This window comes from Mustela putorius, unplaced genomic scaffold (assembly GCF_011764305.1).
Source record: "Mustela putorius furo isolate JIRA1106 unplaced genomic scaffold, ASM1176430v1.1 tig00000242_pilon_pilon_pilon, whole genome shotgun sequence".
Classification (NCBI taxonomy): Eukaryota; Metazoa; Chordata; class Mammalia; order Carnivora; family Mustelidae; genus Mustela; species Mustela putorius.
This window is the reverse complement of record NW_025421325.1, coordinates 19,787,765-19,931,040: the sequence shown is the minus strand read 5'-3', so window position 1 is coordinate 19,931,040 and position 143,276 is coordinate 19,787,765. Positions and strand designations below refer to the sequence as shown.

The window sequence follows — 143,276 nt, the reverse complement described above, 5'->3', positions numbered from 1 at the left end:
TTGCTTGTCTTTCCAAACAGTGAACCGCTGTGTGGTGACCCTGTGCCAGGTCCTGGAGGATGTGCCTTAGCCTTTATTATATCGCATAATTATTCAATGAATAAATAACCTTGACCTCTCATTGAGACCAAGTTTAAATCGATTACAAGGCAGAAAGAAATAATTCCATACAAAGGCTAAACAACTTTCACTTAAAATCCACTTGTTCCTACTGTTTCTGTGTGTCAGACATTAAAATTTAGCCAGCTCTTCTGTACCTTTTCCCTCGTTTCTTGGAGCAGGCAGTGTCGGAAGCTTCTCTTATGGAGTATGACTCTTTCCCGCCACCAGATGGCAGGCTCGGTCTATCTTGCTCCTACACAGCCTTCCACTTGCGCAGTCTGCAAAGAGCACCAGTGGACAGTGCCCCAGTGTTTGCTCCAAAGGCATGCTTGACCATCGGTTACCTACTGCCACTGGAATTGCTCATGGTCAGAGAACTGCTGGGCACAGAGCCAATATTGAATTTAAAAAGAAAGTAAATTAATAAAGGCAGAGCCTTCTCTGCTGTGATTTCTTCTCAACACTGTCCGTTGTCCAGACTGCTCTGTAACCTAAATTACAGAGCATGACAGTTTACAGAAAAAAGGCTGTGGCCTCAGCCCCACAGCAAATAGAAGTCAGCAGCCACATAAAAATTCAAGCCAAGGAGCACAGCAATGAGTGTCCTAACCCCAGATAGGAGGGGTCGCAGAGCTGGGTGAGGCTACACCAAGGGGACCCTGCAGCCCTGCTGGGACTGACCCAAGGAAGCAGCCCCACCGGTGGTCCAGTAGGGCAGCACACAGAAGGATCTGCTGCTCAAGGCAGCTCATTTATCTGAAAATACATACACATCAATGCCTGGATCTGGAAAGGTCCTCAGAAATCGTCTCTACAGATGAGAAAACTGACACCCGGAGAGCAAAAGTGACTTGCCCCAAATCCCACCACTGCAGAGGCCAGAAACCGGAAAAGGCACCAGGTCTTCGTGCTCCACACCACGTGTATTTAGGGAAGGGATTCAGCCAAAACGGTGAGCCACAGTTATTATTTTTTTAAATAGTTTTCAACCTCCTTATTTTGCAAAATGGACACACAACTTGTATAGGAACAGAAAGAAAAGAAGAAGAAAAAAAGAACCAAAATTAAATGCAATCTGATGATGGTACAAAGGGGACTTAAGGCATTGAATCACTTCCAGGAGCCTTTTGAAGCTCTCAGATCTAGTTCCCTCTCGCTGGTCGACACGGCACGGCACGGCACGGCACGAATCTGCACTTGAGAATGACAGAATCTGCACTTGAGAATGACAACGGCGGACAGAAGCCCAAATAGAGCTCCAGGGGCTACTGGTTACAGTTCCTATTTTCACCACCAGAGGGGGCTGCCTGCCTATATTTTTCTTCCCCTGCTCCAGCTGTCAGAAAAATTGTCCACTGTTCTCCCACCATGTGGCTTTTTCCCGTCCGGCCAAGAAGAGCACTCTTCCCAGTTTTCCATTTATAGGAGGCAATTTTCAACAACGTTTGGAAGAGTGATACAGAAACCTGGAAAAATGTGAATTTGGATATAAATCTCACGTCATACAGCAGATGAAACTGTACATAGTTTGGGAGTAGGGAGGGTTAGAACGGTAAAAGGAACATATTTACCCAGTTTTGTAAAGGAGTTCAATCTCTGTTTAAGAGATGGAAATATTAGCAAAGATAAGTTGCTAAGTTGTATCCATTGGAGGTGAAGGATTTTCTTACGAATTTATCTATTTGAGCCAGAAAGCCTGCCAGCCCATGAAAGTAGGGGTATGGGGGAGGGGCAGAAGGAGAGGGAGAAGCCGGCTCCCCTTCTGAGCCTGGGAGCCCCAGGCGGTGCTCCATCCCAGGACCCCGAGACCATGAGCTGAGCTGAAGGTAGACACTGAAGTCCACTGAGCAGCTCAGGCACTCGGAGGTTTTTTTAATTGTACATAAAATGTATATAAAAGGAAAGAAACTAATTTGGAAAACAAGGGACAGGCAAAACAAATATAATGGGGAATCTGTGAATTGAGCAGCCCTGAAAAGTCCCAGACCTGGACATAACTTACTAGCTGATGTGTCATTTACTAGAGGAATGATAATAGGAAAAGCTCTCGACTTCAGTTACTTCTCTGTAAATGAGAAAATAATAATCACACAAGAGGCCAGAAATCAGGTGACGTGGTTGGCACAATGTCTGACACATCACCTGAGTTTAAGAGATGTTGGGCATATTTGAATCTTTTAGTTAACAGTAAGAGTCAAGGGCAGGTATCAGGTCTGTACCCAAATTCTGTTTGACAAGGGGTCAGAAGACACATGTTCCAAAGTACATGCTGAGTGTTTTCTTCCATAATATTTGTAACCTCCAAAACAATCCAGTCTTAAAAAAAAAAAAAAAAAGTTATCTTTTTTTTTAAGTCTGCCAGTAGCAACAACTAACTAGAAGATACAACGAAAGAAAAGACCCAACAAGAAAAGACCCTATAATAGCAAACAAAAAGTAAAATACAAACTTAAGGAATGGACAAATACATGAAGCTACAATTAACGTTGAGCAAGAGGGGAAGGTGTGAGGGGGAGGTAGGGGTGTCCTCCCCCATGGCAGTCAAAAATCCCAGTAGAGTTTTTGACTTCCCAAAAACTTAACTGCTAATAGCCTACTGTTGACCTAAAGCCCCACCAATTACATAAATGGCTGATTAACACACACCTTGTATGTTGTATGTACCATGTACTATATTCTTACAATAAAGTAAGATAGAGAAAAGAAGATATTATTAAGAAAATGATAAGGAAAATGCATTCACAGTTCTGTATTATCACAACAAAATCCACAAATTGGTAGATTTGAACCAACCTGGTTCAGATCTGTGTTGTTCAAAGGTCAACTGAACTTTAAATCTTTGTTGAGGGACCCACAAGACTTGAACAAATGGGAAGATTCACCATGTTCTTAGATGAGAAGTTTTTATATGATGAACATGGCAACTCTCCCTAAGTTAACCTACACATTGAATGTGACTTTCTAAAAGTCTCAAAAAGTTGGGAATCAGACAAGCTAATTTTAAATCTCATAAGAAAACATTTGGAAGTAAGATTCTTATCAGAAATTCTGAAGATGAAGGGTATGGACAAGTAGCTTTTCCGGGTGTTGAACACTATTACTTGGTCTCAGTAATTAAAGCAGTGCGATCACGGCACATGACCAGACATATCACTGAAGATACAGACCCAATTAAAATGAGCATTTAGAAACAAAGAAGAAGCCATCTAATGAAAGATTATCCAACGGTGTGGGGAAAACTAAAGATCCGTCAAAAATGTATAAGGTTGAGGGCGCCTGCGTGGCTCAGTGGGTTAAAGCCTCTGCCTTTGGCTCAGGTCATGATCCCAGAATCCTGGGATCAAGCCTTGCATGGGACTGTCTGCTCAGCGAGGAGGAGCCTGCTTCCCTTCCTCTCTCTCTGCCTGACTCTCTGCCTACTTATGATCTCTGTCTGTGAAATAAATAAATGAAATCTTATTTAAAAATTTATAAGGTTGGATCCTTATTTCACACACCACACTAGGATAAATTCCAAATAGATCAAACCTTTTAAGATCATCAGAGGAACCCCTAACAGTACTAAAGAGTGCATAGAATAATTATTTTATAACCCGTGTACCTGTAACAAAGTTCCATTATTACAATGGACTGAATGTTTGTGTGTCCCCAAAATGTACATGCTGAAAACCTAACCCCCAAGCTGACGGTATCTGGAGGTAGGGCCCTTGGAGGTGAACAGGTCATAAGGGTGGAGCCCTTGTGAAGGGATCAGTGCCTTTATGAACGTCAGGAGAGAGCTTGCTTCTCTCCCTTCCGCCATGTGAGGTTACAACCAAAAGACAGCTCTCTACAAGCCAGGAAGCAGTCTCACCAGACGCCGCGTCTGCCCGTCTGCCAGCATCTTGACCCTGAGCTTACCAGTCTCCAGGACTGTGAGAAATAAATGTTGTTTAAGCAGGCAGGTCTCTAGAATCTCGTTATAGCAGCCCAAACGAAGACAGACACTTTTTAAAAAATAATTAGCAGAGTGCACTAATCAAGAGTTTCTGCATGGAGAAGTCAAGACACTTCAGCGTTAGGAACCAGCCACATGATCAGGAAACATAGATAGGAAATTTTTAGAAGCTGGAGTAAAACTTCCAATTAAAATCTTTTAAAATTTTAATGAGACCTTTGAAATGACTTCTCTGAATATATATTTTTCATCTCCGTTTTTATATTTCAGACAGTCCCAGACATTCCCTGACAGGCTATTCGTGGTGAGATCCTCATATTTTTTAAAAGGTCATCAACTACGAGAAACCCTGTCCACACCAGTGGGTGATAAAAATCAACATAAACCACGTCTGCAGTTCCTCGAAGATTTGCAACGATCAAAATTTTACGTGGAGACTCTAACAGCCCTTCTTTTCTTTTTTTTTTTTTAAAGATTTTATTTATTTATTTGACAGACAGAGATCACAAGCAGGCAGAGAGGCAGGCAGAGAGAGAGGGAAGCAGTCTCCCTGCTAAGCAGACAGCCCGATGCGGGACTCGATCCCAGGACCCCGAGATCATGACCTGAGCCGAAGGCAGCGGCTTAACCCACTGAGCCACCCAGGCACCCAGCCCTTCTTTTCTTGAGTCGACCAATACAACATTCAACTCGTCTGGAACAGTGAGAATAGATTCTGAACCCATAGGAAACATGCCAAAATCACAATGCTCGGACTTGTTGAACATGTATTTCAAAATAACGAGGAAGCTCTGTTGTGAGAACAGTTACCATCCCCGGCAGGGATACCACTTAGAGAGCGAGTCAGCAGCTAGAAAAGGTGGACACACATCCAGATCCAGTTCCCTGCCAGCAACTCTCACTTAAAGCCTTGCATTCCCACCCCCTTTCCAGTCCTCCTTGGCAAGACACCTGGCGCTTGGGCCCGGAGGAACACGAACTCCTCCGGCGGCCCCTGGGCCCTCGGCTATAAAGGACAGGCGGGGGTCTGCAGCAGCCTGGGTGGGTGTCAGAGGCAGAGTTCCTCTCCTGCGGTGCTCTGCACAGGATCCCAGAGCAGCCAGCCCCGAATCAGAGCCGTCCACAGAGTGCCCTGGACCTGCTCTCTGGGCAGCCCCTGCCCCACGTTGCCCTGAGGAAGTCGTGCCCAGCAAGGAGGCACCTGGCTGGGCTCCCACTGTCCCAGGCTCAGCTCAGGCCCGAAGGGATCACACATCATAGCATCCCCGTGGGCTGGTGTCCTAGGCCGTCCCAGCTACTGTTAACAAAACACCACGGACTGGGGAGCGGAATTGTTGCTCCCAGTTCTGGAGGTTGGGAAGTCCGCCATCCAGGAGATGGTAGATCGGGCTTGTTCGTGCTTTCTTTACGTTTCCCCCTACTTCCAACCCCTTCACTTCGCACATTCACACGTCGCATCCTACTTCTTGGGCAAGGAGGAGGTTTTCATTTGCCTGGTCAAGAAGCCCAAGATGGACATTCAACACAGTCCCAGAGACTTAGCCAGTGCTGCGCTGTTTCCCTTTTGCGTCTCGATGCACAAACCGCCGCGAAGCCAACCATGATTCCTCTGCTGTTTGCTTCCGCTTCCCAGGGCCCCACCTGCTCTTATCGACCTGCCGTGAAGAGCTCATCGCCAGCCCTTCCGTTCCCTAAGAGACCCGTGTTTAACGGTGCCATGGGTCCCAGGACCCTGGGGTTCAGAAGGTCCTTCTGATCTGGACTACCCTGATGCCCAGTCCGTCTGGTCTTACCATGGGTGCCCTCACCGAGAACGGGGTCACACTTCTATCCCCCTCTGATCTTACCTTGCAACACTCTCTGCTGTTAAATTTGTGTGGAAAGGGGCGACTTCTGGCGCAGTTCCTCCAGGACCGCCCCTTCCTTCTAGGAGAGCAGGTGGGATTGGTCCAGACCCACCAGCAGCTGCCATGCCTCTTGCCTTTCCTTCCCCCCACGATCATGCTGCTGTTCCTGTTTGGGGACACTATCTCTACAGAAACTGGGTTTCAAAAAATTAAAAAATTAAATAGAAAATGGATACTGATGTGAATCTGCCCAGCTCATAATGCCAACTCCAGACTGGCCTTCTGGATACAAACCAATTCTGTCCCCTCTAGGGAAGACCTTTGCCATTTGTGTCAAAACTATTGCCTATCTCTGGCTTTGGAAATTTTCTTCACTCAAAAGCACTGAGCTGGGGCATTTGGGTGGCTCAGTCAGTCAAGCATCTGCCTTCGGCTCGGGTTATTATCCCAGAGTCCGGGATGGAGCCCCAGGTCCATCTCCCTGCTCATCAGGGGAATCTAATTTGTCCCTCTCCCTCTGGCCCTCCCCGCTGCTTATGAGTGTCCTCTCTCTCTCTCTCTCTCCCCCTCAAACAAATATATTTTAAAAAGAAAAAAGAAAAGAATGTTCATAGTTCACCCCAAGAGTGAACTATGGCATAGAGTAGGAACTCCGGATGATAATGACTTCTCAGTGTGGGCATCAATTGTAACATGTATCAGGCTGCTGGGGGAATGTGCTGATCACCAGGGAGGCTGCGATTGTGGGGGCAGAGCACCTGGGAGCTCTCTGTACCTTCCATTCAATTTTGCTGTTCAGATGAAATGCTCTAAAGTATTTTTTTAGAAAAAGAGGCAGAGTGAACTATCACTACTTACCACAATATGAAAGTAGAGGGAGCCTCTGTGACAATGATGGGGAAGGGAACCAGACAAGAAAGGGAAGGGCTTCACGTCTCCATTTACATAAATTTCAAGGACACACAAAACCAGCTGAGGTCCTAGTGGCAGTGGGGTGGGCGATGACAGGGAAGGAGCACAGAGACAGGTCTATGTCTGGACCTGGGCATCATCTACAAGGGTATATCCCTTAGGAAAAGTGCAGCCAGCTGTACACATCAGATTTGTTCCCTCGGGTCTCCTGGGTTGCTCAGTGGGTTAAGCCTCTGCCTTCAGCTCAGGTCATGAGCTCAGGGTCCTGGGATCAAGCCCCGCATCGGGCTCTCTGCTAAGCAGGGAGCCTGCTTCTCCCTCTCTGTCGGCCTGCCTCTCTGCCCACTTGTGATCTCTCTCTCTGTCAAATAAATAAAATCTTTTTTAAAAAATTAAAATTAAAAAATAAAAAGATGTGTTCCCTCTCTGCTAAACTTTAATTTTAAGAAAAGGATGTGACACTAGCAAGCATTCCTACATCTCCCTTCAGAAAAAATGAGTCAAGCCCAAGCTCCACTGAGGTCTGGAGAGAAATCCTGCAAAGACAGTGACAAATAACAGAAGTGCCTGTAGAGCAGGCAAAGAGTTTACAGCTTGGAATGATCCGTAGGTCACTTTTTTCTTCTGCAGAATGGCATCTGGTCAAAAGGAGTGCTCCCATCAGATCACGGACTAAATCATTCACGGTATCAGCCAGACGAAATTTGCGAGAGACTCACAAATTCCCCCATCTCTGACATTTCGACCAAACTCCCATTTTCTCTTCCGGATTTGCTAACAATGCACAGACACTCCTCACCAGTCCCCTGCCCTCCCAGGAGCCCATTCCCACCCACAACCACCCCCCACCCCACAATGGGCACTCCCAGATAAGACCCAGGATTTCCAACCTGTGGCGCCAGTCTGGGAAAGGCAGACAGAGCGCGGGGCCCCATGGCCCCTCCACCCGCTCCCCTCAGCCCTTCCCTTCCCTGGCACCAAAACAGATGACTTCATCTTCGGGACGGAGCTCCTATCTGCTACTCAGCCTCCCTGGGACCAGAGGGGGAAGGGAGCCTGGAGGCAGAGGACCACGGGAGCTCTGGTTACTTTGGCACAGGCTGGAGCTCTGTGGAGTGTCAGCCGCAGCCTCCAAATGGGAAGAGCCCTGACCTCCTTCTGGGGGTTCCTGCAGCCTGGCCAGCCATGCCCCCGCAAGGGGCCCCCTCTCCCGACGGGCCTCCATCCACCCTCTTCCGTGCTACACTTGGGTACAAGACAGCTGTAACTGGCAGCCACCGCTTAGCCAGGCGCAGAAGGGCAGAAGGAGTCCCCCTGTGTCCCCCGATATGAAAGCTCCGTGCCTGGTCCTGATGGTCCTGGTCCTGGTTCCGTGCCTGGTCCCCATGCCAAGGAGGACCATTTATTTTTGGCCCAGCTCAGTGTGTGATGAATGCTGCTCTGGAATTGAAGTGTCGGTTACTGCCCAGGGTCAGTGTGTCCTCTCCTGCCCCAGGGACCTGTGAGCCCATTGAGAGACCCACAGGGAACTCAGGGGAGACCGGCCAGGCCCCAGGGAAATGGCTGTGTCCTGCCCGGTCATGTCATCGCACTGGTGATATCACTCCCCAGTCTGGTCCAGTGCTTCAGGGATACTGGTTCCTTCCCAGTGAGCCTCATGTTGTCACCCACAGAGGACCAGCTCGGGAGCTGGGCTCCTGCCCTCCCACAGCCACGTGATCTTAAGCAAAGTAAATTAGCTCTCTGGCCACAGCTGCCTCATCTGTAAAATGGGGATAGAATTGCTACTGTAACCACCAAATTGATTAATAAATTAGAACTTTGTGCATGGCACAAATAAACACTCAGTAAAAGGGGTGGGGGAGCTATTACTAGAGTCTGTCTGGTGTCCGTGGTCTCATACGGCTGTCAGCTTCTGCCTTCCTCCCGCTGCCCCCTACAGCCTGTGCCATCTTTTGGGTGTGCAGATGGGGACTCTATGACTCCCCCGTTAGGGAGCCCCTGGGCTCCCTCTTGCTGGATCACAGGACGGATGTGGACCTCATGCTCCCCTAGACTCCATCCTCTCCTTCCAGGCCAGGACACACTCTGATTTCTGATATCTCGACCTCCTCTTGATTTCAGAAATTGCTAGATGGAGAAGTGGGCTTGATCAGGGAGACGTTTGTCAAACATCAGGGGATGATTGCTTCCTACCTCTTCCCCACCAGGAGGGAGGGGACCAATAGGTGTGGAACATGCTGTCCTGGCAGCTCCCAGCTAGCTGCTGTCCTCCAGGCCCTCTCTCTCGCTTTCCGTTCACTTCCTATGCTTTTCTGGAAGCACCAGCTCAGCTTACTCTCTGGAACCTTCTTGCAGCCCCTGAGCATCCCTTCTGGGCCAGGAGTCATGTTCAGGTTAAAGCCACACGTCCCTCCTAGAGGCTGGACGTGGGGCAGGTGAGCAGGGGGCAGGAAGGCCCCAGGACGGTATTCCCCTCTCAGATTTCACATTGTTACCCTCCCTTAATTAGTTCTAATAGCTCCCTGCAATATCTCCCCCATGACAGCTCCATCTGGACCTTCTGGTTCTGTGTCCATCTGGCTGCTCTAAGACAGGAGGCTTGATCCTTCCTTTAGGGACAGAGGGTCAGGGCCATCTGGGACTGGCCTCTAGAGGCCCGACAGCCCACCTGTTGGGATGGTGACTGTGCAGAGCCTCCTGCTATTCCCTTCGAGGATTAGGTCTGCCACGAGGTCTGCCATGTGCTGGGCACTGTGCGAGCACTGGGAACACCCAGACACTTAAACTTCCCTCCCCGCCAAGACAGTAAGACCCTCCAGGACCACAGTCTTCAGGGACATACCATTTTCTTGTTATAATAATAAGTATCCTCGAGAGTGCTGGTCAACAGGAAGTATCGCTTTGCTGGGAGCCATGAAAACTGGAACGATATTTTATGGGCCGTTTGGACTCCAGGGCTCAAAACACGTTAAAACAAGGACCCAGAACATTCCAGCTGTTCTCCTTGAACCTCGCCTCTCATTTCAAACCTCACAACCTCTTCATGATCCAACTGCAAATCCTGGGCTCTGGACTTTGGTTCCCTCCTGCTGTTGGCTCCATGGTTGGCATTCGGTTTTCCCAGCATTTGAGATTTAACCCTAAATTCCTTCACAGAATTCTGCCTCGGACCCACCTCTCTGAATCTCCCCAGTGTGGACAGATTCCTATGGGACACTCCCAAGTTGCAGCCCCTCACATCAGAGCCCAAGGGCCCAGTTACGTGGCTGTGGCTGTGACTGTGGTTAGGATGTCAATGTTCAGTAAGAAAGGAAAAAAGTTGAGAGTTTGGGGTCTCAACATGACTGGAGAGCAAAAGACTCAAACTGTTTCAGTGAAAAATTCTAGTAGCTTCATCAACCAGTGCTGGAAATATTAGGCCTGTACCCACACACCCAAACTCTAAACCCGCCTTCCACACAAGTTCGCCCTCAAGTCCACCTTTAATGTTTCTTTTCCTCTTTTTAACCACCTGGCACCCAGATGCTCACATTGGGGGCATAAATGCGACTTGCTCTGCTTCCCTCTCCCTAAGGATGTACATAGGGTCATAAGCCCCATGAGAATGACCTGGAGAGCAACCAGCTTCCTCTACCCAGAAGGTACTGTCATGTGACACCAGCTTGCCAAGCTCCCACTGACATGGTCCTTGCCTGGGCCCAGAGTTCTCAAGTCCAGAGACCTGGCTTCCTCACTTCCTGGCTGTGCAACCTGGGCTGAGTCACTGAACCTTGGTAAGCTCCATTTCTTCCCTTGCTAGGGATACGAGAAGCCCTGCTCCACTTCCCTCCCACGTCGTGAGGACCAGCAGAGGCCACTGGTATGAGACACCTTTACACTCTGTACGGCCCGACAAGGTCGCCAGTTACCCAGAGTCTCAGAGGGTCTGTCAGCCTCTCCTTCCCAGCCCTGAATGTGAGGGCATGAAGAAGTCTATTCTTCATGCCCTCCGGCCTCAGGCCAGTATGGAGCTGCCACCATCTTGAAGGAGCATCCTGCCCCTCTTCCCCCCAGTCACTGCTGGTCTCCTATGTGCCCTTTCTCATGCCTTTACATGACATATAGAAGAAGGGACTCAAAACAAGTCCCAAGAGCAGCCTAGACCAGCAGCACCAAAATCATCAATATCAGACACAGCAGAGAGGAACACAAGGAACGTACTATACTATCTTCAGGACTCCCAATGGGGAGACATTGTCTAGAATTATAATTACAATGCCAAAGGGATCCGGGACACGCCACCAGGGGTCCTTCCAAGGGCAGAAATGGGAATTTACCATTTTTTTGTGTTCTTTAGGACTAGCCAAGTACCCGTCACTTATTAAACTATGGCAGAAGGATGTCACAGGGTAAACCTGAGAGGTGTGGGACAGGAGGGGACACTGGCAGGGGAGAGAAGCCTTGTTATCGAGGCATCCCACCCAGAGCACGTGGGTAGAAGAGGAGGAAGGAGGTTTACAAACTTGGTGTACGTCCACTACAAGCTCGGCCACATCATCGTCCTCCCTTCCAGGCCACAGTGATTATGTGAGCCCCTGTGGTTACACCAATTACTCTGATTTGCTATGCCCATCCCCCATGACTCTGCCCACCAGCGTATCCCCAGCAACTCTGCAATCATGGGCTTGACCCCGCTTCCTAGGTCACTGTCACCATCTACCCTTCCAATCAGCCCAGAGCTGTTCCCCCATCCCTGTCCTGGGCTCGGCCGTAGGCATGGCCATGGGGGCTGAGGCTTCTCAGGAGGGGCGGAGGAGGCTTGTGGAGAAGCTGTCAGAAGCTGGATTTTATTGTCCAGATCTGGGAGGCCACTTATCTGGGACACCCACACCGGGAAGTGAGATAGTCCGGCAGCACTTTTCCCACCAATATTCTTATCTTGACTGGAAAGAAGACTGTTTGTATGTGAAGACATGTGTTTTTGCAAACTCCCGTGTATGTCTTTTAGTGTTTTTCCCTCCATGACTTCTGACCATATGGATTATGTTTGTGTAATTTTATGACTTGAGTACAAAGTAGGAGTCTGGGAAGCATGTCTGTGTTTGCTGTGTTAGGGAAGAAGATGCCCCAAAGGAAGACGAGAGGTGGGAGATACTAGAGGAGTAAAATGACAGCAGGGGGAAACATTTAAGAGATTGAAAACAACCTATTTTGGTTAAAGACTGAAAAACTTAATGGGTATTTTCACACATTAATTAGGTAGCTTGTATAGTGGTGTAGCACTTTCAGAGAGCAATCTCCCAATGTTAAAACGTTGAAATGTTAAGTGTGTCTTCTAGTCACTGGTAAGTCTGATTTCTGTATCTATGAAAGGGAAATACATGCATATGTGTACAAAGAGAGGTACAAAAATGTTCATTGCTGAATGATTGGAGTAGCAAAAATTATAAACAACCTAAACGTCAGTTGACAGGGGAGTCATTAAAGATATTATAGTTGGTATGTCAACACTCTGGAATGTTAAGTATCAGAAAGAACAAGAAAAGTCTTTATACCAAAATATTCCCCCAAATATTAAGTTTAGCAAAAGAACAAATTGCAGAATTTATATGGGTTATACTGTATAAAGAACAAAAAAAGAAATATGTATATTTCTAGAAAAAGAGAGGTGTCTATCTTACCTATATATATATATCTCCATTATATGTGTTTATCATATATAACTATTATTCATATTCATATATGCTCATATATATCCATATATGTTAGAGAGAGAGAATGGAAGGAAAGAGAGAAAGTTCCGGAAGGTGAACACAGCACATGACCACAGTGGTTCTTCTAAAGACAGCTGGGATTAAAGGCAGGGAAATGATATGCTTTATGTCATTATCTGAATTCTCCTATAATAGAAGGTTGTTTCCGTACAATTTGTGTGATGATAAATACTTTTTAATTTTTTTAAAGATATTAGCTACACCAGGTTCCTCCAGCCATAGACCCTATGATCTAAACAAAAACAGAAAGAAAGTAAACATCTTGCTTTCTGTGGCAAACCTGTGATTTCACCTGGTTCTCATCCTCCTTGTGAGGTGGAGGAAGGAGCAGGAACAGGAGGAACAAGCCAGAGGAGAGGCTGCTCAGTCACCACACACCCTGGTCTACCTAGGCAATGCTGTGAAGGAGGAAGTTATTTTCACCTGTGTTGTTCTGGAAAGTAGCTATCACTGCAGAGAACCCAGGGAAGGGTGAAAGTTTTTTTCCATAGAATCAGAAAACAGTTCAATGTGGGCCAGTCTTTTATTTTCCCCCTTTATTTTATCAATACAGAAACTGAGACCGGAGAGGTAGAGCACACAACCCTGCAGTGTTAGGGTTATTTCTCCTCCTCTCTCTTGGTTGTGGGGCAGATAAGGGGAATTCAATCTGTAGGCAACTGTACAGATGTTCCCTCCCCCACCCAAGAAGTCAAGGCAAAGTTCTCAAACAAGCACACTCATGGATACTGCTAACGCAATCCAAAATCTCACGACCTGGGGAGATGGGAGCCAGGGAGCCAAGGACCGAAGGGTGAAGACTAAAATTCTCAGGCTCTACTAACCCGCTCCCCAAATCTCTTTGCCCAAGATGGAACCTCTACACACGAGGGAGGCACCAAGGCATAGCAAAAAAAGGAAAGAAAAAATCATCCCAATTCCTCCCTACTCAGGTCAAAAGCAGTTTTCTCAAATCACAGTTCGGTTGGGTACAAAATTCTAGGTCACCAGTCATTTTCTTTCAGCACCTAAATCCATGGTCTTCTAGCTTTTGTAGCAGTTGAAAAGTCTGCTCTCAGTCTAATTGCCATACATTGGTACATTACTCCATCTTTTCTCTCTGATTTCTTTAGAAATTGTTCTTCTTATCTTTGATGTTTTATAGTGTGTCTTGAATGAATTATTTTTAATCCTGTTTAGAACTGTGTTTATGGAGTCTACAAATACTTGTCTTTCATTAATTCTGGAAAATTCCCAGATATTATCCCTTCAAGCAGTGCCCCTTCAAATGAAGCACCCTTTATATTTCCTCCTTTTGTCTTAGTTTGAATTCCCTGACAGCAGAGTATGGTTGAAGAACTTAAATGCAAGTTGTAGATCCCAGTAACCAGCATTAGTGAGCTATGTAAAGTAAAATAGATCTTGCCATTTGCAGCAACATGGATGGAACTAAATGGTATTATGATGAGCGAAGTAAGTCAGTCAGAGAGAAAAACATCACATGATCTCACTGATATGAGGAATTTGAGAAACAAGACAGAGGATCATAGGAGAAGAGAGGAGATAAAAAGGAAACAAGAAGAAACAGACAGAGAGACAGACCATAAGAGACTCTTAATCTCAGGAAACAAACTGAGGGTTGCTGGAGTGGAGGAGGGTGCAAGAGATGGGGTGTCTGGATGATGGACATTAGGGAGGGTATGTGCTATGGTGAGTGCTGGGAATTGTGTAACAATGATGAATCACAGACCTGTACCCCTGAAACAAATAATACATTATATGTTAATTTTTAAAAAATAAAATTAAGTAAATTTAAAAAATAAAAGTGCTCAACAAAAAAAATTTTTAAAGGGAAGTAAAATAGGAAATTCAATAAAGTTTGCCAAGTGGAGCTGATTATCACTGTGACTAATTAGGTTTCTCAATCCTGCAGAGACTTCTTTGCAGAACTTTACAGTGTATGTCTCAGAGTGTTTCAATTGAATTGAGAAATTTATTTACTTACTTCTATCCTCCATTGGTTGAGGGCACATGGAGTTAGCCACAGCAACAGTACTAAGTTAGGTGGGTCAAAAGGATTAGCACAAGGCACCACCAACATCAGCTTCCGATTTATGGTGAAACTTCTCATTCCATCTTGCCCGTCTCATAACCTCATTCTTGGGTTCTCCATCTCTTTTGTGGTCTGGGCTTCACTGATGGCAGTTTTCGCAGATCTATATTCTCATTTGCTAATCTTCTCTTTAGCCGTATCTAAGCTGCTATTCTTTTGTGCAACAAGATGTTATGTTCTTATGGTTTCTCATTCCTTCATCTCTAACATATCTGTTTGTTTTCTTTCAGATTGCTTTATTTTCTCAACTCTTAGGGTCCTAATCCTGCTGCTCATCATGTCTGCCGACTCTCTTGTCTGCCGCTCGTCTCGTCTGCTGACAAGCTATTTTCCTATGTTTGGTAATTTATGACTATGAACCCATCTTCAGTGGACACAGACCCCCCTCCAACCCTCCTCGAAGCTCTACTGTGGGAACCACATACACTTGGGAAAGAGGATTGCTCCTCCATGCAGTATTTTTTTTTAAGATTTCTATTTATTTATTTGATAGACAGAGATCACAAGGAGGCAGAGAAACAGGCAGAAAGAGAGGGTGAAGCAGGCTCCCTGCTGAGCAGAGAGCCCGATGTGGGGCTCGATCCCAGACCCTGAGATCATGACCTGAACCGAAGGCAGCGGCTTAACCCACTGAGCCACCCAGGCCCCCTCCACGCAGTATTTTATTGGATTCTGCCAAACACTCCAGGGGCATCAAAAACTTGGGACCGATTTTGTTTTTATTATGGCAAAATTTACCATTTTAACCACTCTTAAGTGTACAGTTTAGTGGCATTAAGTACATTCAACTTTGCTGTGCAACATCACCTCCATCCATCTCCAGAACTTCTTCATACCAAACAGAAACTCTACAGCCATTACACCTTAACTCCCAGCTCTCTCCTCCCTCAATCCCTGATAACATCCATTCTATGAATTCGGCCATGTCTCCGTGAATTTGACTATTCTTGGTACCTAATGTAAGTGGAATCATACAACAGCTGTCCTTTTGTGACTGGCTTATTTCACAGCCTAATGTCTTCAAGTTTTATCCATGTTGTATCATGTATCTAAATGTCATTCGTTGTACACCTAAAATGAATGCAATGTTATATGTCAATTATATCACAATTTTGAAAATGAAAAAAAGAAACGCATTCCTTCTTAAGGCCGGATAATATTCCATTACATGTATGTGCCATATTTTGTATATCCATTCATCCGTGGTGGGACATTTGGGTGGTTTTGGACCAATTTTAAAGTGAATTTCTCAGCTGGAGTTTTGGATTATCCTGGGAGATGTTTTCCACCTAGGGCCCCAGGCTTACAAAGTCTCCCTCATCAGTGGGAAGGGGTTATCTAGCCCCCTTGCACTGAGCATGCAGGTTTTCAAGGGCCCTGACTTAATGCAGAGATCTCAAGTCCAACTTCCCTTCTTTATAGGCCCAAGGCCTCATCATATGTCCCTATGAGAGTGTAAAACCAAGCCTCTAGCCAAAAGGACCCATTTCCTTCTTAGAACCCAGCCCATCCAGACTCCAGAGTCCATGGTATCAGCTTTCATACTAACTGTCCTCGTTTTCAATTCCCTCTTCATCCCCACAACCCCAGGATTGCCCCTTTCTTACTTTGAAGAAGTGGTGTTCCCCCTTGGTTTATCTCAGAATCAAGTGAAGACATTTTTTTTTAATCCCAGTACACCACCCAGACCAGTCACACTCAAATCTCTAGTAACCAAAAACAAGTTTATTTAAATAAAAATATATTATGTAAATAATCATATATGAGGTACCTGGATATGTAAAAAATTATCAAGGTAAGTAAACCTGAATGGTCAGCATAGGGTGAGCCCTGCTTTAGCCCTGCTGCTGTTAATAGGCAGATTTGGGGTTATGGTCCTAATTAGGTTAATTTCCTAACAGGAAGTTGTGGTCTGTGATCATTCCAAGGTTGTAACCTTAACCTGGAAATAATACTGGTTGTCAATTTCAACTATCAGCCTCCTATTTGAGATCTTCCCTGAAAAGCCTAGATTCAGTGCCACTGACATTCTGATATCCCAGGACACATCTTCTTATGGGGAATAAACCATTTTTCAGCAACAGCGAAGAAGTGAGTCTGTCTAGTATCATGCCAGCAAGTACACATGTCATCTTCATCTTGTCACCTCTGCCAAAGAGCACCATTCCTCTTTAGCCCATATGTGTCTTTGGATGTTATTCAGTTACTTGCATTGACTCCAGTAAACCTATTAATGATGATTATTGTAGCCAGCAAGTATGAATAACTTAGCTACAAATAACTGTTGCCTGATTACCAGGGATGAGAACCTGAACCCCAAGTTTTACATTCTTATTTTTTACTGTCCTTACATAAATATAATTATACAATGTATAATGAACATACAATTTATAGTATCTAAGTAATTTATAGTAACTAACATATAGAATAATAAACATATACTATATAATGAATATTACATAATAAATACAATCATTGTTTCCATCATTATGAATTATTTTAAACAGAGAGATAGGTGCAAAAAATAAGACTTCAATATTAGCACCCCCAAGATTTAATAGGTGTGAATTCTTCATCATATTGGCTTCAGATTTCTTTAAGAGAAAAAGACAATCATTACAGACAGAGCTAAAACCTTTACCATGCACTCCATCCTACCGTCCCCAGAGGTAACTACTAACTTGAAGTTATATTTATAATTTGCAAGTATATTTCATACTTTTTCTGCATGTATATAGAACTGCATACATTTAAAATGTTTATGTAAATTACATCGTATTGAAACAAAAGGTTGATGGATTACCCCGGGCACGGGCCACATGTGCACATTCCAGTAGATGTCACCAGTGTTCCAGTCAGGGAGGGATACTGGGCTTTAGGGTTGGATCTGTTGCTGTTGTTTTGGTGTTTTGTTTTGTTTTGCTTTTCTGCTCTCAGTAACAGGTTTGGAATTTCCTTCTGTGGAAAGCCTAGCTCTCATCTGCAGCTTGTCTACATGCAGGATACTGGAGTTTTCTTTTGCAAAACTGAGGAGCTGTCTGGTAAGCAGTGATGTTTCAGAGGATTGCTTTCAGTCCTCTCCCTAGAGGGAAGTCTCCCCAAAGTGGAGAGTCAAAGGCATGAGCAGGGAGGGGAAGATCTGCCTTCTAGTCCCCTCAAATAAGCAGTTGTGCCAACCTCCCGGGGCCTCAGGGCAAAGCCCCCCCAATAGAATACAGGAGTTGGACTCCTTCAGAGACAGCAAATCCTAGCCTCTCACATGCCGACCCTGGTCCTTTGATAGCCTCTCCCTGAGGACTGCTCTGGGCAGAAAAAGAAAGGTTCCATAATCTACAAGCGATAGAGGGGAGCTGGCAGTGCGTATGCCCCGTGTTTGCCAAACTTGGAGGACAATCTCTAAATAGAAGTCCCTCCCCCCCCTCCACCCCAGGGCTAAATCAGCCTCCTAGCCTCCCCACATGGCTGGGTAGCAGCCCCCAGAGATTGGCAGGCCTGGGGCCCCAACCATCATCCTGCCTGGGAGACACACAGATTTCAATTTATTTTCTTTTTAAGTGGGCGTGGCTTGTTTTAAGTCCCAGGAAGTCTTAATGGCCACCAGTCACTAAATCATAGGTGGCCAATTAAGGGTCAAAGAGCACAGAGGTTGAGAAACTGGACTAGGATCAGGCTTTGGCTTTTCCTGAGAACATGGGGCAGATTAACCCTGGATGTCCCAGATCCACAGCAGAGCCCTGAAAACAAACATCTCTTATTTCACCGCTCACTAAAATATGCCAACAGATACTCTAAATCAGATGACATCAGAAAGAGTCCAGGGAAGGAAGTGCTACCAGTTTGATATTTTTCCAGGAGTTAAGAGTGGTCAGTGTCCCCCCCCCCATTAGATATCTGTTGTTCTAACAACTCAGGTCTGGAGGCCAGGACGTGGACCAACAGTGTGGGCCAGGAGCCCCGGGAGGCCTGGGTCCCTCTCTGGCAGCCCCTGGGGGAGCAGGCTCCCAGTCAATGTTCCTCCCACTGGCCCCTCCCTGACCTGCCCTCTCCCCGGCCTCTGGGGGGAGGCCCAAAGAGGCCGTGGGAGTTTGGCTACCATTATCCGGCCCTTATCTGAGCCCACTTAGTTCAATGACTAGGAGCCGACCTGAGGGTCACGCCTGTCTCCAGAGAGCCAGTGCTATCTTGGTGACCTGTGGAAACCTTGGCATGAGCTCATGTTTTCTGACGAAAGAGAGGACCCCTGCCATATCACAGCCCTGTGCCCCCACCCCCAGCGTCTGGCATGAGCCCGGTGAAGGCTCCACCATTACTCACTGAAATAGCAACACTGATAACTCCTGTAGACAGAAATACATTGATGAATTCCCATTCAGAAAAGCACCTCCTCCCTCCGTCCCTCCCTCCCCTCTGCCTTCATGTGATGCTGTTAGAACAGACACTCGGGCACACAGGCAAGGCCTGTCTCAGATGCAGCCTCAAAACTGTCACCACCCCCATCACTCCCACCATGCAGATATGGTGTCACCATGAATCCCTAGAGAAGTCTGTATCCTAGGATTCATGCTAAAACCTACTTTCTCTTTGTTTCAGGAAAATGCTGTGAAGACAGCAACTTTGTTCCAATCATCCATATGTTGAGCATCTGACACCTCCTGACAAACAGTTGGCTGCTCGGTGTAAATGGGCTCAGTTGAATAGGTTGCATAGACATGACAGAATTCAGGCCTAGGAAGCAGGTCACTGAGTTGCCGGCCCAGATTTAACTCCTCCGGGGACCTTGGGCAGGTTAGTGCTCCCTCTCTGGTCCACATAGAGTAACTTTATACAGTCTTAAAATCTTTGTCTGTTAACAGGAGCATTTAGTGCATTTATATTTAATATAATTACTGACATATTTAAGTCTACCACTTTGGAATAAGCAAGGTGGTATTTTGTCCTGGCTGCCCTACACTGGCTTTTCCTCTCTCTTCTTGACATCACTTAACTTGACTAATTCCATCATGCTTTTTTCCCCTTCTGTTACCTTGGAAGTCATAAAACCTATTTCTATCATAATAACCCCAGAAACCACAACATGTAAAGTTAACTTCTTATTGAAGTCTATAGTTGAATAAATGTTTATCCTATTCCCAGACAATATAATGGCCTACAGTGTTTTAATTCCGTTTACCCCTTCAGCTATTGCTATATATATCAGTCTTTCCATTCTTTCTTTTAAATCCTGCAAATGATTATTATTGTTGTTTCATACCATGTATGATACAAAATTTAAATTTACCCATACATTTATTTATTTTCACTGATCTCTATTCCTGTATCTCAGTCTTGCCATCTAGGATTGTTTTACTGTCTGCTTGGAGCATATCCTATATAATTCCTTTACATGGCTACTAATATTGGAAAAGTCCTCTGGTTTTACCTGAAAATAAAGATACCTGTCTTATGCCTTAAAAAAATTTTTTTTCACTATAGAATTCTAGATTAACAGTTATTTTCTTTCAGCACATTGAAAATATTTGATTACCTTCTAAATTCCATTATTATTGGTTTTGTCATCCCCCCTCCAGCTACTTTTGATTCTTTCCTTTGTCTTTTGTTTTCTGCAGTTTTACTAAGATATGGCTAGTGTTCCTTTATTCCCCTAGGGATTTATTCTATTACACTTGAATTTGTGGATTGAGTTCTTTCATAAATTCTGGAAAATCTGTAGCTATTAATTCTCAAGTATAAACTCTATTCTATTCTCTCATGTCCTCTAGGATCCTAACTAAACCTATGTTAGACTCTCTTACTCTACCTTCTATATCTCATATCCTTTCTTCTCCATTTTCTATAGCTTTTGTCTCTCTGTGTTGCAATCTAAGAGATCTTTTTCTGGCTAATTTCCTATTCACTAATTCTCTCTTTACTTGTGTCTCACCTGCTATTAAAGCCAGCCAGCCATTGAACTTTTTGTTTTGGTTAGTGCACATTTTATTTCTAAAAGTTTTATTTGGTTTCTTTTAAGACCTCTTACGTCACTTTGGAGAGTTACCTACATATATTTTCAAGCTTCCCTTTTATGTCTTTAAGCATACTAGCTACATTTTTGGTAGGGATAGGTTTAAACTAATCAGACAGAGAGGGACTCTCTTTCTACTTATTCCAATAATCAAAGTACTTGTAGATCTACTTCTATTGTCCGTTCTTTCTGTTTGTTCTTCTCATGGTAACTTTCTTTCTTTTGGTGCCAGGTTATCTTTTATTGTGAGCTACTCATTATACTTGGAAAAATATTTATGGTAATGATATCAGATCTAGGATAAAGATACCTTTCTCCAAAGAGGATTTTTCTGCCTTTATGAGATGCCTATATGCACCTCCAGAGCTGCCTGGATGGAATCCCCGATCTGCTACTTCACTGCTATGGCCTTAGGTGGTTTGTTGACCCTCTCCTGGCCCCCATTTACTCATCTGGGCTACCTGCCAAGGGTTTTCATGGAGATAAGATGATTTCATGTATGTACAGAGCTTAGAACAGTATCAGCACATACTAAATATTCAATAAATAGAAGCCTCTACTATTAAATAAATAATTCAAATAAAGTACTGGGTACTTCCTAAGTGTCTAATTATAATTATTAATCATGCCTCAATTGACTCACTTGCAAAGTGGGAATAACAATATCTTATTACCTCAAAATGTACAAGAAAATGCTGAAGGAAACGCTACATGCAAGCTAGTCAATTTCATTTAAATGCCCCATTTTATAAACATCTTTTATCCATCCCCCAAGTGATGATGAAACTGGAAATATGAGGGCAGTTATAAAACCAGAGAACCTGTCACAAATGGGAACCAGGAACTGGAGGAACAATGGAGGACAGGAGCTGAGTCCACTGCTTTCCAACACTGCCTCCTGATAGCCACCAGCAAGCTCTATCACACAAACCCCTTCAACAGGGATCTTTCAAGGGCAGATGTGGAAAGAGTGCTTTTTATAAGTCCCCTGAAGGGGCCAGAAGCTTTGACCACAGAGCTGCTAGAGGCCAGAGAGAGCACCTGTTCCAAACCCAGCAGTCCCATGCATTGTGGAAGGTACCAGCTGACACACACCCTGGGTCCTCTCTGCACTAGCTGTATCAATATTTGTCACTGGAAGAAGGCTGTACAGAGGGACAGGGTTCTGTGAGAAGGCACAGACAGATCCCAGAAAAACCTGAGACTGGACTCAGATCTGGCGCTGCCTTTAGAGGCAAGTCAAGTGGCCTCTCTGGGCCTCAGTTTCTCCATCTGTAATGAGCATACTGTCCTTGCTCTGCCTACTAGATGATAACCTTGAACTCTTTGTATCTAAAGCATTTTACAAACAGGGGTCGGGCATTCCCCCAGCTCCCCTACCCACTCAGCCCCTGCAGACACAGGCAGCAGGCACTGCCTTCCTTGGCCTCCAGAGCCTGCATGAAAAATCATGGCCAAATCCAAGTACTGCCCCCATGTTCACCCCAGCATATGTGCCTTCTCCTGGCACTCTCCTTCACCATAGCGATCCCCTTGGACGTACTAAATTTCCGGTGAGCATATTCCGGGGTTCACTTTCTACCCATTCATTCACTAAACTAACAGTCCAAACAGGTATTGCACATGTCCAGTCCATGCTGGCTCTCGGGACATAGAATAAGAATGGCCTCTGACACCAAGGGAAGCAAATGAGGTCATTGAGGCTGGGACTGATCAAGGAAACAAAACAAAAAATTGGGGGCTTCTGGGGTAGGGGGAGTACATACCCACGCAGCCTCGCTGGCCAGGACAGGCTGCCCAGAGGAGGAAGGCCTGAGCAGAGTGTTCCATGAGTAGGTGGTGCCTGGACACAAGAGGGTGGGAAGGGCATACCCAGAGGAACAGCCTGTGCAAAGGGAAATGGGAAAAAGGCAGCCCTGGGGTGGGGAGGTGGCATCTACACATCCTTGAAAGGGGAGGGCACAACTCTTCCCCCAACAAGGACCATATCCATATCCAAGGACTGAGGAGAAAGGCTCAAAGCAGTAGTAGCAAAGCTAGAAGCCACCAGCTGAAAATCTGAGACCCAGACTCCATGTTAGGTCAAAACTTCAGGACCTATCCCTAAAAATAGGGTGTTTTGGGGGGGGGGGGTTTAAGGTGTTTTTGGGGGGTGTTTTTGTTTTTTGTTTTTTTGTTTGTTTTGGGGTTGTTTTTTTTTTTTTTCCTCTTACCATCTGAATACCTGTACATGTTCCCCTGGGCTAAGACCAGGTCAAGTCTCCAGTTTCTGAGTCTTTCCTTCCTCAGGCCCGAACCTTTTCCCCTCAGCCCAGAGTGGAGGCCACAGCTCCACACCCCCGCCGACACTGCCCCCTCTCAGTTCTGTGTCTGCAGCCACATCCTAAACGCGGGTGTCCCTGAGGACAAGCAGACATATGGGGACACCGTGGGGAGATCAAGGGCGCTGACTGGGAGAGGAAAACAGGAAGGTAGAGGTGATAAGGAAAGCGTCTTGAAGGAACTGGGAAAAACTTTTAAGAACAACAGGTTTGGGAAAATCCTGGCCTAAAGAGTAGTAGTCCCTGGCCATCAGGATATCAGAGCTGGCCAAGAAATACCCTTTGGCACAGAGCAGGAAAGGGAGATGCATCTATGTGCTGTGGGAGTGGATCCTCAAAGAGAATGGCCCATTCATTCATTCATTAGAACTTTTACGGAGGGCCTATTTCTGTTATGTTTTGCACAAACACAAATCTGGCAGGTCCCCACAGGCTGAGGTGCCTGGGGAGTAGCTACATTTACTTTTCCTGAACATGCCAGGCACATTCCTGCCACAGGGCCTTTGCACTTACCTTTTCCTCTGCCTAGAATACTCTTCCACAGAGATTCACATCATTCCTTTCCCCATCTTTCTCTGGTCTTTAGTAAAATGTCACCTTCTCCATGATGCCTTCCTTGACCAACCTGTTGAAAGTTGCAGTGACATTCCCTACCCCAGGAAAAAGTCCCTATCCTTATTCTCCCATACCTTTCCTGAATATTTGTAGAGCCTGAAGCAAAAGCAAAAGTGATGATCCCCAAAATATGACCTGTCCCCTTTCTCCTCCCACTCCCCACTTTTGACCCAATACCTCAAGGAGCTTCACACATAATTGTCCCTCAGGCATGGAGAGACATTCCACACTTCAAGGTCAGACCCATGGCAAATCCATGCAAACCTAGGACATGGACTTGGTGTCATTTGAGCAGAAATTTTGAGGTCCTAAGTAACCAGGTGGTCCAGAAAGGGGGTTTAGGCTCTCAGGGGCAGATCCCCTTGGCCTTCATTACCCTGAAGGAGGGCCAGGGCAGGCCTCTAGATTGTGGAGCTTAAGGTAGGGGTCCCACTTGCCAGGTCTAAGGATAGGATTGACCGTTTCCAAATTTATTTTCCTTCCTCTGATATACTATCGATTTTATTTATTTAACGTGTTGTCTCATTCCCTTCAGAAAACTGCAAGCCCCATGAAAGGCCAGGATCTGTTTTGATTACTACTGTTCTCCGCACATTGTCGGTCACATAGTTGGTGCTCAGTAAAAATCTGCTGAACAAATAATGGATTTGGGGGGTTCAACATACCAGAATAGAAGGCAGTCTGAGGGATCCCTTATCTTTATAAAGCTTCCTTGTTCTCTGGAAGTTTTCTGGCACCAAGAGTGATATGGTGCATGGTGCCAGACTCCTTCTTTTCAAACCAATAAACCCTAGAGAGGAAACTGAATTTCATTTTTTAGTAGATAGTAAAAAGATACAGTGGTATATTTTAGTTACACGCTTGATACTTATTTCAACACTCAGTGAATATGTAGTATGACAAAAATGCTCTTTGAAATAATGCAGCTCATCTGAGTCCCCCTCTCCACGAGGCCTTGACCTTGGCCCCATCCTGTCTTCAGGATTTAGCAAGAATCCTGCTAAGTCACTTTACAAGTGTTCCCTACCCTTGATATCTGATCATCCTGAATACCTACCTGATCAAGTGCTTCACACAGCATCCCTGATGCCTAAGCCTTCAGTAAGAATCCAGGGACATCATTTCAGCAAGAATGCCCCATCTGATGTTTCTTCTTAGTAATTTCCATCTACTGACCCCACCCTACTCCTCAGCTGTGAATTCCCTCTTGTCCTGGTTGTATTCGAAGTGTAATCCCAGTTCCGTCCCCTCCTGCCAGAGTCCTGGCCCCTACTCCAATACACTGAACTGAATCTTTCTTACCATTTTAACAAGTGTCAGAATAATTTCCCCTTAACAGTAAGGAATATAAAAATCTATCGGAAAGGTCCCCAGCCTCAGAGATTTCTGGTCAAGTGGGGGAAGTCAGATGCATAAACCAAATACAAAACAGTATGTACTGATGTAAAAGTATAGTCACTAGGTCATTAATACCCAGATAAGAGGGCAGTTACTATTCTCCAGGCCAGTCAGATTCCTGTAGGGAAAAGGAACATGGGCTGGGCTTTGAAGGGTGCATAGTAGTTCCTGCTTTCTCCACACTCAATGAACTAGTTGCAGAAACATCGCTTTTGCACGTTAAAAGATGTTTAATATATATGATCTTATATCTGTAAAATGAATGTGTTTGCAGACAAAAAATTTTATGTCTAGAGGGTTATATTAATTCAAATGAGTTTTAAATTAATAGTAATTATGTAGGAAAATGGATGATTCCTTTTCTTCAAACCTTTTTTGTGTAAAACAGCAACCATATTTCCCTTCTGGTTAGAAGACATTAAGATAAGGGTGCCTGGGTGGCTCAGTGGGTTAAAGCCTCTGCTTTGGCTGGGATCATGATCCCAGGGTCCTGAGATCAAGCCCCGCAGTGGGCTCTCTGCTCAGCGGGGAGTCCAATTCCTCCTCTCTCTCTGCCTGCCTGCCTCTCTGCCTACTTGTGATCTCTGGCAAATATAAATAAAATCTAGAAGAAAAGAAGAAGAAGGAGGAGGAGGAGGAGAAGAAGAAGAAGAAGAAGAAGAAGAAGAAGACACATCCACAACTCAACCTGTGCTTTTGGTCTTGGAGCTCTAGGAGCAGACTGTCTCTGGATGCCCTGGGAGGTTTGTAGGAAGCCCAAGCTTGTAGGAAAGTGCCAGTTTCAGGCAGCGTGCGAGGGAGTGGATGCCTTCCAGACGAAGGAAATGAAACACCAATGGTGTAGAGGTAGGAAATCATGGAGATCCTGTGTGACCACCGCGAGCCCATCTTCCCCCGGGGGAGAGAGAATGGTGGCAGTGAGGCTGGAAGAATAGGCTGGGGTCTGTAATTGCAGGCAGGGTCTTTTGTCCTCTAACCTCCAGGCTCAGGAGTCTCCAGGGCAGGGTCAGGAGGGCGCAAGCCAATCGCGGAGGCTCTGTTTTTAATCGTGAGAAGGCGCGGCACAGGTGCATCAGAATCCCAAGTTTCTTGACGCCACGCTTGGGTCATTCGGCCCGAGACACCAGGGTGGCCAGATCCCTAAGGAGTTTAAAGATGAAGGGGAAGGACGAAGTTGCGGAGAGGGAGGAGGGAGGACGGATGAATTCCCAGCGAGACCTGAGGGGAGAGAGGAGATGGAAACCTGTAGGCACCACGCAGTCTGTGAACGTGCTGTGGACCCACGCGGGGGGCTTCCCCCCTGCGCAGCCGGGTGCACGCGGGGCGCAGGAAAGGGGGGAAAGCTCCAGTCACAACAGCAGAAGCCAAGGACGTGGCTCCAACTAGCCTGTGTGTCGCCACCCAGCCTCCGTGGGGAGGAGGCCCCGCCCTGCCCGGAATGGTTTCCGCGGGATCGGATCCGCATCCGGACCGACCCGGGACTATGGCCACCCGCTTGGAGACGCGAGCCTGCGTCCCCCGACTTCTGGCGATGGCGAGTTGTTCTCCAGAATGGCCGCTGGGTGGCGCTGTCGGCAAGAACGGAGGGTGCCCCGGGCTCCGCGGAGGCTGGCGCGACTTCTGACCTGAGACTTGACCTCCCCCGCCCCCACGTCCCCACCCCCTGCCCAGCTCCGCCTGGCCTGGGTCGGCGAAAACCGAGGTTCCGTGACTTCAAGGGGCCACCTGCGCGCCTGAGTTAGGAACAAGCGCAAACCTGGGCCGCCAGCTCTTGGCTGGTTTTGCAATGTGGCTCCAGGAGAGGGTCCGTGGAACCTACTCCGATGACAGGGCAGGGGTGCTGGCTGGCCATTTTACCGTGGTGGAGGCTGGCCTCCGGAGGTTACAGGACTTGCTCGAGTTTCTTTGCTTCCCCAGTCCAGTAGGCACCGTTGTTTCTCTTTCTGTTGTTTTGTGAACAGTGCTTGATTGTGCAATAAACCAACAGGGAACAGAGCGAAGGGAAGATCGGTTTGTTAAAAACAAACCACAGGCTCCAAATGGTATCACTTAAACCAAGTTCCCAAACCGGGGCTTGATACCTAATCTAATTGCAGCGTCAGCCTACCCCGGAAATGCTGTCTCAACCAGCCCGTGAGGACCTTTTACAACAGCGCCAATGAGTCCACCACACGAGCCCTCTGTCCCCTACCTAAAGAAAGGTGAGCTAATCTGCATGAAGAGACCCTGGCTTTTCCCCCTCCGGGAATGCAGCCTTGCCTGAAACGATCCTTTTCTTTGCTGATAACTTTCTTGCCCTGCCCTCCTACAAAAACCTTCCATTTTGTACACCTCCACGGAGCCCTTCTACTTGCTAGATGGGATGCTGCCCGGTTCATGAATTGTTTCATAAAACCAATTACATCGTTAAAGTGTTCTCAGTTGAGTTTTTGGTATGAAGTAGGCCAGATAGGGATGCCTTGGTGGCTCAGTGGGTTAAAGCGTCTGCCTTCGGCTCAGGTCATGATCCCGGGGTCCTGGGATCCAGTGGCACATCTGGCTCCCTGCTCAGCAGGGAGGGAGTCTGCTTCTCCCTCTGCCTACAGCTTCCCCTGCCTGTACTCACTCTCTCTCTCTCTCTCTCTCTCTAATAAATAAAGAAAATCTTAAAGAAAGAGAGAGAAAAAAAGAAACAGGCTAGATCTATGATTCTAGAGCTGGCAAACATGTGGGAGGTCACAAGAAGGTGATGCTATCCTGGAAATGACTTCCATCCAGTTCCTGGACTAGAGAAGGAGTCCTGGCCTCAGTATTCCCAACTTAGCAGAACCTCAGTTTCACTGTAAAATGGCCACGCTGACCAAGGCCCTTCCCATCACAAAGGGAAGAAGTAGACTAAGCCAGGACTTACTTTCAAAACTGTTACATCCACAAAAAATATAGAATTTCCCAACTCTAATCATCACTATTGGCAAAGTCATTGGCCAGTGATTTACAAAACCTCTCTGAGGCAGCAGAGCAAAGATCACCAGACCCGGATTCCTGGCTGTTTTTACTTCACACAAATAGCAGTCTGGAGATGGGATTAATCTACAGTGTTCACGCTTGGTGGCCAAATTCCCCGGTCATTTAGGCCTGTACTCTGAAGGATTTTTGGCTGGGAACCATGGGCTAGGACTGAAAAGTGGAAAGAGGTGCGCAGACAGAATGATCCTCCCAGTCACGTGGGCCCCATTTTAGAGGTTCTAGAGCCATAAAATGGCTGCCAACCTCCTCCTTCCCTCTCTTCCACCTGCCTCCTCCCCTGCTGTGTGACCCTCTTTGCTGCATTTGCCTGGGGAACTTACAGTTCTCTTCTACCACCGCCAACAGCGTTCTGGTCATTCTGGTCATGATGGGAGCAGCAAGCTACAGGCAGAACCCACTGTCCCCACGCAAATAGCTTTCGTGTTAATAACTCTATATACTTGGCGTTCTAGACACTCAGAAGATGAACAGCCCCATTTCAAAAAATGGGCCAAAGGCCTGGATAAACACTTGACAAAAGAAGATACATGAATGGCCAATAAGCACATGAAAAAATGCTCAAGGTCATTAGTCATTAAGGAAATGTGACGTAAAAACTTAATGAGACACCACTGCCCACCCACTGGAATAATTACTCTAAAAGACTGCCCACCCCAAGCGTTTGGAACATTCATATACCGCCAGTGGGAAAGTAACAGGGTTTGACCACTTCCAAAACCAGTTTTGACTATTTTCTTAAAAAGTTACTGACAGGGGCACCTGGGCGGCTCAGTGGATTAAGCCTCTGCCTTCGGCTCAGGTCATGATCTCAGGGTCCTGGGATCAAGCCCCGCATCGGGCTCTCTGCTCAGTGGGGAGCCTGCTTCCCTCCCTCTCTCTGCCTGTCTCTCTGCCTACTTGTGATCTCTCTGTCAAATAAATAAATAAAATCTTTAAAAAAAAAAAAAAGTTACTGACAGGTGTGCCTGGGTGGTCCTTTAAGCATCCAACTCTTGATCTTAGCTCCAGTCTTGACTCAGGGCTGTGAGTTCAGGCCCTGTGCTGGGCTCCACACTGGGTGTGGGACCTAACTTAAAAAAAAAAAAAAAACAGAAAAAAGTCACCTACCTATGATTTAGCCATTCCACTTCAAGGCATTTACCCAAAATAAATGAAAATATATATCCACACACAGACTGTACTCTAATATTCATAGCAGCTTCTTTATAATAGTTCCAAAATGGAAACAATCTGAACTGTTATTGACAGATGAACGGATGAACAAACTGTGGTCTATCCATTCAATGAAGTACTACTCAGCAATTAAAAAAAAAAAAAATGAAGTATTGATACCTGAACCTGCATAGATGAATCTCAAAAAAAGAAAGAAAGAAAGAAAGAAAGCACATACTATATGATTCCATTCTGGAAAATGCAGTCAAATCTGTGGAGAGAGCAAGATCAGTGGTTACTTAGGGATGGAGATGGAGAGAAAATCAGAAGGGAGGGATGACCAAGGGGCTCAAGAAAATTTGGGGCAGCATTGTATGATTTCATCATCTTGATTATAGTGATGTTTTATGGCGTATATTCATGGATCAGAACTTACCCGCGTGCACATGCTTAATACATAGCTGATTGTATGTCAATTACACCTCAATAATGCTGCTTAAATTTTTTAAATTTTTAAAAGGAAACAAAGTACTGATAAACATAACAGCATGGGTGATTGTCAGAATCATTACACTGAATAAAAAAAAAAAAAGACATAAACTAGAAGACACTGTGTGGTTCCATTTATTTAAAATTCTTGGAAATGAGGGGCACCTGGGTGGGTCAGTGGGTTAAAGCCTCTGCCTTCAGCTCAGATCATGATCCCAGAGTCCTGGGATCCAGCCCCGCATCGGGCTCCCTGCTCAGCAGGAAGCCTGCTTCCTTCCCTCTCTCTCTCTCTCTCTCTCTCTCTGCCTGCCTCTCTGCCTACTTGTGATCTCTGTCTGTCAAATAAATAAATTAAATTAAATTAAATTAAATTCTTGGAAATGAAAACAAGTAGTAACAGACAGTATATCGATGATTGCCTGGGAGCAAGGGTAGAAGTAGGGATGAATTACAAAGGGCAGAGTAAAACTTTGGGGGGAGATGGAAGCATCCATTATCTTCATTCGGTGATGGTTCCATTGATATAGGCATATGTCAAAACTCATCAAATTGTATATTACATATGTGTGTGTGTAGTTTACCATTAGTCAATTATACCTCAAAAAAGTTGTTAAAAATTACATTAAAGCATCAAAACATTATGAACACAGTTGCTTGAAACACATGAATCAATAAAAATCCACAAATCCAGGATGATAATCAAAGAAGAGAAAACCAAGACAATAGGGAAAAAAACATTCATTTGTTATTTGGAGGGTGACTATAAAACCAATCCCTTACTTTGAAAATCAGTCATGTAAAAGAAAGGCGTTCACACTGATTCTGCTTTTCCAGCAGGAACTGTATTTCAGTTGATGCAAGAAAGCCCTGCCTTACAGAAAAACACCAGCTTATAAACCTAAAAGGGTTGGCAGCATTGGAGAATCATTATTTTTCAAGCCTGATGAAATTATTGATTCCATCGAAGATTATTCCTTAATGTTGAAACTGTGAAGTGAATTGTAAGTGGGGAGCTGAATTTTGTGTAATGCCAAAGCACCACCCTGTCACTACGGTCTAGCTACAAGGGGTCCCCCCACGAAGGCACCAGGCTGCCAAACCCAACCCCGGAGTTATCTTATACACTAAGGGAAAGCAGTTTCTCTGCTCACAGCACCTCTGACACCAGACGTGTGAAGCTGTTTTTCCCATATCAACCAGTTCTCCAGTTCTCTGCAAGCACCTACTGGGGGTGTCCTACGATTTCAGCTGTGACCCTAACTCCCCGGAGTTAGCCCAGACGCCACAGGTTGTAGTACCCCCACTCCAGATGCCAATCGCAAATCCAGGTCTCCGATACTTCTGACCAAGGAGCTATACATACACCAGGAGTGCCCCCAAACCCCCTTCTTGGGATTAGTAATTTGCTGGAATGGTTCACAAAACTCAGGGCAAGATACACTCATGCTTACTGGTCTAGTATACAGGATGTTACAAAGAACTGAGATGAAAAGCCAGGTGAAGAGGTATGTAGGGTTAGGACCAGAAGGATCTCTAGTACCGGAGTCTCTGTCCAGTGGGGCTGGGGTGCATCTCTTTCCCCACACCAGCATACGTTCACCAACTTGGAGGCTCTTCACAGCCCTGGAGGCCTGGGGATGGAGCTCAGAGTTCCAAGCCTCTACTCCCACGGTCGACTCCACAGGCAAACAGCCCCCATCCTGAAGCCATGTAGGGATCCACCAAGAAGCACTTTATTTGTATAAACCAGGTACAGTGAAAAGGGGCTTTTTTTTTTTTTAAAGATTTTATGTATTTATTTGACAGAGATCACAAGTAGATGGAGAGGCAGGCAGAGAGAGAGAGGGAAGCAGGCTCCCTGCTGAGCAGAGAGCCCGATGCGGGGCTCGATCCCAGGACCCTGAGATCATGACCTGAGCCGAAGGCAGCGGCTTAACCCACTGAGCCACCCAGGCGCCCCGAAAAGGGGCTTTTTTTTTAATGAATAACAAAAGACATTCCTCTCTCCCCTACCAGTCAGGAAACTCCAAGGGTTTGGGAAGCTCTTGTGCCAGGAACCAGGGATGAAAACCAAACATATATATCTTATTTTATAACATACCATATATATATTTCTTATTTTATTACAATATCACAAACACTAGAGTTAATGTGTCTCTTAATACACAGAAACATGAAATCTGTGTCCTTTGATTTCTTCTAGTATAGAGAGTTAACTTAAACCTATCAAAACTTTAGACCTAACTTTCAATTACAGGAAATTCAAGGAATAGAGAAATGGGCTAAGCTTCCCAGCAAGGATGCAATTAGAAGGCCAGAAAGTGGGACATTCTGCAGAACCACTGGCTCAGGTACTTCCCAAGTCAAGGTCATGATAAAAGGGCCTGCTTTCGAATAAGAGAAACTTAAGGGACATAACGACCAAATGCAATGTATAACCAACGAAAAAGGATATTTGGCAGACTCCTTGGATTGGTATTAAAAAACTACTCTTTTTTTTTTTTTAAAGATTTTGTTTATTTATTTGACAGACAGAAATCACAAGTAAGCAGAGAGGCAGGCAGAGAGAAGGAAGCAGACTCCCTGCGGGGCTCGTTCCCAGCACCCTGGGATCATGACAAGCCGAAGGCAGAGGCTTTAACCCGCTGAGCCACCCAGGCACCCCTAGAACTACTCTTTTTTAAAGTACAATGTTACTTTGTACTTTATACTATACTATACTAAATACTCAATGTTAACTAGAGCATATTGGGAGATAATCTTTTTTTTTTAACCTATACCCTATGTTTGAGACTTTAAAGTCAAATACCTCAAAATACTATCTATATTTTGTTAATCCTTTCTAATGTTACATTATTGGCAAACAAAATCCCTTAAGTCCATTTTTTATTATAAAACCATAGAAACCTAAAAAAAAAAAAAAAAAAATCATGGAAACCTGAAAGCTTCATGCTGTCAGCTTCTGGAACCCCATTAACACTAGGAAGATGCTATCTCTGTGTTGGATTTTAACCAACACCAGCATTCTACATTGCTAGGCAACATAGGTAGTATTGTACCCAGACTCTAAGATGGCCCCCAATAATGCCATCCCCCAATATCCATGCCCTTGTGTAGTACCCTCCCACATCAAACAGAGCTGGCCTTTGCAACCAATGGGATATTACAGAAATGATAGTTGTAGTTTCTAAGGCAAAGTCATAAAAGACACCAAGGCTCGGTCTTGGCTCTCTCCTGGGTCTCCCACTCTGGGATGCCAGGCTCTACATTGTGAAGATACTCAAGCACCACAGAATGCAGAGAAACTAGGCCACCTGCCAATAACCAGCATCAACTGGCCAGCCATGTGAGTCAGCCAGAAAGGCTGGAGATCCTCCAAAAAGAAGATCTTCCAGGTCTAGTCAAGTCCTCAGGTGGACAACAGCCCCAGGCGCCATCTTGGCTGGGATTCCATGATGGACCCTGAGTCAGAGCAGCCCAGCTACAACATCTCCCAAAGTCCTAATCTATAGAAAACGTGAGACCACAAATGACTGCCATTGTTTTAAACTACTAAGATTTAGGGCACTCAGTTGCTCAGCAAAGGATAACATGAATAGTGATGCGCAAAAGCACTGAACAGGAGACAGAGATGAGCTGCAGATTCTAGTCTTCTCCCATCACTGTGCCACTTTTTTCTTTGAACCTACTTATTGTACTAGTCTGTTCAGGCTCTTATAACGAGAATTCCACTGACTGAGCGGCATAAGTAATAAACATTAATTTCTCCCAGTTCTGGAGGTTGGAAGTCCAAGATCTAGGTCCCAGCACACCCCGTGTCTGGTCTTCACATGGTGGAGAGACTAATCCCAGCATGGGGGCCTTGTTCCCATAACCTCATCTAAACCCCATTACCTCCCACAGCCCCACCTCCTAATAATATCCTCCTTGGGGGTTAGAGCTTCAACATATGAATGGGAGGGAGTGAGCCAACATGCCCTCATCCATAACAGTTATTTTATCTTTAAAAGACAATGGCATGAAAATACTATTTGCCTCGTAAGTTTGTTCAGAGGATGGATGAGGCATAAAGTCCCTAGTACAGTCCCTAGGCCCCAGGGGAGACACTTAATACATGCTGTTTGTCTTCTTAACCACACTGTGCCCCAAGCCCTCACTTAACAATGACCTTCTACTCTGTCAGATGGGACTTGAACGGCTCACCAGTGGAGTTATTCCCAAGTCAAATGGACCATGTATTTGGAGAAGCTTGGTAAAACTCTCCAGTCCTTCACAGATGCTGTTATTAGCCTTTAAGACCCTGACTCAGGAGAATCTGCAGAGTGTGGCCTCTTCTATTAGTGGGTCAGATCAGGGGTCCACCAGGAGTCATTGGTGTCATGTGGATGTTGACAGAAAGCCATACAAAGATATTTCCCTGCTGCTGACATCAGGCCCACATGCTGTCTATTGCCAAAGAGTTGGAGATTTAGAAAGCTCAAACTCCAAAGTAGAAAAAGACATGTGACTCCACAGTCAGGAGACACTGAGGTCACTGCATGGACCAAAGATCCAGAGAGGAAGCAGAAACGTCAAAAATGAAAGATCCTTTCTAATGACTTCCAAGAAACCAGCAGAGTTTTGCTGCGCTGTGAAGTCTGGGCCTTGTGCCCATATGTCAGGTGTCCCTCATTCAAGGACGGCACCCTCCCCCACCATCATCCAGCCCTCACTGCCTCCCAGAAGGGGAACTGGCCTGGGGGTGCCTGAGATAAATCACGCCTGACAGGAAATATGAAATACACAAAGTGGTGAAGAGAGAGAGACAAGAAAACAACCACCATGACTTGGTCCTGTGGTGTCTGCAAAGATCCAGACAAAGCTACGAATGCATACATTTTAAGACCAGGCTTACCTCGATGAAGCATAAGTATATATAAATCAACACGTATGGTTGTTAGGTGTGTAACACTGGATGAAAAGAGCACATCACAATACTAGGACACACAACTGTTCTCATAACCTCAAAATAAGGAGAACCAAACAGTGATCATTTACAGATGCATAATCTATAATAATGCCACCTTTTAAAAGGCAAAATAGGGGTGCCTGCCTGGCTCAGTAGGTGGAGCAGGTGACTCTTGATCTCAAGGTTGTGAGTTCCAGCCTCACACTGGGTTAAAGATTACCTAAAAATAATTTTTAAAATCTTTTTTTAAAAAGGCAAAATAGGGATATATACTCTATTTTGAACAGCTGTAAGCTCTGGAAGGGAGGGGATAGATAGGGAAGGATATAGGTCAGGCATTTTCATCGGTAATGGTGTTATTCTTTTTTTTTTCTCTAAAGATTTATTTATTTATTTTGAGAGCGAGAGAGAGCACAGTGGGGGGAAGGGGCAGAGGGAGAGGGAAAGCGTCTTAAGCAGATTTCCCGCTGAGTGTGGAACCCAACACAGGGCTGGATCCCACAATCCCAAGATCACGACATGAATGGAAATCAAGAGTCAGTTGCTTAACCGAATCAGCCACCCAGGTGTCTTAATGTTGATCATCTTATGTCAGGTACCTGGGTCACTTCGTTTCAGTCTAACAGTCCATAACCTGCATGTTTCTCAGATTCTCTCTCAAACTCGGTATTTCTTTTATTCAATTTTCCTATAATATTATCCACAGAAGTGAATATGGACACATTAAAGAATTTTGGAAAAATTAGAAGGGAGAAAATCCTCCCCCATCCTACCATCTTCTTTCTTTTTTTTTTTTTTTAAGATTTTATTTATTTACTTGACAGAGAGGATCACAAGTAGGCAGAGAGGCAGGCAGAGAGAGAGAGGGGGAAGCAGGCTCCCTGCTGAGCAGAGAGCCCGATGTGGGACTCGATCCCAGGACCCTAGAATCATGACCTGAGCCGAAGGCAGAGGCTTAACCCACTGAGCCACCCAGGTGCCCCTACCATCTTATTTCTATTTTACCTCACAACCTCCTCTTTTTCCATATGCAGGAGGTTTCTTTTTAAACAAGTTATAATCATACTGTATACACTTCTGCTTTCAGCTCGTAACACTGAATCTTAAGCATCTTTCCAAATTACCTAAAATCTTCAAAATCGTCCTTCTTCATGGCCACATAATGGGAAACCTATAATCCTTCATGAAAATTCCAAGAATCCTAGTGATTCTGTATAGTGTATGTGAGTTTAAAGGAATATAAAGTAACGTTGTTTGGTTTGTCTCCTAATGCTGCCATGACAAATTGCCACACACCAGGTGGCTTAAAACAGGAGAAATTGACTCTCTCACAGTCATGAAGCCTGAAATCAAGGTGTCAGCAGGACCACACTCCTTTCAAAGTATCTAGGGAAAATTCCTTCTTTGCCTCTCTCCTAGCTTCCGGTGACTGCTGGCAATTCAAGGATTCATCAGCTTATAGCTGATCACTCTAACCTCACCTCTGTCTTCACATCTCCTTCTTCTCTGCCTCTCTGTGGCCTCTCCTATTCTTACAACAACATCATTTGTTGGGTGTAGGGTCCATCCTAATCCAGTATGATCTCAACCTAATTATATCTGCAAATATCCTACTTCCAAAAAAGGTTATACTCTGAGGTTCTAGATGGACTTAAATTTTGGAGACAATATTTGATCCACTCTAGCTGCCTTCTGCAAAAATCTGAAATACCAATAACTGGCTTCTAAAGAAGTCAAAAATGGGCTGTCACAAGCTAACCCATCCAGGTGCACCAGCTGTGGGCTCTCAATCCATGTTGTAGAAAGTTTACATGCAGAGAGATCTTGGAGATCTGTGCAAACTTCTCATTTCATCATAAGGAATTTGAGGAGGTCAGTCATGTGATTTATTCCAGGAGACTCAAATTTCTGGTTACATTCAAGGAGGCCACCTCAGACCAATGCTAATTGGGCCCAAAAGAAACCTCAGTCTACATCTCAAGGATCATTCTAACATTGTATTGTTTATCTATCACCAAGTAACGAATTAGCATACACTTAGCACTTAAACCAGCACACAACTATTATCCCACGATTTCTGTGGACCAGGAATCTGAACTCAGCTTTGCTGTCTTCTGCTTCAAGGTCTCTCACAAAGTGGCACTTGAGGTGTTGGTCAAAACTGTGTTCTTATCAGAAGGCTCAGCTGGGGAAGAATCCACTTCTAGGCCCATTGATGTGGTTGTCAGCAGGATTCAGCTCCTTTTAGACTATTGGACTCAGGGCCTCACTTCCTAGCTGGTTTCTGGTCAGAAGTGACCCTCAGTTTCTTGCCTTATGGGCTTCTCTAAAGATCGGATGACTTAAACAAGGAGATTTATTTTCTCATGGTTCTGGAGGCTGGAAGTCCAAGTTCAAGGTGTTGGAAATGTTCATTTCTTCTGAGACTTCTCCTTGGTTTGCAGGTTGTCACCTTCTCACTGCATCCTCATATGGCCCCCCCTGTGTGTGCTTGTCTGGTATCTACATTTCTTCTTACAAGGACATCAGTCAGACTGGATTAGGGCCCACCTTTAAAGGATTCATTTTAAGTTAATCACCTCTTTAAAGAACTTTTCTCCAAATACAGTCACACTCTGAGATACTATAGGTTGGGGCTTCAATATATGAAATTGGGATTGACAGGGATTCAGTCCATAACATAGACCCAATCTATCTGCCCCACTATCCTTGCCCCTCACCATCAGACTGGTAGCCTTGGGGTGCATCTGACTGAGGACAATTCTATGAGCAGCCTCAAAACTCACTGGAGATCCTTCTTATGGGGGAGGGCCCAGGGACATGGGGGATTGCTGCATTCCCCTATCTTGCCACTGCCTTAGTCTCCTTTACTCTGGGACTCAATCCCATTACCTGGATCTCACAATGGACACTTCTGGGCAGCTGTTTTCCCTAAGCCACAAATTCCACTCACTCCTTAGGGCCCTCTTCCTCCATACCCTGGCCTTCCCCTGAACTGCTCTTCAATCCCCTTTCCTAAATGCTGGCTCACTCCTTGACTTACCAGTGACCCCCACCCTCAGCAGGTGCATGGACAAATCCCATGAAGCACAAACCACCCCTGATTGTGTAGAGCTCCATGGAGTACATTCTTTACTGGTACTCCATGAAGACAGACCCTTCTGGTTGTCCTTCCCTAGCTGCTTCTCTCCATGTTTCCTTCTGATTCCTCCTTGTATCCTTGACCTCTTAATCTTAGAGAGTCTTCAAGCTCACTCCCAGGACTTGTTTTTTTTGGCATTCTCTCTATGTTGGTAAACTCAATCCGTCTATGGCATTAGACACATTACAATTATTGCTTGCAAATCTTGATCCTCAATTTGCTGTCTGTGAACTCCAGACTCAGCTCTCTATTCAACATCTCTGCTTGAAATGAGGTATGTCATCCTGGATATGACCAAAACGGAGCTCCTGATCCTCCCCAAAAAAGTTCTTCTTCTGAAGTCTTCCCCACCTAACTTTACAGCAACTCTATTCTTCCCATTGCTTAGGCCAAAAAATCCTTGATTTCCCTTTCTCCTCTCATAGCTCATATCATATCCATCCGAAAGTCTTGTTTGCCCTGCCTTAAGAATATCACCACTTCCCACCACCTCTCCTGCAACCACCCTGGTCCGAGGTTCCACCTTCTCCCACCAAACTAGCCTTCCTGCCTCTGCCCCTCTTCCTCTTTTACATCATTCTAAACACAGTCATATGTATCTGTTGAAACCTAAGTCAAATCATAGCACTTCTCTGTTCAAAACCCACCAGCAGTTCCCATAACACTCAACGTAGAAGCCAGAGCACAGGGAATAAAATGGGAGCTGCCAGGAGCTGGGAGGAAGAGGCGAGGTGGTGGTATCTCATAGGTACAGAGTTTCAGTTTGGGGCTTCCAAAAGTTCTGGAAATGGATGCATGCATAGCTATTTATCAAACAAAAGATAGATAAATTAAAAAAAAAAAAAAAAGCTAAGGCCATACACATTCTGACTCCCTTTTATTTTCCTGACTTTATCTCTTACCATTTTCCAACTCACGCATTCCTCTTTACTCGCATAAGCCTCCTAACTACTCTTCAAACACATAGAGCATTCAGGGCATTTGCCCTCACTAATCTCTATCAAAAATGTTCTTCCTTGGGGCGCCTGTCTGGCTCAGTTGGTAGAGCATGAGACTCTTGATCGCAAGGTTGTAAATTGGAGCCCCGGGTTGGGAATGAAGATTCCTTAAATATAAAATCTTAAAAAAAAAAAAATGCTCTCCCACGAATATCTGGATGGCTTAACTGCTTACCTCCTGTACTCTCTGGTGAGGTAGAGGATATTCCCACAGCATCCTATGTAAAATTGCAAACCACACCCTGATCTGCACTGGTACTTCCCATCCACCTTTTCTACTTTACTTTTCCCCACAGCTTATCATCAATGGCACAATATATTTATTTGGTTGGTTCTGATTGGCCATTCCACTGCCACGGTGAGAGTTCTGAGGAGCTGAGATTTTTGTCTGCTTTTATTTACTCCTGCGTCCCTAGCTCCTAGCACAGTGTCTGGCATATACCCGATGCCCAATAAAATGTTTGAATTAGTAATTATTGTGGCATTGGCAACATTTTTTAAACTAGAACTATTACAAATTCATGAAAAAATTGTGTTCTTTCACTACAAGTCTTCTCTACACAGTAAAAATGTGAGCTCATGAAAGCTATACAGAAACAGAGGGAAATATTTCTGATCAAAGTGGAGATGGCTATGTCCGTTATGATTGCAAGGATCTAAAATACGTTTTCACGTGGGCAAGAATGGAAAGAAATATGCAAAATGAGAATAGTTGTTAGGTTAATGGGAGTGCATTTCTCCTCAAATAACCAATTGACATTATTTGAATTAGAATATTCACAAGACACTGTGTGCCAGATAATATTCTAAACAAATTACACACAGATAGTATCATTTAATGTTCACATGAATAAGCTCCAGGCTAGGTAGTAAGAAGTTGAATAACTTGGTCAGGATCATACAGGTGATAACAGAAGCCAAGCCAAACTTATGCCTGACTCACATCAAAATACTAACCAACTTCTGTATGAGTCAGCTACAGCCACAATGATGCTACATAACAAACCACCCCAAACCCTGGTGACGGGCAACAACAAACATTTGGTCTCTTGCTCACTGGTTTTCAAGTTGACTCATTTGGCAGATCTAGACTGGGCTTAGCTCAGTGACTTGCTCCAAGCTACAGTCTGCACCCGTGGTTCAGGTCAGCTCCGTGTTCATTCTGAGACCCATTCTGAAAAGGCAGAGACTCCTAGGGGCATGTCCGCTCTTTACCAGTGTCTTACAAAAGGAGGGCCACCACCTTGTGTACACACCAGGCTCTTCCCTACCTGCATACTTTGACCCAGAGCATTGTTTCTTTACCTTTTGTGAAGACCTGGGGACGACATTGGTCTTCAAAACTTCATATGCAAAGCTGTTAAATATCTGAAAATCATGTGATCTCATGAAGAGAGAGCCCAGGTTAAGACCTGAGTTGATGGACGCCTTGGGTGGCTCAGTCAGTTAAGCGTCTGCCGTCAGCTCGGGCCATGATCCCAGGGTCCTGGAATCAAGTCCCACATCAGGTTCCTTGCTCAGTGGAGAGCCTGCTTCTCCCTCTGCCTGCTGCTTCTCCACTTGTGCTCGAGTGTATGCGCTCTCACTCTCTCGCTCTCTCTCTCTCTGGAAAATAAGTAAATAAAATCTTCTTTAAAAAGACCTGAGTTGGGCGCCTGGGTGGCTCAGTGGGTTAAGCCGCTGCCTTCGGCTCAGGTCACGATCTCAGGGTCCTGGGATCGAGTCCCGCATCGGGCTCTCTGCTCAGCAGGGAGCCTGCTTCCCTCTCTCTCTCTCTGCCTGCCTCTCCATCTACTTATGATTTCTCTCTGTCAAATAAATAAATAAAATCTTTAAAAAAAAAAAAAAAGACCTGAGTTGATGATCTACCAGTCACCAGGCAGAAGGCTGGTCATGGGCAAAACTGAGAAAACCTCTAGGTTTCCTTTCTCAATATAAAAATAGAAACCATGTGGATAATATTCAAAGTACTTAGTGACCAATTTGATGCCTGAAGGTAGACAGGAAGCCTGGAGGCTTCCTGCTGTGCTAAATAGTAACTCTTTAGTACTCTTTAGTTTAAAGGGTTCCAAAGAGGTCTTGAATACTGGGGAGAGTCCTCGGGGGCTCTTTACCACTACTAACTATGTCCATTTTATGACAGGCAAAGGCACACCCTGTATCCAAACTGTTATCCAGAAATCAAATGTTGCTGCCTTGCCATAAGGACAAAGACACACTCACCAGAAAATTTGGAACCACAGTGGGGGAAGTGCCATCATAATAGGAAAATCCCACTCATCTCATCGGTGGGATGATGGCATTAGACACATTACATTTATTGCTTGCAAATCTTGATCCTCAATTTGCTGCCTGTGAACTCCAAACTCAGCACTCTATTCAACATCTCAGCTTGAAATGAGGTATGTCATCCCTGGTTAGATAGCTTTCAAAGCTGCAAGATGCTGCCCAAAAAAAGTCTCCATCCCCTACGGCAGAACGTCTGGTGACAGTTTTCTTTCTCTGTGACAATCTTCCTTTTTGGGATTTAGAGCAGAAATCACTACTCCCTGAAGCCTGTAGGACAAAAACAGTTCACAATCATTCTTCTTTGGTTCCATCTGTTATTTGTTTCTCATTTGAGCCAACTTCTTTTTTTTTTTTTTTAAGATTTTATTTATTTATTTGAGAGAGTGAGCAAGAAATAGAACACAGTCAGGGGATCCACGGAGACAGAAGGAGAAGCAGGATCCCAGCTGAGCAAAGAGCCCGAGGCATGGGTTTGGGGGCTTGTTACTAGGACCCTGAGATCAAGACGTGAGCCCAAGGCAGACACTTAACCAACTGAGCCACCCAGGCGCCTTTGAGCCAACATTTAAAAGTCGGAGGCTTCGTTTAAAAATCCAGATTTCCCTCACTCCCCAGAACCAGTCAGCCACACAGTCTACGCTTCATTTATGAGCACCACCTTCTGGGTAAACTGTGTCTTCTCCCTGCCCCCCAAAATTTGAAGAACACGTGCGTTTGGGATCTCTTCCCTTTTTGCTTCATTGGATCTGAGAAAGTTAAAGTGGGTCACCAGCCGCTCTGCTGGAGCTATGCAAGAAAATTCCACCAGGGTTGGCATTCTTGCCACGTCTGCTCAGACCTTCGGGGTCTGATCCAGAAATATGGCCTCAATATGTGCCACCAGTGCTTCTGTCAGGACGTGAAGAAGATCGGCTTCATTACTTTGGATTAAATGAACCACCTTGAATGGGTCATCCAAGATTTCCACCCTATCGCTAGCTCTTTGTACTTAAAATAAAAATTCAACAACTTAAAAAATAAACAAATAAAATGGGAAAAATACAAGATCCATTTTCATTTTCTTTAATTCTATTTATTTATTTTAATTAATCTCTACACCCACTATGGAGCTCAAACTCACAGCCCCAGGATCAAGAGTCTCAGGTTCCACTCTACCCTACAACCTAGGAATTGATCTACTAGGTATTTACCCAAAGGAGGCAAGCATGGTGATTCAAAGGGGCACATGAACCGCAATGTCTATAGGAGCAACGTCTACAATAGCCAAACTATGGAAAGAGCCCAGATGTCCATCAACTATTGAATGGATAAAGAAGATGGGGTCTATATACACAATGGAATATTTCTCAGGCATCATAAAGTCAGAAAGAATGAACTCTTGCCATTTACAAGAAAGTGGATGGAACTAGAGGGTAGTATGCTAAGCGAAATAAATCAGAAAAAGACAAATATCATATGATTTCACTCATGTGTGGAATTTATGAAACAAAACAGATGAACATAGGCGATAAGACAAAATCAGAGGGAAAGACAAGCCATAAGAGACTCTATCTCTAGGAAACCAGCTGAGGGCTGCTGGAGGGAAGGTGGCTGCTGGAGGGAAGGTGGGTGGGAGATAGGGTAAGTGGGTGATGGGCTTTAAGGAGGGCATGATGTGATAAGCACTGGGTGTTACATGCAGCTGATGAGTCACTAAACTCTACCTCTGAAATCCATAGTACACTATTGGTTGATAATTGACTTTAAATTTAAAAAAAAAAAAAAAAACTTAAGAAAGGTAAGAAAAAGAGTCCTCAGCTCCACTGACTGAGCCTGCCAGATGCCCCTAAAAATCCAGATTTCTACTTCCATCTGGTAAACCAGAAGATATGGCAACATTCCTTTGCCATCCTTTGCATGGCAAGAATCTGCCTGTGTGTTCCATGGCTCCCCTCTCCTCACCATTCCCCAAGCTTCTCCCTAATACTAAGACATGCATTAATTACCACTTGTCATAATGAACTTTTTTTCTTATAATTGAGAAATATATCTCTGTGCAAGACTCTCTCAAAAATGGCGAATGGAACCCAGAGCTGCCAACTCTCTGAGAAGTCTCTGAGGGACTCTGACGTGACAAAGAAAGTGTATGAAATACGGAAGGGGCCCACTGAGCCATTGCCCCTGTGAATGGTGCCCCTCCAGGGTTGTGCAGTGAGCAACCTGCACAGCTGTTCAGTGCATTCTGGAGGCATGAGAAAGATATGGATGTGACACAGACCTGTGAGAATAGAGCAGGCAGGGTAGGGGTAGGGTAGGGGGCCAACAAAAGGAGCCCTTTCAGCTTTACAGCTTTCTTAGAAAAAAGAACAGAAATGAGGAAGGCTTGGGGTTGATTATGACAGCAGACCGCTGAAGCAAATGCACACATTTAACTCATCCTGCTTCCGCCTTTAGGAAAGCACCTGATCCTCAAAGGGGAGAGGGCAGAGCAAACATCAGGAGGCCTCTGAAGTCCAAGGTGAGCAACGTGCACCTTGCCCTTGTCAGAGGGGCTGGAGGCTGGAGTTTGCAGAGGACTCCAGACTCAGAAGCAAACGAGGCATAACTGATCTCCCTAGATTAGCCCTCAACTTAATGCTGTTTATGGTAGTAAAGAAGGTTCTAGACATTAAGAGACAGAAACTAGTTCAAATATTTAGCGTTCCCTTTATTTCCTTACCACTGGGCAGCCCTCCCTTGGCCACAGGGTGACTTTGTTGGGTCTGGGGAAGCCACTGGGTAGTAACTTTCAAGGCCCTTTTTCCCAAACCCTAGGGCCGAATGGGGGCTCACCCAGACACGCTATCATAATTCACTTACTTCGTTTATAATAACTAGAGGCAAGTGCTTTGATTTTTTAAATGCAAATTGAAACATTAAAAAGCAAGCCTACTGTATAGACCCAGAGGGGCTCTTCCAGAGCTTTTGCAGGTACAGCCCCTGCTCCTTTCTCTGTCCGACCTATGTCCTGAGAGAGGGAAGCACAAACCTTGGTGAGGGGTTTGGCCCCAGCTTAGTTTCACCTGAATGTCAGAGTATAATGAACTCGTTGCCCAGTGAGTGCCAAGGCCTCTTGGGACTGGCCAAGGGGCAGACCGTGGATACTTCCGCCTGAGGGATCTGGGGAGGCAAGGATTAAGGAAGGAGGCCGCCATGGGTGCTGAGATGTGCATGGGCAGGGTCAGAAATAGGATCCTGAGAAGGGACGGAGATGAGCAGGGCACCATCTGTCTCTCCTGGGGCTCCCCAGGGTGCTCACCGCCAGATAACCACAGGCTGCCAGCAGGGACCACAGAGAACCGAGAACTGACTCCAGCAGCCTCAGGAAAGGGAGAGAAGAGCACTTCCTGCCCGCTGCAGGGATCGATAAACACTTGAGCAGAAAGATGCGTTTATTCTTAGCCTGGAACTCCAGGCGGAGATGGAGAGAGGGAGAGCGTCTGAAGCAAAGGGCACCCTGAAAACAAACTTCACAAGGCTGCCGAGTCTATCATTCCTCCTTGCGGGTGCTTCACCCCCACCCCCAGGTCCAATATTCTCGCCACAGCCCGCCCTCTTCAAGGGTGTGCTGCGCCATGTCTCTCTTCCCTAAACTTTGTTCATGCTGATCCTGGAAGGATGTGAGGCATTTGCTGTCCCACAGGGGGCTCCTTGCTTAGCAGGGAGCCTGCTTCTCCTTCTGACTGCTGCTCCCCCGGCTTGTGCTCTCTCTCTCTCTGACAAATGAATAAAGTCTTAAAAAAAAAAAAAGAAAGAAAGAAATCCATGCAATGTTCAGGACAGGGCTTTTGCAACACCACACTTTCCCTAGCTGGTCAACATTTTTATAAATAAATGAATATTATTATTCATAATAATAAAGAAGATGAGAGACCCGTGGCTTCATTATGCCACCCTAATGTGGAGGACAGAGAAGTCAGGTGACTTAATAAAGCGTATGAACATTAGAAATTTCCGAAAAAGGCTTGCCATTAGAAAAACCATCTGTGACTTCACTGTCCCTGGAGGAAATGGTACTTGGATTTTTTGGAGAGTGCAGTCTCCATCCTGTTCTACCCTCCAAATGCTACACTACCGCATAGTTGGGGCCATTCTGGAGGCTCTGTGTTTAGGAAGATGATGGCAAATGATAAGAGGCCCGCCCAGGATGATGTCAGGTCTTGGAACTGCATCCCAAGGGCATGGGCTGATGGATTAGAGGCCATTTGGCTCTTCACCAAAGGACATGGCAGCCTCGCCTGGGCACAAAGCAATATTCAAACCACCAGAAGTAGCAGGTAGGGCAGAAATCCAAGAGATTCAGAAAATGGAGAGGCCTTGTAAGGTAGCAAGGATCCCGGCAGCCCAAATGAGCAGGCACTGGGCCAGCGATCCCTGGTTCAGCTTATGTGTGTAAGTGCTATGGCCTTATAAACTTTTGACAATGTGTGTGTGGTGTGTTGTAGAAAGCTGACCCCTTGGGATGCCTGGGGGGCTAAGCCATTAAGCGTCTGCCTTCGGTTCAGGTCATGATCCCAGAGTCCTGAAATTGAGTCCTGAATTGAGCTCTCTGCTCAGCGGGGAGTTTGCTTCTTTCTCTCCCTCTGTGTTCTCTCTCTCTCTCTCTCTCTCTCATTAATTAATTAATTAAAATAAATACATACATAAATAAAATATAATTAATTGATTAAAATCTTGGAAAAAGAAAGAAAGAAATTTGACCTCTTGGAGAGCAGAGAGCCTGTCAAGAGCCAGTCTTATTCCCAATATCTGCTGTGGTACCTGGTACAGGCAATCGTGTTTGAAGTGCCTTTCCATTTTAAGATTACTTAGACTCTGTCAAGAATTATATGTGTGAATAATAATGCTACTAAGAGAGACCTTCTCGCCAAAGAGCCTCCACTTATGTAGGTATATAAATATCCACAAAACCACCCCTTCTTCGGTCATGCAGCAAATGGCCCATCACAAAAGGCACAAGACATGTATGGTGACCACAGCATGTTTTCGACCCAGTCTCGACACATTTTCTGCATATTCCTGAGCTAGCAAATAATTCCTCAGTAATACTAGCCCTGGAAAAGTACCTGAGGGTAGACACTTTGCTTAGAGAACAATGCTGAGCAAGCTTTTCATGTTTTTCTTCCTGCCATTAATCGGCTTTTACTACTGAACTCTGAAAAATATCTCTATCACCCCCTGCGCAATCACCAACTCGCAAACCACAGAAACATTCCAGAACAGAGGCAGGGAGAAAGAGGCTGGGGAAAGAAATGGCTGGGTCTCATCAAAGGGAGCCTCTACTTGGCTAGAATCCTCACCTGGTATCATGGGCTGAATTGTGTCCCCGCAAAATTCGTATGTGGAAGCCCTATTCTTCAGTACCTCAGATTGTGACTATATTTGGAGATAGAGCCTCTGTTTACTTAAATTTTTCTGTATTTATTTGAGAGAGAGAGTACGTGTGCACATGAGTGGAGAGGAGAGATGGGAAAAAGGAGAAGCAGACTCCCGGCTGAGCAGGGACCCCCACACCAACACACACACACACACACACACACACACACACACGGAACTCTACACCCAGCTGAGTGTAGATTCTTAATGACTGAGCCACCCAGGTGCTCCTTGAAATAGGGCCTTTAAAGAGGTGATTTAGTTCAAACGAGGTCATTAGAGTAAGTCCTAACCCAAGATGACCAGTGTCATAAGCCCAGGAAGATGGACAATCGGGGGACGTGATGCTCAAGCACAGAAGAAAGACCACATGAAGACAGAGAGAGAAGGTGGCCATTGCAAGCCAAGGAGAGAGACCTCAGGAGAAACCAAACTTATGGACACCTTCATCTCAGACATGTAGCTTTCGGAACTTAGACCTGTCTTCTATCAGGCTTGTGCATTACAATCCATTGTATTGTAGTCTTTCTACCACATCAAGTCGCCCAGTAAAACTAATGTTTCACGGAAAATACTCTAAAACTGATCCTGCACCAGAGCAATCAACGTATTGGGAGAGATATCATATCGTATTGTATCGTATCGGATGGGAGGGATTTCTTGCCAGGACGTAAGGGGAAGGGGCTCTACTCCGTTTAATCTCCTGAACATGCTTTACCTCCACCCACAGCAAGGTCATCTGGACCAGGAGAGCTGATGACAGACTGACAGGGAGTGTTCCATCCGGGCCTCTCATGGTATCAGAGTCGCACGGCGTCCAACAGGACTGAATAATCAATCAAATCAAATCAGATCAGACGAGGAATAGGCATTCTTCATACTCTCCCAGAGAGACGCTATTCCACAAACACTGATCTCAACCCCCTCTCTGATGGACAGCAGAGAGTCAGGCTCCTTCTCCAAGAATTATGATGATGACCACCACCTACAACCTCCATCGACCAAGCACAATGCTAGTCACTTGACATCCATATTCTGAGGTGAATACCATCTCCTATCATGGAGGACACAGAACGTGACAGTGAGACTTAGAAAGCTGAGTGACTTGCTCAAGGCACAGAGCCCAAGGGCCATCTCCCCGAAGCCTGTCCTTCCTCTCCACCTCCCTGCTGCACGCTGAGGGAAACCAAATGACACAAAGGGACCCAGCTGGCCAGCCCACTAGTGCTGCTCCCGAGACCCCTCAGAAGACATCCCCAAGAGCCCACTGAAGTCTCTTTTTGTAGCCTCACCACAAGAGACAGGAGACCTCCAGGGATGGCAACCTCATAACCTTTATTATGGCCTAATAAAATGGGAACCCAGCCAGGAGGCATCCAAAGATGGTTTACAGAGAGCATGTTCCTGCCAAGCCGTTTCCCTTATTCCTAGCACCCCACCTCTCTCCACCCCACACCCTCGACCCGCACTGCCATGGGCAGCCCGGAGCTTGGGGGAGTAGCCAGGCTGCACACTAGAACCTTGGTGTTGCTTAACTCTGGCTCTAGAAACACCAGCACAATGATGATCTCTATCAGGTGAATGCCTGTGTCACGTTTGTTGACAACTACGTCAAGGGTGATGCCAGTCATCCGCGTGTGCTTGAAAGGATGGACAGCTGGGGTAGTGGATTTGGAGCCACAGTGCCTCCCAAGATCTTGGGTTCTTGTCTCATCCATGTTATTTCTCTAGGCCTCATCCTCCTCAAGACCCAATCAAGAGGTTAAGTTCTATCATCTCCGAATCATTTCAGATTTTATTCCCTGGATTTCATCTCTATTCCAGACTGGCTATACCACCAAGCTCCTTATATTAGGCAAGGTTCTGCAGAGAAACAGACCAGCAGGATAGATCTATAGAGAGAGAAGGAGAGCTAGATAAGAGGAGATTTATTCTAGGAGTTGGTTCATGCGGTTATGGGCGTGGGGGGCAGAAAGTCTCACAGTGTGCTGTAGTCGGACAACCAGGAAATCCTGTGGTAGAATTCGGCCCAAGTGCAACAGCCCGAGAACCAGGGGAGCCTGATATAACTCTCAGTCTGAGGTCAAAAACCCAAGAATCAGGAAGCTGCTGGTGCAAGTCCAGGAGTCCAAAGGATAAGAACCAGTAGCTCTGATGTCTGAGGACAGGAGAAGATGGTTGTCCCAGGTCAAGAGAGGGCACCCTTCCTCTGCCATTTTGTTCCATTGAGGCCCCGGTGGACTGTATGGCGCCCGCTTGCACTGGTAAGGGCTGATCTCTTCACTCAGCCACCTAAATCAAGTGGCAACCTTTCCCAGAAACACTCTCACAGATATACCCAGAAACAATATTTTACCAGCCACCTGGACATCCCTCAGGAGAGACAAGTTTACACATAAAATTAACTGTCACACTCCTAAATGAGAATCAGAGTCAAACTTTATAATCCATACATTTATCCCTTTATTCGCTCATTCAGCCAACATGGACTAAGTGCCCCCTGGGAGCCACGCGGTGGAATAGCTACAGAAAAACTTGGGGAAAGAGTGAAATAGCACTTGCTAACCTAGTTTACCAGACCCCTCGAGGCAGGCAGCCTCTAGATAAAAGCCAGAGTGCTGGTGTTTTCTGTTGGAGGGCTGACTGATTAACATCCGTCTCTCCACTTAGATCCTAAGTTCCTCCTGAGTCAGGCTTGCCCCTCAATTCCCAGTGCCCAGTACAGTGCCTGGCACACAGTGAGCAGAATCAGTATACGATAAACACTGCAAATCCGAAGATTGGGTTATTTTCACATGAACACAAACATGAATATGAAATTATGAACAAAGGTCAAACTTGACCTGCATTTGTAAGATGAAAACTCTGGGGCAAAAGTGAGGGAGGCATGAAGAGGTGGCGCGGAGGATCCTCAGGGCAGCGAAGCTACTGGGTGTACTGGTGGATATAAGGATGTATCAGAACGTACACCACCCAGAGTGAACCCCAACGTAAACTGTTGGAGTCTGTGCGCTAATGGTGTGTCGATGTCCATCACTGTAACAAATGTTCCACTCTGTGGGGATGTTGATAGGAGGGGAAGCTGTGGCGGGGGAAGGGGGACAGGGGTGATATAAGAAACATCTGTCCCTTCCTCTCAATTTTGCTGAGAACTGAAAATGTCTGTAAAAATAAATAAATAAATAAAGTCTATTATAAAAATAAAAAAAAAAAAAAACCCACTTCAGGGCAAGTTTGTTGTCTGGGGAAGTGGGTCTAGATGTGTCAGGTGCATTGCCTCTCCCAGGAAAGCTTCAACAGCACCAGCAAAGCCATTGTACCAACTGGGAAGGAGCTGTGCCCCCGACTCCCCACTCCCGACCCAATAGCTGGATGCCCTGTTAACCAGCACGTCCTCTCTCCAAGCACACCCCAGCACAATGCTGGCTCTCTAAGCACGCACAATCCCACCAGCAATCCTGCCCTGATCTGCTTACTTCGACTGAGCAAGGTTGGAATTTCCAAAAAGAACTTTCCCAGAGAAGTCAAATTGAAAGGCAAATGTAGAGTGGCTGGTCCTGGAGCTCTGACTGATATAACCAGGTTGGGGTAGATGAGGCTTGTGGGACTGCACAGAATGCGGAGGCCACTGTGCAGGACACAGGAATGGGATGGGTTGTTTGGGCCCTGAAAGAAGGTGGAGAGATTCGGGAAGGAGCAAGGGAGCCAGGAAGATGGAAAGCGTGGGAGTGAATGGAATCCAGCAGAGCTGGGGGTCACTGAAAGAACATTTTCTCAAAGGAGATGCCTCAGGTTCTAGAAGCATTTTTGCAAGATAAAACCCTTCTCCACCTCTCGGCAACCCCCTGCTCATCCTCAGGAATTTCCCAGAGGGTCTGCTAAACTCGCCAGGATTTGTGCAGATGTGTATAGAAATCAAGCATGGGGAGGAATTTTCCGTCCTCAGAAAGCAAACACTCTCTCGTCCCCCGTGGACATCCAACATTAAAGGGAGGGTTTTAAACAGCCAAAGGGCCGTAAAAACAGAAGGGTTCCACCAATTTTACCTGGATCTAAAGAAAGGGGAAGCCCCAGTTGAAAACCTAAAGCAAAAGCAAAAAATAGAAAACCATAGAAGGAACAGCTAGCTTCCCAGAGCACAGCTATCTTTGCTTTGACTAACTCAGGTTAATCTCAGATACTCAGTCCACGGGTCCCCTCCTGCCCCATGGTCTTGAGCTAATGTGCTGGTTCACCAGGAAGGCTGGTTCTGGCTTGAGCAAAGACTGTCCTCTTGCCGTAGGCCACCTGACCTACATCTGGCTCAGTGCTCGCTCTGATGACTCACTCTGTCACACTACAACCCTTCCTCCTACCTGTCAGCTCCCCAATGGTGGCAGAAGGCTCTGTTCTTTTATAGGTTTTGGAGTCCACAATCCTGGCTAACCGTGCAGGAAGCTCCTGTTCCTGGACCAAAGACCATGTCTGCCTGAACGAAAGGCAGCAAACTGAGTTGAAATTAACGCTGCACTCTGCCCCCCACCAAATGTCCAACGCATTCTTAGCTCTCGGTACAAAATTCACCAACTTCCCCCTCCTGATCCCCTGATGACTGAGCCATGACTTCCCTTGGCACACACAAATGAGATGATTCGCATGCGAAGCATGCTTTATACGTTTACTCACGAACACACACATCAATTAGAGGAGGTCTCATATACGCATAAGCCTAAATAAACAAACAAGGATGGGAAGCTCACACAGGTAAATGTCTGGAGGAAACAAAGGATTTCATGTCTTACCATGCCCAAGACCTTCTTGGGCATCTGGGCGGTTCAGTCAGTTGAGCGCCTGTTTTCGGCTCAGGTTATAGTCCCAGGGTCTGGAATGGAGTCCTCCATCCGGCTCCCTGCTCAATGGGGAGCCTGCTTCCCCCCTTCTCCCCACTAGGACTCTCTCTCACTATCTCTGTCTGTCTCTCAAACAAATAAGTAAAATAAATATTAAATTAAATTAAAAAGTCTGAAGACATTCTCAAACAAAAGTAGAATTTACAAAAAATAAAAACGCTTCTTCAACGATCACTTAATTTTTTAAAAGTACTTATTGGCTCTCTATAGCAAATGAGTCCATGTTTCTAAAATGATGGAGAGGGACTCCTGAGGGGCTCATTTGGTTAAGCAGCTGCCTTTGGCTCAGTTCATGATCCCAGAGTCCTGGGATAGAGCCCCACATCAGATTCCCTGCTCAGCAGAGAGCCTCCTTCTCCCTCTCCCTCTGCCTTCTGCTCTGCCCACTTGTGTGCTCCCTCTCTCTCTGTCAAATAAATAAATAAAATCTTTTAAAAAAATATAAAATTATAGAGAAATTAGTTCATTCTCTATGGCCCATCTCATCGATGTCTAAAATGAGCCTGAGCCATGATTATGCATCTAAATGGAAACAGCTCACTGTTAACATTCCCTTTGGATCATGGGCTGGGCCACAAATGATGGGGAAACCTTAAGTTGGGGTACCTCCTTACTGTAACCCCTCCTGGTAAATTCAGGAATTGGACACTCTGTATTCATTGCTGGAGGGCATGGAGCTGCCTTTTCACAGAGAGCTAAGTCACTAGGTCTGTCCCTAGGGGGAAATTTAGCACCTAGAGAAAAAAATACTCTGAAACATTCCATGAGAGCCCAAAGTAGGAGACCCAAAGTAGACTCATCCATTCTCTTAGTTCAGACCCTCTTGTCAAGCTTCTCAGCAGCCTTGGATTGGGTCCAGGGGACTTCATGGCGCTGAAGATAGTGACTATGACGTCAGAAAGCGAGACAGGAAGAACACTGCTCTGAGTCAGGAGGCTTAGCTGCTTAAGTGCATGTGACTTTGGAAAATTGCCCAGCCTTTCCTTGGTTTTGTCATCTGGAAAAAGTCTACATCACAGGGCTGCTAAGAGGCTCCAAGCAGAAAAGGTTGAGGGTAAGAACGTGTTGTAAACTGTAAGAAGCCTTAAGAGTATAAATTATTGTCACTGCTTCTGAATTGGAGCAGGCTCTTTTCTGAGCTCGCTCTGTACTGGGTACTAGGGGCTGGACGTGTACTGAGTCTGCCACAGATGGAGTTGTGTCAAAACCCTAATCCCCAGTGGAGCAGTATTTGGAGACGGCGCTTTTGGGAAGTAAGTTGGTCTAGATGAGGTTATGGGAATAAGAAGAGACCCTAAAAAGGCTGCCTCCTCTCTCTTCTCACCTGTCCACAGGGAGGAAAGGCCATGTGAGGACACATTAAGAAGGCAGCCACTTGCAAGCCAAAGAGACAGCCCTCACCAGACAGCAACTCTGCAGGCATCTTGAGCTTGGACTTTCAGCCTTCAGAACTGTGAGAAAGAAAGTCCTGTTCTTTAAACCCTGTCTATGCTATTTTGTTAGAGCATCCCAAGCTGAGTCAGACGTTCTCTCACTCTGGTAACAACTCTGAGATTGCCCCTGTCCTCATGGCCATTCTGTGGATGAGGAAAAAGGAACCCAGAGAGTTTAATGAACTTGTCCAAGGCCAAGGCCACCAACCAGGATTATGAATTCATGGCAGTCACCCGCCAGAACTCACCTAAATTATTTTTTCTTCCTGGGCACACGATTAAACCATGTTTCTCAGCCCTGTTACCTGGAGAGTTTTCTTCAGTGGAATATATGTGAAAGCACTGTATATGGCCCATAAGCCAGGATGGTGAAGAGGACAGGGACATTTTCCCCACTGTCTCCCTTTCCTGTGGCAGGGACCTCAGAGTCCATGTGTAGGAGATAGCCCTGCAACAAGAAGGGAGCAGCCTGGGTCCCTCAGTGACATCAGGAGGCAGAGCACCTCCCCCAGCCAACCCTCACTGGTCTCCAACTTCTGTAGGAAATGAACTGTTGGCACCTGGGTGGCTCAGTCGTTAAGCATCTGCCTTCAGGTTGGGTCATGATCCTAGGATTCTAGGATCGAGCCCCACATCAGGATCCCTGCTCAATAACGAGCCTGCTTCTCCCACTCCCCCTGCTTGTGTTCCCTCTCTTACTGTCTCTCTCTCTCTGTCAAACGGGTAAATTAAATCTTAAAAAAAAAAAGAAAGAAAGAAAGAAAGAAAAGAAATGAAGAGGGGCACCTAGGTGGCTCAGTGGGATAAGTCTCTGTCTTCGGCTCAGGTCATGGTCTCAGGGTCCTGGGATCAAGCCCTACATCAGGCTATCTGCTCAGCAAGGAGCCGCCTTCTCCTCTCTCTTCCCCCTCTTTCTCTGCCAGCCTCTCTGCCTGCTTGTGATCTCTCTCTCTGTCAAAGAAATAAATAAAATCTTAAAAAAAAAAAAAAAAAGGAAATGAACTGTTGTTGGGATAGGTCTATTTTTTATAGAACCTGGCATTCCTTACCCTGACTAATGCATCTCCAAGAGTCCTTCTTAACAGGGACTACTGAGCTCTCACTTGACCAGAGCCACAGGCAGCAAGTGGGTTCTACCATTTAGGATGGTTGAACAATCGAAGGTCAGCTCTAAACATAAGACAAGCAAACCAGTATCTTATGTGAAAATGATAAAGCTATCTGTTGGTAGTGTAAAAAGCTGAATACTATCTCTGATTATAAACCAGGAAACAACACAAAGATACTCTTTAAAAAAAAAAAAAAAAGGATTTTATTTATTTGTCAAAGACTGCACAAGTAGGGGGAGCAGTAGGCTCCCTGCTGAGCAAGGACCCACCCCTACCCCTACCCCAACCCCTCACCCAACGCAGGGCTCCATCCCAGGATGATGGCGCCATGACCTGAGCCAAAGGCGGAGGCTTGACCAACAGAGCTACCCAGATGTCCCAACACAAAGATACTTTAAAAAGTAATAGAGGAAAGCTCATTTGCTATTGCACTTGTCTTCAAGGACATGTATTTTGATTACCAACATGTGTGCAACCTAACCCAATTTGTTTTGTAGCAAAGTATCCTTTAATTTCCAGGACCTATCAGGGCACTTGTCCCATAATAGACTGTCCATTAACATTTGCTGAGAAGGACTAGCCTTCGCTGCCTCATTGTTTTCTGCTCGCTTCTTGGTTCAAAAACATATAGTCAGGAATGTCCCTGGTCAGTTTTCTCTCTGGAGTTGCCAATAAGCCTGCCTCTTCCAGGAAAGTCCAAAATAGCCCTGTCCTCTAAGACAGTGTTAGAGGCTGAACTGCCTTTCCCCAAAATTCGTATGTTGAAGCCCTAAACCCCAGGACCTCAAAATGTGCCTGCATTTGGAGACAGGGCCTTTAAAGGCAGTCCTGATTATGTTAAATGATTCTATTGGTCCTGGGAGATCCCTGATCCAATATGACTCTTGTCCTTATAAGAAAAGGATATTAGGACACAAAAAGAGACACCAGGGATTGTGTGTGCACAGTGAAAAAAAGAGACAATTGAGCCTACCTTTTAAATATAGTTTTGGTGGAGCTGTTTCCAACTTATATTACGCTTTGTTACCGATGGCTCTAAGACCAGAACTTTTATTCCAAGGTGATATTAAGAAAAATTTCAAAGACAACAAAACTGGAAGAATTTTACAGTGAATGTTATGATGAACGCTGGTACGTGGACCCGATATTCTACCATTAATATTTTACTGTTTGCTTTATTGCACACCTGTCCATTTTCCCATCCCTTCCTCGTTTCTCCATCCCATCCATCATCTTAATGCGTTTCAAAGTACGTTGCAGATGTCTCTAACTTCCCTTTCAGCATCCATATCGTTAACCAGAATCCAGTATTTGTTTACAGTGGTTTCTTTGCATGTAAAATGTATCTACAATGATGAAATTCACAACCCTGAGCATTGACAGTGATATACATCTATTGTTCTGGGAAAGGGAGGCATTTGCAGAAAGACCTCGAAAGGCCAAAAGAGCCCTATAACGGAAGAAAAAGTTTGATAAGTTCATCTAGATGAGAAATGATTTATTTGGGGAACTAAGGAAAGAATTGAGTCTTGCGTGGATACAAGACCAGATCTCTCTGAAATCACATCTCCCTTAAGACTTTTATAGTCCTTAGAGACTGGGAGCACTTGCTGGGGCATCACCCAAAAGGAAAATGTTTGTTTTGTTTTTTAAACTAGGCTCCATGCCCAGCATGGAACCCAACACAGGGTTTGAACTCATAACCCTGAGATCAAGACCTGAGCTGAGATCAAGAGTTGGATGCTCAACTGACTGAGCCATCCAGATGCCCCCAAAAGGAGAATGTTTAAAAATGGGTTTGTATCACGGTCATATCTCCAAAGTTGATCAAGGACATTATGCTCTGAGGGTGTGTTTAAGGATGTGGTTAAACAAAAGGAAAGAATGAGGAGAGAGAGTTGTGCTCAAGGAGGTTTCAGGTCACAGACCAGTCAACATGGCGGATTTTTTCCAAGATGGCGTCAGTCTCACTCACACCCCTGTGGACCCAAACCCCTGTCAAGATGTACAACGTGAGCAACGCTTTGAAAAAGTGGCCATGCCTCTTCTTGGTCAATTCCACCCTCACCATGCCCGGAGGCAACCTCTATTATAACATTTGTTCCACTACAGATTAGTTGTGTTTGCTTTAGAACTTTATTTAAAAGGAATCATAGAGTATGCTTTCTTTTTCTTACAGTGTCTTTCACTCCGCATAATGTGTTTGAGACAGATCCTGTGGCTGTGCACAGCAAGTCATTTGACCTCTTTTTCAGTTTGGAAAGTATTGTTAAATACCAATGGGGCTGGTGATCCATCTTCCTACAGATGAACACTTGGGCTGTGTCCAGTTTTTGGCTATTCTGAAAGAAGGCACTATAAACACTCTTGTACACGTCCTTTTGTGGCCTTATGTCTTCACCTGTTTTGGGTAAACACATAAAAATGGAATTGCTGAGTCATGGAGCAAGGGTATGTTTAGTTTGTTATTTAATAAAAAAAAGAAAAACCTGCCAGAGTGTTTCTTAAACCAAGGTGCCTGTGCCCTTTTATTCTCCCACTAATGATGTACAGTTACCCCCATTGTTCCACATCTTCACCAACATCTGGCGTCGTCAGTGTTTTTAATAAAACCAGACCCTTCTACATGTCTGGCTCCGGACAGTAGGAAATGGGAGGGGCTTTCCATTACTAAGCATGTACAGTGGGCACTGTGGTTAGTATCCCGTACAGAATCTAATTTAAATTTATTCCTCTAACAACTTGCTCAGAGGCTGGGGGAAATAAGGTAATTGTGAGACTGGGATTCAAACCCAGGTTTTTCTGGTCCCATTTTTTTTTTTTTTCACCTTGATTAAAAACAATGTGTTGAGAAGGGAGATCCCTGTGCAAAGGAGTGTTGTCAACTGTTTCCCATTAGGGCACTAGGAAGCTCAGAAGATTCTGGTCCATGTTAGAAGCTGATGCTTCTGACCCTGTAGGTTTGGGTGACTTGGGGATAGAGGATAAGGGAGGAGAGAAATCCTTCTCCAAACACTTGCCTCTTTCCACCTGCTAGAAGTCTTAGGAAATGAAGCTCTCAGGACCATGAAAGGTTTGAAGGAAGAACGAAGGGCCCAGAGAGACTTTCCAAAGGTCTTTTCTGCCACTGGGGATAAGGAGTTCTGGGTGCAGCTCTAATCTCAGTTACAGCTCTGCCTTGCTGAAATAATAACCCCGAATGGGCTGTTTGACCCAGTGAGAGCCAATTATGTCCCTGAGGAGCTCCCAGATTTGAAAGAATATGTCATTGCTGGGGTTTGGGATATAAATGGAGAGGAAACAGCACACATGGCACTCCATCCATCACAATCATATGAGGCAAACTCAAGTGTCTTTGTTAGCCAGATGAAGCATCTGAAGATCAGAGGGTCTGAGTCACTGATCTCAAGTCATACAGTGCTGCGTGGGAGACTGCAAATTCTGTCCACCTCCTGGTGCGAAGGACTGAGGCAAGGGCTTTGGAATCACAGGCTTGGGGCTGGGGGCTGAGAGAAGACTCTTTGTGACCTACCAGATTACATGGGAGAGTCCACACCAAAGGGACATTCTCAACAAGGCAGCTTCAGCTTCAACTGCACCCGCTCTGTGTTGAGACCCCACCTCTGAGACAGAATGCTGAATGAAGTGTGTGGATCCTGAGGCAATACAGTGCCTCCCATGCCATCTTAGGAGGGACCAGAGCCCGAAGCAGGCAGGGAAGGGAACCACCTTCCCTTCCTACCCCCAACCCCCTGGCAGAGGAACACTTGGCCCACAGCGGAGCCCCAGGAAAGGGAGAGCAATTCTTAGTCCAAAATGCTCCAGGGGACCCTGGGCACTTACTTCTCCAGGTTACCTGTGTGCATTTCAACAGCAATCTCCTGAGGACACAAGACCTTGGTCGGGGGGAGTGGGAGGAACCCTCTGTCCCTTCCTGAAATCCCATCACTGATGATGCTCTGACCCGCAGGTGTATGAGTGGTGGCCACTCCTCTTGAAAGACCCCTCTCCCCTTGCTAAAGGCTTGTTTAAGTAACCTGATGTCCCCACAGCACCCCCTCTCCCCTTGCTGAAGGCTTGATTGTCCCCATAGCCGGATGGCAACACATACCAGGATGTCTATTGTCTATGGTCAACCGGCCTGTCAAAAAGGGAAGACAAATGAGGAATACAGTGTACCTGGGACTTTCCAGAGTGCTGAGCCAAGGCCCACCAGAACAAACCGTTGTGTCCTTGCCTTAAACCCAGTGCCTGACAATGCTTGATTTAAGTTAACCAATCAGATCCCTGTAACCAAGCATCTGCTTCTGTAAGCTCGCTTCCCGCCACCCCAACCCTTGCCCTATATAATCTGCTCCCCAACCTATCCCAGCGCACTCAGTCCACCAAGGCTGATGCGTCCGCAGGCGCCTGTGTAACCAATAAACCTCTTGCAATTTGCATCCAGTGGAGGCGTGCTGTTCGATTCTTGGGTGCGGCTCCAGGGTCTTTCACTCTCACCTGATGAAGCTGGAGAAAGCCTGAGGCTGTGTTATGAGCTGCTCTACCCCTAATACATTGCCCCAATATGTCTTTTGAGTCCCTTTTCCTTCATCTGTAGAATGGAGGGAATTTTTCCCATGTCCCAGGTCGAGAATATCCTTTACAAGGTACATATTATATAATAGATGATCAATTATTGTTTTTTATTTCCCCTTCTTCTGGTCTTTGGCCAATCAGATCGTCAAAAGGAAACAAAGTTAACTTGTTCTGTTGTGTTAAATACTATCCTATTCCTTTGGGGATCATGAATACAGCTCCGTGTTGCCCCAGTTTTGCCTTGGATCTAGAACCTTCTTGTCCTGCTGCTGTCGTTTTAAATCAGTTTGGATAGGACAGTTGGTCTGACCTTGTAAGGTCCTTGCAACCCAAAGCCTGAAGGTAAAACTGAACTTCCAGGTTCCAGCACTAATCAGGAGGAAAGAGAAGGTGGAGAGGGGATTCCCTCGTCAGATGTCACTGTTGGGTCCACACCTGGGAGAAAGAACTGACTGCTGCTAAAACGCTTACCTGACACTGGGCTCACCTCTTGGTGGATGTTGAGCCAAAAGATAAAACAAGCCAAAGACTAGGAAAAGGAAGGGTTTTGCTTGCACCAAGTGCAGAAGAACAACTGGGATCCTTCCTGAAGCAGTGTCTTCCTGAACCACAGTGGAACCAGGCAGTTTTAAGCTAAGGGTGCATACATATTCATGAAGGGCCTGGTGCAATGTGAATACAGCTTGGGGTTGGGGCAAAGTCATCATATGGTGCCTGAGTCTAGGTCAAAGTCACCGAGGGCCAGCAATGCTCAGTATCATCGATTCCCTGGCTTCAGCTGGTCAGATATCTGAGTGCTGGTTTCTTTCACTTAGCATAAATGTTTTCAAAGTTTATCCATGTTGGAGCATGCCCAAGTATTTCATTCCTTTTTATGAATGAAAAATGTTCCATTGCATGGGTGTATGATGTCTTGTTCATCAGTGGTGGACATTGGGTTTTTCCATCTTTTTGATGAAGGATAATTGGAAGACAGGCAGGAGGGACAAACACCTCTCTCCTTAAAAGGATTTTTATACCCACCCTGGAGGGAGCCTTCCACCGTTTTCTATGGGATAGATAGATGACAAAAGCCTGACTGGACAACTGGTGCAGGGAGGGTAAATCAGATTGAAATGGCCCTCCCACAAACCCATAAAAACCCCTAGACTCAGAGAAGGTGGTGGCAACCCTCTCGGGTCCCCTCCTGCTCTGGGAGCTTCCTGATAGGGCTCAATAAACCTTGTTTTGCTGCCCACCACTCTGGTCTAACTTCTTCATTCTTCAAAGTGGCGTGACCAAGAACCTCGGACACCAAAGGAGAAGTACATCCTTTAGCAGTTGATGATCCTGTGAAGGCTGCAATGAGCATCTCAGTACAAGTTTTTGTGAAGACAGAGGTTTTCCTCTCTTTTGAGTATATACCTAGGTCTCTTTTCCAGAAGCTCAGCAGGCAAATGGCTTCAGCATATACAGGCTCAGGTCCTTCTGTAAGCTCTGAGGGGTATTCCCTGAGCCCCTGACCTCAGACCTGGCAGGTTAAGCTGAAATTCTACTCAACCTTCAAGACCCACTTCATGCACGGGACACATTCACTCAGTAAATGTTTATTCGTTCTATACAAGATGCCACGCTCTCTGCTACATGCTGGGGATGTGGAAATAACAGCATAGCATTTGAAGGCAAAATTCAGCCAAGTTAATGTGAAGATCTAATGAGCTTTATTAAGCAATTTATGAATTGACTAGCATCCCACATCTGGCAAATAAGGGGAAGTCTGAGGAGTTGTACAAAATGGAAGGTTTTTATGGGAGAGAGTTTGGGACAAAAAGTTACTAGCCAAAGAAAGGACTGGTCCGGTGAGGTTACCTTCCCTTAGCCAGAAGGGTAGAGAGGGTCATGCCATTTTCCTTGGGGAGTGGGTGGGTGGAAACCCATGTGACGGATTACCTCATTGGTGCTGACCAGAAATTCTGGATTCATTCGCTTAAAATTCCATTCTTGGGAAGACAGAAACTGCAGTTAAGTCTTGGTTTGCTGTCCTGGGGGCAAGTGACTCTGAGGAAAAGAGGGTATAGGCAGGGAAAGACAGGAGGCCCATGACTCCCCTGACTAGGCTCACACAGGGGGCTACGTGACCAGGCTCACAGAAATTCCAAATAGGCTCACAGAACCCCCAGATGCAGAGAAATGCTGAGGTGGACAAAACCAGAGATAAGGGAACAAATCAGACCACCTGGCCTTGAATGTCAGGAAGTTTGGGGGGGGGGGTTGGTGTTTTCTTGTTTTTGTTTTTGTTTTTTTGACAGCTCTACTGTAATCGCAGAAAATGACCAGACCTCAAAGAAGTGAGCCATTAAGGGTATCATCATTAGTCCTTGCTCAAACCAAGCCAGTATAAGAATTTCAAGGCTACAAGCTTCCTGTCAGTTCTCAATAAAAAGACTGCCAGTAAAAGTGCCCAGTGGTAACCCATTCGGGACCCCTGTCGTTGTAGAGATTTTTTTCTTTCCTTTTTGCTCTCTCCTTCATTTATAAACTTTCACTTCACTTCACCCTTTTGTGTCCACAAGATTCATTCTTTAACTCTGAGAGACGAGTATCCCCACAATCCTATACCAACTCTTCCCTGGGCCTGTGGCTTTCTTTTTAACTACAGGCAAAAATGCTTATCCTCATGGAGTTTAAGATCCAGTGAGGGCATTGAGGAGAATAAACAAGTCAGTTATACATTGTGTTCCTTTCTCCGTGAAGCCGTCCTAGATGCAGCAGGAAGGGTTAAATTCTACTCAAACAGTACTTGCTTATTTCTTTTATTTCAGAAACATGACTTCTCACTCTCCAATGGCACTCATTCAAAATTTCATAAAAAGGAGATAAATGTAAAGCACTTAGCCCTCCTGTTATGATGAGGAGATTTTGACCATGGTCCTCTGTGTGTCTTCCCCACTGGGGTTTCCTTTTATGAGCACCATTACGGGGTCTGTAAATGACTGACACCATGTGGGAGACGAAATGTCAAAACACTGATTTGCAGTCTAGAGTCCACGGTTCTCAAGATATGACTGGGTGAGCTTGCAGCTAGGACCATCGTGATAGCTAGCTCCTCAGCTAACCCTCTCCGTTGAGGGTTTAGTAACCATGGGCAGATTCTGAGACTTCCTTGCTTCCATTCCTTTCTTTAATTGGGATCAAACAGGAATAAGTACATGTGTCTAGCTAGCTCTCTGATGTGCCCTGGCAGGCACAGGGACTGTGCAACAGCTAGCTGCAAGACACAGCAGATAGCAGCCTCTAATAGGAGAAACAAAGGCAGAAGGAAATGTAGAAAAAAATTAAATGCCCTTATAACCTGCAGCCCATATTGACAAATACTTGAGATCCGCAGACTCTAACATTCCTCCAGGAAGCTCCCAACCGTCTTAATGCTTTGCTAGAGGGGAAAAACAACCTTTGTTTGGCAATAGCAAGGCCTCCAAGACCTTGTGAGTCTTTAGCCTATGAAAGTTTTTTGGAACTTCTCTTTTCTTTACTTCCCCCAACCCCAGAGTATATTGTCAGTTGCAACTAACAACCCTGGGGCAGCAGTTCTTTCTGCCCATGGGTCTTGTTCCCCTGCTTTAATAAAGTAATTTCTTTGCACTAAAGACTTATGAAAAATTCCTTCTTAGCTGGAGCACTACTCAAAAAATACATCACCTGGAACCTCTTGGAATCCACCAGACCTACAGCTTTCTTATTACCAGGAGCACCTAGATAAAATCCGAGACTTTCCTGAGCCTCTCGAATAAAACTGGGATCATACCTAGATTGCAAAGTTGTCAGAAGGATCAGAAACCTGGGGATGCATCAAGGTCTAGAGCCACACCACCGTCTCCATCAACCTGCCTAGCCACTCTCCGAACAAACTCCAGGGAAAATAGTGTACTTGCTGTGCGTGTTCCCTTTAGGACAGGTCTGGCACACCTCTTCGAACAGATTTCTGCCCCTAAGACCCTTCTCTATAGACATCCTGACACAGGTCCTGAAATTCATACCCATTTATTATTACAAAACTGGAGGACCTTATAGGCATGTTCTCAAAATATCAACGCTAATGGAGCCTGTTCAGGTTCTTCTGGGAGACCTGCTATCATGATATCCCCAACTCAGTGGTTCCCGAATGAATGAAATAGGGACAGTCATCCCCTCCTCCAAGAAGGGATCCACCCGGCTTTGAACGGCTGCTTTCAGGCGGCGGCGGCCCCTGTGGAATTTCTCCTGGCTGGATGGAAGCCCTTAGGGCCACCTTCATCTCCCCTCTGCTTCTGGCCTCCATCCGTAAGGCAGGCCGCCCACAGGGCTCGGAGCCCCTCTTCCCGGGCCCCCGGGGGCCCACCCGCAGCGACGCAGAGGCGGGCGCAGAGTCCGCAGCAGGAGGCGGCGGCGGGGCGGAGGGGTGGAGGACGGCGGGCGGAGGGCGGGGGCGGGGCGGACCCCGGCTCGCAGCCGTCACGTGGCGAGTCAGCCGGGTGCGCAGGGCGGGGCCGAGCGCGGTAAATAGGCGCCGGGGCCGGCTCCGGGAAGCTACGGCGGCTGCTCGGGCATCGGCGGCGGTGGCGGCGGCTCCTGCGCGCTCGCAGGCTGCAGGCCCAGGCTCTTGGCTGCGGGGCTCGGTGAGTGCGGACGGGCGGCCCGGGCACGGTGGAAGTGACCTTGGAGGGGGACGGGCAGGCCGGGGCCCCTCTGCGCCCCCAGCCAGGCCCAGGCGCGGTCCCGAGGCATCCCCGGGGATGGGGGGCGAGAAGGCGGGGGACCCTCGGGCTGCCCCAGCGGGGCGGGCAGGGGTGGCAGCTCACAAGCACCTAAAAGTCGTTGGGGAGAGAAAAGCCAAAAAACAACCCCAGAGGGGCAGCCCGGCACCCACCCCGACTCTGACCAGAAAGCAGGTGCCCGCCGGCCCCCTCTCCTAGGGCTGTGTTCTCCACCGTAGGTGGGCTCAGCCCGACCCCCACGGTCCGCCGGGCTCCGGGGTCGGGCCTGGGAAACAGCGGGGGAGGAGCTTAGGAGTTTGCGGGGGAGCTCCGGGGGAGGAGCTTGCGGGAAGCGCTTGGCTTGGATCCTGGTGACTTTCGCGTGGAATCCAGCTCCCCAGCCCCCTGTGAGCTTCGGGGCCTCAGTTTCCTCAGGAAATTGCTGAAATAATAGTGTCTCCCTACAGGTGTTTTCTTATTCCAGAGGGTTTGCTTGGGCAACTTTCTACACAGAACCACATGCACAATTCTGGGGGCCCCGGGAAATAGAAACCAGAAAATTGGAACCTGGAACTGGGTGGAGTAGGGTGGAGGCCACAGGATGAGTTAAACCCGCTGATGGGAGGACAAATTTAACCGGGGGAGGGGGGGTAGGAAACTAGGTAAAGGGCATGAGAGTCCCAGTTGCCTTCTCCCTGGGAGGCTGGCGTGGAAGGAGAAGATGCCACTCCCTGCCTCTGGAGTGTCCTGGAAGGGAGACTGTGCCTTCATAGGCCCAGGACTGTTTGGTAGAAGGGAAAGCAGGGCAGAGTCCCTGGGGCACCACCTCTTCCCTCGGTTGATGACCGTGGAGTCCTGGGAGAGGCAGCAGTGTGGGGGCTCAGCAGGCCACCCAGGTAGATATGAATTGCATTTGCCTTAGTGGACCTAAGTCATTATCTTCCCCTGGCACTGAGGAAGCCAACAGGCTGTGCAAGGATAAGGACACTAACCCAGGCCCCACATCCTCTACCAGCCCCTCACACCCAGTGGTTCAAATGGAGATCTGGCCTCTTTAGTTTGCTTAGAAAAACTGATCTTCAGGTGCTTCCACTAGACACAAATGCAGCTGGAATGCATTCATCCCGTTGTTTCTGTAGATTCAGAATGATAAGGTGAATAGGTTTAGAAGGGTGTCTGGTTGGGTAAGGGCTGCTTTTCTTCCATAACATCCTTAAATAATGGAGAATTGTTTCGGTTTTTTGTTTTGTTTTTTTTTAAGTAGGCTCCGTGCCCACCGTGGGGTTTGAACTCACAACCGTAAGATCAAGAGTCACGTGCTCTACTGACTGACCCAGACAGGCACCCTGAGAATTGTGTCCTGTTGGCACTGGTGATGGTGATTAGAGCCCTTGAACTTTATAGAGAAAGGGGCTGAGCTGTACCCCCTCCCCCATACACACACCCACACCCTGTGTGGCTTTCCCAGAGAGAGAGTTGAAGGTGCCTTGAAGAAAGCTTCTGCTCAAATCTTTGGGGGCATCTGTCCCGGAGCTGGGGTATTGCCATTCGGCAGTGGAAAGGTGTAGATCCCTTATCTGGGGGCTCCACAGGCCAGCCCAGCCCTGGCTCCAGTAACTCCCCTGCTGTTGGGTCAGGACATCTCTGTCTCTGGACTGGTCGGGTGGGCGGTGAGGGTGGAAGCTCTTTGGCCCCATGAACCTGTCCACGCGCTGCTGATTCAGCAGCTTGAATTGAGGCGTTCCTCGGAGACCGGTTGGTTCGTTCCTCAATTATAGGACCTGGGCGTGGGGGTAGGAAGTTGAGCACATTTTAGGAGTAAGAGATATTTTGTATTCCTGTTGGGCAGTTGGATTGGGAAGCAAGGGAGAGCACATTCAGGGGAGTTGTGGGGCCTCCGCTGGGTGATTTTCTTTTCTTTTTTTTTTTTTTTTTAAAGATTTTATTTTATTTTTTTGACAGACAGAGATCACAAGTAGGCAGAGAGGCAGGCAGAGAGAGAGGGGGAAGCAGGCTCCTGCTGAGCAGAGAGCCCAGATGCGGGGCTCAATCCCAGGATTCTGGGATCATGACCTGAGCAGAAGGCAGAGGCTTAACCCACTGAGCCACCCAGGTGCCCCCGCTGGGTGATTTTCTTAAAGTTGTGGTTGTGTGGAATATCCCTGTCCTTGGGAGGATAGGACTAGGCTATTTCCAAGTAAGGGCTCATGGTGTCTGCTGCCTGTTTTAGATAGTTTGACATAAGGAAAATGTGAAAGATGGTAAGAGCTGGGAATTTTTCTAGATCAAGAAGGAAGGAAATCAGGCACTTTTCATATGGGTCAGTCTCACGTGCAGAGAGGTGGTGGGGTTGACAAGTTGATGCATGTAGTTGGGCACATGCAGGTGTGTATTGTACTCAGTGGATGTTGGGAGGCAGTCATCAGTGTCTACACCTGGTCTCGTGTCCTTCATCACCTCTTGTTTTAAGCTCTGCGCACACTTCTGGAAGCTGCCTAAGGGTGGGTGGGCAGTAAATCCTGGGTCTTTCCATGGCTGTTCATGTTCATATCCCACCAAGGGATCAAATGCCCGTATATATTTAGACTTAACCTATCTCATTTTTACCCTCCAGCCTCATCCCCACCCCCCTCCCCCCATTTGGGGCTCACACAACCCAGGCTTCCCTGGGGTTCCCAGGAAGTACGTTTCCTCTTGGACACCGCTCCTCTTGGCCAGAGGCCGGTACTGGCTTGTTTGCTCTGCAAGACTCATGACCACCCCAGAGCCTGCTTCTGGTCTTCCTGAGGGACAGGTAGCTCCTATCTTGTCTCTTTGTAATTCTTTTGCACCTTTTGGGGGGTGCTTTTATTACTTTGTATCAGTCCCCAACAATATTAGTAAAAGTGATGCAACTGTAATTATGCTATTCATATCCTTTCCCGTTTCTGTTTATGAGCGTTATTCTTAATACATGGAGGTCTAGTGTCTACTGAGGGGCAGGTTGTTTTTACTTTCTCACTGTTTACGGCAGGCAGGGCAGGCAGCGCTGGCAGTAAATCCTGGTATCTCTCTGGTACTCCTGAGTTTCTCTAGGGTAGAAGCAGGAAAAGTCCAGTTAACTCCTGGGGCGTAAGTTGTGTGCATCTTCTATTTTGCTGATAGAATGCTGTCCGAGTTTTACCATTGTGTACTGCCAGCCGTGGGTGAGGGTCCCTTTTCCTCATTTACCACCACCGGGTATTATTAGACTTTAATTTTTACCCACCTGATGGGCTTGTAATGATGTTGCTCTTTTCTTTTCGATGACCAGGAATTCAAATAATTCTTTGCTCTCAGAAATCATTGATGAGTGAGGATTTCTATTTTTGTTGTGAATCGCTGACTGTGTTTGTAGTTTTAATGTGTTTGTTAATAGCTAGAACTCACTGAGCTTTCTTTAGATCCTTACAGATATCTGGACTTAATGCAATTAGATAACCTTTTCTAATTTTTTTTTTTTTTTTTAACTTTCAGAATGCGTGTGAGTTTTGGGTAGTGCAGTTTGACTCTTCCATTTTGCGGATGAGAACACTGTGGCTCCTGTAAGCTTGTGACATGACAGAGGTCACTAAAATAATAGTGGAGGAGTTTTAGAGTTTGAACTCTTCATAATTGTCTGTCCCTCCCCAGGTACACTCCTCCGGGCTTGCTCATGTTGTTTTCTCAGGCACCACTTTCTCTCACCTATAAAACAAGTTCTATGCAAGCCAGAGGTCCTTTCCCAGCATTACTGTTTTTGGACTGTGGGGTGCCCAGGAAGCTGCCTGCCAGTGTTATCTGTTTCTACCAGCCTCTTAACTCACTTCACTCTGGTCGTCAAGATAACCTAGTCACTAGCAAGGGTGAGGGGAGGAGGATGGGATGGGTACCACCAAAAGAGTAAACTGATCCAGTCTCAAACACTGAGAACAACCCAGTTATTCTGCCAAAGGACCCAGCAGGGGCTGGGCTTCCTCGTGACCCTCTGACCTGGGCTGGCGTGGGGTGTGCTTATGCATACACCAGTCACTCGGCCTCTGGGCTTGCACAAGACCTGGGAAGGCGGTGCCAGCCCAGGCCTGTGGCCACTCCAGGGCTGAGGCATCGTCAGACATCAGCTGGGAGCCATCTTTTCCTCCACTGAGCCCTGTGGGTGCTTGGAAGTGCTTTGTTCTTCTGGTCAAGGTAGCAGAATTAAATAACCACTATTTGAGGACGTGTTGCTAAAAGTAGGGTGGGGGTGCCTGTGTGGCCCAGTCTGTTGAGCCACTGCCTTCTGCTCAGGTCCTGGAATCATTCCTGCATCAGGCTCCTTGCTCAGCGGGGAGCCTGCTTCTCTCTCTGCCTCTGCCTGCTGCTCCCCCTGCTTGTGCGCTCGCGCTCTCTCTCTCTCTCTCTGACAAATAAAAAATAAAATCTTTTAAAAAAACTAGGGTGATCATAATTTTTCTGAGGCGGGGGAAGAAAAAACTAGTCTGGGATGGTACAGCTTGAGCAGCCTGTGAGTAGAGCGCTGTGCGCTTCCCGCACCACTGAGGACACAGCCATTTCCTGGTGGCAGTTAGTTCATTGCTTTGGCTGTCTGCTCCAAACCAGGCTGCATGGAAGGCACTTTGAAGACGACCATCTCCTTCCGTCTCCCAGCAGCCTTGTGGGGTGTATACGTCTTCATCTTCGTGGGGCCTCAAGAGGAACTAGAACCAAGCTGGGGAGGCAGCGTCTTTCAGTTGCTTGCTTTTGTCACTGCCAGTGTCTCCGCCCCTCTGAGCCCCCAGCCAGCCCGGAAATGGGATCTAGCCTGCAATCGAGTTAGAGCCGCAGTGCTCCTGTGAGCTGGGGAGGACTGGAACATTGATCTCATTTCAATCTCCCAAGGGTTTCCGCCAGCTTGTATAAAGTAGTCCTAAGGTCCTTCAGAATCCAGGCAATATACCTGTTTTAGAAACCGAGACTTGAGAATGTAATGCCCCCTTTAGCATCCCAGTAAGTCCGTGTCTGAGTCCATGAGCAAAGCTTGTGAGCAGAAGCTTCCAGAACTTTGCCCAAATTCTTGTTTCTCAACAATACAAATATTTTCACCTGCCCAGGGCCTTCCCGGGGTCTATTGTTTGAAGACCAAAGTCATAATTTTCTTGTTTTCAGGATGTGGGCTGCTATGGGTGATCTGAAGCAGAGTTCCATTTGTGGGCACTGTAGCCAGATGGTATCCAGGCACTGTGGGAGAGGAGATTGACTGGCTTGGCCTGCTCAGCCTGGTGGGAATTAGTCTCTGGTTTTGGGACAGATGGTTGGCAGGTGTACCTGTGAGTGACCTAAACTGTTTAAGTGGGTGAGGCAGGTGAGGCTGCCTTTTTTTTTTTTTTTTTTTAAAGATTTTATTTATTAGAGAGCACAAGGAGGGGGTGGGCAAAGAAGAGAAAGCAGACTCCCTGCTGGGCAACGAGCCCAAGGCAGGGTTCAGTCCCAGGACCCTGGGATCATGTCCTGAGCCAAAGGCAGATGCTTAACCAACTGAGGCTCCCCACCCCAGCACCCCCAGCCGGGGCCCTCTCACTGCTTCCCCAGGTCCCCCTGGGGCTTGCTGTGAGCCGCACAGCTTTGGCTCACTGCAGTGGGTGCCCTTTCTGGGTCACACAGCAGTCGCCCGGGGGCCATTCAGCTGCAGGGAGTTTGGCTCTAGACCACAGAGAGCCAGCTGGTGCCCGTTTATTCTCACAGCTCTAAGGAGGCAGATGGCGATGAGGAGCCCTTTTGGTTTTGTTATTTTTAATTTGAGGATTGTAAGCCATGAGGCAGTTAGACACGTTTCCATTACGAGCAGAAACAGGAAACATCAAGGCCGTGATTCAGACTCAAAGGCAAGGTCTCCTTTGGTGTGATCAGAGAGGAAGGCGCTGGTGTCAGCCCCCATGGCGCCGCCCCAGCACGGAGGCGTAGCTGGGCGAGTTGCCGTCGGAGGAAATGAAGAGCTGTGTAGTTTTGATGTGTAGGTGGTACACCGAAGCAGCCGAAACTTCAGGAACATCTGCCTTGAATGTGAGAGAGAAAGTTGCAGCCGAGTTCTCCAGACAGGTCCCACTCGATCTTCCCAGCGCTCCTGCCTGTCCACCTGCCCCCTGGTCTGCAGGCACTCCACTACTGATCTGCAGGGCATAGCCTTATTCCACAGCTGTGGGCAGAATCGGGGCCCTCAGCCTGTGGTCCTTTAGAGCCAGCTGTGAAGGAGGTCCCACCGTGTATGAACAGCAGCAGCGGGCAAGGCCGAGCAGAGAAGGGGATGAGAGCCATGCCAGAGACCCATTCATCTGTGTCAGTATTGCCCAGAAGATCACTGCTGGGCTTACTTGGAAACCTCACATACCTGTGTCCCGTCTCCTTAGATTTGGGGCATATTGAGAATCCAGTCTCCCCGGGGATTCTACAGCCTTAAAAGGAAGCTTTGGTAAAAACCAAGCTCGGTGGCAGGTCCGTGTCCTTGGGGAATAACAGGACCGAAGCCTGCAACTCAGCATTGGCTCCTCTCCCATCCATTCCATCTTCTTCCAGAGCCCCAAGGTCCACCGTAGTCCCGGGAATGGCTTCAAAGTCATCTGGGGAATGATTATGCTGTAAGCGGGGTTCATAGGATCTGCTGGCCACAGGCCCCTTTCGCACATGACAGCATTCTACAGAACTTCAGTGGCCTGTGCTTCCATAGAAACCATTGAGTGCTATAGGGGTCTGGAAAGGGAAGAAGTACCAGAGCCTATTTTTTCATAGCCAGAGATTGGCTTGGCAAAGGGCCAGAGGGATGTAGTGGCACCCCAGGTTCCCTGAAGAAGGCCAGCTGCCTGAGGTTTGGAGGGACCAACCATCTGCCCACAGTTGTTCCCTCTGCCCATCCACGCCCTGCAAGCAAGTCTGGTGACTCCAAATGTTCTTACCCAGTTTGGGCCCGTCTTTTCTCACAGAATAAGGACTTTCTGTTCATTCTGTCCTGTAATTTAAAAAAAAAAAAAAAACAAAAAAAAAAAAAAACCACAAAACTGACAAAAGGGAAGTATTTGCCCCAAAGAGGGGAAGCGAAAGCTGCTTCTGTTTCAAGCGCAGGCCGTAGGACCGACCCAAGGCCGGCTTGTTGAACGCACAGCTCACATTAGCCAGCTGCTGTAGCTGGTCCGCTGTGCATGATTCTGCAGATGCAGAAAGATGCTGGGTACTCCCTGGGGTACAGTCACCACTGCTCATGGGACATCTGCGTCTGTCCCTTCTAGCAGGAGAAGTCTGACTTCACAGTCTTTGGGCTCAGCAGTCTCTCGACCTCTAGAAAAGGAAGCCCAGTTGGAGGTTAATTGAGGTTAGAACCTCGTTTTTTAATTCAGACTGTGGTATAGAGGTACTCTGGGCACATCTGGAGTCCATGGGAGTTACCTGGCACAGGCTAGAAGTGGGGACGAAGGGGGCAGGGAGAGGAAAAAAGGAGGGTGGCTGGTGGGACCTGGGAGTTGAGGGTGCCCAAGGGAGCAGCCCTTTGTTGCTTTCTTGCTATAGACCAGGTGCCATCATGGCACTCTTGACTTCCACCTGGAAAAAAGAAGAGTCATGAGCCCCCTTTTACAGCTGAGGCTCAGTGCAGGTTGGTACTCAAGAGTGCACAGTAAGGGAAAGATCTGAACCCAGGTCTCCTGACTCCAAGCCCAGTGCTCGTCCTGGCCATGAGCCACAGCAGCCTATTCACTACTTGAAACGAATCCAGACTTTCTCCCAAAGCCACAGCCCCGTGCCCAGTGCTAGTGGAGCTTGGAGTCAGGGGTTCAAGCTGAGCTCCTGACCTCCAGGCTAATGGCTCTGCAGTTTGCTGGGGTCCCTGGTTCTCCCTGATGCAGGATTAAGATGGGGAGAATGACGTTGACAGGAAGTATGGAGGAGGACCTGTGGAACCAAGAGAAGAAGGGCAAGTGCGTGAAAGTCTCGCTTGCGGGGGCCTCACGGGCCTTGGGAGTTGACTTGGCTATCGCCATGGCGCAGCCCTCAGCACAGAAACGGACTGGGAAGTGGATGGTGCCTCTTTGTTCTCTGCCATGAGAAAAAACAGAGAAAGCTTGTTTCAAGTCCAAGTTACCATGAATTGCTCCCCTTCCCCACTTGCTCGTGACTTAACATCTCAGCAGATGGCAGAGCCCCCAGGGATCACTGTGGGATGCCCCTCTGTGACCTGTGGGGAGTATTTCCCTGAGGCTGCCCCGGCACCCTGCCACATTCCCGGACCCCTAATGGGTCACGGTGGAAGCCAGGGAGGGCAGCCCTCTGACTGTCATTTGAATGGGCTAATCATCCAGGCCTGACCCTGCTGGCGTAGGTCTGATGGCCCGTGTGCCCAGAGGCCACACTCCAGTGTTCATTCATGAGGTTCTCCTGTCGTGAGGAAACGTGAAGCTACCGAGCGAGTATAAGGGGTATCAGGATAAAGGAAGGGAACACGACTGCTTTGCTCCTTTGCTCAGAAGATGTTATGAGCGAGACCTCTGCTCCGTTGCTCCTTCCGAGGTGTGAGGACACGACAAGACCTTTACCTACCATGAGAGAGGCCATGTGGATCCTGATATGGTCATGGGAGCCACAGCCTCCCCGTAAGGCACTGAAAATGAGAAGGTTAAGTGTTTTGAGCAGAAACTCACTAGGAGAAGGCCTCACTGTTGCCCAGTAGTCAGTTGGAAGTACATTTGGGGGCTCAGGGTTTTGGGTAGTCCTAGCTGCTTTTCTTCCTAAACGAGCCAAACTTTGAATATAGTATGTTCATTTAATTTTTTTAAAAGGATAGTGAAAAATAAGTCTGCCCGCCACACATACTACTTTTAACACTATTGATGTTTTACATGTGGTAACGGTAAAAGGCATGTATGTCGCTTCTTGGGCTCACACGCTTACTGTGACTCATCTGCTACTTGCTTTTTTCCACTTATGCGTGTGTTGGGCGTATTTTACTTTATCAGGACAATATGATTCACTTTACCTAGTTCATTCTTGATGGCTGCTTTGTCTTCTGTTAATCATTTACTGTAATTTAACAGTTATTTTTTTTATTAGACACCTGCTTTGTTTCTTTTGTCATACAGAGAATATTCAGTAAACATCTGTATACCTGTTCTGTATCTTCGAATTTGAGGCCAGTAGGGTTAATTTCTAAATATCAAATTGCTGAGTCAGAGGGCATGCAGATTGCAAAAGTAATAGAAATGTCCTGGCCGTCGTCTCCGTGATTGGGCCTGCCTCCGGGGTTCAGCAGCCCAGCATTGCTGCCTGCCCATGTCTGACCCTGCCAGGGACCGGCCAGCTGCGCAGCCTTTGCATGCCCTTCATTTTATCTGTACTTCCCTGTGCTTGCGTATCTTTTGATATCTGATGGCTATTTGTTTTTTTTTTTTTTTTTAAAGATTTTATTTATTCATGAGAGACAGAGAGAGGCAGAGGGAAAAGCAGACTCCCCACTGAGCAGGGAGCCTCATGTGGGGCTCAATCCCAGGACCCCGGGATCATGACCTGAGCCAAAGGCAGACACTTAACAAACTCAGCCACCCAGGCACCCTGTACTACTTTTTCTGTAATTTAATTGTGTGTCCTTTTGCCATTTCTCTATTCTGTTTTTATTCGGATTGTTGAGCACTTTTTGCATATTGAGGAAATGAAGCTTTAAGCACACGGAAGCACTGTTTTGTCAGTGTGCCACTTTTTATCTTATTTTGTTTTTCTCTTAGAAAGAGAGGCTTTATTTTCAGTAATCAAGCTCTGTCTCTTTAAGATTCTGTTTGTCAATCATAGGTGTTTCTCATTTGGATAGTACAGTTTTTAAAGTGCATTTATTTCCTTAATGTGTTTTTATTCAAGATCTTTGTTCTGCATACCACGTGTGAGAAATCAGGTGTAAACATTTGGCCTTCCTATGTTTTTCGCAATGCAGAGCCAGTGGTGTGGGCACATACCGTGAGACAGGCCTTTCCTCTCCCACTGGTGCCACAAAATCTAAGCTTCTGAATGGTTTTGTTGATCAGACTGTTCCTGGCCAGCATCTGGCAGGGTTGTATACTATCTCCACTACCCCAGGGGGCAGGCAGGCGTCTCTTCCTGCTCTTTTCCAGAGCTGTTTGCTGTTGTCACACCTCTGTCCTCCCGGGTGGGTTGTTGCTTAAGCAGCCCTCAGGTTTAAATCTTGCTTTAACTATAATTCACTGTGGGAGGCAGCAGGCCCAGTTGTGACCTGGAAGGAGGTGGGTCCTTCTGGAAGCTCCAGAGGGCAGGGACAGGAAACCCTCCCCCTTCCAGCCCAAGAAACCACCCCCCCATCCCCCCAACCCCCTGCCCACATGGGTCTCCCACAAGGCCCAGCAGGGGGGGGAGGGGGAAGGACAGACTGTGGCACCCGGAACATTCCTTGCTTTCCTTAGAGCTGCTTGCCTAAGAGCATGATTCAGAGGTGGAGCCAGTCTCCTGACTTGCTGGCCAGTCTAAGATCTAAGGACTGTGGTTATATTGTGATGGGTTCCCTTCCTGGAAGGACTGTCTTTGAAACAGAGCCCTTGGCTGACTGGAAAAACCAGAGAAAGTCCCAGACTTTTGCCACTGGCCAGACTAGCTCTCCCTCCCTGGTGCTGTTGGGCTTCATTGGCCTGTTTTTGCTTGTTTCCCTGTTTATGCTTGTTTTATATCCCAAATGTAGCGTGTGAAATAGATTTTGTTCTGCATTTTTCTAATCTTAGTGGTTCTCCCCTTGGGACCTAATCACCTAAGAATGTTCACTCACTCAGAGCACTAGCCTGGAAAAGGCTTGAACCCAGTTTGACAAACCCAGCAAGGGGCAATTTGGCAGTAGCAGGGAGGGCCCCGAACTCCTTTTAGCCTGAAGATATGGGTCTGTTGACGGGGTTCAGATGTTGTCATAGGTACTGCCTGTGGCCTGGGCCTTCGGTTCTGATGGACAGGAGGGCCGGGCTGGCCCTGGGCCTACAGCTCCCCAGCTAGCCGCACATCAGTGGAACAGCCCTGTCTCAGAGCATGAGTCCAGCTTGAGATCGGCTCAGGGGACCCCAGGAGACCCAAGCAGCACGCCGGTTACCAGGCTGCAGCGCAGAGGGACCTCCCTGCCCGCAGCTCGCTCTCTCCCAGCTCCCGGGCATCTGGAGAAGTGCACACGGCCTGTCTTCGCCCCACTGGTTTGTTTCTCAGTTGGGGACACTGTGGGAGTGTGAGGTCTCACTGTCAGGTGAGGGTCCTTTTCCAGATGACCCCCTTCCTGCTGTGTGCTCCTGGCGCAGAGGGCGAGAGGGAGCTCTCTGGGGTCTCTTGTGAGAACTCTAGTCCCATCCTCATGAAAATCACCCCCAACAGCCCCATCTCCAAATCCCATCATGTTGGGGTTAGGATTTCAACATGAGTTTGGGTGGGGGTTGGGGTGGATGCGCATTCAGTCCACAGCACAGCCCGTTGTGCTACGGGCATAGCTGGGGTCTGTGGTGAGACGGGGCCTGGGAGCTCATGGGCGCTGTGGGTCTTTGAGGTTTCTCTGCCCCCACACCCAGGCTTCACAGAGAAGGACGCTGAGGAACAGAAGAGGGCACATGGTGGAGCCGGGAAGAGAACACGGGTCTTTCAACCCCTGGGTTGTGTCTGGCCTCAGAGCCCTGCTGCCTGAGACAGCCCCCTCGTGTACGTTACGCGCTTGGAGCATCCTGATGTCTTGTCTTTTCTAGGTGAATCGAAGATCCAGCTTCCAAAATGTGGCAGCTCTTGGCCACCCTTAGCTGCCTGGTGGTGCTGACCAGTGCCCAGAGAAGGCCGCCTTTCCAGCCGCTGTCGGATGAGCTGGTCCACTATGTTAACAAACAGAACACTACGTGGAAGGTGAGCTGTGGGGACCGCTTCTGTGCATGCCCCTCCCCCAGGGGTTCATTTGATGCATTCTGCCTCCCAAGGGTGGTGGCTGCAGCTGCAGCCGTGGGATGGTCTGTCCCAGAGTGGGGCTGATTGAGAGTCATAGCCACTCCAGACCATGCTAACCTTCTCCCTGCGCCTCCCCCCTGCCCCGTGCTGTGTGTGCATGCACACAGTGGTGCATGGGAGTAAACGAGCTTTGGAAGTGCTCACAGCCGGGAAGACCCTGGACACCCCCCCCCAATCCTGGTAGTTGTTAAGACCCATCAGGTGGCTCCCTGCTTTTGCCCAGCCCTGGGGCGTGGGGCTACAGGAATAAAGAATGAGCCATGTTCAGGGCTATAGAGGGTCTCTGTGGACCTCAGCAAGTGTAGCAGATCCGATGAGATACCCAGTGGTCTGGGAGCTGCGTGCCCCTTGGGTGGCTCCCTTGGGGCAGGGCCTTGCTTGCTGTGCAGGGTGCCTGTCCGAGGCTGTCCACGCAGCTGTAACAGAATACCACTGATAGGGTGCTTCATAAATAGAAGTGCAATTGCTTACCATTCTGGATGCTGGAAGTACATTTGCAGGGTGCCAGCATGGCTGGGTTCTAGGGGAGTGCCTCACTTAGTGGGTGGAGCCAGCTCTCACAGCTCCTGTTGGGGCACTAACCCCATTCACCAAGTCTCCAGCTTCGTGACCTAATCACCTCCTGAAGGCCCTACCTCTAGGTACCATCACCTTGAGGTTTAGGTTTCAACATGAATTTGGGGAAACAGATTTCTTTTGCAGTCCCCCAAACCCCCTTGCTCTCCTGAGCTAAACAGGACCCCTGGCCCTGTCAGGCCTTCATGCACCCCACCCCTGCACACTGCCTCTGTTGACTGCTGTGGCTGTCCTGCAGGCTGGACACAACTTCCACAATGTGGACCAGAGCTACCTGAAGAAGCTGTGTGGCACCTTCCTGGGTGGGCCAAAGCCGCCCCAGAGGTGAGTGTCTGCTACCTGGGGATGGATATGCTGGCCATACCTGCCCCACTGCCCTAGGAACAGCAGGGGTTGGTTTGGGACTGCGAGAAAGAGGGAGTAAGAAGTCCTCCTTGGCATCTGGAGGTGTCCCTTCCCTCGGAGCTGCGAGACTGCCTGACAGGGCTCAGCCCCCAGTGCCGTATTTCCCACTGCGCTTCTCCACATGTCTCAGAACCCAGTGGGCAGGCCCTCTGATCTGCCGTCAGTGTTCCATTTTTCCTAGAGAACTCTGTAATGGGCATTTTGCAGTAGATACTACTCTTGTAGGAAGCATTAGAAATACCTAACAATATGGTTGGAATAGTTACGGGACATCACGCAATGGCAAAGATGCTAAAAACGTTGTGGGGACCCTGGGCAGACCCAAGGGGGTAGTGAGGGAAGTAAGAAACACAGTTATGTAGATCCTGTGGCCGAACTCCTGAAAAATATCCCATAAATAAGACTAGCAAGAAACACAGGGAACGAGATGTGCTAAATGGTAAAGTTCCTGGTTTGGTTGTATAAAGTTCCCAGGGGACGTGCCCACAGATGTCACCTTTGGCTTCCCCGTGCCTTCCCTCCCAGGTGGCAGGCGCTAACATCTGCCAGATGGGGGAGAGTTGTAAGATGCGAGTTTGTCACGGAGGTCTTCCTTTATCTAGACTTTGGTTTGCCGAGAACATGATTCTGCCTGAAAGCTTCGATTCCCGGGAGCAGTGGCCTAACTGCCCGACCATCAAAGAGATCCGGGACCAGGGCTCCTGCGGGTCCTGCTGGGTGAGGCCCTGTTGGCTGGGAGGGGCCCGAGCCATGGGGGGTGGGAGGGCAGGTGTCAGACCAGACCACCAGGTGACTAGGCAAGTTATAGAAACTTTCTGCATGTCTGTTTCTGTCGACATACAAATCATGATGATACCTGTGGTCATGAGTTATTGCAAAGACGAGGTGGAAGAACCGGTGGCCCGTGTGTCAGTGGGAAAGCTATTCTTACTTCTCTGACACGCTGTCCCAAGGCCGTCAGCAAATACAGCAGTTTGGAGCCCTGCTCTGCTCCATGAAGTACCCCTCTGTGTCAGTGAGCTGTCTTAATTTTGTTTCAAACTGTGGTAAAGTGCACTTGGTGTACATTGAACCATCTGTTTTCCGTCTCTTACTGACCAGTTGAGCTGCCTCCTGTTGGTAAAATCATATAGTAATCGTCCCGTGTGAGCTGCTTTATGTTAACAAAAACCACATCTCAGAAGTGAACTGAGTGTGCAGGTGGAGATTTGGGGCGGATTGGCCTCCCGCTTTAGAGACAAACTTGAGTGCCAGGACCCTCACTGACACTGGGGGAGACCAGCCACCAGGAAGGTCTGCGGGGTTCACTGTGGTCCTCCGACGTGGTGCCTGGCAGAGCCCACAGCCCAGGACTGCAGCTCACCCGGGCGGGGCTCATTCCTGCAGGCGTTTGGGGCCGTGGAAGCCATTTCAGACCGAATCTGCATCCGCACCAATGGGCACGTCAGCGTGGAGGTGTCTGCTGAGGACATGCTCACCTGCTGTGGTGACCAGTGTGGGGACGGGTGAGTCAGTCCCGGCCCCTCCCACCATGGGAGCCCCCAGGCTGTAGCCTCCGTGAGTGCAGGAGTGGTATTCCAAGTCCAATAACAGCCCTCTGCTGGGACAGCTTGGGGGCCGGGGGAGTCTGGAAGCAGGCCCCGGTGGGACTGCTGCCTTCCAGGAGCTGCCTACAGCCAGGCTGACCCTGCCTGGGGTGTGGGTGGTGCGTCCCGGCACAACAGACATGGTCTCAGGATATGTGGGGACATTTCTGATCTCCAGCCTGCTTGTTTTCCTTGTTGTCTCTCCTTGATCATGGAAATGTAAGAACCCTGGCACCTGGTTTCTGTAATGAGGGATGATGGGCTCCCAGCTTGGTTGCAGAAACTGATTTCCCAGCATGGGTGCCTGTCTTTCTGCCGACTGGCTTTGGTTTTACAGCCGTGGTTCTCAGATATGACTGCGGATTAGGAATACCTGGGAGTAAAATAAGTGTCCAGCCTCCTCTCCTTCCAGTTAACCTGGTCTGGCATTAGCATTTTTTCTATTAAAACACCAGGGAATTGCAGTGTGCTTAGAATCCGTGTGACAGCCTGGTTCAGGGTAGACCTGAATGCGAGGGTCCTTCTGTCTCTTTGAGGATGGTGGTGGGTGGGTCTGGGAGCTGGGGAGATTCCCTGGAAGAAGTGACCCCCAGGGGTGGGGGAAGGGGGCTTGGTTGGGACCCAGGAGAACTTTTAGGCCAGCTGCCGAAGGCATTGGTGGATCCGTAAGGGACCCTGGGGTCTTAGGCAGCAGGCAGTGTGGTCTGGAAACAGCTTAGAAGTTCTCGCACAGTGAATTTAATAAGTGGCTCTTTCCTTAGCTGTAACGGGGGCTTTCCTGCTGAAGCTTGGAACTTCTGGACAAAAAAAGGCTTGGTTTCCGGTGGCCTCTATGACTCGCATGTCGGTGAGTGTCTGCCGCCAGCCCATACCTGACCAGTGGATTTTCTAAGCCATGAGTAAGAATGGTCTCTGCTTGCATTATAAAGTGAGGATTGAGAGTTGAGGTCGGGAGGTGGAAAAATCCAGGAGGAATCGGAGGCAGTCCCCTCCAGGGCAGAATTAGCAAGTGTCAGTGCTGCACATCCGACCCCGTTACCATTGCTGCAGTTTTGCCCTCAAGGGGCTTCTGAAGAGACTCTCAGCTGATTCTTCCTTTCCGCTGGGCCCCCGCAGGCTGCAGACCCTACTCCATCCCTCCCTGTGAGCACCACGTGAATGGCTCCCGGCCCCCATGCACAGGGGAGGGGGATACCCCCAAGTGCAGCAAGATCTGTGAGCCCGGCTACACCCCGTCCTACAAGGAAGACAAGCACTATGGTAAGGTGGGGCCCAAGCTGCCCAGCACCCTGGGGCCAGGGACCCGCTGACACCCTTCCTGAGCCAGAGGAAGGGAGAGGCCTGGGCGGTTGACCCTTGGAGCCAGGAACACAGGAGGGAGAAGGAAAGGTCATGACGTCGTCAGAGGGAGCAGCACACTGTATTTTCTGCCTGTCTCCAGCCCCAGGATCTCTGTTGCGTCAGTCACAGACCCTTAGGGTTGGAGGGACCAGACCCCTCGTTTTACAGGGGAGTGATCAGGCCTAGAACCTTCAGAGCACCGCTCCGTCCTTCTCCCAGGGTCTCATGCTACCCTGGCCCTCCCACTGCGGAGCTGTGCTCTCCCACATCTCCCCTTCAGGGTCCGGGGCCATCCTTCATTCCTCCCCAGGGAAGCCTTCCATGAGGTCTGGGTGAGAGCCCAAATGCAGGCTTCACCTGGCGGCTCCCCGTAAGTCAGTGAAGAGCTGAAGACGGCACCGCGGGGGGCACGCCTCACACCCACTCTGCTGGTTCATTTGCCAGGATGCAGTTCCTACAGCGTGTCCAGTAGCGAGAAGGAGATCATGGCGGAGATCTACAAGAACGGCCCGGTAGAGGCGGCCTTCTCCGTGTATTCTGACTTCCTGATGTACAAATCTGGTGCGTGTTGGCCCCCCTGATGGCAGCGGGGCAGGGGAGGTGTGGGTTCCAGGGAACCAACATGACTAGATCAGGGAAGAAGAACTCGAATTGTGCTGGCGAAGTCCCAGACCATGCTCCGCGTGGACGGTGGAACAGGAAGCACCTGGCTTTGCGTGAGGCTGTGGGGATTCACCCTGGAGATCCCGATGCCCCTGGCCTGAGGGCTGCCTTAGAAACCCCCCTACTCTGGCACAGTGTGTGGCTGGCCCAGCTGTCTCCATTCTGCCTGCTCAAATATTTCAGCATTATCCACGGTTAGGGAACACCATTGGATAAAGGGAGATAATTCTGGAAGACAAGATTATAAAGCAGCTGTTTTTAAGAGTTGTCCCTCCCTATAATTTAAAAGGGTGCATTTCCAGTTTGACAGAGGGATTCACCAGTGTGGGGATCACCTGCTGCACAGGCCCTGTAGCTTTCTCTGTCAGCATCGCCTGCCACCACCCTGGCCTCCCTCTCACTTCGCCTCTGCAGGATGCTGCCCAGGACAGAACCTTAAAACTTAAGTTACAGAACCCTTTTGACAAATAAATCCTCACCTGGAGACCTAGCATGTAGAATGGGTAACTGGAATTGGATGGTAACATTAAATTTACTACTCAAATTAAAATTTATAACTTCAGTTTTCAAGGCAAGCAATGAGCACATTTTGTTGGACTCCACTTTAACGTTTACTCAACATATTTGGGCATTGGGCTTTCAAAAACCTATTGAGATCATTGCCCCACATCGTGCAAGCCGCTGGAGCCTTCTGAGAGAACATCAGGGCATTCTCTATAACCTTGTTTGGGAGGGCGTGGTGGGCCAGCCGGGTTGGAGGGATGCTCTGGGAAGTGAGGCAGCAGCCCGGTCTCTGCCTGAACGGGCTGTCCTTTTCTCAGGTGTGTACCAGCACGTCACTGGAGAAATGATGGGAGGCCACGCTGTCCGCATCCTGGGCTGGGGAGTGGAGAATGGCACACCCTACTGGCTGGTGGGCAACTCCTGGAACACGGACTGGGGCGACAATGGTGAGTGGCGGCCCCCTGCCTGCTCACAGGATGTGTGGGCCAGGATGGGGTGGTCATCCTGTCCTGCTCTGCTCCAAACACTGGGCCTGGGGCTCAGCAGTGACCTCCCGGGGCTTCCCTTGCCATGAGGGCAGACGCTGATGCCGAGCAGGGGTGGTAGGGGTCAGGCCATGGCTTTGAGGTGCTTGTCCCTCACAGTTCCCCATGCCTGGGATGCAGTGCTTGCTTATGTGGGGTCACATGGTAGTGGGGTTAGAGCTGGGCTGCTGGGTGAACAGAACAGGTTGGGAGAACACCTTGGGGCTAGTTTGGTGACTGCTTTCTGGCTAGGCTGGTGTCTCTTGCTCCTGGGTCTTCCTGGAGTATGTTGGCAAGACTCGTAACTTAGCACACTATTAAGGCATATCATTTTTGTTTTCCAGGCTTCTTTAAAATCCTCAGAGGACAGGATCACTGTGGAATTGAATCAGAAATTGTGGCTGGTATTCCATGCACTGACCAGTACTGGAAAAAGATCTAATGTGCTGTGGGATTAGTTCTGCCAGCCCTGGGGCACTGTTTCCCTAAATATAGCCAGTTGGGCTGGTGAGGAGATGGAGGGTAGGAATATCTTTTATTCTTTTGAGTTCAGATATGATACAAGAGGTTTTAGACAGGGCCTGAGGGATTGGGCCAAACCTCGTGTCTACTGTCAGAGCCGTCTTCCAAGGAGACACATCCAAGGCCTGGCTACCTCCCAGCCCGTTGGGTGGACTGCAGTCCCCGTGCACACCTAGACCAACAGCAAGCAAAGTGAGTCCTTCTCCCCCTAGACTAGTGCTGCGCATAGTGCCTGCTGCCCCCGCGTCCTCCCCGGCCACACTCACCAAGAAGCCAGACCGAGACCCAGAGGTCTGTTAGGCTTTCCAGAGGAATGGAAAGTGGAGTCCCTAACAAGACCAGTCCCCTACCAGCAGGGGTACTTCTAAGCAAGTAGCTCGCTAGCTGTGGGCTGGGTTGAAAAGAAAACCAGTGGGCCAGCCCTGGGAGAAAGCCATTCTCCCAGGGCACCTGCATCTCATGAGCTTTGCGGTGCTGCTGCAAAGACCCTCTGGTCTTGTCCTTGGCATGATTCCTTTTTAAATAAACACTTTATTTTGTGTGCACCTCAGCTGATCATGTGAATGAAAGAGGAACAGCTGGGAGAGCTGTCCTCGCTTCACAGACTGTGTCCCTCCAGTACCACCGGCGGGGCGTGAGCGGACTGGCCTCCCAGCCTAACAGTGACACTCATTGGGGAGAAACCAGCTTTAACTGTAAAAATCACTGCTTCACTGTTAATTTAATCAGGAAAGGAATGACTGTGCCAATTAAACGTTTTCTCCCTTAACGTGAAGTCTGTGTTCTGGTGGGATGCCGCGGTCCGTCCGTTCTTACCCTGCAGAATCCCGTCTTCCTGGATCCAGGTGTCCTTGAAACTCAAACCAGGGAACTCCTGCCTCAAACCAGTTTCTCTCGTCGTCATTTCCTGTCACTTTCATCAGCCCTGCTCTACAATTCATCCCTTAAACTGTCTCAGGCTCCAATGATTTGTGCCCCTGCTTAATTTCAAGAGCTAAGAACATAGTTGTAGTCCGTTTTGTACCAGCCCCAAGCCAGCAGTAACCCATGTGGGGACTCACACAAGCATGGCGTGTGGGTGATGCTGGAAGCCAGCTGTCCTAGTGGAGAGCCAGGTTGCCCTGGGCCCTGCTGATGTTGGGACGGGGTGGAAGCAGAGCCTGTGTGTCCTGTTCTGAGTTCCCGTGTCTCTGGGTTCTGTTGCTGGTTAAGAATCCCAAGCAGTGAAGTATACTAGTGTTTCAGGGAACAGGAAACTAGAAGAAATTACTCCCATCCCGCTGGCACGTCAGTACCTAACTTCTTTCCCCGCTGAGGACCAGACTAGTTCAAAAGCATGGGATGTTTGACTTCTGATTGAAATTAGAAGTTAGGGATCAGAAACTAAGCCGGAATTAAATGAAAAATTTTAAAAATCTGTGAAACCTAGCATAATACAAAGGCCAAAGTCACAACTTTGCAATCACTTTATTCTTAAATTTTCAACTGGAAGACATTCATAACCTCAGTGTAGTTCTGACAGATTCAACCTGCGCCCGAACAGTTGGATGGCCCCATGTCCACCCTGCGCTCAGCCAGGAAGCCAGGGGACATGGACAGCAAGGACCCAGATGAACCACAAGGCATCTGCACGCTTGGCTTAGGAGCCTTTGTTAGAAAACAAAACCAGCAATGTTTGTTTAGGATTGGGATCAATGTCAATACTTAAATAAACCTCAAATTACCTCATTGACCAACCTGTCACCTCAGTTCATCAAGTGGTATGCTTTTCTCGGGTGCCTGTTGGAACGAGGTATTCAATCAATGGAAGGCACCGTGCCTTTTTGTTCATGACCCAGAAGAGGGTGTGGGTATAGTTTAGACTTCGAAGCTTGGGCACATAGTTGCTTTTCCACTCTGAAAATGTGTCAGATAGCTGTGCTTCAGACCAAAAGCAGGGCCGACACCTAGCACCTTAGAATGTGGAATTTGGGCCAGAGCTCTGAATCTGCCCCTGCAATTTAACAAGACTCCTGCTGGTTCACATGTTCATTAAAGTTTGAAAAGTAAGGCCTTAGAGCAATGGTTCTCAAACTGGGCTCCTGACCAGCATTTGTATCACCTGAGAACTTGTTAAAAATGCTTCGGGGTTTGAGATACAAACTGTCCTAGCAATCTGGGACCTTCAGGTAGTTTGGATGCTTAAGTTGGGAGAACCACAGCTTTAGAGCTCTGCTTCCCAAACTGCTAAGATTAATTAACAAAATGGCTAGCCTCCTCTCCTCCCCCAACACACACGTGCATGCTAGCCCCACAGAAATGGTTCAGACAGAATCGGGCTTCCCAGTAATTGCTCCAAGCACTTCCCCAAACAGAGATGGGTGTGCATGTGTGCAGGTCTATCTGGAGCCTTAGAAGCTCCCAAAACGGGGCGCCTGGGTGGCTCAGTGAGTTAAAACCTCTGCCTTCGGCTCGGGTCATGATCCCAGGGTCCTGGGATTGAACCCCACATCGGGCTCTCTGCCTACTTGTGATCTCTGTCAAATAAATAAAATCTTTAAAAAAAAAAAAAAAAAAAAAGTGCAGAGCAGGCTTCTACTCCTGTCCATTGTAACGGAGTTTTTAAATTTAGAGCCCTGATCAGATGTGTCAGATACTCTGGGGAAAGCTAAAATATTCCTCTGTAAGTAAAAATCAAGTAGACTAGAGGCCAAAGATAAATATATATGATTGATTTAAAGTGTGGAGCGGAGGATGGGGTTGCCAGATTCAACAAAAACAAAGGATGCTCAATCAGATTTAAATTTCAGATCAAATAATTTTTTAGTAGAAATACATCCTGTGCAATAATTTTGCAACATAATTATACTAAAACAAAACAAAACAAAAACTAGGGTGTCAAACTCTAGTTGAACTGGTCATCCTGTATTTTACCCGGCAATTTTGATAGAGAACTCTAGAAGGAAAATGATCTTCCAAAGCACCCAGGAGCGGGCACAAGAGCTAAGACTTTGCACAAGTCAGTGATAGTAAAAGTCACATAACTCTGTAGCTGGGAGGGGCCTAGGTCTTCTAAACCATTTAGAAGCTCAGAAAGTCCCACAGGTCATCACTGAGCTGGGAGAGAAACCTTCCAGTACAACCACCTCAGACCATGACTCTACCAGGTTGTCCTCTGTCCTACACAGGCTGTAGAGAACTCATCCATCATTTCTGTGTAGAAATGATGTGTAGAAACCACCTACCTTGGAATCTGAAACCAAGTTCTGATGCTTAAATTGCTAGGAGCCCAGCTCAGAGCTGTACTCCGTGTCGCAAGTGCCTGACTTCAGCATGGTGACAAGTTTGTCCAGGACCTCAAGTGAACCAGTTCACTGCAGGTGCCATGTACTAAAACTAAGCCACTGTGTCTGGTGGCAGCCGAGGACAAGGAGGAAATTGGTGTATGTGTATAATCACCAGAGGCCGGCATTCCTGCCAGGGAAAACCCCCAGCTTCCATGATTAAACAACCACACACAATGGACTGCATAAGGGCAGGCTACATACACCGAGAGCATGAATGGCTTCCAGAAAGTACTTTCATGCCCCACACCAGTGATTCCTCAGCTTGGGGGGCTTTTCCAAACACCCTTTGAAGGGACCGTGTCCTCCCCGGCCCAGGCCGAGATTCGCAGTAAGTCACTGGAGGAGCGTGCCTCACACCCCGTTGGCCTGTGTGGGGCTAAAGGCAGACAGTGATGCTAGAAGAATGAGGCTAAATGCCCTTTGGCTTTCCAGCCCACCAAGTGAAAACCCATCTTGCCTATCTTGAGACCTCCATGTATAAACTGGTGACTTTTTAAAAAAGAAACAAAAGACAAAAAAAAAAACACATAAAACCTGGATATGGTTAAGATTTCTGCATGCAGCTAGCAGAGTTGGCCAAAGTGAGAGCAGGCCGGCAGAGGGAGTGCGGGTCACAAGCGGGCAGAGGCGGCTAGGCTGCCACACGCTCACTTCCAGCGGGCACAGCGTGCAGAGCCCAGGCAGTTGGATCCTTCTTCCTGGTCCTGCTCTGGCTGGCTCCATGGGGCCATGTCCCTCCATCACTAACTTCATTCTTGTGTTCTTATTTGCCACGTGCACCCAGGCTTTCAAATGAGCTGCCCTCAACAAATGCAAAGCAATTCAGTTGTTTATTACAAACACATCTTGAGATATGATGTCTACTTAAAAAGTCAGCCTTAACTGGAGGCCAGTCTTCTACGATGGTGCCCAAAGCAATCTTGCAGTTTCTTTCTGAAAGCTAACCTCCTTTTAAACCAGGAAGCGATTCCAGAACCCCCCGCAGTCAGTCCTTAGCCTTCATGAGCAGAAGACAGTCTGCATTCTTAGGAAACCTGGGGCCATTGCCTAGACCCACAAAGATGGATGTCTACTACATTCAAATCAACTGAAGGAAACAAAATGAGAAAAATGGGAACCCAACCAAGAAAAATCACTTCACTTTGTACAAGGACATATATTCCAAGGTTGCTTCAAATTAAATACATTTAATTATAATTCTAGCTAGGATTCACACTAAGTAAGATCTCTCAGCAGCCCCATAGGCCACCATGTCCCCTGACCTGCAGTGAGGGGCCCTCTGCTGCCGGCCACGGTGCGTAGAGGGGAGCACTGTGCACAAGGGCCTGCTTGCTGAGGGTGAGGTAGCCTTCCCTTTTATTCTTAGCTTCTTGACTGTACGTCACAGTTCCTAAAAGTCCCAAGTCCACAGAGTTCTTTCAGGGATTGAAGCAGGAGGGAAAAGGGGGAGGACAAGGGGTACCAATATCCTTCTCCTTGAAGAAAAGGCCAATCCATTTCATGGTGAACTTGAGCTTCCAGACTAAGACCCAATCAGTGTTCTCCTGTCTGCACATAGTCTTCTGTGACCTGGGACAGCGTGCTCAGGTACTGCCAGCTCAGGGCAGCCAACAGCATGACAAATGACAGGTAAAGAGGGGAGTAGTGACTTCGGGAGATCAGCTGACAATTAGGAAGATTCTGGGTCCTGATGGTGGAGATGATCTGCCTGGTTTTACCAGAAGATGGGTCTGAGCTGGGGATTCTATGATAAATCTGCCAAAGAAAGGAGAAAATTATAAGTGCCACTTCATGAGTCCTAGGAACTTTATAAACACCTTCTGTATTTACTTCTTACAATAACCCTACAAAGGGACATTTTATGTCCCTCTTACCAATGAGCAAACAGGCTCAGAGAACACGGAAGGAATAACTTAAAGTCACTCCACTAATACGGCAGGACTGTCCATGGAGGCCTGTATTGTCCTGCAGCCTGTCCTCGAGAGCACCAGGAAGTCCCTGCCCCCGGGGAGCCACCGCATAGAGCTGCACCTCCCTGGGCCTCACACAGAGCCGGGCATGGGGGGGGGGGGCAGTGGAGCCTGGGAATGTCAGCAGGGTTTGACAGCTCTGCTCACACAGCAGCGAAAAGGCCACTGAAAAGACGGGGCAGACGCAGCCAGACAAGATGGAATCTGTGGTGTGGACCACAGGCTGGACAAGGAAAATTGAGAGCAGAAGCTGGGAGCCAGAGTAGTCCTCCCAGAACCCTCTCTCGGTGCCTCCTGGCCCTCCTACTCCCTCCGCAACTCTCCAGAGCATTTGCTGAATCCAGGCCTCATGTCCATGCTTCCAACTACAGCTTAAGCTGAGGCCTCGATGCCTCTCATCTGAGCTATGACCAGCCTCCAAACTGAGCTCTGACTCTACTGAATCCTGAAGTCCATTCACCTGCTTGCCACACCGTCACCAAAGAAATGGAAACCTCTGCTTGACACCCCCACTGGCTCCCCATGGGCTGCTGAGTGAGGTGTGAGCTCTGGGACATGGAGCACAAGGCCACCCATGACCTGGGCCCACTGAACCTCTTCAGCTTCATCTGCCGCTGCCCACCTGGAACAACTCACGTGATACTCTACACGCTTCTGTTCCCCTCTTCGCTCACACCATCCCCCCACAACCCCCAGAATGCCCTTGTGACGCTCTGATACCTGGCCAACTCTTATCTGCTGCCCAAGTCTCAAATTAGGTGTTAAGTCTTCTAGAAACCTGCCCTGGGGCACCAGGAGGCTCATTTGGTTGAGCTCTGCTCTATGGGCTCAGGTCATGATCCTGGAGTCCCAGGATCAAGTTCAGCATGGGACTCCCTGCTCAGCGGGGGACTCTGTTTCTTCCTCTGACCCTCCCCTATCTCATGCTCTCTCGCTCGCTCTCTCTCACATAAATACACAAAATCTTAAAAAAAAAAAAAAAAGAAAGAAAGAAAAAAAAACCTGCCTGAACCCCCAGGTTGGGTCACATGCCCCCTCCTGCACATACTCCTACCTTCTCAATTAACACTGAATTCAGCTATGAGTCTCCCTGATTGCAAGTCTCAAAGGAACCACATCTTACTGGTCTTTCTGCCTCCAGCCCAGCTCCGTGCCTGGCACACAGGAGGCCCTGCTCAAACGGCCACTGACTCAAACTGACAGAGCAGATAAGAGACGATGCAGGTGGGAAGTAACAAGGATCTGAGCCGAGACGGAGGCAAAGAGAAGGAAGATGACAGAGCAGGCGTATTTTTAAATAAATTTTTCCCAAAATTCTCATTATATAATAGGTATTTTTTTTCCTGGCAAGAATATATTCCATATATTATATTCTTGCCAGCCTCCTACCTCTCCACCAAAAGGGCATAGCTACAATCTAGAATAACAAGAAAATAAAAGAATACGTCCTACAGGGGCACCTGGCTAGCTAGTGGGGAGAGCATGTGACTCTTGATCTTGAGGTTATTAGTTTAGGCCCCATAATGGGCACAGAGCTCACTTAATTAAAAAAAAAAAAAGCCTACAGAAATATGCAAATAATATCTAATATCTAATACTATGCTACCAAGAACAGTTTTAGAGAAAAACAGAAACTGGGATGAAACTACAATTTCCTCTTTACTTTCTTCTTAAAAAATTTTATGTTTTAAAATTTTTAAAAAGATTTTTACTTATCTGAGAAACAGCACATATGCATGAGTCGGGGGGAGGGGCAGAAGGAGAGGGACAAGCACTCCCTGCTGAGCAGGCAGCGGCATATGAGACTGGATCCCAGGACCCATGGATCATGACCTGAGCTCAAGGCAGACACTTAACCAACTAAGCCACCCCAGCACCCCTCTTTCAATAAATATTTTAGATGATGGAGTTACAGTTGTAAAAAACAAGCAATACAGGGGCACCTGGGTGGCTCAGTTAGTTAAAATTTGACTCCAGAATTCAGTTCAGGTCATGATCTCAAAGGTCGTGAGATCCAGTCATTTACATTGGGCTTCATACTCAGCAGGGAGTCTGCTTGGGATTCTCTCTCCCTCTGCTCCCTCCTCCTGCTTGCAGGCATGCTCACAGTCTCTCCCCAAATAAAATCTTCAGAGGTGCCTGGGTGGCTCAGTCGAATAAGCCTCTGCCTTCAGCTCATGTCATGATCTCAGAGTCCCTGGGATCGAGTCCCACATCAGGCTCCTTGCTCAGCCTGAAGTCTGCTTCTCCCTGCCAATCCCCCTGCTTGTGCTCTCTTTTTGACAAATAAATAAGTAAAATCTTTAAAAATAAATAAATAATATAAATAAATAAACAAGTAAGATCTTCAAAACAAATAAACAATACAAAAATAAAATAAAAAAACCAGAATTCCTTTATACTACTCTCTCAGCCATAGGCTTTTATACCTTTTATACCTTTCTTCACTATGCCCGAAAACTCTATATAGAAATGTATAAATGTCTTCTATAATAATAACATCATAAATTGGTGTAGTTACTTTTATACCTGTTGCCATGTGCAAATATAACTATATACAAACACATAAAATGCATATATCTATTATATATTCTATATACTACATAGAATGACTATGATTTAGAAAATCATAGTGTCTGGGTGGCTCAATTGGTTAAGTGCCTGCCTTCAGCTCAGGTCATGATCCCAGGGTCCTGGGATCGAGCCCCACATTGGGCTCCCTGCTTGGCAGGGAGGTGCTTCTCCCTCTTCCGCTCCCCCTGCTGTGCTCTCTGTCAAATAAATTAAATAAAATCTTTTAAAAAATGACTATCGTTCTATATAACATATAAATACATGACTACATTGTGCATATAAAATTATACACAATTTTATTTTTAAAATAGATTATAAATAGATTATGTTGCAATTTGACTTTTTTCACTCACGTAATTTTTTATGGACATTTCTTAATGCCAGAACCTAGAATATGATGTCATTCTGTTTCTAAACACAAGCCACATAACGTGAATGTACTAAAATTTAATCAATTCCTTCCCAATAAGGACTGAGAACAAAATGTTACAACAAACACCTCTGGACATCTTCTAGCTAATTTTGTACATAAAGCCCTAGAATTGCTTGGTCAGAGGGTAATGCATGTAAAACTCTGATAAGTAAGAAAGCTTTTAAGTAGAATAGGCAGGATGTGGAGTTTCATATGGATGAGGGTTAGAGGGAATAAAGAGGAGCCTGGGTTATCTGGATTCCGTGATTAGGTGAATGATAATATCATTAACCAAAAAAAGAAAAAGTTTATGACCAAGTCCTGAGCTGGACTAATTAAGTCAGGACTGACAAGTGTGTAGTGGAGAAAGAAGCCTGGCCATTGAAGAGAATACCAGAAAGCTTTTGTGCAGTGAGAAAAAATGCAAACAAAGACAGAACTCCAGGAAATACCAGTATAATAAGAAGCCAGAAAGGCAAAGGAGTCGACAGACAGGTAAGATGTTAAACTGGGGGCCAGAGTCACAGAAGCCCAAAGAGGAAAGAGCTTTTAAGGTAAGAAAGATCCACAGGGTCAAAACAGTGGGACCGGGGAGAATGTTTTCAAAATTAGTCATTAGAAGGTCATCACATCACTTTAGTAAGAAAAGTCTCATGACAAGGTAGGAAAAAAAGCCAGCGAGCATGAGGTGGGTTAAAGAAAAAAATGGGAATAAATAACATGAAGTACATGTATCTTTTGAGAAGCTTAACTGTGAGGGAGAGTGGGAAGGGGAGTAGGTAGAGAGGAGCAAAGTCAAGCCAGAGCCATGACCTGTTCCCTTTTGGAAGCAGAGTGGCCTGAGTGCACATGAGGAGTGATTGGGGTAGGGGGGGCTTTGGATAACGAGGTGGTGGATCTAGGGGTGACAGAGAGGAGCAGGAGGGCTAAGGCTCACCCAGGAGAGGTGGACACAGAGGACACAGAGGAGTGGAGGGGGTTCATGCCACACAACACACAATCTCGCACTTCCTCCCATGGTGAAAGCAGTGCCAGCTGAGGAGGACAGGACGGGGAGTACAATATGGCATCTCAGACTTTTGGTTCACAGGTGATCACCTGGAGAGCTTGGTAAAGGCAGGGCAATGCTCTAGACGAACCACAGCGCAGGGTGAGTCGGGAAGCAGTGCCAGCTTGAAAAAGATCACCCTCGCCAAGGAGTAAGCATTGGCAGAGAAAGAAGTAATAGTTTCTGGCTCTTTGCCTCAGCATTTGTTTCTGTCCCAAAATAGCTGGCGGAGCTTCTCGCCAGCTGACAGGTAATCAGAGTGGTTTGAAGCTGTGGCTGCTCCAGAGGACCCACGACATGAGGAGCAGGACCCAAGACCCTGGGATCATGATCTGAGCCAAAGGGAGATGATTAATCGACTAAGCCACCCAGGGTCCCTGCTCTTATGTCTTCTATTGGTGTCTTTGGTAGAAATGCAACGTCCTGCAACGGTTGGCTGTCCCTCTGACTGTTCCTTTAAACACTAGAGCTGCGTGAGGAAAGCCTTCAAGTCCCCTGCAAGGACATTCTGGTTACCACCTGTTAGGCCCAGAAACCTGACAGAATAAATGTGTCTGCCTGTCTTCCTGCGAAGGACAGACTTGATCAGTGTTAGTATCTGGATAGCAGCAAAAAGCCAGGCAGCTGGGACGCCTGGGTAGCTCAATCATTCAAGTGTCTGCCTTCAGCTCAGGTCTTGATCCAGGGGCCCTGGAATGGAGTCCCATATTGCACTCCCTGCTAGACAGGGAGTCTGCTTCTCCCTCTGCCCTTCCCCCTCACTCATGTGCACTATCTTTTTCTCTCTCAACATAAACAAAATCCTAAAAAAAAAAAAAAAAAAAAAAAAAAGCTAGACAACTTGTGGACTTGATAGAAAAAGTTAACTTGAAATTTCATTCATGCTGACATCAAAACCATTACTACATTTTATTCCTTCAGACTCAGAAGTCTTCAGAGATTTTTCTTAGTCAAATCAACTCAAGCGTTAATGTGTCCCCCAAATTACACTGAGTTTCACTGGAGTAGCTTTAAACAACTGACTCCCTGAATTGGGGGTCTGCAAATTTTCTTAAAGGGGCCAGGAGCTATTTTCAGCTGTGTGGACCACCCTCTGTTGCAGCCTCTGGACTCAAATAAATCTTCTCTGAACTACATATTACATAAAAGGTTTCTCATTTATATAAAATGAAGGAAAAGTAACTACTATGGTACTATTCATTCTCGAAAGCGTAACCCAAACCCCTTAGGATTGTGGCTTACAGCACAGGCTCGGAAGTCAGCCAGATCTAGGCCCAAATTATGGCTCCAGCCTCAGGTTTCCTTGATATTAATAGTACCCACCTAGTCAGTTGCTATGCCAGGCGCGCAGCAAGCTCAGAGGAAGTGCTGGCGATACGGTCAACAAGACTGTCCCCAAGTCTCATTAGTAGCAATTTTTTTGATCAATGGCTAAACATTGTACCTAGTCACTAAAAGAATTTTAGGATTTTTTTTTAATGTGGTCTTCTGTCTTCTTCTTCTTTTTTTTTTTTTTTAAAGATTTTATTGATTTATTTGAGAGAGAGATGGTAGAGGGGCAAAGGAAGTGGGAGAAGCAGACTCCCCACTGAGCAGGCAGCCCAACTCAGAGCTCGATCCCAAGACCCTGGGATCATGATCTGAGCCAAAGGGAGATGATTAATCGACTAAGCCACCCAGGGTCCCTGCTCTTATGTCTTCTATTGGTGTCTTTGGTAGAAATGCAGAGGTCCGGGATGCCTGGGTGGTTCAGTTGGTTAAGCAGCTGCCTTCGGCTCAGGTCATGATCCCAGCGTCCTGGGATCGAGTCCCACATCGGGCTCCTTGCTCTGCAGGGAGCCTGCTTCTCCCTCTGACTCTGCCTTCCACTCTGTCTGCCTATGCTCGCTCTCGCTTGTTCTCTCTCTGACAAATATATAAATAAAATCTTAAAAAAAAAAAAAAAAAAAAAGAAATGCAGAGGTCCAAATCTTGTCAGATAGAAGACAGGAACTCCAAGGAGAATGTGCACTATACAACAGAAATCCAAGGAAATCACTGTTTTTGCAGAATTCTGTTTAGGGGAGACCACTATTACACATCACATCCCTGTAAAGATGTAACCAGAGGACAGGAAGGAGGGAGAAAATTATTGGCAGCAGTAGTTCTCTCTGGGAGAGAGGAAGGAGGAAGGTCTTTCATGTTTCATGTATTTCCATAGTAGTTCGATCTTTAGTAAGAACCCAAGATCTCAGGGCCTCCACTCACCAGAAGCTAGTGGCTACACCCCTCACCAGTGTGACCATCACAAAAAAATGTCTTCAGACATTGCAAAATGTCCCCTGGGGTGGGGGAGGGGGCGGGCGCAAAAGCCCTTTCAGTTAAAAACCACTGCTCTAAGGCCTAGTGATTAGTTTTACCCTCTAAGAAAAAGTTTTTAGAACCTAGTCATGTATTATATCCTCCACAGCAGGAGATCTGACTTGAACAAGTGTGTTTTGTCCTATAGGGTGGTTTTGGCATTTGAAATGAGATCCGTATTAAAAAACTGACAAATCACTGCCACTTGATGATTCTCCTTTGCTGCATTTCCCTACTGTGGTTTCTCAGTTGAGGCCTATCACGTAACGGAAAGTACTGGATTGGGTGTCAGGCAACCTGGCCTGGGGCCTGGAGATGCACTTGGTCAGATCCTGCATCAGCATGCACAAGCCTCAGCTTCACTCAGCACACCCATGAAGCCTGGTTCACCTCAAATCTGATCCCCTCCTCAAAAAATCCGATCTTCCATAGGGGCTCCACCCTAAAGCCTTGCTCCATTTATAGCTTCCCAGCAGGGGGCCCTGCAGCTCCAATCAATCAGCAACCTGTGCACACACTTCCTAATAAAGGACACCAACTCCTGTCTCTTTATACCATAACACCGTGAGCTGTTACAATCATCTAGTAGCCAAATATGAACTCTTGAAAGAGTGACAGTATTTAAATCTTAAGAAGAGACACAAATTTTCCAGGTCGTTAAGTAAGAACCCACCTCTTCCATGTACTGGTAGATTATAGCCTTGACCGCTGGCATATTGGTGGCGTCCATCATTAGAGTTACTGCCTGCCCTTTTCGGATCTTCACTACGCCTTTGAACACCTGCTGATTGTTGTAACAGGCAGCCAGAGTGGCAATGGCCATCACCTACAGATATGAGGAGGGAGAGAAAAGAAGAGAAAAAACAAGAAAAAAGATCAAACCAAGTTTCCAAATCAGTTAAATCCCATGAGTTTCATGTATTTGAGTTAAAAACTAAAATAATTGGCAAAGGCATTTAAAAAAGCCTAAGTGGGGCGCCTGGGTGGCTCAGTGGGTTAAAGCCTCTGCCTCAGCTCAGATCATGATCTTGGGGACCTGGGATTGAGCCCCTCATAGGGCTCTCTGCTCAGCAGGGAGCCTGCTTCCCCTCCCTTCTCTGTCTGCCTCTCTGCCTACTTGTGATCTCTGTCTGTCAAATAAATAAATAAAACTCTTTTTTAAAAAATTAAAAAAATAAAAAAGCCTAAGTACCAGAGGACTGAGGGGCTAGGTCCATAGGATCAGGTTCTGTTATCCCATGTCTGGGAAAAGGACAGCAGAAACAAGGCCCTTAAGTAAGACTCTGTAATGATAAACCTTCACCTATATTCTACCCAGCATTCCCCCTAAACCTAAGCCAAAGCCTTAGATTTAATTGTGAGGCTAAGCATCTAAGGAGGCTGACCTGGGTGTGGTGGTTGTGGGGCAGAGGGGAGGTGCCTGCCTTCCCACCCAGCAAAAGAAAACAGACTGGAGTCATCTTTTTAAAAGGAACAATATTCCTGAATACAGCAAACCAAAATAGTAAATGGATTCTGTCCACCCCCATCAGCACCACCATGCCAGTCCTTTTAGCTTCCGCCTCTCATACACAAGAATAGCTCCCTTACCTACCTGTGGAATAGCACAGAAGTTAAACACACTTTGGTTTCTAAGTCTTGAAAGATAAGTGATGACATGTGGGATGTGGTGAAGTGCGTTGGTTATAAGTTCGTTCAGGCACTGCACAGCCGAGTCAATGTTCTGTGGCTTAGCAAAATCGCCCAACTTCTTAACATACTTGCCCCAAACCTTAAAAAGTAAGTTAGCACGGGCATAAGTGAAGAACATACAAGCAACCGGAAAGAATCTTCGTCAATAAGAACTATCTTATTAATAAGAACTATCTTATTAATAAGATCTACAGTGAAGTTTTTCTTAGCTGCATGCTCCTCTTTCACCAAGATCAAGTCCATTTCAAGCTCCACAAAGTGGCTACTTGTGATGACCAGTCAGGGTCTGATCACAACCTAGAAGTCAGTTAAGTATTTGGGAAACTGTCCCTTAGGGACAGTTGGTACATCATGTACTAAGCAATACTTTGATGACTTCAAATAAAGAGGACTCCTGTTGTTCCAGAAGGCATTAGTCTCCTTACAAAATCAGCTACAAGAGTACTGTGCAAGCTAAATGTTAAATATTCTGAAGATGGTCAGGACTCAAAGTAATGAATGATTAACATGACGTTCCCAATTCTGATAAGAATGCTGCCGAACAAGTGTCTTGGGGGAGAATGAGCTGAGTCTACACAATGAGAACATTACCTCCTTGGATCTTAGTAACTCAAAAGTGAAATAACATCTTCAACTCCAACAGTGTGATTGATTTAACAATTTTTAATGATATTTTTAAAGGAGTCTCTGAAGCTAGGAAAAAACTAATTTCATTTTTGATCACTCTTAAGTTTCCCAAAGAATAATGGTTATTGTCACTTTACACTGTCCCCCAATAAATGACTGGCCACCACCACTACCATTTTTACAAAATCCAAAATTCCTGCTAAAAAATACAGAAAGGGTGACAGAATTTAGGACATCACCTTTTGGCATCTCCAGTGATAAGGGATCTAAGCAGTAATCACCAAGGAAAAGAAAAAGAACCCATAAATTACAAGGAAAAGAAAATTAAGTTACCCTTAGAATTTTAACAGTCTGTAAAGCAGAAGAAAATGGGATACTCAAAAATGTGAGCTAAAAATTATTTATCTAGAAAAACTAACTTTCAAATATCAAAGTCACAAATTACCAATATGTATAAACGTGAGAAATTATTATTCTCATGGGCCTTTCCAATCGATAAGTGTGTGAGCTCCAGACAACCAAAATGACTACAGACATCAATAAAAGCTCACCTTAATTTAAGGTGAGCTTAAACTAAGACTAAGGAAGGGGGAAAGGAAGATAGTACAGTATCAGTGGCCATCTAATCTGACAACTCAGAAATAAATACAATCATAAAAAATTGGAAATTAGTATAGCATACGCAAAAATAGTTTTCAATTATTTTCAAGAATCATTTTGGTGGTAGGTGCATTTTTATCTCTACTGAGAGACTGCAGGATCTGTAATGCAGGGGGAGAAAAGCAAATGAGTAATCATGGCATATACTAATTCTAGCATCTCTGATTTCCCTGAGAATTATGAATCTCGATGAGGAAGAAATGAAGTAGAAATGTAATACAGAGGAGGTGGTTATGTAACAATCCCTGAACTGGAAATATTAACATGAACTTAGAAGGTATTTGAGCTTTAAAACTACACACACACACATACAGACTGTCCCAAGAGCAGTGACTGTGCCTAGTGTCCAAGTACAGTGCTGGGTACTATTTCCCATTTAGCCCAGGTGTCTTACCTGGGGTTCCTAAGAGCTGGAGGAGTCCAGTACTCAAGCAAGAAATGTACAAAATGAGCTTAGAACATCTGTACATACCAAACGGCAAGGAAGCTATCAAAGTAATAAGAGTCCCCTCGTGAGGACTCAGGAGCCAACCTGAACCTGTTCCTGACCAAAGGAGGAAAATTTTGAGCTTTAATAGTGAGAATAATTACAACAGATTAAACCTAATCAGTGATTTTTTAAGATTTTATTTACTTACTTACTTGTCAGACAGAAAAGGGAGAAAGCGCACAAGCAGGGGGAGTGGCAGATGAGGGAGAAGCAGCCTCCCTGCAGAGCAAGGAGCCCAATGTGGGACTTGATCCCCAATAAATGAACAGAACTAGACATGAAGCCTAAGGACTGCTAACATCAAAGTGGGCAAAGATCAGCCGTTGTGTGCCTCTCGATAAGAGAGCACCCCATCCTTCAGGAGGCAGATGCTCATTTCTCTTTAGATTTAAACACATTTGCTGTGTTTCAACCCACTGTAGTCTTCATTCTTTTCGATATTCAAATTGTTCCATATGTGGTCAGTAAAGGCACTTTTAAGTTGGACCCTATACCTTTTTACCCTATACTTTGTACTTTGATAGCCGCCTTACTTCCTGGCACGACAGTGTATTCTCAGTTCCTACTCCCCTATTCTGTGTGGTGGAAAACAGTAGTAAAAGACCAAACTGGAACACCAGCGGTACTCATTATTACTGGTTTGTTTCTACACCTCTTTGTAGAGAGAGCGAGACATTTTTTTTTTTTTAATAGAGAATCTGTATCAGGAATTCATGCTGACATTTTCAAGTCAGTTTAGGATTATGGGAATTTTTCTTAACTTTATTAATAAAGTTCTATATTTGTACCTTTTATTTTAGACTGAACATCTTGGTTCCCAGACTGATAAGAACACAACTGCCTATTTGCTATATGTTGCAGTGTTTCTGTAACAGTTTCAGTATTTCAATATTATTCCCAGTATAATTACGTACATATTTGATTACGTTCAGTATGTTTACGGTGCTGTGCACCTTACTTTTTTTCACTTAATAATATAACCTGGAGATTACTCCATAGTAGTATAGTTATTTCTGTGCTCCACCAAGGGAATAGACCATAGTTCGTTCAGTCCGGTATAGACATCTCAGTTGTTTATAAACTTTACCTATTAGAAACAAAGCTGCACGACTAAGCCCCCGTATTATTCACTTGCCAAGCTGCCAGCGCTCAGGGCTGTTTACACCAGGATACACTCTCCCCAGCCACAGAGTGCCTGCGTCCCCAGTTTTTCTTAGTGAATACCAACCTTAACGACTTTTTGCCAGTCCGGCGCTGGATAGTCTCTCAGGGTTCTTCTCTCTTTTTTGGTTAAGCTATTTGGACTGACATTTAGAAGCACCCTGGCCAAGGTTTATCTCACTTTATTCACACCACTACCCTGTGGTCTAACAGCTATTCAATATTACAGAAGAGGATGTAAACGGTGTGCAGACCTGTAGAGCTAGTGCACATGACCCATCCTGAGGGGACGTGCCTGGGTGACAGGCAGTGTGATGACAAGGGACAAGCCCCGGCTGGGACCCAGAGACTCAAGTGGCCCTTCCAGATGGCCCCTGACTCACTGCGGGTCCTCACACAAACCCCTTCCCTTCGCTGAGCCGTGGCATCCCAGAAGGGTGGTCTAGAGCTCTCTGGCAACCCTGCCCACACAGGAGTCACCTGGGAAACTTGGCAAACTAGGATGTCTCAGTCCAGGGTCGTTTTAACGTGAATTTTTCTTATTAGGTGTGGGACTGATCATCTTTTCAGCTATTTAAGGATCTTTCTTTCAAAAAAAAAAAAAAATTTGTTCTTTCTGTGAATAACCTGTTATCTCTTTGCCCAGTTTTCTATAAAGTAGCTGGTCTTAACTTTTAGCAGTTTTTATATTAGGAATAGCAGTCCCGTATTTGCTATATGAGTTGCAAATATTTTCCCTACTTTGTCACCTGCCTTTTTTTCACTTTAAAATCATTTGGTTGGGGTGCCTGGTGGCTCAGTCAGTTAAGTGACTGACTTCAGCTCAGGCCATGCACGATCTCAGGGTCCTGGGATGGAGGCGCTCCCTGCTCAGTGGGGAGTCTGCTTCTCCCTCTGCCTCTGCCTCTTCCCCTGTTCACGTTCTGTCTCTCAAATAAATAAAATATTTAAATAATAAAAAAATTAATAGCGCTTGCTTTTAGGAAATCATTTTACGGAAAGCAATAGACAAATACTGGAGTAAAATCAGGACATAGTCCTAATACTTTCTAGCTGTCCTTCTGAATAAAGCCAACATCCATGGCTTTCCTTGACTACTTGCTTTTTTAAAATTAAGTCAAAGATCAACTCTTCTCTTATAATGAACATTCAGTAGTTTTTGCCTCTCCCTCTCTATGGTCTTCCTTCTTGCCACAGAATCCTTTTTTGACAGGGGTTAAGGGTGGGGTAGAATCCACTCTGTGTGTTGGGAAGATATAACCCAGGTCTGGCCAGAGTACTCAGCCCTCTGCTTACATGGTAACTGATTATGGGCTGGGCACAGGATCCATGTCTCATCAACTGGGCCTTCCTAAGAACTTATTTATTAAGCTAGTAGATTGTGAGTCACGAGTTGTTATATCCACCACTTGGAGAAAGCCTATTCAAGAGATAGAAAGAACAAGGATAGAGCCTCTGTGTGAGCGTCTGTGTGTGTGTGTGCATTACTATACATAGTCTAAACCCCGGGATTTAGCCAGTCTACTCTGAAGCAAACTAAATCCTAACCTGTTTCATATATTCTCTTACATTGTCTAAGGTAGTTTGTTCACATTTCTGTCATTTACAACTGAAAGATTTGTTTTGTTTTGTTCTCAGAAAGTACTTAAAATTATTTTTCTCAAATTTCCTACATCTGTTACCTCTTGAGGCCAAAACTCTCTTCCTTCTCGATGGTCTTCCAGATAATCACGAATGATGTTTGTTTTCTGCAGAAACAGGCCCATAGAATTGGCACATTCTGTGTCTTCACCAACTAAGGGGTCTTCTAACTCTGAGGCTGAGAACAGACGGGAAAGGCCAATTCCCACCAGCCCGGCAACATAGTGACAGTACTGTAAGAAACAATGAAGTACTTACTATAAAGGAAACATCCGAGATAATTGCCTATAAAAAAGATCTCAAAAGCCAAAAAAAACAAAATCCCAAAACAGGTTCCAAACAGAATGTACAAGATCTGATTTTGATTAAAAAACACAAATATGCACTATGTACATGTGAGGAATAAAAAACACGTGCACAAAAGATTTAACCAAAGTGACCTCTGATCTCTGGCTGGTGTGATGGTTTTATTTTTTCACCTGCTTTTCCGTATTTCTATTGTGGACATGCATTACTCCTAGAATAAAAGGTCACTGAAAAAATAAACTAGTACAGTAAGCTTTTTGGTATCTAAAATTGAGGGTGAAGGCAATGAGGGAATAAGGAATATTCTAATAGAAAGTAGAATAGTAAGTGGAGCTTAGTCTTGAGGACACTTCAAGATCTTGCCGTGTCTCAAAATCTTCATTACATAGAAGGACAAAGTACCACAGCTCTGTTCTTGCCACATTTCAAAGCACTCTGCAGATTCACTCCTCCCAAACACCTTTATGAGGCATGTATTATTACTACCACCATTTTACAGATGTGCAAACTGGGGCAGACAGAGTTTGGTCAATTAATTACCCAAGATCACTCATCTGGAAGTTAGAGGCGAGGGACTCAAAGCCAGGTGGTCTGGTTTACAAGGCAGGTTCTAACAACTTTACTGAAACTGCCTTTTCTCCAAAGAAATCTTGGCGTCATTCTTGATTGTCAAAGAAGTTCCTTCCTGTAGAAGTAGTTTGTCAAAGCTCTCCTCTCTTAAAAAGAGTATTCCAAGACAACTTAATGCAATACTCCTATGAAATGAATTTCCATTAAACACTGTAAGAGGTGGAGAGCAGTTAAAGAAGGTACACTCTGGGGTGAACAACAGCAAGGGTAAACATTCAGGAAAGACCCAAGAAGGACCTCTGGATGAAAGAAATGCGCAAAGCCAGACTAATCAAAAGGCACAATGAAATGGCAAAGAGAAAGCACTCAAAATGTGGTCTAAGAATGGAAGACTCTGGAAAGAGTAAAGATAGGCTAAAATAGAGAAATGAGCTGTGGACAGCTAAAAGAAACTTAAAAAGAATTACTAGAAAATTAAAAACATCAGTTTGTCCTTGCACTGCCCTAGGAAAAGAAGATTTTAAGATAACAGTTCTTTGGATAGAAATATTCCTAGACTGGAAGTAGTTTTCTTCCTCCAAAGTTGAAGGCGGGGAGAATCACTCAAAGTACTGAATTTCATCTAATCAGAAATTATACTCAACAAACTACCACTACCTGAATAGGTCTGCAGAGCGGAAAAGGGAGTCACCACGCAGCTAACCAGTGCTGATTCCTGGCCCGGAGGAGTTTCAGCTTTAACTTTAATTTCATAAATGGGTATTCCAGCAGCAGCATCACTCATGCTAACTTGGGAGAGCATAACCCAGCAGATGCAAAGATGTTGCCAGCAAGTTTTGAGGACTGAAGGATTAAGAGGCCAGACTTTGAACCTATATTCAGTATGCATGTAGTCACCTCTCTTCTGAGATCCTAACTTAAACACTATTAAAGATACAAAATACACACATAGTTCAGATGTTTAAAATGTGTTTGCTTCCACTGGGGAGATGAACAAGTCTCACAAACATCATTCCTACGGAAAATGGGCAACATCCTTCCTTCCTATCCAGTATTTTGATGCTTAGTTTAGTCCCCATGGTCAATTAGGTCACTTTGTCTAGACAGGCACTTTCTCCCTGTCCCCTAACTCCTACCCTGGCCATATCCTATGCAGCTGCTGCTCAGGAGTAAACTCAGGCCAAATAAAAGTCATCATAATTTTATCTGCCACATCATCTGCTCTCATTGCCCTTTCCAGCTATCCTGCCTCCCAAGGAAGACCACCTCACCCATGAGGGGTCTCCCATTGCTAATCCCCACACATATTCATTACTAACGGCCATATGAACTGGGGGAGGGAGGCTGAGAAACTTGGAACTTCTCCCATTGTGTTAGTTCTGTAAGGAGATGACGGGAAAGAAGAAGTACGGTATTGGAGAGTTACTCCTCAGCACAACACACCCACGATCCTAAGTCAGTACCTCTGGATGGATATTCAAAAAGTTGGAAAGGAAACACACATATAATTTAACAGTTTAAGTGGTACCTACTTCTCCTCAACAAATGGGGTCAGGCTGGCACAGAGTTTAAAAGTCATCTTGTGCTAAGATGGAATTGGAAACTGATTCAGATGCTAAGGTGTGTCCACATACACACATACTCAGTGATGGAAGAAAGCAAATAACCAAAACCACATTTTTGAAGATTTGAAAACCTCGGCTATCTCTATATTACATTAATTTTAAGAAATCTAAAATTTCACAGCAAGTCAGTTAATGTTTGTATCTCTGGGACAGGTTATATTTACTTCGGCCTAACTTAATGGCAAACTCCCTAGGGCATGGATTATTTCAAGTATTCAACTCTAAGCCCCTTTATTTAAAGTGTTTATGATGAGACATTCAAGCTACACAGGTGGGCTGTAAAACCAGAAAACTTGGAACTGGTATGACAACTTTCTTCCTCACTCTGAACTTCATAGCACATGCTGCCAGCTCTGTTCTATGCTCCACACACCAACACAGCTTGCAAACACTGACCTTGTCCCATTCTTGTTCAGAGGTTACGTGTTTATCCAAAAACTCCGCCATCCCAAATCCCATTTTCTGGCAAATGTCAACAATCACTGTTTGATATTTCTCAGCCAAATTTCTAAACTCGAGGGAGATCTGGAAATGGAAATCACAAAAAAAAAAAAAAGAAAATATGAAATATGTATTTACACTGGGAACATGGTACGTACAGATCGTAAGATAAAATAACAGTAGAACTCATTAAGACTCCCAGATGATTCATCTATAAGCCTAACACCTAGGTCATGCTAGTTTTCTACATATTGCATAATAAGCTCAGAAATGTTATAACTGTTAAAATAGAAGAGTCTAAAAACTGCTAAAATTTCTAAAGAAAATCAAAGTCTCACTCTACACTCATCTTTCCATTAGATAATAAATGAGGTGTTTCAACATAAAGTGGACATAAACATAAGAATTTTAGAGAGAATGCCCCATTTTAGACAAACCTCATGATAGGGAAGACTCATTCCTTCAAACATGCACCAAGCACTTCCTATGTAACAAGCTTTGTTCTAGGCACTGGGGATACACAGCCTGGAAAGGAACAGAAACTTGAACTTGGTACAGTTTACATTCTACGGAGGAGATGAGCCACCATTTTTATCATCAATTTCCAAATTTCTATCAGGAAGTTATAGTGTCTCCCCTACTATAAGGCTAAATGTTAAAATTACATTACCATAAAATACAAACTTTGAATGAATATTTCATTAACTAATTCATAGCTCAATAAATATATGTTATTACCACTATTAGCATTTAAAAATAACCCTATGCTATTCTTTAAGTTGTGTTTGGGGTAGGTCTCAAAGACTACTAGTTTCCACTAGTACCAGGCGAAAAAGATAAGCTCTAATCCATAATATACAGCGAAAGTTCTAGAAAGCCTGGCTTCAAATGATACTAATGACCACAAAGCATAAAACACCAGGTTCAATCTTAATGCACACACTGGGAAGAGGCTCACTTGGTGAGAAAACTCTGTCTAGGCTTATGCCTAAAGTCTGTGGGACCTGGGACAAGAGCACAAAAGGAGGCGCACACACCATCCTGGCTCAAAATCTTGAAATTATCAGTCACACTAGTAATCTGTTAAACAGTATGTGTTATTCTCTTGCTTTTACAAAGACCTTCACCACAACCTGAAGGACTCAGGTGTGAGTTTAAATCTCCCTCAGGGCTCTGTTCCAAAAAGCAAGAGCAGAGACTGGCGATCCCCAGCTTCTGGTCTGCAGCCTGGCCCTCCCACTCCCAACTCTGTCTAGCACCCAGAAGACCTAGGGGCAGGGTCACTGGTGCACGGTTCACCCTGGAGAAGACAGGCCTGAGGAAACAGACTGCAAACTCAGAAAGCAGGCTCAGGGAGCTGAGGGCAAGGAATTCCACACACCTGGAATATAATCTAGAAGGCGAGCTGCATAAGATCTGGGTAGGCACACTCCCATGGCACTGGGGAACCCTTACCCCTTTGAGTGGGGCCCTCTAAAAGTGAGGAGCCGGGAAGTGCAGGCCCTTCTTCCCTCCGTCTAAGAGCAGTACTGTGTGAGTGAGGCCAAGTTAACTGTTCTGCCCTAGGACCTTGCCCGAAACTGATGGTGCGCGTAACCCAAAGACACTGCTTTATCCTTCAAATTTTGCATCTTGTCTCAAGGAGATGCTGGGATAGATCAGCAGGTGTGCAAAGCTTTCCCACTGAAAATAAGACACTACGATTTTCCATATATTCCTATCTCAATAGGAATGACAAGCTGAAAGGACCTCTGATTTTGAAGTTCCATCCTCACCAACACATAGCTTCGTATATTTCACATTCTTAAGGATATAAAAGGTCAACACCAGCAAAATGGTGATGCCTGGCCTGTGCACTCTGCTCCCTTCTATTCTGGCAGAGCAAGTTTCCACTCTGCAGGGGAGGCTCTGTTCTCTCACCCTACTACAACATAGGAAATGATCAATTTAATGTTGAAATTTGCTTGAACAAACTGTTGTTTTCTCATTGGAATGCAATATTTATAAAGACCACTTTGGTTTTCTAAGCATATTGAAATATTATCTAAACATTTACTTGCCATATCCCCCCAAATTATTCTGACATTCACACGTTTTCATATTCTTTCATTTTTGCCGAGTAGATAGGGCTGCCTTGGTTTTTCAAATACCTATGACATTTATCCCACAACTAGAAACTATTTGTTATGAATCTACTCAATTCGAAAATAGTGTCAAAGGTTTTTTGTTTTTCTTTCTTTCTTTCTTTCTTTTTTTTTGGAGGCTCTAGCTAGAATATAACTTTTTTAAGTAAGAATACACATCAGGACACCTGGATGGCTCAGTCAGTTATGCATCGGTCTTCAGCTCAGGTCGTGAGAGGTGTTCTAGGAGAGCCAAATCACTGGTACCTTCTCTAGGTGAGTGCTCTCATTCCCCACCTAATTATTCTTCACAGGTTCTTTTTTCCTTTTTCTTGTTTTTTATTGTATTGTACTGTATCAGCTCCATGTAATTACTTCTCACAGATTTCTTTTCTTTTGGTTTGAACTTTATTGTCTTTTATTTTTGTCTCTGACACCAAAAACATGCTCTCAGTAATCTGAAATAGCCCTTGCTCCAAAGAAGTCTCTCAAACACTCTTTTGTATGGGGTGGATTACAGCCCTCCCCGCTCAAGAATATAGATCTATTTCAGTAGCAACAGCCACATGAGGGCAATTCTTCCTCCCAAATTCTGACAACTGTGTACAAAAGGAAGGGCTTCTTTGGTCTGTTAGAGAACATGAGACTTCACTAAATCAACCTTTTATTTATTTGATATGAAAGAAGCACTTATTCAGGGGCACCTGGGTGGCTCAGTGGATTAAGCCACTGCCTTTGGCTCAGGTCATGATCTCAGGGTCCTGGGATCGAACCTCTTTTCAGGCTCTCTGCTCAGTAGGGAACCTGCTTCCCCCTTTCTCTCTGCCTGCCTCTCTGCTTACTTGTGATCTCTGTCAAATAAATAAATAAAATCTTAAAAGAAAAAAAGAAAAGAAAGAAATGTATCTTTCCAAAAGAAGAAACACTGGACTTCTAGGCAACATACTGGTAACAGTAATAGTAGCTAATACCATTCTAACCTGTCTTGACTCTTTTCAAATCTCACAACAATACTACGAAGTGGGTACTATTATTATCACTATAGATGGAGAACTGAGGTTTACACAGGCCGCATCACTCCAAACCAGTTAATAAGGGGAAGGGGTGGGATTCCAACCCAGGCAGCGTAGCTTCAGATTCTTACCCATCACATTAGATTACACTGCCCTGATTTTACAGTTCTCTATAGGGATGAGGGCTGGCTGACAAATACATCATCAGTTATACACACAACCATAGGCAGAAGAGATATGTAATTCCGCTACCGTTGGGAAGTCCTCTAGCACTTGTCGATCCTTCTCCTTGCTCTCCATATACCGCCAGTCTGGTTCATAAAGGTAAGAGTGAAAATTGTGTAGCAGTGGAACCTTTTTTTCTATACTGATGGTCATGTCATCTTCCAGAGTGTCCAGGGCTCGGAGGACCAGATAAAATATGCATACCGCATGGCTGTGAAAATGGAGAAACTATTAATATAACAGGACAAACATTCCAAGATATTTATTTCAAAATAACGTGTCATTTATGCAAACCCTACTAGGACCCCACCTCTAAAGAACTATGAAAGGATAGCCAAAGCTTTTTGTATACGAGACATCTTAGTTTTCCTTTCTTAAGTGGGAGCAACGGACTTCAGTGGTTTATTTATAAAAAACAAAACAAAAACCCTGCCAGCTGGATGTCACAACTACTCTCAGAATGAGTTACATTTAACAAACGTAGAACAACTGTACAAAGATCAACAGGCCAACTTTTTACATGGAACTAGTATTTTTGAGGATAAAAATAAAGTCAAAAAACACAGTAACTTCTCAGTAATAATTACTATCATACACAAAGGCAACTGGTCCAGGTTCACCAGGCAATCTGCCCAGAAGCAACTTGGGCTGGTTTAGTCATAGGAGTCCTAAATTTGAGTACCAGGTGGGGTATAGAGATTACTTGAATAAAACTTTAAAAAACAAAAAAAGCAACTCTATTAGAATTAGCCCCATATACTAGAATTGCAAAGTAGCATAGTGAAGCCAAGAAAAATCATGACCTACTCAGAGAACTCAGAGTTCAGCTGCCAGGACTAAAAAAGAGTCAATAAACACCACCATCCCCCACCCCCCTTCCCCCCTGCTTCCCTGAAAGAGCTGGGCCCACAGGGACACTATTAGACGGCGAAGTGGCCGGAAGGGCATTCTAGAGTAAATACATGGGTGTTCCGACCACGTTTCCTTCACTCTGGTGGGGCACGCTCTAGATGAGCCACAAGCGGACACTACAACGCTAGGGGCTGTCAGAAAGTAGCCTTGAGTGGCTCAACGTCCGGGACTAGCTCAAGGTCCCCAGGAAAAGCTCTCCTCCCCCACGTGAAAAGGAGCTGTCTGGCCACTCACCGCATTTCCCCATCCAGCGCCTCAATGACAGCTGCAAAACTGCGACTGGTCTGATTGAGATACTTGTAGCAAGTTTTCAAGCTGTTGCTCAGCGAGTCCTGGGGACAGAGAAGACACACTGAAGTGGGAGACGCAGAGGAGCAGGAGTGGGACTGCGGCCGGCGGCAGGCTGCAGGCGGGGTGCGCAGCCAGCCGCAGACGCCCTCCCCCCGCGGCCAGTCCTTGGAGGGCCAGGCGGCGGAAGACAAGGGGCAGCCCCGCGGCGGGGAGCCGGCGCCCGCGCCTGTGCCCCGGGGTGCAGCGGCCGGACTCAGCACAAAGGTCCGCTTGAACAGGCACATGGCCTTGGTGCCGCAGGCTGCCACGGCCATGGGAATCGTGGGGCCCGAGCAGAGTTTTTCCTCCATAGACCCGAGCGGGGCTGGGAGGCGCCCCGTGGGGCGGGGCAGGCTTTTCCTCCACCCCACCAGGCCTGTGGCTGGCTGGCCCCGCCCCCCCGGGGGCCGAGGTCAACCCCGCCCCCCTGCCTCCCTCCTCCCCGCTTGCCATCCCTTCACCACCTGTGCCTTCCTCCAAGTCTTCCCCTTGTCCCCGGACCCCATGGGCAGCTGCCAAAGCCCAGTCGACTCTGATAAGCTGGCTCTTCCTCCTGGTGCCAGAATCTTTCCTTCACCAAACTGGAGTCGGTGAGTCACTCTTGTACTTGTGTCTACCCCTGCATGGCTCAATTTTAGCAAGAATCCTGCTACTGATCACCCCGACCGACTGGCAGGGTTCCTCAGTCCCCATCATCTCATCACCCTGGTCTGCCTCTGGCAAGAATCCCACTAGGTTAGGTCGTGTGGTGAGAACGTCCCTCACCCAACATGTTCCATCTTCATCTTTTCCATCCACCGACCCCTCCACTCTGCTCCTTGGCTAGAAATTCCCACTTTTCCGTGTTGTATTCAGAATTGAGCCCAGTTCGTTCTTTCTTTCTTTAAGATTTATTTATTTATTTATTTATTTGACGGAGATCACAAGTAGGCAGAGAGAGAGGAGGAAACGGGATCCTGCCGAACAAAGAGCCAGATGCTGGCTCAATCCCAAGACCCCAGGATCATGACCTGAGCGTGGAAGTCAGAGGCTTTAACCCATTGAGCCACCCAGGTGCCCAGAACTGAGCCCAGTTCTATACTGAGGTCTCTTTTCTATACTGAGTCATTGCAATGACTATTCTGAAGAAACTGTTTTTACTGCTTTAACTACAGTCCACCTCTGGCTTCTTTTTTTTTTTTTTCTCACTTCTTCATGAATAAATGAAAAATATACCTAATGGCATATCCACTGGTGGGAAATACTGGAAAGATATTACTTTTAAGATTTCTGATCCTCTTTCTCTTTCAAATTAGTAAGCTGTAATGAGCTGCTTCCTGAACTTTTACTCTTCCCTAAGGAAAACAAGAATCGTTTTTTGTTTTTTTAAGATTTATTTATTTATTTATTTGACAGATCACAAGTAGGCAGAGAGGCAGGCAGAGATAAAGAAGCAGGCTCCTTGCTGAGCAGAGAGCCCAATGTGGGGCTGGATCCCAGGACCCCGAGACCATGACCTGAGCCAAAGGCAGAGGCTTTAACCCACTGAGCCACCCAGGCATCCCCAACAAGAATCATTTTTTCCAGGAAAAAAAAAAAAGCCATAGCTTCAAAGCAAGCATAGCTGAAAGAACTGCTGTGTATTTTATACAGACTTTAATTTTAGAGCTGTTTAGGTTCAGAGGAAAACTGAGTGCAAAGTACAGAGTTCTCATGTATCCCACCAACCCCTGGTCCCCCCCCCCCCTTTTTAAGAAAAAGAAAACATTTGAAATACCTAACAGGGGAGTGGTTAAAAATATACCTAATGGCATATCCACTGGTGGGAAATACTGCAGTCACTTTGGAATGTTAACAGTGAATCCTGAACCCTAGTGGGCCCATGTTCTTTTTTATGTGTATTATTTCCTCAATTTCCTATCATGAATGCGTATCATATTAACAAGAATAAAGCTTAAAAAAATTACATAATCATGAGAATTTCATTTTCTTGCCATGTTCAATATAACATGATTAATAAAAATTAGTGTTTACTGGGCACCATACTAATAAAATCATTTCATGCAGTGTCTGGCATACAAATATACTCAGTGAAGGTTTGATGAATAAATGAATATGTTCAGAGTATTTATGTATTTATTTTTAAAAGATTCTCTTTATTTATTTGACAGAGAGAGGGTGCACAAGTAGGGGGAATGGCTGAGGGAGAGGGAGAAACAGACTCCCACTGAGCCGGGAGCCTCCGTGTGGGCCTAGGATCATGACGTGAGCCCAAGGCAGGCTTTAACCAACCAACTGACAGGAGCCACCCAGGCGCCCTACCCCCACCCCCATTGAGGGTGTTTAAAAACCATTCACCAACTCCTTCCCTCTCAAGTATAGAGAGGCCAGGCTTCAGGCTTTGCAGTCAAGTCAAAGAAACAGAATTAACAGCTACTACTGAGCTCTATGGCAGCTCTTCACAGAAACTGTTGTTACCAGGCCACAATGATTCCTTTCACTGCACTGCCAAATGTTTTAATCCTCAACTACAACGTACGGTTTAGGAGCTGACATCTAACCATGAGCTCCTATAAAAGCTGGACAGGTTTTTGAGAGCAACAACCTTAAAGAATACTACCCTTCCTTATCAACACACCTCTCCCACTCTTAAAGTGAGCAAGGTCAATAAACCCCTTCCCAGTCTCCTTCCCTCACCATTCTTCTTTCTGTCACCTATTTGCCTCAGTTCCTCACTCCATAACAAGAATTTCCTCAAATTACCAAGAAGATATAGGAAGCTATAACTATTAAGCACTGGAGAACTAGACTCCCTATGAAAATTTCCACTGCTTGATTCCCATGGGCTGGCAGGGAGGCGAGGGTGGAAAAAAGACTAGAGCTAACAGCTGCCTGTCTCTAGAGCCTCCTGATGTTTTCCACTGCTGTCTGACATCAAGTATGCTCCCAAGAACTCTCAAGTGAGAGAAAAACAGGGATGAAAGGCATTTGGAGGAAGAGTGTGCAGTGGCTAGAAGTGTGAGACCGAACTCCCAGGACTGGGACTTCCAGAAAAAGTCCACAGGTGAACAGCTATCGACCATTTCCACAGCTCTCCTTCAGACTTGAATGCAGATTCCTCAGAATGGGGAGAAACCCCACAATTTAACCAAATTTATATAAAATTAATAGCTACCATTTACTGGGCAGCTACCGCATGCCAAGCACAATACAAATATTACTTTTTATCCTTACAAAATCCTTTAAGGAATATATTACAGACCTATATCCACTTTCATTCAAACTTCATGGCCAGATGTACAGCCGAATTCAGAATTTTTAGTGCTTCAGAAAATAGGCAATAAGATGCATATACAGCCCCAATTGCTATAGAGTAATATCCCATAATTAACTGTTAATATTTCTTCAGCAAAACACTCATATTTATACTAAGCCAGATTCACTTCAATTAGGGGCAGTTTTGCCACCAAATGACTTTGAGCCAGATTTATGAAAACATTTCTCATCTTCAGACCATTTCTGAGTTGGAAAATCGTGGTTCAGGGACTGCGATCAGTATCTCTGTTTTATAGATGAAGAAACTATTACCTGGAGGTTAAGTTACCAAAAATTATTTAGCTAAGAGTCAGGATTTAGACTTAATAGAGGCCAGAAATGCACAATTACAAAACACCTGCTTTTTCCATGAGGTACTGTCTGGGTGATCACACCAGCATGCCCCTATTTATGGATAGGCTCCTAAAAACTCAGTAGAAATCAAGTTTACTGAACCCTGAATTCCTACAGCCAAATCCTTCTGTGAAAGAAATAGCCAGCCATCAATATCTGCTAAGTGCACATTTCCCCCCAGTCTCTTTGTTACAAAAGAGGGAAACTAAGGGGGCACCTGAGTGGCTCAACTGGTTTTAAGTCTCTGCCTTCAGCTCAGGTCATGATCCCAGGGTACTGGGATAGAGCCCTGCATGGAGCCTGGCATCAAGCTCCTTTCTCAAGGGGGAGTCTGCTTCTCCCTGTTTCCCCCCACTACCCTTGCTCACTCTCTCAAGTAAGTAAAATATTGGGAGAGAGAGAAACTAAAATCATGTTAAGCAAAAGAAAATGTGTGAACCTATGTTCCCTCTATTCAACCATTTTCTTTTTTAATGGCTCTTAGGGTTTTTAGACTCAGAAAAACTGCGAGCAACAAAACAAATAATATTGTACTGTACTGTTCATCACATCTCAAAACTAGAAGAGTCTCACTTAAAAAAAAAATCAAGAGATTATAGTGTGCAAAGTCTTCAGTTTCTAGGGGTAACCAATGCTACCCTTTTCTCCAACAGTCTTATTTTATAGAGAGGAGAATGAGTCAGAGAAGTCAAGTCTCTGGACCCAAATCACAACCCTACAAACTGTGTATCCTGACTTTAGACACTCAGATCTTTGCCCTGCTGTTATTTTTCCTTGTAGTATTTACCTCCACCCGAAACACTATATACAGTAAACTCTTGAACAGTGTGGGAATAAGGGACATGGACCCCTACACAGCCAAAAATCTGCATGTAACTTTTGACTCCCCCAAAACTTTACTACTTATAGCCTACTACGACCAAAAGCCTTACGGATAACATAAACAGTTGATTAACACACAGTTTTTTTGTATGTTATATAATGATGTATTCTTACAATAAAGCTTAAGAAAAGAGAAAATACATTTACAGTGCCGTACTGTACTTAGTGGGAAAAAATCCATGTATAAGTAAATCCACACAGTTCAAAGTCATGCTGTTCCAGGGTCAACTGTACTTGCCTTTTTTTTTTTTTTTTGTCTTTCTTTAGAATATAAGAAAGGTTAATAAAAGCAAGGTCTTGCCCATCTTATTAACTCTTTTATCTCCGGCACCTAGGACAGTATCTACCATGCATTTGCTGGTCATGTATTTGTTCAAGAAAGGAAAGAAGGAAGGAAGCTACCATACACCAGGTTGGGAAGGGAAGAAAGGAACTAGGAATTAAAGGGTATCTGCGATGTGCCAGGAGCACGTGTGATGGTGCTGGGATCTGATCAGTGATCTGGGGCCAGTCAAACCTGAGCTCTTCACTGCAGACAGCCTCCAAACAGGGAGCATGGAGGTTGTCAGACTAGCCTGGGTGGGCATCCTAGAACCACTACCTGAACAAGTTATCTAATTATTTTATGCCACTGTTTGCTAATCTGTAAAAGAAGAGTAATAATAGTGCTTGTCAATTTAGGGTTGTTGTCACGATTGACTAAGTGTGCCACAAAAGTTTGTGGCTCTTCCCATCAAGGGATGGGGTCTCTCTTCTCTCTCTCTCTCTCTGCCTCCCTACGTGTGGGTTCCCTTGTGACTTTTTTTGGCCATTAAGACAGCAGCAAAGGTGACTCATGCAAAGGCTTGAAGACACCAGAGCTTGCCTGTGGATGATGAAACACAGAAACACCGGTCTCTCCTTGCCACTCCAACCTACAGTCTGCCAAATATCCAACTGTCCAGCCACAACCCATCCAGCCTGCTGAGCAAGCCCAGAAGAAATCAACCAAACTGGTCCAGACCATAGAACTCCCCAGCTCTCCCAGAAAACTGTGAACTCAAGTTGTTGGAATTTTAAGTCACTGAATTGTTTTTTTAATTATGGAAAAATATGCAGAACATAAAATTTGCCACCTTAATCACTTTTAAGTGGGCAGTTCAACAGTGTTAAAGACTTTCACAATGTTATAAACCCAATCTCCAGAATTAAGTCACTCAGTTTTGGTATGGTTTGTTATTCAATGAAAGTTAACTGGTAACACTGAAGATAAAAGACTTGAAGACCTTAGCATAGGGCCTGGCAAACATAAAAACTCAATAAATGCTATTATTATTAGGAAACTGTTATTATCATTATTAAATTTATTAGTCTCACAATATAATTTCTTCCTAATCCCACTCACTTGTCAAATTTGTGTTCCAAAAATTTTGCTTTCATCAAGTCACTGTTCTGCTCTTAACCCTTACCTGCTTCACTGATTAGACACCTCAGCTCTTGGTCTCCCACATGCCCTCAAAGAACTTCATACTTCTAAGCTTGTATTCTTCAATTTCAGGTTGCTTTTCTCTTCACTTCATATATGCGCAGTCATGCTCAGTCCTCTATGACTTGCTCAGGGCATGCCCAGTCCTCTATAACTTGGCCCACACTAGTTTTTTCAACTGAGGAGGCTCCCCAACTAAATTAAATCTAATAACTTACAAAGCCCTTTTCCTGTGTTTTCTAAAATCGTTTCACTTAGAGACATTTCTCATTTCACTAAAATTTTCTGAAATCCAAGTGTACTTAAGATTACTTGGCACTGGAGCGCCTGTGTGGCTCAGTGGGTTAAGCCTCTGCCTTCCGCTCTGGTTATGGTCTCAGGGTCCTGGGACTGAGACCCGCATCGGGCTCTCTGCTCAGCAGGGAGCCTACTCCGCTTCCCCCCCCACCCCCGACCTTCTACCTAATTGCGCCCGCGTGCGCGCGCTCTCTCTCTCTCTCTCTCTCTCTGCCAAATAAATAAAGATTACTGCTTAGGTTATCTGACCTTTGGACACCGATTCTCCACAGGACTGTGAATATATTCAGAGTGGCCATTTTCTACTCTGTGTCCCTCACATGGAAGTGTTGTCAATTTTTAGCTGATTCTGGACAATCCTCTACTCAATGTGTCTCCTCTGCTTAATCATTTACCAACCTGGCATCTCTCCTTTTAACGTCTAGTGGTCAAAGTTGAACAGTACTCATTTAGTGTGGTCTGGTCCATCACCTGAATGACAAGCAGCGTGATGGAGGTAAGAAAGACAGTGAGCTCTGGAGTGAGACAGCCAGGCTCAAAGACAGGCTCTGTCCCAGGATAACTGGACCTCAGGCAGTTAATTAGCCACCTTATGCCTCTGTTCTAATCTACAAAATGCTAAAAATTATAGTACCTTCCTTATAAGGTTACTGGGAAGTTTAAATAATAGAAGCAAGGAGGTATGTAAAATAGTACTTGGCACATAGATAAGAGCTCAATAAATGTTAGCCATTATTGTGATGCCCTTTATCTAAAAGGTAAAAGATCTAGGTTTTAAGAGTCTCTCCACAGGGTGTCAGAATGGAAGAAATCATCCTGAACAAGTGCAATTAGGGATCTGACTGACTACAATTCTAAGTCCATAGCATGACAAGGCTACCTAAAAAAGACAAGGAACACTGATGTAGTGGGGGGGGGGAGGACTTTATTTGTACATGGCCATTTTATTTCTTAAGAAAAAACAAAAGATGAAGCAAATATAGCAAACATTATACATCTTGGAAACAGACACAAATTGGTTAGAGTATTTTCATTATTTTTTCTATTTGCTTGAAATATTTTATAATTAAAATATACTTTTCAAAGTGAAAGCAGTTTTACACAGCATCCGTAAGAAAGAAATTTTAAGTTCTGAAATGACCAGGTCACACTGAAAGAGTACCATTCAACTTCGAACAATAGACTTTAAAAGGAGACGCCAGGTTGGTAAATGATCTGGAAAGAGTAACAGATAATGATAACTAAAGGAAGAACATAGAACATTTGGCTTGAATATCAGTATTCTCAGTGATAACGTGAGAGTTCTCTTAAAATATGGCAAGTGCTGTATTACACAACAAGGATTGGACTCTGGTTCCAGAGGGAGAACAGAGTGAAAAAAGGTCAGCTTACTGTAAGGTAACACTTCCTAAGATCCAAAACTGTCTGCGGATGGAGTGGGCAAATCTCCAGAGGCAGTGAACTACCTGTCCCAGGAGGTGATCAGGAGACTGTACAAACTGGATTACAAAGCAGTGACTATTTTAGGTTACAGGTCCCTGGAAGAATATGATGACAGTAGACACTGTTCTCTCTTCAAAACACACAAATGTGCAGGAACATAAAAACTTGCAAACAATCTCAAGAAAGCTCCAAAAACTCTTAGTAAAAATCTCTGATTAAACATCTATTGAGCAAGGCACAGGAACAATATTTAGTTGTAATTCCTTTAGGCATCCCCCAAAAGATGAATCCCCTATTCCAGCCAGCAGTGAGCTTTCCCTACTTGAAATTTCTTTATGGCATTTACTATATTCTGCCACAGTTATTTAAGTTTTACTAGTTTAAAAAGCTAGAGGTTTCTTGAGGGTAGCGCATGCACCTTTTATTCATTAATTCACTAAAGGGACATTGAACAGGATTCCTACATCCAAATAGCTTAAAAATCCAGAATCAAATATAGAATCCAGAAGGGATTTAGGGATCATAAAACCAAAACACAAATAACCACAATACAAGACTATGGGACTGTTACAAAGTAGTACTGGAGAAAATGGTGGAGGGAGTTTCACAGGTATCTTGTTATGGTGCCTACCTGAATTTTCTATTAACAATCATAATGTTTTATTGACTTCACAAGATGGTGAGCCATCCTGCCACAGTCCAACCAGCATAACATCTAGCACGGAACAGGTGTGCTAAAATCTCCACTGAATGAATAGAGGTGGCACTCACTGAAGCTAGACCTTGAAGATGAGAAGGATCCCAAGTTATGAGGGAAAGAGAAGAATTTTTTTCTGATGGGAAATTAAAGTGGTTTAATAAAGAACCCCAATTAAGAATATATTTAAACAAAGAATAGTCTTTGTGATGTTGCCATCAGAGAAAATAATTTAAAAGTTTTGATATAACCCACGAATTTGGCTAAATGTGTCTATTCATTCAAGAATCACTTAAGAATCATTTTCTTGTTGTAACAGATACCTCTGTAAGCATTCATTGAGCAAAGGGCACAAGAATGAGGCAGATGAAATGTAAGTAAATAAAACCAAGTCTGGCCTTCAAGCAACCAACAATGTTGCTAATCGACAGAATACAGGTAACTAATAAAATAATATAATAATAACTACTACAATAATAACTAAGAACTTGGAAGACTAAATATGTGTTATTAAAAAAAACGAAGACGCACTGAGAAACTGGATTGATCAGACTGCAGGACAGTGAGGCAAGCTTTTGGAAGAGGTGTAACCAAAAACTGAAGGATGAGCAAGGAAGGTTTCATTCCCGAAAAGGTATTGGGGCAATATTTGCATAGTTCATACCCTTCATGATATGCTCTCACACGTCCTCTCCCACTTAATCTACCCATACGATCTCGATTTTGCAACCACCTATTAAGAAACTGATAAACATCAATGCTCAAAGACAGAAGGACGGACGAAAAAATACCTGACAACCCATGTCTGGAAAGAACAGAAACATTTTAAACATCAAGACCATCACCTGAGGGAGGGCGAGGAAGGGAAGAGGCGGCCCGCCGAAGGGACGTCGGCCAGCTGGGCCGGATTTGGGGTGAGGGAAGCGGAACCAGGCCGGGCGGGTGGGGCCGCCAGAAGGGGTGGGTGTCTGCTACCCCTAGGGTAGGAGGGCGCCAGAGGCTTCCGGCACCCGCTCGCCGCGCCCCTCGCCCTCCATTGTGGGGCCTACCCGCCAGGCTCTACGCCCGGGGACCGCGCGCAGCCGCCCCGTCCCAGCCAGGATGCAAGGATGCTCTTCCCACCTGGTCCATCTTGGGTATCACCTTCCGCCGGCCCCCCATCTGAAACCGCAGGAGGTTGTAGAACTCCTCGGGGCGCCCCAAGCACTTCACGAACTCCATGCTGGTAGTAGGCTGCCGGCTGCCGGAGCTCGGTGCTCAATTCCCGTACACCCCTGGAGGACACCCGCAGGAACTCAGCGGATTAAACCCAGGAGGCGCGACGACTAGGGCGGAGCAGAGGCGGGTCCAGGAGGGCGTCACGCCCACTCCCCCGCCCACCTCAACCGGTCTCTGGCTCTCGCGCCACTTCTCGTGGGCTCACAGGGTGGGCTGACGGGCTCTGACTAGCTAGGACCGCTCGCACGAGGAAGACGCTGGCCAATCGGCGGCAGGATGAGGCTGGCGTGACGACCATACCCTGGACGCCCATTGGAGAAGAGAAAAGGACGGTAGAGCGGGATTGGTGCCTCTACGGGGGCGGGCCTTTTCCTCCACTTCCCTATGTAGCAGTTGGAGCCCGAACCCAGACCCGACGTTCTAACGTTTCTGTGGTGGGTCCTGGCCCCGAGGTGCGTAGGCTTTTGGCGCGAGTTCGCGAGGATTTTGTCAGTAATCCCTTCACGTGTGTAGCGGTGTTTGTCCTGCGGCCAGATTAGCTCTTCAGAGACGCGCCCTTCCTGTACTGTCTGCGCGAGGCTGCGGACCCTTTAAAAGCCGGGAGGGCCCCGCCACCGAGTTGTCGGCGTTCACCACCGACACGGGAGCAAAAGTCCTCCGCGCGGCTCTTACAGCCGCAGAGGACGGCGGGCACCTGGTGCAGCAGGAACACCCCTCCTTTTCCTGCTTCACAACCCTCAAGGCTTTTCCCTTCTCTCCGGGCGAAGTTACCTCGCCCCTCGAATTGAAGCTCTAGGACCTCTTTCAATGTGTTGAACCCCACTTTATCCCCCAAATGGATCTGAAGCGTTTCTACCCCTGTGTAAAGAGTGTATGATACGGAAATTTATATCTCCATCCTTGCTTTTTGGTTTTTAGTTTCGTTTGTTTTTTGATTTGAGAACGCGCGCGAGCCAACAGGGAGACGCGGACTCCTGGCAGGGCGGGGATTCTCCACCCGCCAACCCCCGAGCTGCATCTTCCCACCCACCTCCGCTGCTCATTCCCAATCCCGTTCTAGTTTTTTCCCCTAGTATTTATCACGTGCTAATACAATCCAAAATGGACTCGGGATATTCAGTATCGGTTTCTTGTTGCTAGAGCGTAAGCTCAATGACATCTTTATGTTGTTCCCTAACATACCCCCAAGCATCTAGAACAGTGCCTGGCACATACTAGGGGCACAGTGAGTATTTACCAAACCGACCAGTACTTCCTCCTCTTTGATGTCCTCCAAAGTTAGGATGTCCATAAGTGAAATCTCTCCCCCACTGAAACTGCTTCTTCGGATAATGGCACTAACAGCGTCCCAGCTGCCTAATTATCAAATCCCGCTGTCATCCCTAACTCCCTTCTCTTCCTACACCTGCCCCCTTTGAAATCATTCAAGTCTATGGAGCCTAAGAACCAAACCTCTTTCGTCTTAATCTCTCCTCTCTGATCCATCTTGGTTTAAGCCCCATCTTCTCTCCCAATCCCAAACTATTTTTCAAGTCCACTTCCATCTCTCTTCATGCATTCCCATGTGACAACTTGAGTAAATTTATCTAAAACACACACTTGATTATATTGGGACTGTACTGGAACTTTTTTTTTTAATATTTTATTTATTTATTTGACAGAGAGAGATCAGAGGCAGGCAGAGAGAGAGAGAGGAGGAAGCAGGCTCCCTGCTGAGCAGAGAGCCCGATGCGGGACTCGATCCCAGGACCCTGAGATCATGACCTGAGCTGAAGGCAGCGGCTTAACCCACTGAGCCACCTGTACTGGAACTTTTTTAAAGATTGTATTTATTTACTTGAGAGAGACAGGGAAAAAAGTGCTAGAGCACAGAGGTAGAGGGAGACTCCCCACTGACCAGGAAGCAGGATGTGGGGCTCCATCCCAGGACCCTGGGATCATGCCCTGAACAGAAGGCAGAAGTTTAACTAAGCCACCTAGACACCCCTGAACTGGAACTTTAAGAGCACACTTATATTCTCCCCACCCCACACACTAGTTTTTCTCTAACCTACTGAAACACTTTTTTTTTCTTTTTTTAAGATTTGACAGACACAGCGAGAGAGGGAACACCAGCAGAGGGAGTGGGAAAGGGAGAAGTAGGCTTCCCACTGAGTGGGGAGCCAGAAATGGGTCTCGAACCCAGGACCCTGGGATCATGACCTGCTCCAAAGGCAGACACTTAATGACTGAGCCACCCGGGTGCCCCCCTACTGAAAGACTTTTAACACTCTTGGTAATAAGCCAACCCCCTCCTGTTAGTGTAGGGGTTTTCTGGTATTTTTCCTCCTTGTGTTCCCAGACCCAGCATTTAAGAGGCATGTCAGAAATACTTACTGAATGGCTAAGGCCACTGAAACCTAACATTAAATATCAAGTTTTTCACTATATCAATTATCACAAAACTCAAGTTCAGGAGATAAATCTTTCCCCTAGAATCTGTTGAGTACAAATCTCACCTCTCCTTACTTCTGAGTGAAACCTGTATCTATATATCCCATCCCTCTCCTGTAATTCTGCCAAGCAAGAGACCTTTCCTTCCATCCAGAAGTCACATGGACAATCTGAGTAATTCCCACTGTTCCACACACACCCCCATTACTTCTTTTCTAGCTCCCTCATTCACTCCACTTATGCCTCCTTTCCCTCCCTCCTTTGGGGACTAACTGAAACTTTCTGAGCACCTCCTGCCATGATGGATAAAATCTCAGAAGGGAGCACGGCAGCTGTGGTTTCACTCAGCTGTCCACATTTCTGTTTCTACATTTCTTCCACACAGAACCCGGTCGGTGTACTTCTGCTCTAATTCTGATGGTCCCAAAGACAACCCCTACAACTCAGCGGCTAGCTGCTCTATTTCCCCCACTCTATGGACTTTATTAAGTCCCTGAAATCAGAAGAAGTCTGCTCCTGAGAGGATGGAGCAGGTGTGAGAGTTACTCTTCCATGTTCTGTTCTGTAAACTTTCATATCACTTGAATCTTTTGATATCTGTAACTTAAAAATAATAATAAAATTTTTCAATAGTAAATATTCTCATTCACCTCTTGGCTTTCTACCATTCTTACCCTGACCACCTTTGACTAGGGGTTCATACAGCATCTGTATCATTGGATTTGATCCTCGGCTACTGGATCCTGCAGGAGAAAGTTGGGAGGTGAAGCACTCTAGCCTGGATCCCCAATGTGACTCTATAACCCTTCCCTGGAACCCTAAGCGGCTCTAAATTCCCAGGACAGCTGTTACAAACCTTCCCCTTCCTCCTTTGTACTTCAAAAGACCTCACCTTCCGCAAATTTTCTCTGAATCTATTTTTGTCTTCCTGTGCTTGCCCAGCTATCTTGGTGGCGCTGGCATGCTCTTGCCCTCCTACTGTTTGCTCTCAACACCTCATATACAAATCCTCACGTTATAACCACCCTTTAATAAGTGATTCTCCTCCCTGACCTCCTCTTTCTCATTTCCTTCAGGACTAGCCATCTTGAAGGGCAGAACACCCTCACCGCTCCTACTTCCTCAGCTCCCATGCAGGTCTCAGCCCCTTCAGACTTGGCAGCCGCTCTGCACAAATTGCTCTCTTGGAGGTGATCATGACCTCAAATGTGATCGACTGACAAATCCAAAAGCCTCTTCTCCTTCTCCTTCAACTCAGCATAAGCCAGTATCATGGACTACTCACTTCTACATGAAGCTTATTTTTATGGACTATTCACTTCTACCAGAAGCTTGTTTTTATGGAATATTCACTTCCACCTGAAGCTTATTTTTCCTCCTGTTACATTTGATCTTTCATTGACTGGCTTCTCTTCCTGCTCTTACCACTTAAGCACAAGATTTTCTCTATGGCTCCACAGTGATTGCCATCTTTTCTCATGCCATGTGATGGCCCTTGTTAACCTTCTCTCACTGACCATCCCACTATGAGGAATGCTCCCAAATCTGTGCCTCCCAGCCTATGTCCTAACTACGCTCTCCCCCAAGCTGGGGTGCCGCACAGGTACCTTCAGCTCAACATGCCTCACATCTGATCACCTTCCTCCACAGAACCTGCTCGGCTCCCAGCTGACTTCCCCTGTCAGTCAGCAGCTGGCCTCCTCTAGTGTGAGTGCCAGGCCTGAGTATCTTCGGCTTCCCGACTCCCAGCTCACCCAGGAGCCCAACCCCATGATGCCATTATACCCTTCCTCCTTTCCATTTCCACTGCAATTTCCAGTTCTAGCACTTGTAGCAACAACAGCAATAGCACTTCTCTTTCTTTCTCTACCAATCACAATGGGTGTAGACACACGCATGGGTCTTGGCACCCAGTCCTCCCCTCATGTCTCCAGACCTTCCCCATCTCATTCCCCTCCTGTACTCTGGTCCCACTGTACTGATCAGATATTGACTTAGAGCAAACGGCTGGACACCATCTTTGCCCCAGCTTAAGCCTAACATTTCACACTTCTGTTACCCGTATGGGTTAGAAAGGTCAATTAGAATTAAGGATACACACACATGTGTATATGTGTACATACACCCAGGTGCCTCCCCACATATATCTTCACACGACATACATCCATACACACACACACGAGTAAATATATTCTTGTAGATACAAACAGCAATCTATTACTCAAACAGGATTTTCAGACCATCTAGTCTGGAAGTAGGGTTTTACCAACTAATTTGAAAGAACAAAAGTGCAGAGAGATGGCCTCTGAAAACTTGAAGATTCTCTCCAAAACCCCTTTGAATCCTGTTATGGACTGAATTGTGTCCACTACCCTCACCACACACCCCCCAGCCAATTCTGACTTTGAAGTCTTAGCCTACCATGTAGGATATTTGGATAGGACCTTTGAAGAAGTAATTAAGGTGAAATGAAATCATAAGCCTTGGGTCCTAGCCCATCTATAGGACTGGTGTCCTCGCAGGGAGAGGCAGAAGCCCCAGGAGTGCCTACACATAGAGAAAAGGGCCTGGGCACAGAAGGCAGCTGCAAGGCCTTAAGTGAAAGCTCAGCATAGGCAAAGCTTCAGCACCTTGATGGGACACTTCCAGCCTCCGGGACTGCGAGAGCAGCAATTTCCGTCGTTTAGATCTCCCAGACCATGCTGTTTCCTTAGGCATACGTAACCTAAGGCCCAAAGAACTGGCATGTCTGCCAAGTAAAAGAGATAAATGAGGTACAGTGAGTAAGATACTTAACAAAGCAGGAAGGATTTAGATTTGATGTAAGAACTGTCATGACTGCAGGGGGTTGCTGAAACTGGTTGCAGACAATGACCCCAAGAAGAAACAGACCTCGCAGATGGACATTTGAAAGCAGATTCAAAGGATGCGTGTAGGAAGGTTGGATCTTAATGGATTACAGCCTTTTCTACACCCTGTTACAAAGATGAGTAAAGGTAAAATGGGTTTCATGGTAAAATAAGGTTTAGAAACACAAAGTGTTTTACTTTGTTCTACTGCAGAATTTCTTGGAGGCTTTGATGAGCCCCACCAAGCTCTGAGAGGGGGTAGAGCATTATTTGATAACAGAACCCTTCACCTATGAGACACCACAGTTGCTGCTTCTTCCCAGGGGCCTATCTGCAGAGAAGATGGAACAAAGGAAGCTTGGCTGCTTTCAGTAACATCCCCCCAGTGATGGCAGCCAGCGCTTGGGGCGGTGCTGGGGCACAGCTACGGAGGCCTGATACAGAGGGGACCACGAAGTGGTGGGTGGTAAGTGCACACCCTTGAGCCTTGTTAACCGTATGATCTTAAGCAAGTTCCTCAGCCTCTAGTCTGGAGGTCAGTTTCCTCATCTATACACAGTGACAGAGTACTTATCACCATGGGGATTTCTATAGATGATATGGCAAGAATTAGGCTAAAGGCTTTCCACTGGGAAGTATTAAGTACAGATGAACTATTCTACAGGTTATAGGTCTGCTATAAAGTGGCTTTCCCCAGTAACAAATCTTGATGATGTAAGAGAGATGAGAGTAAAGGAAGATGGAAACATTAGCCACTGTTTTCAATTTTGCTCATGCAATTCACTATCTGCTGCAGGCCAGAGGCTGGTCCAACAGGAGGAAATCCTGTGCTCTGCCAGATTTCAAGTTGGCAGGGCACCTATGGGCAGAAGAGCAGGTGTGTTTTCACCGCCCCCCCAACCCTGTTCCTTTTCTTTTTTTTTTTAAAGATTTTTTATTTGTTTATTTGACAGACAGAGATCACAAGTAGGAAGAGAGGCAGGCAGAGAGAGAGAGGGAAGCAGGCTCCCCGCTGAGCAGAGAGCCTGATACAGGATTCGATCCCAGGACCCTGGGATCATGACCCGAGCCGAAGGCAGAGGCTTAACCCACTGAGCCACCCAGGCGCCCCCCTACCCTGTTCCTTTTAAGTGGACCCATCAGGCCAACTCAGCGAGCCCTACACAGCCACCTTCACTGGGAGCTCAATTATTCACAGTGTGAGAGCATTGATCGCCAAATAAAGATGACAACAGAAAATAACAAAAGATTTATTTTCATGTCACTGTCCTACTTTCTTCTGGCTATCGCTAACAGCCTGACAGTGTGTCTCTACCACCCTTGATTCCTGCACTGTTCAACACACCAATAGTCACAAAAGTATCACCTTACTGTAGAGAGAAGTAGCTTTTTTCTAAATCCCACTGGGCACAGCAGGAAGGTGGCCAATTCCCTGGTCCCTCTCCTCTTCTGACCCTTCTCTCCATCCCCACTCTCCATCCCATGGGTAAGGATCCACGCAAGAAGCTGAGTCAGCCTCAGCCTCCTCTCCTGTGCGACTCATCCTCACCCCTGGATCCCCCTAGGGGAACAAAGAAAAAGACTTCTGTTGTCCCATTTCTCAAATGGAGAGCCTTACAACCAACCAAGGTTTCAAACACAAAACCAAGCACATACAAAGCAATGTGGAGGCAGAGCTGTTTTGCAGGCGCTTTCATTTCAATGCCCCACTGGGAAGTGTTTCCCTGTACCGTCCTCATGACTTTTCCTCATCTTCCACAATGGCAGAATTAGATGGAAGAATTAACAGAAATGAGAGAAGCAAAAAAACATCTAACCCTGTAGGAACAGCCTTCAACCCAAGTCCAGTGAGACGGCTTGCAACAGTCCTGACACCCATCCCCCCACCCTCTATTCCTGTAGCCAAGCCCAAGCACCGACAACACCCACCCTCTGGACATTCAGGAATCACAGCCCCCCAAGGGCCAGGTTCTGTGAAGACGGGTGGGAGTCCCCTAGGAGAGCTGGACCTGCCCTTGCTCATCAGGAGACAACCTGGGCTGGCACTGCGGGCACCACCATGTGAGCCTCTGGAAGCCGCCCGGAGGCCCAAACGCCTCTCTCATGACCCGGTGTCCCCCAGGGCACTGTTCTTTCTGGTAGATCTGTGGGTGCTGCTGTCTGCCCTCGAACTTGCCCTGAAGCCAGTCCACACTGAACTCCACCACATGATCCACGAGGGCCTCGAGGTGCTGATGGCTGAGGAGCGAGCCGAGAGAAAGGGGATGGATCCCCGCTCTGTACAAGGCTTCATTCTTAATGATGTTCCCTGCGGGGAGGCAGGAAGAGGACAAGGGAAGGAGAAAGAACACCTCAGTCATGAGCCTCATCCACAACACTGACAAAACAAATGGAAGCTGGCATGATGGTGGCGGGAGGGCTCCTACAGATGACTGAGGCCGACCCTGTCATGGCCTGTGGGCTCTCGGGCAAGTCACCTACTCTGAGTCCACCTCCCTGTCTGCCAAATGGATTTGCTCATACTTACCTTTAAGGCTGTTGTAGAGACGAAAGGAAATAAAACTTGTGTGTGGCCCATGTTACAGGAGGGAGGTTATCCAAACAGCCTATGGAAGCTGACTGCCAGCATCTGAACCCCACTCAACCAGATCCTAGCTACGTGACCCTGGCAGGTTCCTTAGCTTCTATAAGCTCCACATTCCTCACCTGTAAAATAGCAATTGCTTACCTGGCTTTTGTGAGCAGTAAATGAGAATTCTCACACACACACATATACACATTCAGCACTGTGGCTGGTATGTAGAGAGTACTCAATAAATATTAGCCGCTATTATTTAAAATGTCAAGGGTAATGCCTGAGATATAAATCATTTAGGAAGTATTATTTCAATATTTTTCTACTACTGCCTCATTCTTGGTGAAGCTAGTCTTAACCCCTCCTTCTAGAATCAATAACTCTCTTCAAAATGTCCCAACAGTGCACTTTAACTTCTACCAGGCATTTGTCACAATCTATCTGAAATTGCAGTGAACTGAGCCCATGCTTGCTGGGCCATTAATAACCTCCTGAAGGTGAGACTTTGAACTCGGTAGAAGGGAAGCATTCAGCTTGTGTGGGATGAATGGATGAATGAAATCACTGCTCTTTGCTGGGGCTTCCTAATCACACCCCTAGTCATACACAACTTTTCTCTACAATTTCCTGGCAAACTACCTGGATTCCTATCTCAGCCGTACCACATACCAGCAATGTGTCTTTTGCTTTGGCTTCTTTGTGTGAGGAAAGGGAAAACTAACGAGTCATTATCCTACAGAATAGCAGGAAGGCTGAAGCCACACAACTAGCACGTTAAGAGGCACACGAAAAATGTCAGCTGTTACTAATATTGTTGGTAACAATGACTAGTCAGTAGAGCCTGAGGTCCTGCTATAAATAACCCAAAGGCTCCTTCTGGAGGTCTCTTTGTCCCTCAGGGCACAAGGGATCCCACAATCTTAATGTGAAAATGCAAGGCCGCTGTCTGGGGAGCCCCCGGGCCTCCTCCCCGCTCCTGAGGGGAGCTGTGCCAGCAGTAGGCACCATCAGGCCTTGGATATGAGGTGATTTTGTCATCAGTTCCCTCGACTGCCTCAGCAGCCAGTCACAGGGCACTAAGGCCTCTGCTGAGGTAGTAAGAGCAATCAGTTCTTGTAGTTCTGCGAGTTAGCTGTTCTGGTTTTCAGATCACTCAGCTCCTTTTCCCTCCCCCTGGAAAATGCTCACAGTTTCATTGTGCATGACACCTGAACAGAGGGAGGGAACCTGCTGCTTTACCCATGTCTTTTAAGATCCTGACGGAGGCCTGAGGCATCTGTGCTTTGCCAGCAGGCAGCCCCATCTGCCCGAGAGTCCCCATTTACAAACGCACTGCTCTCCCTCAGTAAACTGCAGAGCTTCTGGTGCCCAGCAGATACTGACTGAGTAACTGAGTACCTCCGCTGTGCCAGGCGCTACACCAGGCAGTGGAGGATTCAAGGAGAAAGAAAACAGGACTCCTGCCCTTTAGGAAGTTATTCTGTGAAGTGGCCATGGGCGGACTCCAGGTGATAATGTAATTAGGATGTGAATTCTGAAGCCTGGAGAGAAGTTAGAAACTGCCTCATCGAACTCCCTCAGTTTATTTACTTTTTTTTTTTTTTTTTTTTAAGATTTTACTTATTTATTTGAGACAGAGAGGGGGAGAAAGAGAGACAGCATGAGTGGTGCGGAGGGACAGAGGTAGAGGGAGAAGCAGACTCCCCGCTGAGGGGGGAGCTTGATGTGAGGCTCAATCCCAGGACCCTGAGATCACGCCCTGAGCCTACAGCAGATGCTTAACGGACAGAGCCACCCAGGTATCCCTCACTCCCTTAGTTTAAAAAATGAAGAAGTGAAACTAAAGAGATTAAGTGATTGCCTCAAGCACACAGGTGGCGGGTCTCATCCCTTTCCCGTCACTCATACCTAAGCCTGAGAAGTATCTTTGGTCCAACAGGGTATAGCAGACAGGCTGCTCCTGGCTCAAAGCTTCCAAGGCTTGTCTTCGATCAAACTTTTCCGACAAGATGTCAGAGGCAGGTCTGACCACTGGGGAAGAGCTCCAAGACATCTGACAATTATAGAATGCCAGGAAGCCGCCACCACCAAAGTACAGGACCAACCTGGAAGAAAGAAAAGGTCCTAAGTGCGTGCGGCTCAGGGCACACATACATACAGCTCCCACTCAAGAGTTAAGTCACACGTTCATAGTGCTCCCACTCCACAGTCAAGATTCACCCAGGGAAGCTAAGACGCCAAGAGAGAAAAGGGATGGTTCTCAGGGCTAAATGCAGTAGTTAAAACATAAATAAATAAATATATCGCTCCCTCTTTCTGATCAGGGCCATACATGTTCACTAAAGACAACATGACCTATGGAAGTCTAAAGGCTCAGGAGGTGTGTACCTGCACAAAAGCAGAGTTTGTTGCAAAGGACAGAAATGGAACACTAGAGAGGTACCACTCCCAGTCCCAGCAAGATTTAACAAGAATAACATACCCACCCGTATGCCCCTGAACTTCCTGAATTCTAAGGTCACGAAAAAACTTTCTGATCTTTGATAAAGACACAATGGGTTACTATGTAAGGGCAGATAATCAGCCAGACTCCATTATCTGAAGGGAAATATCCATGTATCTGATCTAGATCATATTCTGGCGTGGAAACAAAAGGACAATTTTTTTTTAAATTTTATCTGAGAGAGAGATATCCCATGTGTGTCATTGTAGGGAGGAGCAGAGCGACAGGGACAAGCAGGTTTTGTGCTGAGCACAGAGTTCAATTGGGGTTTGATCCCACAACCCGAAATCACAACCTGAGTTGAAATCAAGAATTGAACGCTCAACCAACTGAGCCACCCAGGTGCCCCTAACAGGACAACTTCAGAGGAAAAGGCCTCAGAGACACATCTACCATAGTACCTGAGGTAATTACTCAAGGAAAAATAAATGCCTAATGGAAATGAGAGCAGCAGGGACCTCAAGCCAAGGGCAGAGGAAAAGGGTAAGACAGAAGGGGCAGCCCTGGGTTGCACAATATTTATTGTGAGAGATCCAGAGGACTGGATGATAGCACAGTTGAGAACTGTAGCGCATTAAGAAGGAATTCTGGAAATCAGAAGATACCCTTGTTGACCATTGGAAACGAGAGAGGTGCTGTGTGATCACTAAGGAGCTGAGGCACTTGGAGCTCCTAAAATGGCAGATTACCTCAGTGCTGATCCGTGGAAAACAAGGAGGAGGAGGAGGAGAAGCCTAACTCTGGATGAGGGGGTCAGCGTTTTGCTGAACACGTCTGGTCAGAGCACTGACTCTAGACAGATAGAGCGGGTTGAAGATGACATGCGACAACGTCTTAAGAAGCTTAATAGCTCACTGGCCTGGCCCACCAGCATTCAGGGATTTGGCTGCAGAAAAGCAAACACTGCAGAGTGAACAGCCTTTGAGGGTTGCTAGGTGTACAAAGATAATCAGTGTGGACTTGGACTGTGTCCAAATCGCTCTGCTGCTGAGATGAGAAGCATCCGCACAGAAGCTGGTATGCTTGTCATGAGAGCACAGTGAAAAATTGAAAAATCACTACCCAGGAGGATTCCTTGGAGGCTGTAAATAAGGTCACTAGGTCTCACACCAAATTCAGTGCTACTTCCAGGTGTCTGACATACAATGGAGCCCTGAGGCTTTCACGGAAAAACTGCTTTTCACTGGAATTCTAACTTTACTGAATAGATTTGTTAATAAGCATTATGCACACAAAAATAATGGGTTGCAAAACTAAATAAAAACAAAGAAGATAGGGTGCCTGGGTGGCTCAGTGGGTTAAGCCTCTGCCTTCAGCTCAGGTCATGATCTCAGGGTTCTGGGATCAAGCCCTATACCGGGCTTTCTGCTTCCTCCTCTCTCTCTCTCTCTCCCTCTCTCTGCCTGCCTCTCTGCCTACATGTGATCTCTGTCAAATAAATAAAATGTTAAAAAAAAAAAAGATATAATGTTAATGTATATTTAATATTAATTAACTTAATTATGCATAATTAATAACATATATAGTTAACAATCTGGAATTAAAATTCTGAACTATCTCACCCCTCCCTTATTCCCGGAGGAAACAGGGTGGACAAGACAAAAGAAGTGGTGAAGTGGAACTATTTCAAAGGCCTCCTCTCAGAAGGATGAAGGAAAGGAGCAAAAAACCAATTTCAATAAGAAGGGAGACATGTTATTAGTTTAATGTTATTAAACATTTGGTCGTTATTAACCAAGAAAAATATGAGTCTAATTGAAAGGGAACATTATTACCAACAGAAAGAAGATGAATAGCAGTACTTGCTACTTACTCAAAAGGAATAAAAGATGGTGGGGGCAAAGGAGAAAAGAAAGAAACTTGAAAAATCCAACAGAAAAAAATAAACTAGGTATAATAAAATGGCAAATGGAAGAAAATCCAAATACCATAGTCACCTCATTTCAAAACAAGGAGTTTGAGTTTAAAGAGATACAAAAGCCAGAAACTCGCCATTTGTAAGAAATATACCTAAAATAAGTGAAAAAGCACACCTGTAAAGCACACACTAAGTGGAAAAAGACTATGTGGGCCAGTCAAACACAGAGTGGCAGCATTACCATCAAGCAAAGCAGAGTTCAAGACCAAAGGCAAACAGAAGGTCTGTTACTATCTTATTTCTTTTCTTTTCTTTTTTTAAGAGAGAGTGAGGGAGGTGGAAGGCAGGGGCAGAGGGAGCGGAAGAGAGAATCTTAATCAGACTCCGTGCTCAGTGTGGAGCCTAACACAGGACTCAAACTCACAACCCCGAGATCACGACCTGAGTCTAAATCAAGAGTCGGATGCTTAACTGACTGAGCCACTCAGGCACTCCAAGGGTATGCTATTATTTTAAAAAGCTGCAAAGAAGTCAGAAACCTTGATGCTTTGAACAACAGAGCAGCAAACACATAAACACACTAGAAAGACAAGGGGAAACCATAAAACCACAATCACCCTAGAGGATTTTAATGCTCCTCTTCCCATGTTTGGCATATTAAGTAAACAAAAAATAAGCAAGGATAGAGTGTTTAAATTACCAAAGCAATAACCTGTTCTTAATAGTTATATAAGGTTTTGCTTTTTATGAACATATTGTCTTCATTTACGTACACAAAATGTAAGCAAAGACCCATGACGTGTTTGACTGCAAATATGCCCAAAATAGAAAATTTACAGACTGATATCCTGATCACAATCCAATAAAAAAGGGGCAACAAAATGATGACCCCACTCAAACATCTGGAAAATCAGAAAATACTCTTCCTGTATAGAGTATATAAAACTAATAATATTTATTTGAAAGACCAACAAAATTGATAAAACTCTGATAAAACTTAAGCCTAATTAAGAAACAGGAGGAAGCAACAAATGAAAATAAAAAACAAAAAGAAGGAAAAGGCAGACATAACTTCACAAGAAGAAATTTTAAAAATAAGAGAATGATATGTGTTAACTCTGTGACAATAAATTCAGAAAATTTAGTTAGGGTTGAGGCTTATTCGTGAAGAGCATTTCAACTGCCCTAGCTAGTGACTAATTTAGCAATCAGCCAGTGAACCAGCTTCAGGCCATAAGAGGTTGGCTGGGATTTTCTGAGAAAGCTCTGCTTGCTCATCTGAACTTCTAGAAAATGACTTATCTCTTCGCCTCTTCTCTCTTCATTGCAGGCCTTCCGTAGCAAAAGAGCCTCTTGCTACTGGTCTAAGGACAAAACCAACATACGGGAAAAGGCCCAGGAGAGACAAGAACATGAAGCCCAAGGCAGGGAACTGAGTCAACATCAAAACCCACCCTCGCTTGAAACTTTCAATTATGTGAGCCAAAAAAATCTCCACACTTAATCCAGTCTCAGTTATCTTTACAGTGCAAAGCATCTTACTAGCCCTAAATCATACTGTAAATAAATGCTACAGTTCTGAACATAAAAACATATTACTATGAAACTTTAGAAGATGGAAGAATAGTATGGCTTTTAGGTAGAAGGGGCCTTCTTTAGCAAGAAGGAAAAACCCAAGAGCTATTGTGAAAAATACTGATCACACAGGCAGTGCCTGGGTGGCTCAATGGGTTAAAGCCTCTGCCTTCGGCTCAGGTCCTGATCCCAAGGGTCCTGGGATGGAGCCGCGCAATGGGGAGCCTGCTTCCTCCTCTCTCTGTGCCTGCCTCTCTGCCTACTTGTGATCTCTGTCAAATAAATAAATAAATAAAATCTTAAAAAAAAAAAAAATACTGATCACTGACTAAATAAAAATTTAAAATCCCAAGGAGTGGAGGGATGGGTAAATAGGTACAGAGGATTAAGAGATCTAGACTTTCAGGGAGCCTCAGTGGCTCAGTGGGTTACACCTCTGCCTTCAGTTCAGGTCGTGATATAGGGGGCCTGGGATCGAGTCCCGCATTGGGCTCTCTGCTCAGCGGGGTGCCTGCTTCCCTCTCTCTCTCTGCCTGCCTCTCTGCCTACTTATGATCACTGTCAAATAAATTTAAAAAATCTTAAAAAAAAAAAAAAAAGAAGTCTAGACTTCCAGTTATAAAATAAGGAAGTCACAGGGATGAAAAGTACAGCATAGGGAATATAGTTAATAATAATATTATTCTATAAGAATATACAATAATAAATAATATATAACAAATAATAATATATTATTATGTAATAATATAGTCGGTAATAATATTGTTTGGTGACAGATGATGACCACATTTATTGTAGGCACTAAGTAATGTCTAGAATTGTTGAATGATTATTTTCTATACCTGAAACTGATATAATAGCATTGATGTCAACTATACTTCAATAAACATCTTTAAAAATAAATAAAAATTTGTAAAAGTTTTAGATTAAAGAGCAGGATGGTATGAGTGGGGGGAGGGCAGAGGACAAGAATCTCAAGGGGGCTCCCTGCTGAACGTGAAGCCTGATGCATTGCGGGGCTCCTTCCCATGATCCATGTGATCGTGACCTAAGCTGAAACCGAGAGTCAGACACTTAACTCGCTAAAAACTAAAAAGGTTTTAAATCTTGAATGGCAAAAAGCACAAACACTGTCAAAGGACACAGGCAGACGTGAAACACCTGCATCACATATCACAAAGATTAACATGCAAAATACAAAAGCCTCTACAAACTGATAAAAAGTATACAAACAGGAAGCTAGTTAAGAATTTGGCTAAAGGAGCACTTACGCAAGGCCGTGAGGATGTTCGTTCTTAGTGACCAGCAATGACTCCTCTGGGAAATCTACACGGAGGTAATAATCCTGAACAGGGACTGAGTTTTACACACCAAAATATTCTTTCCACCACTGGCAGATGAAAACCAAGACAATTCTGTCCCTGAATTCTGAGTGCACTCGTCAAGCCATAAAACGTCCTTCAGCGCCATCCTACTCTCAAGAGTCATGCTTGTTGGGAAAGTTCTTCCCTTTTTCTAATCTGCCCCAGAATGTTTCCAGCCCTCTCCGGATGCAGGCACAGTCTCCTTTCTAGCACGGGTACTCTCTGCTAGGACTCGGGCTGCCGGCGAGCCGGTGGGACACCCACCTGAGTGAGCCCACAGAGCCCAGCCCCAAGCCTGCACACGGGGGGCCGTGTCAAACAGCACAGACCCGCAGAGCCACAGCCACAGCCTGCCCAACCACACCATTACCTTGGAATGGGGTCCCTCCAGTCGCCCCTCTTGTTTGCTTTCTTCGCTCTGGAGAATTCGTTCACCCAAATGCTGCCAAACATACCAAAGCTGACCTGCAGCCACCTCTCCGCAGCTCCCACAGCGGCATCTCCCCGCAAACCCTCCAAACCACTGTCTCCACTCGGAGCAACATGCTCCAGGGACTGAGAGGGCGGCTGAGAGGTTTTCTGGCTGCTGGGCCCTGAAGCCTGCTTTTGGTCCTGGGCCTCTTCCTTTCTCTCTCCTTTTTCTAGCGACTCTGGCAGTGAGATGTTGTCAAGGGAACCAAGTTCTTCATCTGGCTCAAATCTAAGGAATAATTTCTTTCCATGGACCTAGAAAAAAAAAAAACGAACACGATCTCAGTCTTTGCTATGGACTTGTTTGTGCCCCTCCTGTGCAAATGTATATGTTGAAACTTAACCCACAACAGTGATGCCATCTGGAGGTGGGCCTCCGGGAGGTAATTAGGTCAGTAGGGTGAAGTCCTTGCAAATGGGATTAGTGTCCTTATAAAACAGGCCCCAGGGAGCTCCCTTGCCCCTTGCATCACGTGATGTGAAGAAGGCAAGAAGCTGGCTGTCTATGAACTGGGAAGCAGGCTCTCACAGACACCAAAACTGCCAGGCTGTCTGATCTTAGACTTCCAGCCTCTGGAACTGGGAGAAATAAATTTCTGTTGGTTTTAAGCCATTCAGTCTGTGCTGTTGTGCTATAAGAGCCTGAACGGCCTAAGCCTTACAGACCCAGAAAAGGAAAGACTAAAGAGGTATATGCCAATGTTTATAATGCAAACTTATCCCTTCTTGCCTCTTCAAGGAAGCTTTCCCAAGCTTAGTATTTTGGACCTGCCTTTGGCCCTTTGTTCCAGTGGTACGGGCAGTTAGCACACGGTTTTCAAAGTGACTGAAAGCAAGAAGAATTGGATTAGCAGTAACATAGATCCATGCTAGAGAGCAGGACCACCCTAGAATAAGGGAGGGGAAATGCTCCCAATGTGTTCACGAATTAGCTGAGGAAGAAATACAAACTGTCACCATGTATTTAATTCATAATACTTCCTCTTTGTTAGAAATAAGCAGCACACACACCCACACGCACACCCCATACACTAATGGATGGCAGCTAAAGTACACTACATTTCAGATGCTGTAAATACACAACGTATTTTACACATTGTAGAATTTGGTACCTCTCACTCGATGAAACTGGATCTGGTAGAAGAAATGGCCACAAGAGAACTCACAATAAAAAAGAAAGTGACAATCAATAGAAATTGAGTATCGACACAAACAATGTATATAAAATGTACAAAGGAAAAGAATTAACTTCATCCCCAATGAAAACGATTTCAAGAAAAGTGGATGAGAACAGGAAATGTATATAAAAGAATGTTCTGTGTGCTTTGTATTCTATTTCCATAGCTAGCCCTACTATGTAATGTGCAAGTCCAGATTCCAGGATGAGCCTGTTCTGCATGTTCTGAAATTCCAGCAGCCTTTTAGAACCAAAACACCTGGCATCAACAATGGAAATGCCTGTGTTACTTTTTTGGCCTCCAAAAGTACATACTTAGAGACCACAGTTCTGATATGATCTCCAATTTGTCAATTAGTATAAAAATTTTAACTATAGTAGTCTTTGAAATCCTCTCCCTAAAAGAAGGCATTACTAAATAATGCCCTAAAATAAGGCATTTCTAAATAATTCCAGAATAACTTATCAGCAAATGTGAGCACAGCAGTTTGCTGCCACATATTAGAAATGGCTAACTGAACTACATAAAAAACTGAGCAAGAATTAAGTGGGCATGGGGCACCTGGGTGGTTCAGTGGGTTAAAACCTCTGCCTTTCCTGCTCAGGTCATGATCCCAGGGTCCTAGGATGGAGACCAGCATCAGGCTCTCTGCTCAGCAGGGAGCATGCTCAGCGGGGAGCCTGCTTTGCCCTCTCTCTCTGCCTACTTACGATCTCTGTCAAATAAACAAAATCTTAAAAAAAAAAAAAAAGAATTAAGTGGGCATGATAGAATTCACTCCAGAAAATATTTTCTTGATGCAAATTCAGCAATGTTGGTATAATGCTGATGAAAATATATGCCAAATGCCCCTCAGGATCAAAATATTTAACGGGGTCAAAAATGCCTAGGTCAGGACATCTTTGTGTCCTCTCCAACTATGGCAATTTCTACTGTCCCTCTTTTAAATTCCTGGGACACTGTTATTTCAATTAGCTGACCCTTAACTGAGCTTTTACAATGTGCCAGGCAGTGTGCTAGGTTCAGAGGGGCATACAAATGAGGAAGGCTCCACTCGTTCCCTCTGGAAACTCAGTATTTGAAGAGAAGGAAATTCTGACACGTGCTACATGAACCTTAAAAACATTATGCTCGGTAAAAGAAGCCACTCACGGGATGCCTGGGTGGCTCAGTGGGCTGAGCCACTGCCTTCAACTCAGGTCATGATCCCAGGATCCTGGGATCGAGTACAGCATCAGGCTCTCTGCTCCGTGGGGAGGCTACTTCTCTCTCTGCCTCTGCCTGCCTCTCTGTCTGCTTGTGTGTTCTGTCTCTCTCTCTTTTTGACAAATAAATTAATTAAAAAAAAAAAAAAGAAGCCACTCACAAAAGAACACACGTTGTATAATTCCATATATGTAAAATGTCAAAAAAAACCCACCAAACAAACAGCAAATCTATAGAAACAGGAAATAGACTAGTGGTTGCTTACGACTAGAGGCAGAAGGCAAGGGTGAAATGAGGAGGGGCTGATAATGGGCACAAGGTTTCTTTCTGGGGAGATGAAAATGTTCTAAAATCGATTGTGGTGATGGTTGTACAACTCTGTGTGAAGACACTAAAAGCCACCGAACTGCACACTTTAAGTGGGTGAATGGTATGTTATGTAAATTATACCTCAGTAAAGCTGTTACATATTTTTTAAAAGTTGGAGGACTGGTTAAAAGTCTCAGCATGTAGTCTCAGTATTCCACCCAAACTAGGATGGAATAGAAACAGTAACAGCCATGTAAGGAAGGACTCAATACTTATCCCCCATGCACTCTTTCTCAGGAGAAGATAATGAACCAGGTGCAGGGAGACTACTAACTATTTCCCAATATCTCTCTCCCCTCTTCCCTACTAACCAATTAACAGGGACCTCAATAACCTCAGCTACTGATTTAGGGTGCTTCAACGTCCTCAGCTAAAAAATCTGTCTCCCAGACTCTCTTAGAGATGGGGCAGCCAGTGAAACATATGCAGGAGTGCTCAAATGTGGTTTCCAGAAAAGCTCTTTAAAATATATGAACAGGCTTCTAGGTCCCTTTTGCCCTATCTCCTTTCCTTCCTCTTTCTTCCTGCCTAGAATGTAATGGCTGGAATCTCAGCTGCCATGTTATCACCATGAAAATGAGGGTCACCCCCAGGGAGGGGAGAGCGGAAGCAGCTTGGTGCCCAGTGATCACACGTTGCTCCCATACCATCCTGGACTTCCTCCTCTGAACTTGACATTATGTCAAGGGAGGAAAAAAAAAAACCCACACACTCCAGACACAAATAATCTGTTCTTCTGAATTTGTTATGAGTAAGCAAACACAATCCTAATACAGAAACTGGAGAACCAACCTGTAAAGACAGGGAAGGAACTTGCCAGAAAAAAAACAGGTGGCACAGAGTGGAACCAATCTCTTCCCTCCTTCATTAGCCCAGTGTGCCTGTCTATAACTGCTTCTCAAACCTGAAGTGCCCTTTGTTTTCCTTTTGGTCGATCTAAATCTTCCATCCTTCAAGGTCCAACGCAAATCTCACCTCCTTCATGAAGCCTTCTTTTTTATTCTAAAGATTTTATGTTATTTTTTTTTTTTTTTTATTTGAGAGAGAGAGCAGGAGCAGAGGGGAGGGGCAGAGAAAGAGGGGGAAGCAAAACAGGGAGCCGGATGTGGTACTTGATCCCCGGACCCTGGGATCATGACTTGAGCTGAAGGCAGACACCTAACCAACTGAGCCACCCAGGACCCCTATGAAGTCTTTTATTCCAGGCTATCAGCACCTCTTCTCTGCTGAGGCCCTCAAATGAGCCTTAATCATATGCTCCCCTCCTTCCCATTCACTGTTACCTAATAGTTTCCCCTGTTGGAGATACAGGTCTTACTTTCCAAATTCAACTCTCCGATCCTTAGGAGGCAGAGGTGCAAAGAAGGGAGCACAGTGATGAGAATTTAGCCTCCTACATGCCAGGCAGTTCCTCAAGGCTGTGTCCCTCAGGCTTCTTGGGCTCCTACAACACCAATCTCTGCCTTGGTTTACTAGAAGACCAGCTCCCAGTTCCATCTCAAGGCTCCCCGTCCACACATTGTCTGTCCATTCAGCCATTCCTTAAATAATCTCTGCGAGCCAGCTCTGTAACAGGCACCAGCTAAGTGCTAGGGTTCCAGAGATCAAAGGATCTAATCCTGCCCCTGCCAAGCTTGCAGCAGTCTGGTCAAAAACTCTCCCGTAGGAGCGTAGGAGCGCATACCTGGAGGTCAGGTGACCTGGGCCCCCACAAGCGACATCAACTTGGATGGAGTGTTCTCCCTCTGAGGCCCCATCTCCAAAGGTAGAAAAGGTAAGTGAAGGTCTAGAAGACCTCTTTCAGATCTAGAATGGTTTTATAACCCACAAGGTGTGTGCGAAGGACAAGGCGGGGGGAAAAAGAGAACCAGTATTTATTGAGCACTTGTGTCAGACATAAAGTCTGTTTAATACAATTGTAACTGCTAAGTATTTATCCTCATCTTACAACTGCAGAAACTACAGCTAAGAGATTAAGCAACTTGCTGAGGAGCTCACAGCTGAACAGCAGGCTAATTTATTTTTTCTAGAGACAATTACCGTATGTATGCTTCCTAAGAGCTGCCACTCAGCGAAGTGCTAGGCATACAATACTGATGAGGGCATGCATCTACCCTGTTGCTTGGTCTCCTCCACTCAACCAGCAGGACAAACTCAGCAATAAGGATCTATTAGGAGGAAGTATGTACGGGGTCCCCAGCAAGCCCAGAGAAGTCTCTCTCCACCCTTAGAGCAGGCAGGCCAGGCTTCTCAGAGGATGTGATGGAGAGGCTGAATCCTGAAGCCGAGGAATTACCATGGTCACGTGAAAGGATGAGAAAGGGAGCAGAGTTGGGGGGGGGAGATCTGCCCAAGCAGGGGAGCAGCACATCAAAACCATGGGCAATAAGGATTGGCGGAGGAACCCCAGAGAGTTCGACAGGACTGGAAGAGAGATTTGGCACAGGGGAAGAAGCAGGCCTAAAGAGGCACAAACCAGGCCACAGAAGCCCTGGGAGCCCCTGGAGGCAATTCTGCCTGATGCTAAGGGCATGGATGAGGCCACCAGAATCCAGATCATAAGGCTATGCTCTTTCCTTCCATCCCTGCTAGTTCCCAACCACAGAAGCACATTCGGTGACCAGAATCACTCCAGACTCTCTGAATCAAAATCTACAGCTCATGCCTGCACCGAATACTTTATCTAGTTCCACATGCCATTGCAATGCCCACTCCTGGCTAACATCAGACCTAAACATCAGACCTAAAGGGGATGAGCGCTATGGGAGTCCTCGCGTGGTTGCCCTGGGCTCGAGGCAGTGATGGCACCAAAGTCTTGAAATAAATTCTAAGGGAATCACAGGATGTGGTGATGGAGTCCACCCATTTACCTGAGGTGTCAAACAAGCCCATAGGAACTCACCTGTGTATCTTGGAGCCACAGAGACTGCAAGCTGGCAGGGGTCAGCTTCTGACTGCTGCCCCCTGTCTTGACCACCTGCTGCCCCACAAAGGGGGAGACCAAGCGGTGGAACTTCCTCACAGAGGGTCCCTCTGGCATCCCTACAGGCAGAAATGGAGAAAAGAAGCCACTGACTTCCCAGGACCACTAATAGGGGCACTGTGTGATGAGGAGGCGGAGTTCAAGACTATGACAAGTGCAGACATGGGGTCATGTTAGTTCAGAGCATGGAAAGGCTACGTCAAACCTAACTGCAGATAATTGCCCCTGGGAACTGAATACAGCTGGGGTTGTTTTAACCCTGACATATGGTTATCTGTGACCCCATCTATCTCTGCCCCCAATCATCGAAGTTCACTCAGAGTTTATGTATAAAGCATTGACATGTTTGAGTCTGAGTGGTGTGTACCCTGGCTTCTGGAAGCTCAGAGTCCCTTCGCGCCCCTCTCACCCAGGGTACACTGCTTAACCACCTGTTCCCCACCCCCGCCCCCTGCACAAGACTGTAAGTTATGATGAAAACCTGAAGGACTGCGTGGTACGTTGCAGGGGGTAGCTATCGCAGTTCAGCAATTCTAAAACACAATTAATTATCTCTAAAACGAGGATGCCTCTTACTATATCCACACCTTCTCACAGCTGAATTAGCAGCACATCCAATAATGTGTACTTTACACCTGGTGGTGCTTTAGACCCCCGCCCCCCGCCCCCGTCAGATCTTTAAGACACTGGAGAGTCCATACTGACAAAAGTGCTGGGTTGCAAGGAGACCTCCTGACTGCAGCCTACTTTAACCTCAGCCAGCTCTCAGTGCCCGGGTCCTCTCCAACAAAACGAAGTTTCTGGAAAGGCTTTCATCTGAAATGCACCTAATCCTTGAAATCTCTTTCACAGAGGGCACATTTAAGGTATACTCACGGAGATGTAAAGGCGGGCAGCAAGTTGTCTCCGCCCTAGCCTTAAGGGAGTAGATGCGTAAAGGACTTCAGGACGCTAATGGCAGTGAGGCTGGTTAGTTAGTAGACAGTGGCGGAGAAGAGGGCGTCAGGGCGTCCTCTTTTCTGAGGTTAATCACTCACTCCCCCTGGGAGACTAAAACGGCTGCTTTTCCCAACTCTTTCTCGGGGTGAGGGGAGAAGATGGGGGGTCTCGGAGACAGGCTTAAGGACATTGGGGGAGGCTCCCAGGGATAAATGCAGGGCGGCACAGTGGTGAATAAACCAACCAAAAAACTGGGCCAGGGGTGCAGTCCCATAAGGCACGCTTCTTCTAACTGCCGGTCACTGCGATGGCTCGCCGGTAGCGACGACTGCGCGCAGCCCGCGGGAGAGGCGGGCACTCCCGACCGTAGCGGCTCCCGCACCGCTGCGCAGGGAGCCTACGCCGCCTCCCCCGGCCTGCTCCCCCTCTCCCCGCCCGCGCCGGCCGCGGCGGGGGGCGGACGGCTGCACTCACCGGCTCCTGGCCCGCGCCCCTCCGCCCGCCCCAGCACCGCGGCGAGGCCCGCACGCCGCCTCCGGCGCAGGGCGTAGAGGACTCGACCGGCCCGCGTCCGCGCACCCCCCGCCTGCAGATGGATGCGGAACGGTCCCGGGAGTAGGGAGCCGGGAAAGGTCTCGAAGTGGGGAGAGGCGGGGTGACGCAAGGCTCCTCCTTCGCCGGGGTAGTGCTTGCTGTTCCCCCGGGGCGTGGGATAGAGCGGGACTCCGCCCCTAGGGCGGGGAGGGGAGGGGCCCCGCTCGGACTGGGGAGGGCGCGAGGCTCCTCCCCTGAGAGAGGGGCTCTCTGGAAGCGGGGCCGGGGCCGCACTTGAGGACCAGGGAGAGTGGGAGAAGGGCGGAGGGTCAGAGGTCCGGCTCGTGGCAGAGACGAGGCAAATCGCATTTGGAACGAACGTTTATTGTCTTACGGAGACATGAGGTTATAGAGAAAAGTGAAGTGTCTAATGAGAACTTTTCTTTGAGTTGATTTTGAACGGTTTCCAAGCTCAGGTCATTTGGCAAATGAAAGAGGTCGTCAAGAAATTCTCATGAAAATTTTAAAGAGTGGGATCTTTCACTTTATATTATTTGAGTATTATTGATTTTGTCATAAGCAACTTTTGCTTTATCAAAAGGAGCATTTAAATTTTTGTTTCAGAGAGTAATAAAGATAAAATGGTAGACTATTCAGAAATAATTGTGTTCCATTGTTAGTTCTCCAAAGAGGATGGGGGGCCAGCAGTTTCCAAGAAGACAACAGGGATGTTTGGGGAAGTGCCGGAGCACGTTTTTTGGAAACTGTCCAGGATGGCAGTCACCATGGACGGGAGAGAGTCCTGAGGAGGAGGACTTGCTCAGCACGGGAGATAGGCCCATTTCTTTCTCAGGTTGTGAACGGCTGATTGAGAGGGAGCAGTACAGGTGGCCTGAAGGGAATAGCGGCAGGAAGTGAAGACAGGAAGTCTAGGAAGGTTTGGGGTACTGAAGTTCCTCAACACAGCGGAATCCTGGAGACAGAGGGCATGAGGTTTACAGGTGCTGAATTTCCAGGAAGGATCCCCTGAGAACCTTCTGGTCTCCCTCTTTCTATATCTGGCCTCTTCTGGAGAACAACATCCCCACTGGGATGCCCCTGCTCTAGGATCAGGTGTACACAAACAGTAGCTTCTGGAGCCCTAAATCCACATTCTGGAGCCCTAAATCCACATCAGACCCTGGCTGAGCTGGGAAGGAAGCCAGAGCCACAATCATTGCCTTGCCTCTTGGAATGAATGCCTGATGCCTCAGAAGGCTCTGCAGAGGTCAGAGGACTCTAGCGTTAAGAAATCAAATGGTTCACAGCTTGACTCCGTCATTTATACTAATAGCTATTTGTTGAGTACATACTATGTGCAAAGCACAGCTGTAAGCTCTTTATGTTGAACTGCCACATTGTCAGCCATGGGAAGACAAGCAAGTCACAGTATCTCTGTATCTATTCATGTTGTGAGATATATATATGGATTTATCATGGAAATATCAAAAAGGAGGGTTTCTCAAACTTTAATATGCCAGTGAATCACCTGGGAATCTTATTTAGATGAAGATTCTGACTCAGCTTTTTAGCAGGGTGCAACATTTTGCCTTTCCAGCAAGCTCCCAGGGGCTGCTGCTGTTGCTGCTCCGTCCAAGGACTGCACTTGGAGCAGGAAGGACTTGACAGTTGGTAGGCAATTGGCAGACACTCAGTGATAAATATTCTTTGAATGAATGATTAAAGGAGATATTAGATGCAAAACACTCATAAACTGTAAAGTGCTCTGGAAGTGTATGTAAACATCATTCTAAGACAATAAGGTTGGAGAAGGACAAACTCCTAAAAGAGTATATCTATAGAATAGCAGTGAAGTGAAGAATACTGTTTCTGTATCAGACTACCTGAGTCCAAATCTCACCACTCAGTGGATGGAGCTTGGGCAAGTAATTTACTTTTCTGTGCCTCAGTTTCTTCATCTGTAAAATGGAGTGAAATGCGTAACTTACTGGGCCAATGTGGGACTTACTGAGATGATTCACATAAATCTCTTAGCACTGGGCCTGGCCTAGAGTTCAGTATGTTTTAGTTATTATTATTCGCCTCCTGGATTTGGGGCAACCCCAAAGCCCACAGGAGCCTGGGTCTCAGCACCTAGCTTTCTAAGGGCCATGCAACCAACTTCTCTGTCTTCCTTTGTGCCTCTGATTTCTCCAACATAATTAAAGTTACAGTGAACATGAAAATCGAATATACAGCCACCTCAAAGTCGGTGAAAAAGGAATAGGAGAAAAACAGTAGAATCTGGTGAGGAATAAGACTACCAAAGAAAGAGTTTGGGGATTCTGAACCACAGAGAGGAGGTTTTACCTGTGTCTAGAGGCATATGAGTTTTGTGACCTTTAGTGAGTTACTTAAAATCCAGGGGTCGTATCTTCTTTGTGCTGGAAACATGACTGTGAGGGATATACATGTGTTATGTGCATATATAAATCTACTAGCAGAGTCTGACCTGCACTGGTGCTTAATAAGCAGTAGATACATTTTTTTAGCATGATTTCTGGGCTGACCTCTGCTTGAAAATCAGGCTTTTATAGTCTGGTGACCACAGGTGAGGAGAACACTGGTGCCCCCACATGGTGAGTGCAGTAACTGCACGGATGGGACCTCAGTGCCCGTCTCAGGAGCCTCTTAGGAGCCTCCCTAGACGGGTAGGTGCTTAAGAGTGGCTCTTCCTCACACCAGCTCCATGGCTTTGGGCAAATTCCCTCAACAATGAGACAGGAGGGCTTGGACCAGATGATCCCCGAGACCCCTCATGATCTGTAAATGAGTCAGACCTGGTCTCCCAATGCAGGTATCCTTTCTTCTAGCGGGGTCCAGTTTTCTTTCAGTTTGACTCTCCCAGGCCATCTACTGGAAACCTTGGCAATACTAACTTCCCCAAATCCTTAGCAGCCTGTGTCTTGTAGCCGCATCGTATTCCCACAGACTCAGACCCAGAAGCTCCCAGGAATTCCTAGTGAGGGTGTCCTCATGAGAATAGCTAGATTTTAGGCTGCAGGACCTCCTGGGCGCCAAGCAGCACCAGGGCCCTTGACAACTGCCCTGAGATTGTTTGACTGCTTGACTTCACAGCTTTAATAGAAAGGTCCTACCAAGGGCCAGGATACCCTGGATGGAGTTGACCCGGTCAGTTTGGCCAACAGAGTCTTGCAGCACTAGACTAAAGCAGAGCCTTGAGAGCAGGAGTTCTTAACCTGGGGTGTATGGAGAAGTTTCCAGAGTTTATAAAACCCTTAAAATAGTGAATAGTGTGCAAAATCTCAGGGTATGGGTACCTTTCTGAGAAAGTGGGTCTGGTTTTTATTATATTTTCAGAGAGGTCTGGACCCCCAAAATCTTAAAAAAACAAAACAAAACAAAACAAAAACCACTGCCCCAAATTGCAGAAATGACTTACTTAGAATGCTCTCTATGCAGGACCCTGCAGGAAGCCTCAGAAGTGTGTTCAGTTCCATGACCTGTGGTCCCTCTCAAACCTCTTCAGTGCAGCTGTGTAGTGAGGGAAGACACCTGCATCATTGGATTTAAGAAAATGCACCAGAACTAACACACAGCATGCTTTCCTCTGCAGTGTGGCTGCCGCAGAAGACCCGAAAAATGTTTCCCACTTCCCCTGCCTCCTTTGCTGGCATCAGACCCTTTCAGAGTCTGCAAAACATTCCTTAGTAGCTTGTCACCGATGACAAATTCCTAACCTTATGAGGGACATTTAGAAAGGACTGATGACAAAAATCGGTCAAGCGATTTAATTCTACTTGGGGCCCCAAACTAAATGTGGCTAAGAAGCCATAGCCTGGTTCTCTTAGATTGAGATGAGCATATTGTCTAAAGGGAATCTAAAGGGAATTCGAACATGTATTTATAAAATGGCTGCAACTTTGGAAAAAGTAGTCTCCAGGATGGCTACTTTGTGACATGATACTTATTGTACGTATAGCTACTGAAACATTTTTAAGTCATTACTTAGGTCACAAGAAAAAGGTACAGTTTTCCATTTGAAGAACCTCAGCCTGGAGTCTCCAGAGGAAACTTTTCAGATATTGG

General features: G+C 46.2%; 3 protein-coding genes across 8 annotated transcripts; 1 reads left to right on the top strand and 2 right to left on the bottom strand.

Moving 5' to 3' along the window:
• The first annotated feature begins 62,887 nt into the window (after positions 1-62,887).
• Positions 62,888-81,983, top strand: CTSB (cathepsin B). Its single transcript, XM_004766084.3, has 10 exons — positions 62,888-63,042; positions 74,844-74,994; positions 75,908-75,993; positions 76,677-76,791; positions 77,461-77,579; positions 78,422-78,507; positions 78,777-78,920; positions 79,446-79,562; positions 80,486-80,614; positions 81,037-81,983. Exons 2-10 carry the CDS (start codon positions 74,869-74,871, stop codon positions 81,132-81,134), a joined length of 1,020 nt encoding a protein of 339 aa, XP_004766141.1. The 5' UTR covers positions 62,888-63,042; positions 74,844-74,868; the 3' UTR covers positions 81,135-81,983.
• A 682-nt stretch (positions 81,984-82,665) lies between these two features.
• On the bottom strand, positions 82,666-116,520 carry FDFT1 (farnesyl-diphosphate farnesyltransferase 1). 4 transcript variants are annotated; one of them, XM_004766081.3, is made up of 8 exons: positions 116,255-116,516; positions 106,605-106,702; positions 105,486-105,669; positions 102,053-102,181; positions 99,197-99,388; positions 94,479-94,655; positions 93,558-93,710; positions 82,666-86,295 (listed from the first exon to the last, which is right to left on the bottom strand). In XM_004766081.3, the coding sequence occupies exons 1-8, from the start codon at positions 116,351-116,353 to the stop codon at positions 86,074-86,076; spliced, it is 1,254 nt and encodes a 417-aa protein (XP_004766138.1). In that variant the 5' UTR covers positions 116,354-116,516; the 3' UTR covers positions 82,666-86,073. The 4 variants fall into 4 exon arrangements, with proteins under 4 accessions (XP_004766138.1, XP_044934331.1, XP_012918745.1 ...); XM_045078398.1 differs by lacking the exon at positions 82,666-86,295 and adding an exon at positions 91,016-91,039 and having other exon boundaries at positions 116,255-116,518; XM_045078396.1 differs by lacking the exon at positions 94,479-94,655 and having other exon boundaries at positions 116,255-116,520.
• A 6,348-nt stretch (positions 116,521-122,868) lies between these two features.
• Positions 122,869-139,259, bottom strand: NEIL2 (nei like DNA glycosylase 2). 3 transcript variants are annotated; one of them, XM_045078395.1, is made up of 5 exons: positions 139,128-139,259; positions 137,634-137,773; positions 131,878-132,233; positions 126,116-126,312; positions 122,869-123,940 (listed from the first exon to the last, which is right to left on the bottom strand). In XM_045078395.1, exons 2-5 carry the CDS (start codon positions 137,769-137,771, stop codon positions 123,627-123,629), a joined length of 1,005 nt encoding a protein of 334 aa, XP_044934330.1. In that variant the 5' UTR covers positions 137,772-137,773; positions 139,128-139,259; the 3' UTR covers positions 122,869-123,626. The 3 variants fall into 3 exon arrangements, with proteins under 3 accessions (XP_044934330.1, XP_004766137.1, XP_004766136.1); XM_004766080.3 differs by lacking the exon at positions 139,128-139,259 and adding an exon at positions 138,898-139,099; XM_004766079.3 differs by lacking the exon at positions 139,128-139,259 and adding an exon at positions 138,591-138,886.
• Positions 139,260-143,276: the final 4,017 nt, after the last annotated feature.

Coding starts and splice junctions, on each gene's coding strand:
- CTSB (XM_004766084.3), top strand. CDS start 74,869: ATGTGGCAGCTCTTGGCCACCCTTAGCTGCCTGGTGGTGCTGACCAGT. Junction 74,995..75,907: donor AACAGAACACTACGTGGAAG/GTGAGCTGTGGG, acceptor GCTGTCCTGCAG/GCTGGACACAACTTCCACAA. Junction 79,563..80,485: donor CTTCCTGATGTACAAATCTG/GTGCGTGTTGGC, acceptor TCCTTTTCTCAG/GTGTGTACCAGCACGTCACT.
- FDFT1 (XM_013063291.2), bottom strand. CDS start 107,011: ATGGAGGAAAAACTCTGCTCGGGCCCCACGATTCCCATGGCCGTGGCA. Junction 93,711..94,478: donor ACTTCTGTGCTATTCCACAG/GTAGGTAAGGGA, acceptor TCATATCTGTAG/GTGATGGCCATTGCCACTCT. Junction 86,296..93,557: donor TCTACCAGTACATGGAAGAG/GTGGGTTCTTAC, acceptor TTTCTTTGGCAG/ATTTATCATAGAATCCCCAG.
- NEIL2 (XM_045078395.1), bottom strand. CDS start 137,771: ATGCCAGAGGGACCCTCTGTGAGGAAGTTCCACCGCTTGGTCTCCCCC. Junction 126,313..131,877: donor TGGAGGGACCCCATTCCAAG/GTAATGGTGTGG, acceptor TCTTTCTTCCAG/GTTGGTCCTGTACTTTGGTG. Junction 123,941..126,115: donor AAGATACTTCTCAGGCTTAG/GTATGAGTGACG, acceptor GCCTCCCCGCAG/GGAACATCATTAAGAATGAA.